Source organism: Brassica napus, chromosome C9, assembly GCF_020379485.1.
Source record: "Brassica napus cultivar Da-Ae chromosome C9, Da-Ae, whole genome shotgun sequence".
Taxonomy (NCBI): Eukaryota; Viridiplantae; Streptophyta; class Magnoliopsida; order Brassicales; family Brassicaceae; genus Brassica; species Brassica napus.
The window spans coordinates 13,600,843-13,745,021 of NC_063452.1; the positions used below are offsets into that span (position 1 = coordinate 13,600,843).

A 144,179-nucleotide genomic window follows, 5' to 3' on the forward strand; every position below is an offset into this window, starting at 1 on the left:
AAGGCACTAGAATGAGATTATACATATTTTTGTTACCTACAAGGAACTAAAGACTTGGGTCCATTTGATACTAACTTACCCGAAGAAGGGTAAATTAGTTTTGGTAATACATGTTGTTTGTCCGTCCAAGTTCACTCAAGCGAGGATTTGGTGGATCTAATTACTAAGGCGTTATTGACATCCAGAGATGTATTCAACAGGGGGAGTAATACGTGTTGTACTCTTTTTCCTTCGACATGGTTTTATTCCATTGGGTTTTCCTGGTAAGGTTTTAATGAGACAACATCCAAAGCGTAGTACAAACCTCTTCGGAGAAGATCTTCCAAGGGGAAGTGTTATAAACCAAGGTCTAGTAGAAGCTCATAACCAAAGGCCTATATTCTTATGTATCTGTATTTCCTAACCCATATTGTATTAGGTTTCGAACTTATTAATTTCTTATATAAAAGACTTTTTATTGTCTAATAAAGATATAGACATTCCCTTTATTTTTATAACATAAATAACATAATTTATTTTTTATTATTGAAGCAGCTGGCCGTCGATCCATAAGAGTGCCATACGAGACCACATATATTTTTTCTTTTAACAATTAATAATAATTTTAACTAGTAATGATTTATTACTATTTCTAATTCATTTCCCTACAAAAACTAACAATATATAGTTTTTTTATAGTAGTCACATAATTGTTTATCTCTAATAAGTAATATCTAATATGTGAGATAACAAATATAAATAACTATACGTGGGGTCGAGTACTATTGTGTTTGTTCCCTTTGAGTTTACAATAGTATGATGCTGATTTTCGTATCTTTTTTATATTCAAAACTGCACGTTCACGTAAAACTATTCTTTAATCTTGTTCAAAGATATTTTATTATTTTGTTGATTTTAAATAGACACTTATAATAATATGGAATAGACCAATATGATCTTACAATTTCTGATGAAGTTTTTAAATATTTTAATTTTCAAAAAAAAAAGTTTTTGAGTATTTTTAATAGACATTGATGAATTGCAAAATTTGTACTGTTCCGTGTCTGAGCTTCAACACGAGGGTTCGAGTTATTCGGCTCGTATACCAAAGTATGTAATTATTGTTTTTATAATGGAAATTAATGTAATCTTTTGAAAAGTAATGAGAAATAGAGTATCTTTTACCAAAAAAAAAAAGAAAATTAGTCGTTTATAGATATCCTTAATTGCTCTTCCTAATCAAACCCACTGTAATTGTGGACTTCATGAGCAATCATTTACAAAATAAATATTTTAAAAGTTCCCCCTCTCTTTTACTTGATTTTCCGTTCTACGTTTTTTACATGAATTAAAAAATCATTAAATTTTATATTTTTACCCTCAACTAATACATCATTTTAATTGATTATATTAATTAATGAACTAAAAATATGATAATATTGAAAAAATAGCAATTAAACGCATTAAAAACAAAAAATGACGCTTAAAGTAAAATAAATTCTAAATTCTAAAAAGACAATTAATTTGAAACGGGAGGTGTACAAGGTAAGATTTGAATTGAAATGTATAACTGAAAATAAAAAAGTACAATTCCTATAAGAAATTAATATTCTGAACAATTGATCTACTTCATATTCAAAAGTGAAGAATTACCATGGACAATAATAATAATCTTCTAATTTCAAAATTTTCGTAAACAAATACTATCAAGAATATAAAAATAATAAAGTAACAAACGTACAGTCTCGCGGGAGATTGATCTATGTATTGATATACAGATTATGGCTTTATTATCACAAAGACATGGTCGAATCTAAAATTTTAGAAATTATAAGTAATTTAGTATATCAAATTTTAAAATTCTGTAAATCTAAAACTAATATTTCATTTGGTTATGCTAGGACAAAAAAATCTAGTGGGAAATTATTGGGAGATGAATTTGTGTAGAGATTATGAATTTAGAGAGTTGATATATTTTAAAAAGTTACGGGGAATGTGAAAATTTATATACACTGAGTTATTAAATTTGATCATAACTTTTTTAGATTGATATAGATTTTCATGAATTTGTATTACCTATTTTCTATCGTTTTTTGTAAAATAAATATAGAATCTTTTTATTTTCTAAATCATATAGCATTATTATTTTTTGCTTTCAAATTAAAAAGAAAATAATACTGATACATACAAAATTGAAATTTTTTCTTAAATAGCCATTTTAAAAGGATTTTGTCACAAAAAGAGCATTAAAAAAAGAAAATGACCAAAATAAGTTTCATTAAAAAGGTAAAAGACTATTTTACCCTTGCTATATAGATGTATAAGTAATAAAAAATAAAAAAAAATAAAAAAGTTGTTTTTATATAATTTTGAATATATTTTTTCAAATTAGAAATTCGAAAATGTTTTTTGAAACTATTTAAAAAATATTTTAAAAGTATTAAAATTTGTAAATGTTATTAATAATATATATTAAAAATATAATATTTTAAATATAATTATTTATTCAAAAATTTAAAAGTATATAAATGTAAGAATTATAGTTTTGAACATATAATTTGGATTTAAGGTGCAATGGATATTTGGTAAGAATAATTATTTTGTTTTCTAGTTTTTTATCACAAGGATTTTGAAAATCACATGGATACATATGATATTTTGAAAGTTAAGTCTTATGAGTAAAAATAAATAGAATTCATGTCTCAATAACACTAGATTTAGTTAGAATTAGAGAATCAATAATAATTAAACTTTTTGAATAACAAGGGATTTGAATGAATTTTGAAAATTCTTAAACCAATAACAATAGATTCTACTAAGATTTTTGAAATCCAAGAACCAATAACAATGGATTCTTAAAAAATTTCAAAGTTCATGAGAATTCACTTACCAATAATTCCCCCAAAGACACTTTCAGAAAATTATTTAGAAATATATATATCTTTAAAAGTAAAAATTGAGATGGTCATTGATTTTTTTCAGTTTTAAAGCTTTCATTATGCTATGCCGTAGATTAATCTCTTCTGATTCAACTCATTATTTACTTACTTTTTTTTTGTCATCAACTTATACAGACTCATACTGATTCTGTGAATCAAAACGGGAGATCTTGATCATGTGAACGACGAAAGACGATTGTTTCCTGACACTGCGTGCTAGGCTATCCGCCTTTGAATTTTGCGTCATTGGTACATAGATGATCTCTGATCGGAGAAAACTTTCTTTCAGGATCTTAATATCTTCTAAATAATTTGCAAAAGCTAGTCATTCTTCTGGTTCTGAAACCATCTTCACCAATTGAGAACAATCTGTTGCAAACGTAACCTGAAATTGACGTAAGTTTCTCATACATTCCATTGCCCAGAGTAGCGCTTCCATCTCCGCATGAAGAGGATATAGACTAGCCCGAACATTCCTTGCCCCCATCAGCCCATCAAAAATCCTTCTAAAGAGAAAATATCATTCTCTTTCCTGGAACCATCTGTGAAAAACCATCTTTCTGGAATTGACGGTAGAGTCGTAACCTCTACGTGTGGTACTATCTTTTGTTCGTTCAATATATGTGCCTCAGCCCAGAGTATTGATTCTGTTTCTGCCAATTTAAGCGTTTTCCTGGGATCAATGTCCAAATTACTAAAAACTTTATTATTCATTCCTTTCTAAATGTACCATATTATCCATGCAAACTGATGATCATTCATCTGCGGGAAAACTCTCCAGAAGAGATGATCCATGTTTGTGAAGAGAAAGCTTGTTGGAAAAATAGCTGGTTTTGATGGTATCTTTGAGAGAGCCCAAACCTGTAGTGGTGGAGGACATTCAAAAAACACATGGTTTATCGATTCCTCATCGGCTCAACATCTTGCACAATATATATCCCCTTGTATCCCTCGCGCTCGCAGATTCTTTGTGACTGTTATACACCCTGTCACCAATTGCCGTATGAAATTTTTTATCTTTGGTGGGCACCATATTTTCCAACAGAACGCCTTCAATACATCAATTGTGGGTCCAAACAGTAATGGCGGTCATTCCATGTCTGGGTAAACCCGTTCTACCTGATATCCTTATTTAACATATATTTTCCATTGTTTGTGAAATGTCATCCATCTATATGTACCATCTGGGTCCTACTCAGTGGTATACTTTCTATAATTTTCACACCTTGTGGGTCTACCAAAGTCTGAAGTGCTTGCGAGTTCCAAGTTCGCGAAAGTAGAATCAATGAGAGAATTCACTGTGAAGGCTGGGTAAAAATTGTGTTGGTTTTTATTAGCTGATCTCGGGCGAGTGGTTGGGAGCCATGGATCATTTCATACAGATATAGATGATCCTGATCCCACCCTTTTGATCAGTCCTTTGCTTACTAGAGATCAAGCAGATACGATACTCCGCCAGCCATATGACGGAGAATATAAACGAATCGGTTCCAGGGGTGAGGCGTTCATGTAATACCGACCTTTGAAAACTCGATAAAATAAAGTGTTTGGCTTCTCTATCAGACGCCATAACTGTTTACCAAGCATCGCTGTATTGAAATCAGTGATGTCTTTAAACCCCAACCCTCCTTCATCCTTATTTACACATACTTTGTCTCATGATTTTCAGTGCATGCCTCTTGTGCTCCCCCCTGGACTCCACCAGAATTGTGCAACCGCGCTTGTAAGTTTTTTTGCGGTTGCCTTAGGTAGACGATAGCAAGACATCACATGATTTGGCAATGCCGTAACCACTAATTTAATGATCACTTCCTTTCCTCATTTTGTGAAAAACTTAAAAGTCCAACCGTTGACTCTATTATTTAGCTGATCCTGCACAAAGCTAAAAACTTGTATTTTGGAGCCGCCAAGATTTTCTGGTAAACCTAGTTAAGATCCTGTTCCTCCTAAATTTTGGATGCCCAAAATATTCCTTAACTCCTGTCTGGCAGATTCCTCAATCTTATGCCCAAATTGAATCGAAGACTTATCAAAATTTATGAGCTGACCTGATACTATCTCATATTCCTTTAAAATTTTGAGAATAGTTTGACACTCTTCTTTTTGAGCTTTACAAAAGAAGAGGCTATCGTCTGCAAAGAGCAAATGAGATATCGATGAACATGCTATGGCTACCTTCATTCTCGTTAGTTGTTGTCTTCTCTCTGCCTTCTTAATATTTGTAATTAAAGCTTCGGTACACAGAATAAATAAATAAATAAATAAATAAGGAGATAAAAGATCCCCTCAACGTAGACCCTATGCGGAACAACTCATTATTTACTTTCTTTTAAAAGGATAGAGCTTAACATGGAAACGATGGACCTATGGTTGTACCAAACTGAAGTTGGACTAATCAATACATATTCAAATATGCAACCAACTAAAGATCCTCAAGGTCAGGCTTCTCTCACGTAATTATGAGGTTCACAAGGCAGGAACGCCAGTAAATAACTACGATACTTACAACCTTCATGCATGAAGATGATAATAATAAATATCTTTATTTCTAGTCAAAAAATATATTTATTACCAGTTTACGACAATATGCTATTTTCTTGTGAAAAACAATTTTAACTAATAAAGTTTATTTTCATGTATCGTTTTCATAGAACTTTCATTTCATACTATTCCAAAATTTTAAAAATGAGAATCCATATTCCACACTCTACTGTTTTAAATAAATAAAAAACTCTACTGTTTTAAAGAGAAAAGAGAAAATTATCTAATTTTATAGTTGTAGCTTTTTAGGAAATACAATTTTAATAATATATATGAACCGGACAAAAGAAGCTTACGTTATAGATATGAACCGGACAATAAGCTTTCCCACCCAAAAAAAAAACCTTAGCTTCAATCGAATGAGTTATTGGATATGATTGAGTTATTGGATATACTCAACCAAATTTCTTTTCACAAGTTACTTATATTACATTAATATTATATATATATACACACACTCATGTACATCAGTTTCACCTCGGCCCATTCCTCTTTCAGAACCAAAAAGATGAAAACCTTATCACAAATCGAAATCATTTTCCTCTCCATTGCTCTTCTTCTCTTCATCACAAGCTCAGCAACTCCATCAACATATTCAAATCAAACGAACTTAGATTACATCAAAACATCATGCAACCTCACACACTACAAAACCCTTTGCTACATCTCTCTATCTCCTTACGCCTTAAAAATCGATTCCAACCCTCAAAGACTCGCCGTCACAGCCCTCAATCTGACCCTCTCCTCAGCCAAATCGGCAGCCAAGTTCATCAAGAACTTTCCTCACGGCAGAAGTGGATTAACACGTTTCGAAGCGGGTGCGGTTGCTGATTGTGTGGAGGAGATTGGAGACTCGGTGAGTGAGCTCCAAGATTCAATAAGAGAGCTGGAGTCGATCAACTACGAGGATAGTTCGAAATTTGAGATGGTTATGTCGGATGTTGAAACATGGGTTAGTGCTGCTCTCACTGATGATGACACTTGTATGGATGGTTTCGGCCAAGATGGTCGAGCCAAAGCGGTCGTGAAAGATTTGGTTCGGCGACATGTTGTAAAGGTTGCTCGGATGACTAGCAACGCGCTTGCTGTCATTAATATGTACGCCTCCACACATGAAAAATGATCATAAATGTTCATATATCTTTTTTTTTATAAATGTTCATATATCATATACAAAATTGTTTGATAACCTCTATTGGCAAAATTGCTTATGCATGTTTATATGTATACTATGTACCTTGTTATAGGTATTGTGCATTTTCATGTATACATATTTCAATAATTTTATAATGAAGTTTTGTATATTTTGCTTTAGTTTAGTTTAGGAATGGTATATAATAAATAATATCTTTTTAGAATAATAATAATAATAATATTAGATTTTAATTAGCATACATGAGCAGATATTTTCATTTTTATAGACTAAATTTAAGGTTAAACATGTTTTTTAATTAACTATTAGATTTTGATCTGCGCTTTTAAAGTGCGAGACTATTTTTTGTTGACAAATTTATTAACCCGTTTGTTTGTTCGTTATAAGTTTAAGCATGGGTGTTCGGTTTTTGGTTATGTTCCAAATTTTTCTTTTTAGTTTTGGTTCGGTTTTGGTTTGGTTGTGGTTTTTGTTTTTTCGGTTCTTATAGGTTTTTTTTATGAATTTGGATTTAGTTTCGGTTTGGTTATTATGGTTTTCGGTTTTGTTCGAATAACAATGTTAAAAATCTGATAAAATTTTGAGTTCAATTAGGTTAAGGCTCGGTTCCCATTTTTCGGATAGTTTTGAATAATTCAGATAAAAATTTTATTTTTAAAATTTTTGATAAAATATAGGATAAATTTAAATAGTTTGGATAAAAATATTTTGGTGATTCAGTTCTATAGGAGAGTTAGGATCATTTAAAATATTTTGGATAAAAAGTAATAGGATAATCCAAATTTATGGGTAGTTTAGTTTATAAACTTTTAGAATATTTGATCATTTAAAACTAAATATAATTGTTATTTTAGATATATAAATTGTATTTTGGATAGTTCGGTTCTCAATTTTCTTTCAATTTGGTTTCAGTTTTTCTTTTACAAAATTTAGGAATTGTTATTGAATCGGTGTGGTTTTGTTTTTTTGTTTGTTTCATAGCAAATATTTGTGAAAACAAAACCAAAACCGTATGGATATTAATTTTTTTTATTATAAATGGGCTATTCAATGGGTTTTGAATTGATTCACTATCTATAATAAAGTTATAAATACTATGGAAGTTGATATATAATGTGGATCTAATATCTTTTTATAATTGCTAATTTTCTATATATCGTGGATCCAATTTCAATTTTAAAAATGTTGGTTCATATAAATTAATAGATATTTTAATCTAATTTTCTATACTTTATAAATCGTAATCAATACCAAAAATAGTAGACTTATTAATATTTAGTATTGCACAAGTTATTCAGAGGAATATCTTCTTACAAATTATGGAAGTTGATATATGCAAAATATCTCATTAAATATTTTCAAAATTATGGAATTTCTATATATCAAATTTAAGGAAGTAATTTATTCCAGTATATTTATATTTTTCAATTTTGGAAGCACGTAATATTTTCAAAATGAAAGTGCAATATACACATCTTTTATAAATTAAATATTAAAATTTTGTATGATGAAAAAAATTCAAATATATATTTGTCTTACAATTTAGTTAGGATTATTATCAAAATATATTGAAATTAAGGAAGTTATATATTTAAATATACTTGGATTTTTTTTAAAAGCACAAATCTTTTCAAAATGTAATCACAAGTTACTCTTATAAGTAGCCTCACACAATATTCAAATCTTTTATGAATTATAGAGTAAAATTGTGATAACTCAAATGAGTCAAATACTTAAATTTATTACAATTTATTTAGGATGATTATACAAAAATACTGTTAGCATAAAAGAATATCTCGTAAACAAAGAACAAAATCAATTTTGTTAAAGATATCAGTTGAAAAACAAAATACTGTTATTCAACAATATTTTAATTATAAACCCATCTAAAATAGTTGTTAAAGATATTATATAGCATTTTAACGCAAACCCTGAATTAAGTTAATGAAAATCTAGTAATATGATCAACGATGGCCGTGGCAATGATGCTTCCAAAGTTAATAACATACCTTTTGAAACAGAAATGTAACGACTAACACCACATGGCAATGATGCTTCCAAAGTGAATAAATTGCCTTTGATGTCTGATCAACGAATGCCGTGCAGGACGAAGGAAATGACACACATAACAAAACCCCAAGCAAACGGCAAGAACTTACTTTTTCACAATTAGGTAATGCCACAATGATGGCTAATCCCATTTAACAGCTAGAAGAAATGTTCTTCCGACCCAGATGCAGCAACGTCCTAGACCACAAATTTTCAGAATACCAATTTCACAATCTAATTAAATATTTTCTTAAAAAAAATATAACTAAACATCAAACATCAAAGCCCTTTTCCAAAAAAAAAAAAAAATCAGCATTTTTTTGTCTCAGGGAAGAATTTGCGTGGTTTTAACCATAAGCTGATAAACAAAAGAGCTAACTTTAGAGTTGAAGTATTTTTTTTTAAAAGGAAAAACAGTTGAAGTAATTGAAATTCCCTTAATCAACTCGCTGAAAGAAACGTTAAAACTATAGACGGACTCAAGAACAACACATGCTCAGCATATGAAAAGATGCCATCAAATACTTTTACAATTCAGCCACAGATTTCACAAATACCTTGCGGACAATTAAAGAAGAATCTCTAGAGGACTAAACAGTGCAGCAGAAACGATAGCTAAAAAAAGAGTCTATGCCGTCGTGATTGGTGCCGGAGTCGTTGGTTTAGCGGTGGCTCGTGAGCTCCAGTCTCCAAAATCAAGCCTAAATTTCTTGCCGAATTTTTCCACGAGATTGGTATCGTTAATAGAAATAATATAGATAATATTTTATGCCTAAACGATTTAGGTGAAAGGAATAGATAAAAGGCAATATCTTGTTTGTTAGAAAAAAAGATTTAGTGGAATAATAATAATATGATTAAAAATCATAGCTTTAAAATATTTCAGTGCGGTAGAGATCTGTAAATACTTCAAAACTCCAAGGTGACTTAAAAAAACCCCAGCAGTTTTAATAGTATTGATACCAGGTACTTGCTCATAATATCTCTTTTAGATATTCAATCAAATAAAATTATATGTTAAATAAGTCAAAACTGCATGATCAAATACAAGAAAAAATGATTTTGCTTGGTACACGTAATGTAAAAAATACTAAAATACCATTAATAAAGATTATATAAAAAGATATAACTTCAATAACATTTATGTAAAAAAACACATGACCTAAATATTAGTTTTAATGGTACTTTTATTGTAATATGTATTATTATTTGCAAAGTAATTTTTCGCATTCGAGTTCTCACGTTAGAAATTAAAGTGGTTAATATCGTATTTACCGTTAATGAATAAAATATATAATTTATTATATAATTAAAAATAATTTTATATTAATAATATTAGGTTTACATGTTATATTAGATAACTGATTATATTAGATAATTGATTAAAAATTAATACAATAAAAAAATATTTTGAAAAAGAATACAATTCTTATATATATTGTTGTGTTATCCGAAAATAAAACCTTTATTTTATAATAATTAAGATATAAAACTATTTATAATTAAATATTAATCAAGTAAAAATATTTGTATAAAAATATTATTAAAAATATATCTAATATGTGAGTTTTTGAATTAATAAGAAACAAATTAATTAGTATTCGTAAAAATATTATACCCGTATATGCATGTATAACACCTAGTAATAAAATAAACGTTGTGAAAAAATAAAAAAAAATTGTCAGATTATTTTGGGTTAACAAGCTAAACGAAGCCCATAATTTTTATCAGTATACCATATTATTTTGATAGCTTTCCCGGGACATACTCAAAATTACTCGAATCAAAACAATTTGAAACTTTATTATATATAAATAAATTCAAAACTTATATATTAAAAAAATGCAGACTTGATAAAAGCGATCCGAGTGAACCATTTCAAATCCAATTTGAATATCTTAGTATCCAAAACTATAATTTCATATGATTTATTTAATATATCCAAAAGTTACAATTTTGTAAATTCTAAAAACAATACTATATGCATATATATATATATATATATTTTATTTTTTTTGTAAACAGTTTCATATAGACTCTGCAAATCAAACTGGTAGTTCCGCATTCATATAGACAACAATCGATGGTTGTTTCCATATATATTTACTAGTATTAAGGAAAATAATTTTTTTTGCTTAACATGAAGATATTATGTATCTATAAAATGACCAAGACTAATCTTAAAAATGAAGTGAAAGCTACATATAATTTTTTTGGGTTTTGAGTAGGCCGTAAGCATTGATTCATATATATGAAACTAGTAATTTCGCACCAAAGAGAAATTTATCTTTGATATAGACCAACATAGCAATTTCTCATCTATAGACAGAAACTAATCTCCAAAGATCAATTTACAAATTTTTATGATGGCCGTCATGTCTATCTTCTTATTTATGTCTAGTGCAACTCCAAATATAATCTAAACGTAGAAGTTAAATCGATATGAAATTTCTAGTTTCCATGAAAATTGAAAATAATTTTTTTAAATAATAAATACTTTCGTAAGAACATGTAATTTTTCTAATTATATTTATATTTCTAATACTTTATTCTGTATGCTAACTATGTTCTTTTTTTTCTTTTAACACATTTGTCTTTTTGAACACACAATGCTAACTATGTTCATTGCTCAAAACGCAGTTTAGATTACACGGTGACGTATCCCCTTATCCATTTCAACCAATAAAACTCTACATAAATTCTTAGAACCATATAAAAATAAAATATAATTATTTTTATCCAACGGTTCCGAAGCGACCCACGCAACGCATAGCCCAAAAGGCTTCGTTATCCCCTACCCAAGCCACACGAACAATTACGTTATCCCAAAGTGTTGAGTGACCACCACATTGATAGCAAGAAGCGAGTTTGACAGAGTTCCCAAAGCGATAACAATGGCGGCGGATGCTCTGAGAATCTCGGGTTCTAGCTCGTTGGTTTGTAATCTCAATGGGTCACAGAGACGCCCTGTTCTCACTCCTCTGTCTCATCATCGTTCTACCTGTCTGGGTCTTCCTCCTCGCGCTTCACTTTCTCATCTTCTCGGTAAAGCTCGTATCGGGCTTGGCTCTTCAAAGCTATCACACCGAAGGAAACAATTCTCTGTCTTCGCCGCCGCCGAAGGTCTATTCTCTATGCTCTCTCTCAAAAAGCTTTAATCTTTCGCTTACCCATTTCCGTTTTCTTCCTAAAGAGTTTGATATTGCATGTATGCCTTCTAAGTGTTCGTTAAAATGCCTGTGAGAAGTGTTTCCACTATTACTTTAGTTTGATGCTTTATTATGTGTTACTTAGGAGAGGGGAAGCGCGCCGTGCCGCTTAAAGACTACAGAAACATTGGCATCATGGCTCACATAGACGCTGGAAAGACCACAACAACTGAGAGGATTCTCTACTACACCGGAAGAAACTACAAAATCGGCGAAGTTCACGAAGGCACAGCTACAATGGACTGGATGGAGCAAGAGCAAGAAAGAGGAATCACCATCACTTCAGCTGCAACCACCACGTTCTGGGACAAGCACAGGATCAACATCATCGATACGCCTGGACACGTGGATTTCACTCTCGAAGTCGAACGTGCTCTGAGAGTTCTCGACGGAGCTATATGCTTGTTCGACAGTGTTGCTGGCGTTGAGCCTCAGTCCGAGACTGTGTGGAGACAAGCTGATAAATACGGTGTGCCTAGGATCTGCTTTGTGAACAAGATGGACCGTCTTGGAGCTAACTTTTTCAGGACTAGGGACATGATTGTGACTAATCTCGGTGCTAAGCCCTTGGTGCTTCAGATACCAATCGGTGCTGAAGATTCTTTTAAAGGTGTGGTTGATCTCGTGAGGATGAAGGCTATAGTTTGGTCTGGAGAAGAGCTTGGTGCCAAGTTTAATTACGAGGATATTCCAGCGGATCTTGAAGAGTTGGCTCAAGAGTATAGGGCTGCGATGATGGAGCTGATTGTTGATTTGGATGATGAGGTTATGGAGAATTATTTAGAAGGAGTTGAGCCTGACGAGGCCACGGTGAAGAGATTGGTTAGGAAAGGAACCATCACAGGGAAGTTTGTGCCTATTCTCTGTGGCTCAGCGTTTAAGAACAAAGGTGTGCAGCCGTTGCTTGATGCTGTGGTTGACTATCTTCCTTCTCCAGTTGAAGTTCCGCCGATGAACGGAACAGATCCTGAGAACCCGGAAGTTACCATTGTCCGGAAACCAGATGATGAGGAGCCTTTCGCTGGGTTAGCGTTCAAGATCATGAGTGATCCTTTTGTTGGCTCTCTTACGTTTGTGAGAGTCTACTCAGGGAAGCTCACAGCTGGCTCTTACGTGCTGAACGCTAACAAAGGAAAGAAGGAGAGAATCGGAAGACTTTTGGAGATGCACGCAAACAGCAGAGAAGATGTTAAAGTAGCATTAACGGGTGACATTGTGGCTCTCGCTGGTCTCAAAGATACAATCACTGGCGAAACGTTGAGTGATCCGGAAAGCCCTGTTGTCCTCGAACGTATGGACTTCCCTGATCCCGTCATCAAGGTGGCGATCGAGCCGAAAACCAAAGCGGACATTGATAAAATGGCTACGGGACTGATCAAGCTCGCTCAAGAAGACCCTTCTTTCCATTTTTCACGCGATGAGGAGATGAACCAAACCGTCATTGAAGGAATGGGAGAGCTTCATCTTGAGATCATCGTCGACAGGCTTAAAAGAGAGTTCAAGGTCGAGGCTAACGTTGGAGCGCCGCAAGTGAACTACCGTGAGAGTATCTCCAAAGTAGCTGAAGTGAAGTACACGCACAAGAAGCAATCAGGTGGACAAGGACAGTTTGCTGATATTACAGTCAGGTTCGAGCCGTTAGAAGCAGGATCAGGGTACGAGTTCAAGAGCGAGATCAAAGGAGGAGCTGTGCCAAGAGAGTATATTCCAGGTGTGATGAAAGGGCTTGAGGAGTGTATGAGCTCCGGTGTGCTTGCGGGTTTTCCGGTGGTTGATGTCCGTGCTTGTCTAGTTGATGGTTCTTACCATGATGTGGACTCGAGCGTGTTAGCTTTCCAGCTAGCTGCGAGAGGAGCTTTCCGTGAAGGGATGAGGAAAGCAGGTCCGAGGATGCTTGAACCTATTATGAGAGTTGAAGTTGTTACGCCAGAAGAACATCTTGGTGATGTCATTGGTGATCTTAACTCTAGGAGAGGTCAGATCAACAGCTTCGGAGACAAACCCGGTGGTCTCAAGGTACAGAAATAATTGTGAAAACCGAATGATTTTGAAAAACCAATAACTTGTTTTTTGATGAATCTGATGCATTGTTGTTATTGTAAAACTGCAGGTGGTAGATTCTCTGGTTCCGTTAGCAGAGATGTTTCAGTATGTGAGTACATTGAGGGGGATGACAAAAGGTCGTGCTTCTTACATAATGCAATTGGCTAAGTTCGATGTTGTTCCTCAGCATATTCAGAACCAGCTTTCCTCCAAGGATCAAGAAGTTGCTGCTTAAGTCGGACAGATTATGTTTTCATGTTCAGAAACTTCACTGAAATGTGTTATCTTGATAATGTTTAATCATTTCTATAGTTTTGTTTGGTTTTGATGAAGAGAACAAATATATTTAACTCTTTTTGTGTGGATGTCAAAACAAGTACGGGAATGTAGATAACACTTTGAATGATTCAAGTTCGATGCATTCAACTGAGACAAAGAGAACAAGATTTAATCACGACAAGGTTCACGTCACAGTCGATATAGAAGAAGACGAAAGTTATAAAAGAAAAATGGGAACAACCGATTTTGGATTTGAGTTACAAAAAGTAAAAACACTGCGTTTAGGCTTATTTCATCTGGACGATTCCTGAGCTGATAAGCTTTTGGATTTTGTTCATGATCATCGGGTTCTGCATGTGTTTTTGTGCTGCTGCTGGATTCTCCTGGAGATCAGACAGAACCTATTCAAAGAAACAAAAAAAGTTGTGAGACTTCAACATGGATAGCACCACCAAATCTTGAGAAGACATCTAGAGTAGCTTTAGGTTACCTGTCTCATTACGGGATCTGTGAGAATGTTCTGGATCTCCGGGTCTTGCATACCCTTAGCCTGTAAAAAGAATGAGCAGGATCTGTGAGAATTCTCTCTAAGGAACAAGTTTCGTAACAGTTAGTTAGAATCTAACCTGTCTTTCTTTCAACTCCTCTGGAGTAAGGTCACCACGGTTGGCCTTGTTGATCTGTTGTACACATCTGCAGAAAGTGGTTTACAACACGTTACATAGGCTACTAAGATAACAGAGTGAATAATTCTCTCTGAATTTTTACACATATGCTATACCTTCTAACACCGTCTAGGAGCTCCTGATTGTTAGGATCATGTTTGAGACCCTCCTGGTATGTTTCCATTGCATTGTCATACTCTTTCATGAAGAATTGGACTGCACCTTTTCTGCTGTATCCCTTTGAGAATGTTGGATCCAGCTCGATGCACTTCTCCGCATCCTTCAATCCTTCGGGCATTGCCCCAAGTTTTGTGTAACACGCAGCTCGGTTGCTGTATGCCTATGTCAAGTTCAAAGAAGCAAACAAATCAATTCAAACAATCAAATATACACAACAGTGAAGCACATGATGATGATGAATCAGCCTTACTCTCGGGTCTTTTGGATTCCTTTTGATCGCTTCAGTGTAGTGTCTCACAGCATCAGGATACTTCTGCTCCTTGAAAAACTGATTACCTGTATCACAAACAACATGAGGTTGTTAGTTCAGCTTTCTTTACGAGATTCTTTCCTCACATACACAAGATATAACCACAAAAGCTAGAATACCTTTCTCACGCTCCTCATCACCAATAGCGGGATCAAAATATTCTTGCTGCTCCAACTCTTTCTTGGCTCTCTCTGCCTCGTTCAGCCTCTTCAATGTGTCTGGGTTACGGTGCTCCGTAAGTGCTTTCTGGTAAGTTTCAATCACAGGTTCATAGTCTTTCGAGACTTTAGCCATCTTCCCCAGAGCTGTTCCTTTCCTAGTCAAAGCTTTGGCTACCATCTTGTAATCTGACCTAAGCTCTCTACCCCTTTCAACAGCTTTATCACAGTCCTTGATGCACTCATCATACTGTATAGAACACATTCCACATTTAGACTCCACGTACCAAGAAAATCACATATATGTACATAAAAACTATACCTTGATGCACTCATCATACTGAATCAAACATAATCACATTTAGATTCAACCTTATCCTAAGCAAATCATAATACACTAATACACATACAAAAAACTATACCTTTCCCATTTCATGATGAACAGCAGCACGATTAGTGATATAAAAGATATCAATGTACAAAAAAACTATATCTTGATGCACTTATCATACTGAATCAAACACATTCATATTTAGACTCAACCTTGTCCTAAGCACATCACTATACCTTGATGCACTTATCATACTGAATCAAACATGATCAAGCAAGTCACTATAGTATAAATTAAAACAATACCTAGATGCACTCATCATAGAGAACGAAACACATTCATACTCAGACTCAAGTCAATCAATCACGTACCGAGCAAATCACTATAGTATACATAAAAACAATACCTTGACGCACTCATCATACTCAATCAAAACACATTCACATTGAGACTATGCACAAAAAGAGTATACCTTTCCCATCTCGAGATGAACAGCAGCACGGTTAGTGATAAAAGAGATATCTTCATCATCAATCTCAATAGCTGTGGAGTAATGCTTGATAGCAGTTTCAAAGTCCTTCTTCTTATACGCAGCATTGCCCATCTCTTTCTCCTTCAAAGCCTTCTCCCTCCTCTCCTTCTTCTCCTTCTCCTCCGCAACCTCCGGCTCAGGCTCAGGCTCCGGCTCACGCTTCTTCTCAACCACAGGCTCATTCACAACCATCTCATCCTCCTCCCGAGCCCCCTCAGCTTCGTCGCCGGTCTGAGTCCTGAACTGAACATTCAACAAAACCCCAAGAGACTGCATCACCCTCTGGTCCTTCAAGTAGAGATTGAGACTGCTAGGGTTCCTCTGGATCTCCTGCATCATGTTGACGAAATCAGGCTGCTTCAAGAACCCCCTCGTCGACGGATCCGCCGTCAGCTTGGCCCACATCTCGGGCCCCTTGAACGCATCCCCAAACGGATTCGGCGGAGGAGCGGCGCGTGACCTCGACGCGTCAGCTAAGCCCGACTTCAACGCCTCGTTGCTCGGATCGATCTCGAGCCCCTTGGAGTAGGCCTCCACGGCTTCCTCGTGGTGGTTTAGACCCAGGTGAGCGGCGCCGAGGCGGCTGTAGCCCTTGGCCCAATCCGGTTTGAGCTCGACGGTCTTCTTAGCGTCGGAGAGAGCTTTCTCGTATTGGTGGAGGGAGGCGTGGGCGGCGGAGCGGTTGGAGAAGAGGACGTGGTTGGTTGGAGCGAGGTTGATCGCATCGGTGAAGTGGGTGACGGCGGAGGCGAAGTCGCCGGAGGAGAAAGCGGCGTTGCCTTTGGCTTTAGCTTCGTCGGCCATGGTTGGGTTGAACCTGAATCTGAGAGTTAGGGTTTGTTTGTTTGATCTTTCCTTGAAGGAGAGGAGACTATATGGGGTTTTGGTTTTGGGACTTGTTTGGATACGAGTAAAATAGTATCCGAGATGGTGTTTATAAAAGAAGATTCTGGAATGATTTTAAAAGGAAAAACAGGTTTGCTAATATGAGGATGTTATTGGTTATTAAATGATTTTATTAAATCTAGTGTTCTTTTAATTTTTATATTTACATTTTTAACTTAATTTTTTGTAAATCTATAGGTATTATTATCTCCTATATATTAATCCTGGAGCATTACAACATATTTTCGTACCCACGTGTCATCACGAAAATGATTTTTAGAATTGTTAGAAAAATAAGTTGGTCCATATAAACATATACTATGTTTTTTATTAAACTAACTATCAAATTAATTAATAGTGTACAAAAAAAAATTATTTTTTTCTTTACTTAAATAAAAACTACAGAATTACTTAATATAGTTAACATATATATGACAATTAATGATTATGAATAATACATATTTGATAAAAAAAATTATCTCATCTCTCTTTTTTGTTTAATTTTATACTATTAAAAAAAATTAAACAATCACATTAAGCATATAATAAAAAACAATTAAATTTTTTCTTATATGTTATATTTTGAATTTTTAAAAACGACTATAATTACTAAAAATAGTAAAAGTTCCACATTAAAGTTTTTGTGATCAATGGTTTAACTTTTTTTTATTCAAGCAAGATACAAATGATCATATATCATAGGGGTGAGCGTTCGGATACACGTTCGGATTTGTATCGGATATTTCAGTATAAAGGTATAGAACCCGTTCGGGTATTTCTACACTTCGAATCGGGTTCGGGTATTTTATGTCCGGGTTCGGATATTTTGTGTCAGGGAATATTTAAAATTTGAAAAAAATAAAAATAAATTATTCATTGTTTAAGTTTTTTGTATTTAAAATATATTTTAACTTAACTATTTTTTTTAATTTTTAAAAGATTAAACTATTAATAGGTTTGGAGATAAAACTTTAAAAATAGAAAGACACTAATTTAGTTGTTGTTTTGAAATTTTAGATGCAACTTTTGTTAATGCAAGAAACAAGAACTTGATATCTATTGTAAATGAGTAGCAAATGATTTTGTTCATAATTATATGTATATTATCAAACTTTGAGCAATAAGAATCATTAATATAAATATTTTCAGGATTTTTAACGTTAAAACCCTCAACTAAGTTTGTTTTGGGTAAAAACCCTCAAACTAAGTATTTAATGAAAAAACCCTCAAACTAGCGTTATTTAATGAATTAAACCCTTGCAGGTCATAATTACCATTACTATCGGTAAATCTTTAATTTAGGGGTTTCTACACTAAGTAAACATAGTTGAGGGGTTTAACCATTAAATTTAAAAAGTAAACAAAACAAATCAAAATTTTATAATATTATTTAAAAATTAGTAACTTTTTTGACAACATAAGCGAGAACTAAGTAACTGGACCGCGCGATTCAGAAAGCCAAACCGAAAGTATTGAATCTACGTATAACATAGCTGAAGGAAAACTCCTCGCACCACTTGCAAGCTTGTCCGCCATAGTATTTTGTGCTCTTGGAATATGTTTGATCCGGAAGTTAGGAAAGAAAGTCTTATTGCGTCTAAATTCTTTATATAATTTTTGTTATATTTTCTCGGGTTTTACATTTTTAATTTATACATATATAATGTTGATGTTAAAAACACATTAAACTCATATATTTAAAAAAGAAATTAAAAACTCTAATTTTGAAAATTTAAGTTACTAATTTTTAGATAATATTATAAAATTTCGATTTTTATATTTTTAACGGTAAAACTCCTCAACTATGTTTACTTAATGTAGAAACCTCTAAACTAAAGATTTACCGGTAGTATTGGTAATTATGATCTGTTAGGGTTTACTTCATTAAGTAAATTTAGTTTGGAGGCTTTTACGTTAAATACTTAGTTTGAGAGTTTTTACCCAAAACAAACATAGTTGAGGGGTTTTAACGTTAAAAATCCATATTTTAAATAAAATGAGAGAAATGAACTAGAAATATAGAGTTAAGTATACTTATGTTTGGTTATCTTCGGATATCCATTTTGGTTCGAATATTACTCGTTCGGATTCAGATATTACCCGAACTCGTGAAATAAGTAATTTGTTTTATTTTTCTAATTAGATGATATTTAGACCGAGCTGATGAATATATACTAGACAAACATTTATATTTCGAGTCTGCACTTATATTGTATAACAACTTGATATATTAGATTTGAACACTAATCTGTTAATATAGTTTGACGGTGATGTTTTTAAAATTTTGATTCTTAGATATGTATATGGAGTGAAACTAATTTTTACAAATGTCCATTTTTTTAATTGATACTTCTGTAATTCACTGAATTCATAAAATAAGTTAAAAAAGAAACTTAACTCATATCAATGAAACAAAGACGAGAACGAAAGCACAATTCTATAGAGGTAGAAAATGAAATCACTTATGGAGAGTCAATAGTAAACAAATCGAGAGCAGAAAACCTAATCCCCTTTCGTCATTATACAATCGATGTTACCTATTTGGTTTTGGTGATTTGTGTCAACCGCAAAACTTAAGTTCCTTTTGTGCATATGAAGTCTTAAAAATGATTAAAATGAAATGTAATATGTTAACTCTTCAACAACGATGTTATATTTAAGAGACCAACATTTGTATTCATCATTTTATAATCGATAAGATTATAGTGGTGCAAAATGTTAAAATCATTTTATAAACAAACATTATTATAAGAACTCACTCCGCGCATGCGCGCGGGTTATCATCTAGTTTATATTATTATTTGCGAAATAATTTTTCGAAACAGAACTCTTACGTTAAAAGTTAGAGTGGGTAAATACATTACTACCCTTAATGAATAGTTCTATATAATTTATTTATTATATAATAAAAAGGAATTTGATATTAACAACATAATATATACCTTAGCTAACCACGTTTAATAAACATTAGACTCATCCGTTCAAGAATGTTGCTAGGCTATAATAGATATAACCAATTATTATCTCTTGATCACACGAGTTTGAAACTTCTATCCATCATCTAAATCTGTTTTTCTTCCTATGTTGTCTGGAAGCTAATTAATGTTCCTATTATTGTAAACCTTATTCATCTTTTTCACGTTCAAGGGGTGGCCAATCATCTGTTTTTGTTTTAGTGTAGTGTATATCATATTAGTCAGACTTCCTATAGCTTATGATATCTTATGCGAATTTGTTTTTGTGTGATTCTTTCTGGTTTATTGTCTAGATAATGTAAGTGTTTTCTTTTGTGCTTTTCCACCATGATTCCCTTAGTTTAATTTTGAATAGTTTGATCATAGCATCACTATTTTGTTTTATGAACTTTTGGATTTAGGGTTTCGGTTATTTAGGTCCAGGAACCAAAAAGAAGAAGATCCCGAATCAAGGAGCCTAGAATATGTGTCCCCGATCACCATGTGTACTCTTTTGATGGTTGTCTTCTGTTAAATTGAGATTTTGTTCGTTCGGGTGACTACTTTGATTAATATATCTTTGGATACTTAGTTTGCTATTTATTAGTTTGAGTTTTTCTTTGTTGTTAGTATTTTTTGGGTGTACTCTTTTGTTGTGTTTTGCCTTTAACACTCTTTTGTTGTGTTTTTCTTAAGCTAGATCTATCTAGATTTTGTAAGTTCAAAATATCTCTTCTATCATACAAGTTCAATGTTTTTATATACGTTTGTTATTTCCAAATTTTTTCGTCTTTGCTTATTATTTGTAGGTCAAAGGTTCGAAATCAAATGAATAGCAGAATAGGGGAGCTCACAATTTGGAATTACTATGTCTGTTCCATAAGCCATAGGTCGAACAAATATTTTCCGTTTGGTTTATTACTTTTTAGATTCCTAAATTTTATGCTGTTGTTTGTAATATTAATTTTTTATATGACCTATCGGCTGATCAAGTCGGTCCCAAAAAGAATACAATTAGTGATATAGAATAGAATAGTCTGAAAACGTACCACACTGCACGAACCGAGTTTGAAATACTTTTCAACTAATGCTAAAGAGTGGACCGATTATTAGTTACAATCCACAATATAAACTATTTGGGCCAAAGCCCAATCTTAGACCGGCCATGAAAATTTAGTATTTGATGTGAACCATAACTTTGATTTTATTACAGCCGTCTTCGTATATGTCACTGCAACCTGATCTGGGAGCATTGGCGGACCCATCTCCAGAGCTTTCTTTGAGTAAAATAGCTTATGGCTTGGCTTATGGAAACAGACAGAGGAGAAATTCAGGTTTAGTGTAGTTCTTGAACGTGAATGATTGTGGAAACAGACACAGGAGAAATTCAGGTTTTCACGCTAAATTCATCTTTTTCAGTTGTATGTACTCATAGAAATATATGCTTGTGCATAGTTTCAATCCGGTTTGTAGATGGTTGGTCTCTAGGGGTATAGGGATTTAGTGTAGTTCTTTTTTGGTCTAAGATTTAGTGTTGTTCTTACTTTCTTACTATTTACATATATGGTTGTTTCTTTTTGAGTTTGGTCTGCAAAACTGTATTATACTGTCATTCACTTTTCGGTGACAAAAACTAAGGCATGTGATAATTAAAAAATGACATAGATTAAGAAAATGACTAGGATATCATTAAAAAAAGTTTTGTCACAAATATAGTCTTTAAGAATAAAAATGACCAAAATAACACTTAATGTTTTATCAAAAGAAATAAATATACACTTATACCCCAATGGTAAATTAATTTAGATATTAGGGTTTAGAGTTAAGGGTGGTTTAGGATTTAGGGTTTAGGGTTTAGAGTTTAGGGTTTAGGGTTTAGAGTTTAGGTTTTAGGGTTTAGAGTTGGGGAGTGGGGTTTTGGGGTTAAGATTTCAAATTTTGAAAAATAAAAAAAATTTAAATTTTTCAAAAGATAAAATGCTATTTTGGTCTTTTTAGTTTTTGAGAGCTATTTTTGTGTCATAAACTTAGAAATGTGCTATTTTGGTCATTTTAGTTTTTGAGAGCTATTTTTCTAACATTAAGATTTTTAACGGTAAAACTCCTCAACTAAATTTGTTTTAGGTAAAACCCCCAAACTAAGTATTTAACGAAAAAATCTTAAACTAACTTTACTTAAATGAATTAAACTCTACACTACAAGAAAACAGCGACATACTGAGGGAAAAAATCGTCGGTATATCGTCGGAATAACGTTATTCCGACGACATACCGATGAAACAAGTCCTCGGAAATAATTCTTCGGAAATTCATTTTTCCTCGGCAATAACTCCTCGAAAATTCATTTTTCCTCGGAAATCCCTCGGAATTTTCCGACGGAATTTCGAGGAAACAAATTTCCGAGGAAATTCCGAGGACCACCAGTTCGTCGGAAAGCTCCTCGGAATATACCGAGGGAGAACTTTTTCGGGATATTTCGATGGACTTTCCGATGGTCCAATCCTCGGAAGTTCGTCGGGATATTTGGCTATTTTCTATTCAGTCGGTTCCAAAGAAGAAGGGACGTTTGGTCGGTTTGGATCGTCGCACCCGGTCGGTTCCTCCTTCTTCTGCACCACCGCCCTTTGTTGATCCAGAAGTACTTACGGCTCAGTTGAAGGACAAGGATGATCGCATATATTTGTTGCAGACCCAGATGGCGGCTCAACAGGCGGGCTATGAGGCACAGAGGAGGCTGAACCAGCAAATGATGGAGATGATGCAGAGGATGTACCCGAACGAGGTGTTCCTGGACGTGCCAGACCCGTAGTTTTTTTTTCCAAAAACTCGGAATGTTTTATTTTTATTTGTGAAACTTTGAATATTAATTAATATGATTTCAATTTTAATTTTAATTTTATATTTTCGAATTTAAATTTCAAAAATTTTATTTAAAAAAAAAAATAATATTTTTTACATTCCGAGGAAATGAACCCTCGGAATATACCGAGAGACATCTTCATCGGAAAATTCCGAGGAACGGGTCCCTCGAAAAATTCCGAGGAACGGGGTCCCTCGAAAAATTCCGAGGAACGGGGTCCCTCGGAATATTCCGAGGAACCTTTCCCTCGGTATATTCAGAGGAACATGTCCCTCGGTATATTCCGAGGAAGATGTCTCTCGGTATATTCCGAGGGTTCATTTCCTCGGAATGTAAAAAATATTATTTTTTTTAAAAAAATAAAATTTTTGAAATTTAAATTCGAAAATATAAAATTGAAATTAAAATTGAAATCATATTAATTAATATTCAAAGTTTCACAAATAAAAATAAAACATTCCGAGTTTTTGGAAAAAAAAAAACTACGGGTCTGGCACGTCCGGGAACACCTCGTTCGGGTACATCCTCTGCATCATCTCCATCATTTGCTGGTTCAGCCTCCTCTGTGCCTCATAGCCCGCCTGTTGAGCCGCCATCTGGGTCTCCAACAAAGATACGCGATCATCCTTGTCCTTCATCTGAGCCGTAAGTACTTCTGGATCAACAAAGGGCGGTGGTGCAGAAGAAGGAGGAACCGACCGGGTGCGACGACCCAATCCGACCAAACGTCCCTTCTTCTTTGGAACCAACTGAAATAGAAAATAGCCAAATTTACAAATTTAAATCAAGAAATAAATGAATTGAACTTTAAAAAAAAGAACTTACGGATTCAACGATTTCGTTGATTCGAAACCGGGATAAGTTGGTTGAAGCCGTCGAAGCGTCATCCTCGGTTTGAAGCTGAGACACTTCGTCTTGTACCTGAGTTTGGACCAGGCTGACCACTTCCCTCACAAGACCGTCATCAATCTGGCCGGTCTTCTTGTTGGTATACGCCCTCTTCATTAGGGCGAGATCATCAACCGGCTCGCCATCATTTTCTTCCGCCTTGAAAAAAAACATAAATTAAAGAAACATTAGAAATTAGAAGAAATTGACAAAAAAATAAAATTTCAAAACTTAAATAATTGAAGAAAAAGCGGCTGAACTTACCATACGATCTCCCAAAGAGGCAATAGATTGAGCACCCAAGTTATGCTTGAAGACGCCATTCCCTTTACGGTCGCTCCTGCGATTGGTGGAGTTGGTGGAAGAAGTTTCTTTCGTCTCTTCCTTATCCCAATGCGTACACAACTCCGTCCAGACCGTGTTGTTTATCGACTTTGGGACCTTTTAATAAAAAAAAAGAAAATAGTTTAATAAATTAAAAAATAGTTTAATAAATTAAAAAATTGTTTAATGAATTAAAAAATTGTTTAATAAATTAAATCGAACCTTATTGATTTCCCACTTCTTCTTCCACTCGTGGATCTGCTTCCCGTAGTTGTCAATAACTTTATGGACGAAGTGGTGATAGATAAAGAGCGTCTCATCGGAATTCCAGGTGAATTCTTGCTGAAAAAATAACACAATTAATAGAAAATTTATATTAAAGATTAAAAATATAAGTAAAAAATTAGAATACTTACCGCAAACTGACGAAACCACAGATGCTGCTTGTCGGTAGGGAAGTCAGTGAAAGTCGGATGTCCCTTGTCGAGGGCCGAGTACATCATACGGTTGATCCATGCGCTGATCCCGTTCCCGGATCGGTTGAACCTAATAAAAAGAACAAACGCTTAATAATGAATCAAATTTTAATGAAAAAAAAATGTTTAATTACCATGTTTGACCCTGTTCATGTGGATACGGAGTGAGATAGAGAAGATGGTCACGACCGGACTGTCGAACCAACTCCGCAACACTCATAACGCCCGGAGGACCCGGAGGAGCAGGAGCGAGTGCAGCAGCGGGAGCGAGAGGAGCAGGAGCGGGTGCAACAGAGGGAGATGTATGGTAGGAGCTGTGGGGCGAAGGAGAATCCTGAAAATGGCTGAAATCCCGAGACTGGCTTCCCGTACCACCACGACCACGACACTGTCGAGACCGGGTCTGATCATCATGCGACCTGTAAATGATAAAAAAATATATTTAATGAATATAGAAATATATAAATTAATTTTTTTTTAAAAAAAATAATCCCAAATAATAGTTTAATAATTACAAAAAATAGTTTTAATAATATTAAAAATGTTTAATAAATATAGAAATTTATATAATATAAATATAAAAAATTATTATTTTTTTTCAAAATCCCAAATAATAGTTTTTAATCACAAAAAAAAGTTTTATAGACATTAAAAATGTTTAATAAATATATAAAAATAGTTCTAATAAACAAAAAATAGTTTTAATAAATAAAAAATAGTTTAACAATTACAAAAAATAGTTTTAATAATATTAAAAATGTTTAATAAATATAGAAATTTATATAATATAAATATAAAAAAATATTTTTTTTTAAAATCCCAAATAATAGTTTTTAATCACAAAAAAAGTTTTATAGATATTAAAAATGTTTTGTAAAATCCAAAAAAACAAATTTATATACAAAAAAAGTTTTGTAAAATCCAAAAAAATGAATTTATATACAAAAATCGTTTTGTAAAATACAAAAATCGAATTTATACACAAAAATCGAATTTATATACAAAAATCGATTTTATAAATACAAAAAAATCAAAAATTTATAAAAAAATTCTAAATCAATTCAACAAAACAAATTATTCAACCAAATCACAATTCTAAACCTATTATACAACCAAATCACAATCCTAACTAATCACCCTAACAAAAATCTATCAAATCTACACAAAAACCTAAGAAATAAAACCTAAGAGAGTGGGAGAGGGTCTTACATGATTTGTGTAAGAGAAAGGGGAGATGGCCGGAGATATCGTCGGAGAGAAGGGGTAAATCGCCGGAGAGGAGGGAGAGGAGGCGCAGAGGAAGAAGAGAGAAATGGAGAAGAAGAAGCGGCTCGTGGTTATAAAACCTAGGGTCCGACGGATAGTATCCGTCGGAATTCCAATCTCAATTTTCGCAAAATATCTGCCCGGTTAAATGAAAATATTCCGAGGAAATTTCGACGGATACTTAAATATCCCTCGGAATTTCGTCGGAATATTCCGTGGAAATTCCGAGGAACTAGTGTTTGGAGTTTCAAAACATCAATTTTTTTTGCCGTATTTCATTTCTTATACAATTGTAATGCATACCATTGAGGTTCTTTGTATAGATGATCATAAACCATGAAATAAAAAATTTCAAAACGAATTGAAAGTATTCTCTTTACCGTTCATTAAAGTGTATAAGTGTTTCTCTTACGTTGTGGGGATTTCGTTCATACAATCGGAAAAGTGTTTATTATAGGGTAAGGAACAAATGTTTGACTTCATAATCAGTCTAAGGCACTTAATAAGGGTTATATAAGTGTTATTCAAACCGCAAAACATTGTTTTCGGTTTAAAACCCCTATTTCCTCGGAATTTCCTCGGAATATTCCGAGGAAATTCCGAGGAAACCCTTATCTTCCTCAGAATTCCGTCGGAATATTCCGAGGGAATTCCGAGGAACTAGTGTTTGGGGTTTCAAAACATCAATTTTTTTGCCGTATTTCATTTCTTATATAATTGTAATGCATACCATTGAAGATTCTTTGTATAGATGATCATAAACCATGAAATAACAAATTTCAAAACGAATGGAAAGTATTCCCTTTACCGTTCATTAAAGTGTATAAGTATTTCTCTTACGTTGTGGGGATTTCGTTCATACAATCGGAAAAGTGTTTATTATAGGGTAAGAAACAAATGTTTGACTTCATAATCAGTCTAAGACACTTAATAAGGGTTAAATAAGTGTTATTCAAACCGCAAAACGTTGTTTTCGGTTTAAAAACCCTATTTCCTCGGAATTTCCTCGGAATATTCTGAGGAAATTCCGAGGAAACCCTTATCTTCCTCGGAATTCCGTAGGAATATTCCAAAAAAAAAAAAATAAAAGTCGATGCTAGTCTGTTTCCGAGTCATCATCACCAGATGAATATGAATCTGGATCTTGGTGAAACTCTCCAATCACTGGTTCATCCTATACGTGAACGACGGCTTCCTCTTCGAAGTCGGTTAAATTGACTACAAGGCTAACTCCAGCTAAATCTTCTGCTGCACTTAAGTTGCCGGATGTGCTTGGTTGTAGTGGGTCTTTCATCTCAGAACTTCCCTGAACTCGGCCTCTCGGGTTGAGTCTTGTAACAGTAACCCATGGATCATCTCTGTTCCTTACCCGGGGGTACTTGATATAACAAGCCTGTAACATTTAAAAAATTATTAGTAAAATTATAAATTAATACACATGATGATGAATCATTCTAAATAATTAACATTTAATTACTTGATCGGCCTGAGAAGCAAGAATGAAAGGATCATAATATTGCAGCTTTCGCCTCGAATTTACTGATGTAACACCAAATGCATCTGTCCTCACACCTCGATCTAGAGTGTTGTCGTGCCAATCACAATAGAAAACAGTACAGCGCAATCCAACCATGCCCAAATACTTGATTTCCAAAATATCATGTATGTGTCCGTAGTATACATCATCTCCTGATGCAGAACAAACGCTAGCATCATAAGTCGTACTCGAACGTCTCCTCTTCTGAGTTGTGAATGTATATCCTCGAGTACAAAATCTCGGATATGACTTCACAACAAATTTTGGTCCAACGACCATCTCGCGTATCCAATCGTCAAATGTTTCACCTCTGGCCAAACCAGCAGACACCTATATTAATAGCACATATATATGTTATATCAATAAATGTGAATTAGTATAAATATGTGATAAATGATATTTTAATTTGTTTAAAGCACTCACATAAGTAAACATCCATCCAGAAAATTCTCTCTGCTTCATTTCTTCTAGTTCGTCCTCTGTGGCGTATCTATATTCGAACCTCTTTTCTGCCATGAAAATCCTGTACATATGATGACAATAATGTAATTAATTAAGATTTAAATTTCAACTTGTTAAAATAAAAATTTGTAAGCTTATTTATTTACCTCTCATATTGAAGAACATCTTCGCAGTTGGTGAGCAAATATGTTTGCAAATTACTGCGCTTCTGCTCAGTAAGCCGACGGTCCTTTGGTTTTCCGCTAAGTCGTCCAACGTCTGTGAAAATGTCTGGAACAGTAACATGATATGTTGCCTGTTCGCCTCTATCATCATGCCGAGCAGGTCTTCTGTTTTTGGTCTGAACTTCTGCTGGAAAGTAGTACTCGGCAAAGTTTGAAGTTTCTTCATTGATAATCTGTGCGACTATAGAACCTTCCACCCTACTTAAGTTTTTCACCATCTTCTTCAAATGAAACATATACCGCTCATACAGATACATCTATCTATACTGCGCAGGACCACCAAGTTCCAATTCTCTTGCCAGGTGAATAACAAGATGTTCCATAACATCAAAAAATGAGGGAGGAAATACCTTCTCAAGGTTGCACTGAATCACGGCTATGTTAGTCTTCAAATTTTCAATACCTTCAAGAGTCACTGATCTCGTGCATAAATCGCAGAAGAAACCACTTATCCCTGCAATTGCTTCATGAACATTTCATGGTAAAAGTTCCTTAAAGGCAAACGGAAGGAGGCGCTGCATCATTACATGGCAATCGTGGCTTTTCAAACCAGTAAACATTCCTTCCTTTCTGTCGATACAGTTACGCAAATTAGATAGGTAACCGTCTGGAAATTCCATATCGTTTGAAATCCAATCAAAGAACGCATCTTTTCCCTCTGCATCAAGTCGGTATATGGGAAAAAGAGCCCTATTATTCTCATCAACATGAAGTTCTAAACGAGCACATATATCGACTAAATCCAGTCTTGACTTCAAATTATCCTTTATTTTACGTTGAACATTAAGGATCGTGTTCATGAGATTGTCAAAAAAATTCTTCTCAATATGCATGACATCTAAATTATGCCTTAGCAGATGATCCTCCCAGTATGGCAGATCCCAGAAAATACTTATTTTGTGCCAGTTATGTAGGTCTCCAACAGCATCTACCGGAAAACGCTCATGTCCACCAACGTCTGGCGTCCTTTCTGCACCAAAATCTCTTAGTTGTGTCTTCAAATCTTTCCCACAAATTTCCGGAGGTGGACTGTCAAACACCCTCTTGTTCTTCGTAAACAAATTCCTACTCCTACGATATGGATGATCAGGTGGTAGGAATCTCCTGTGACAGTCAAACCAACACGTTTTCCTTCCGTGTTTTAGTTGGAAAGCATCAGTGTTATCTTGACAATATGGACATGATAGCCTTCCATACGTTGTCCATCCAGATAACATACCATATGCTGGAAAATCACTTATTGTCCACATTAGTACTATCCGCATTTGAAAGTTTTCTTTACACGAAACATCGTATGTTTCAGCACCTTGACCCCATAGTTGTTGCAACTCATATATTAGTGGCTGAAGAAACACATCAAATGATCTCTTAGGATGCTTTGGTCCGGGAATGAGAATCGAGAGAAACAAAAACTCTCATCGCAAGCACAAGTTTGGGGGTAGGTTGTATGGTGTAAGAATGACTGGCCATAGAGAATATTGTCTTCCACTCTTGCCAAACGGGCTGAAACCATCAGTACATAATCCAAGGTAGACATTTCTTCTCTCATACGCAAACTCGGGATACTTTGATTAGAAATGCTTCCACGCTTTTGCATCTGAAGGATGTCTGATCTCACCATCTGTTGAGTGCTCCGCATGCCATCTCATTGGTTGCGCTGTGCGTTCAGACAGATACAACCTCTGCAACCTTTCCGTCAAAGGCAAATACCACATCCTTTTATATGGCCCTGGAACTCTTCCACTCGTATCTTTATAACGAGGTTTTCCACAAAATTTGCATGTAACCCAATGTTCATCCGCCCTCCAATAAATCATGCAGTTGTCGCTGCATACATCTATTACCTGATACGATAAACCAAGACCAGCTACGAGTTTCTGAACCTCGTAGTATGAACCAGGAGCTACATTATCCTCGGGTAGAATACCTTTTACAAAATCAGCAATCGCATCCACACAGTCTTCAGCCAAATTATAATCTGTTTTAATGCCCATCAATCTTGTAGCAGATGATAAAGCTAAATGACCATCTCTGCAACCTTCGTACAATGGTTGCTTTCCAGCATCCAACATATCATAAAATCTCCTAGCTTGTGCATTGGGTAAATCTTCCCCTCTAAAATGATCAGTTACCATCTCCTCAGTACCTACACCATAATCTACATCCGTTCTAATTGGTTCTTCTAATCTAACCGCTGGCTGAGGTTCGCTAGTACTACCATGTTCATAATCAGTTTCCCCATGATGATACCAAATTTTGTAACTTCGTGTAAACCCACTCAAATATAGATGAGTCCAAACATCTCACTCTTTAATAACCTTTCTATTTTTACAATTAGAGTAAGAACATCTTAACATACATGTTTTTGCTTCCGGTTTTCGGTGAACTAACCCCATGAATTCAGTTATACCTCGTTGGTATTCTTCCGTAAGCAATCTCGTGTTTGGATCCAAATGAGGTCGATCGATCCAAGAACGAAAATAATTTGAAGAAGACATGTTTTTTTATGAATCAAATTCGTGTGTAAAGAGAGTAAGAGGGAGGATGAAGATATGGAGTGAATCAAGAGGAAGAGGGGTGCTTGTACTTATAGTTGAAATCCTGCCGACAGACCGAGGAAATTCCGACGAAATTCCGACGCCAACAGCTAGTTCGTCGGAATTTCCTCGGAATTTTTAAAATCCTCCAACGGCTATAATATATCCTCGGAATTCATCAGTTTTTTCCGAGGAATACATTTTTCCTCGGTATTTCATAAGAATATTCCGACAGATTGATATTTCCTCGGAATTCCGTCGGTATATTCCGAGGAAATTCCGAGGAAACCAAATTTTGGGTTTCCTCGGAATATCATCGGAAATTCCTCGGGAAATTCCAAGGATTTCATTTTCCGTCGGAATGTCCGTCAGAATACCGCTGTTTTCTTGTAGTGCTAGCAGGTCATAATTACCATTATTACTGGTAAATTTTTAGTTTAGAGGTTTATACATTAAGTAAACATAGTTGAAGAGTTTTACGTTTTAAAATAAAAAAAATTCAAAATTTTATAATATTATCTAAAAATTAGTAACTTAAATTTTTAAAATTAGCATTTTTAATTTTTCTTGTAAATATATGAATTTTATAAATACAAAATTAGTATTTTTGATTTTTAATTTTTATTAAAAGTTACAATTTTAACTAATAATATCAAGATAAAAATATTTGATCACATATAAAACAGACTGTTTTTAAAAAAAATTTAACATTGTAGTTTCAAATTTAAATGATAAATCACTACAAGAAAACAGCAAGGATACTGAGGGAAAAAATCGTCGGAATTTCGTCGGAATAACGTTATTCCGACGACATACCGACGAAACAAGTCCTCGGAAATAATTCCTCGGAATTTCTTCTTTCCTCGGAAATCCCTCGGAATTTTCCAACGGAATTCTGAGGAAACAAATTTCCGAGGAAATTCCGAGGATCACTAGTTTGTCGGAAATCTCCTCGGAATCTACCGAGGGAGAACTTCGTCGGGATATTTCCTCGGAAGTTCATCGATTGATGCGTTTTTGGACATATATCCATCGATCGATCCGTTTATAAAAAAACGTTCGGAATATACCGAGGGACATCTTCCTCGGAATATTCCGAGGAACATGTCCCTCGGTATATTCCGAGGAACATGTCCCTCGGTATATTCCTCCCTCGGTATATTCCGAGGAAAGGTGTCCCTCGGTATATTCCGAGGAAGATGTCCCTCGGTATATTCCGAACGTTTTTTTATAAACAGATCGATCGATGGATAAATGTCCAAAAACGCATCGATCGATCGAGTAAAAAATATAATTAATTTCCTTGGAAATTAAAAAATATTAATTTTTTTTAGAAAATAAAATTTTTGAAATTTAAATTCGAAAATATAAAATTAAAATTAAAATTGAAATCATATTAATTAATATTCAAAGTTTCACAAATAAAAATAAAACATTCCGAGTTTTTGGAAAAAAAAAACTACGGGTCTGGCACGTCCGGGAACACCTCGTTCGGGTACATCCTCTGCATCATCTCCATCATTTGCTGGTTCAGCCTCATCTGTGCCTCATAGCCCGCCTGTTGAGCCGCCATCTGGGTCTGCAACAAATATATGCGATCATCCTTGTCCTTCAACTGAGCCGTAAGTACTTCTGGATCAACAAAGGGCGGTGGTGCAGAAGAAGGAGGAACCGACCGGGTGCGACGACCCAAACCGACCAAACGTCCCTTCTTCTTTGGAACCGACTGAATAGAAAATAGCCAAATTTACAAATTTAAACCAAGAAATAAGTGAATTGAACTTTTAAAAAAAGAACTTACGGATTCAACGATTTCGTTGATTCGAAACCGGGACAAGTTGGTCGAAGCCGTCGAAGCGTCATCCTCGGTTTGAAGCTGAGACACTTCGTCTACCACCTGAGTTTGGACCAGGTCGACCACGTCCCTCACAAGACCGTCATCAATCTGGCCGGTCTTCTTGTTGGTATACGCCCTCCTCATTAGGGTGAGATCATCAACCGGCTCGCCTTCATTTTCTTCCGCCTTGAAAAAAAACATAAATTAAAGAAACATTAGAAATTAGAAGAAATGCACAATAAATTAAAATTCTGAAACTCAAATAATTGAAGAAAAAGCGGTTGAACTTACCATGCGATCTCCCAGAGTGGCAATAGATTGAGCACCCAAGTTATGCTTGTAGATGCCCTTCCCTTTACGGTCGCTCCTGCGGTTGGTGGAGTTGGTGGAAGAAGTTTCTTTCGTCTCTTCCTTATCCCAATGCGCACACAACTCCTTCCAGACCGTGTCGTTCATCGACTTTGGGACCTTTTAATAAAAAAAAATGAAAATAGTTTAATAAATTAAAAAATAGTTTAATAAATTAAAAAATTGTTTAATAAATTAAATCGAACCTTATTGATTTCCCACTTCTTCTTCCACTCGTGGATCTGCTTCCCATAGTTGTCCATAACTTTATGGACGAAGTGGTGATAGATAAAGAGCGTCTCATCGGAATTCCAGTTGAACTCTTGCTGAAAAAAAACACAATTAGTAGAAAATTTATATTAAAGATTAAAAATATAAGTAAAAAATTAGAATACTTACCGCAAATGACGAAACCAGAGAACCTGCTTGTCGGTAGGGAAGTGAGTGAAAGTCAGATGTCCCCTGTCGAGGGCCGAGTACATCATACGGTTGATCCATGCGCTGATCCCGTTCCCGGATCGGTTGAACCTAATAAAAAGAACAAACGGTTAATAATGAATCCAAATTTAAAGAAAAAAATGTTTAATTACCATGTTTGACTCTGTCCATGTGGATACGGAGTGAGATACGGAACATGGTCACGACCGGGCTGTTGAACCAACTCCGCAACACTCATCACTCCCGGAGGACCCGGAGGAGCAGGAGCGGATGCAGCAGCGGGAGCGAGAGGAGCAGGAGCGGGTGCAGCAGAGGGAGATGTATGGTTGGAGCTGTGGGGCGAAGGGGAATCCTGAAAATGGCTGGAATCCCGAGACTGGCTCCCCGTACCACCACGGCCACGACGCTGTCGAGCCCGGGTCTAATCATCATGAGACCTGTAAATTAAAAAAATATATATTTAATAAATACAGAAATATATAAATTAATTTTTTTAAAAAAAAATCCCAAATAATTTAATCACTAAAAAAGATTTATAGATATTAAAAATATTTAATAAATATATAAAAATAATTCTAATAAACAAAAAATAGTTTTAATAAATAAAAAAATAGTTTAATAATTACAAAAAATAGTTTAAATAATATATATATATATATATATATATATATTAAAAATATTTTTAAATCCCAAATTATAGTTTTTAATCACAAAAAAAGTTTTATAGATATTAAAAAATGTTTTATAAAATCCAAAAAATCGAATTTATATACAAAAATGATTTTGTAAAATCTAAAAAATCAAATTTATATAGAAAAATCGTTTTGTAAAATACAAAAATCGATTTTATATACAAAAATCGATTTTATAATTACAAAAAAAAAAGAAAAAAATTATAAAAAAATTCTAAATCAATTCAACAAAACAAATTATTCAACCAAATCACAATTCTAAACCTATTATACAACCAAATCACAATCCTAACCAATCACCCTAACAAAAATCTATCAAAACTACACAAAAACCTAACAAATAGAACCTAAAAGAGTGGGATAGGGTCCTTACATGATTTGTGTAAGAGAAGGGGGAGATCGCCGGAGATATCGTCGGATTTCTGGGGGAAATCGCCGGAGAGAAGAGAGGAGTCGCGCAGAGGAAGAAGAAAGAAATGGGGAAGAAGAAGGGGCTCGTGGTTATAAAACCTAGGGTCTGACGGACATTATCCGTCGGAATTCCGTCGGAATTCTAATTTCAATTTTCGCGAAATATTTGCCCGGTAAAATGAAAATATTCCGAGGAAATACCGAGGAACTAGTGTTTGGGGTTTCAAAACATCAATTTTTTTTGCCGTATTTCATTTCTTAAACAATTGTAGTGCATACCATTGAGGATTCTTTGTATAGATGAGCATAAACCATGAAATAAAAAATTTCAAAACTAATTGAAAGTATTCCCTTTACCGTTCATTAAAAGGTATAAGTGTTTCTCTTATGTTGTGGGATTTCGTTCATACAATCGGAAAAGTGTTAATTATACGGTAAGGAACAAATTTTTGACTTCATAATGAACGTAAGACACTTAATAAGGGTTATATAGGTGTTATTCAAACCGCAAAACGTTGTTTTCGGTTTAAAAACCCTATTTCCTCGGAATTTCCTCGGATTATTCCGAGGGAATTCCGAGGAAACCCTTTTCTTCCTCGGAATTCCGTCGGAATATTCCGAGGAAATTCCGAGGAACTAGTGTTTGGGGTTTCAATACGTCAATTTTTTTTATAAACGGATCGATCGATGTATATATATCCAAAAACGCATCGATCGATCGCTAAGATGGACCAAAGCGTAACAATGTGATCGATCGATTAGATTATCCCATCGATCGATCGAGAATCTCAAGCGTTCCTCGGAATGTCCTCGGAAAATCTCGTACGTTTTTTTATAAACGGATCGATCGATGTATATATATCCAAAAACGCATCGATCGATCACTAAGATGGACCAAAGCGTAACAATGTGATCGATCGATTAGATTATCCCATCGATCGATCGAACAAAATCTCGGGAGCCTTTTTTTAAACGCATCGATCGATCCGTATTTGTACAAAAACGCATCGATCGATGCGTGTGCGGGAAACAGAATTATAAGGCAAAACCCAAACTTTTTGGATCAAAACCTCAGAACTCTCATCCCCTCCGATTTTCCCTATAATTCGACCCCCCCTTTTCTCTCTCTATAATCATCCGATTTGAACAATTTTGGGCTTTATTCCCCTTGATTTTTGGAGCTCTACCTAATTCCTACACTCGTTTTCACCCTAAGACAGATATACTCCGCGAATCTCCACATTCTCAAATCGTGTTCTTGGGCAATTTTTTGGGTTTTGTGAATTTCTTATTTCCGTGTTGATTCCTTGATCAAATATGCATGAAACAGATGTTTAAACATGGAATAGAACACAATTTTCTGTGATCAACGAGTTTGGAACAGGATTTGAGATGATTTAGGGACTGAGAATTTTTTTCATTTTGGTTTTTTTTTATCACAACTCGCTTGTTTTTTATCAAAACATATACTGCATACTCACTTGTTTCAAAGATTCTATTTTGTAGAGAATGAAGCGCACGAAAACATCAGCAAAGAAGAACACACAAGAAGAGGGTTCGTCTCAGCGAGAGAAGCAAAGGCCAAAGAAGTGGGATAAGTCTGATACCACCCACTACAACAACATGAAGAAGGTAGCCGTTCCGGCTACACAGCTAGCATGTCCTGAGACGATGACAATATTGGGAATCAAATCAGACATTGAAGGGCTGTTCCAGAACATGGGTCTAGGCCAACTATGCAACCTCAACGAACCCACTTATCCGTAGTTGGTACGCCAGTTCATAGCATCCGCATTAGTCAGCCATCCCGATGATAGTCATCAGGAAGGTTTTCTGGCATTCGTAGTGCAGAAAGTATACTTTGAGGTATCTTTCACAGACCTCTGCGGACTATTTGGATTGAGTGCAGGGGAGAGGACATCTGGTCTTTATTGGACTTTAGAGCTGTTGAACTTCTGGGAAACGATTGGCACAGGGGTTTATAGATCTTCTCAGGCAAAGGAGTCACTTATCCGGAGCCCAGTACTGAGATATGCCACACGCCTCATTGGCTCATTGCTATACGGGACAACCACAGTCGCATCAGTCACGCAATGGGAGTTGTGCCTCCTGTACCAAGGTGTGAGGCATTTGCTACCGGCATTTGGAAACTCTACATTCCTACCTGCTACTGCCTTCAACATGGGAGCGGTGCTGGCCGCAAACTTAGCAGGATACAAGGGGAAAGTAACCAAATCCAAGAGCAGTGCATGTGGATTTGGTGCAGTGATTACTCGGATCCTTACACATGTGGGTGTAGACTGCGAGAACCATCAGGTAGCACTGGACAGATCGAACAACATTGCTTGGAACTACCTGGATGTCATTTCTCTAGTAAGTAAGGAGTTCATAGCTGGTCCCCACTCGAGGATCGATCGGGATGGTCCTTACGTCTACGTATTCCAGGACCGAGCGAAGAAAACACTCTACTGCCACCTGCCTCAAATCGGCATGACTGCTATACTTTCAGAGGCTGCAGTTGAGTTCCTACGCCCTGCTACCGCACTAGTAGACAAGCCATCCTTCTTCACGCCAAAATATCAGACCAAAGGCAAGGCCGTGGATGATGAAGAGGGAGAAGATGAGGCTGCACAAGCCTATCCAGATGATTCACAACCCCATCAGCTACTCCCATCAAACTCCAGCCAGTACAAGCTGCAAGAGCTTCCACTGAACGCCACTTCGCGCCAGCAACAACATTGGAGAGATCAGAGCATAAAGACAAACAACGACATGCTACACAAGATCTGGGCTGCCATTTCACGTATCAGGCCGTGTCGTTGCCAAAAGGATGATGTAGTTCATCGGGACAACTCTCCATCCAGCTCTGGTTCGGGTTCGAGTGGTACACACAGGGTAAGAAAGAGGTCCAAGAGACCCAAAGATGCAGGAACATCTGGAGCAGGAGACGAGGAGTAGGAGCTATGTTTTTTTTTCGGTTAATTTTGAACTTAGTTTTGAACTTAGTTTTTTTTTTATTTTTTTTCTTAATTATGAGTTCGTATTTCTTTTACATAGTTTCTTCGTTTTATTTGGTTGTGTTTTGAGTAGTTTTTAATTCGTATTCAGCTTTGCCTTGCTAGATAAACCAAATAACTAATATCCGAGGAAAGAGGTTATATCAAGTGTTCCTCGGAATTTCCTCGGTATTTCTTTAAGAAAAAAAAAATCAATGGTAGTCTGTTTCCGAGTCATCATCACCAGATGAATCTGAATCTGGATCTTGGTGAAACTCTCCAATCACTGGTTCATCCTCTACGTAAACGACGGCTTCCTCTCCGAAGTCGGTTAAATCGACTACAAGGCCAACTCCAGCTAAATATTCTGCTGCACTTAAGTTGCCGGATGTGCTTGGTTGTAGTGGGTCTTCCAGCTCAGAACTTCCCTGAACTCGGCCTCTCGGGTTGAGTCTTGTAACAGTAACCTATGAATCATCTCTGTTCCTTACCCGGGGGTACTTGATATAACAAACCTGTAACATTTAGAAAAATTATAAATTAATTCCTTATGATGATGAATCATTCTGAATAATTAACATATAATTACCTGATCGGCCTGAGAAGCAAGAATGAAAAGATCATAATCCTTACCATATATTGTTCCTCGGAATTTCCTCGGAATATTCCGAGGAAATACCGAGGAACTAGTGTTTGGGGTTTCAAAACATCAATTTTTTTTGCCGTATTTCATTTCTTATACAATTGTAATGCATACCATTGAGGATTCTTTGTATAGATGAGTATAAACCATGAAATAACAAATTTCAAAACGAATTGAAAGTATTCCCTTTACCGTTCATTAAAGTGTATAAGTGTTTCTCTTATGTTGTGGGATTTCATTCATACAATCAGAAAAGTGTTAATTATAGGGTAAGGAACAAATTTTTGGCTTCATAATGAACGTAAGACACTTAATAAGGGTTATATAGGTGTTATTCAAACCGCAAAACGTTGTTTTCGGTTTAAAAACCCTATTTCCTCGGAATTTCCTCGGAATATTCTGAGGAAATTCCGAGGAAACCCTTTTCTTCCTCGGAATTCCGTCGAAATATTCCGAGGAAAATCTGAGGAACTAGTGTTTGGGGTTTCAAAACGTCAAATTTTTTTTAAACGGATCGATCGATGGATATATGTCCAAAAACGCATCGATCGATCACTAAGATGGACCAAAGCGTAACAATGTGATCGATCGATTAGATTATCCCATCGATCGATCGAGGATATCAAGTGTTCCTCGGAATTTCCTCGGAATATTCTGAGGAACTAGTGTTTGGGGTTTCAAAATCTCGAATGTATTTTTATAAACGGATCGATCGATGGATTTATGTCCAAAAACGCATCGATCGATCACTAATATGGACCAAAGCGTAACAATGTGATCGATCGATGGGTATATGTCCAAAAACGCATCGATCGATCACTAGTTCGTCGGAATTTCCTCGGAATTTTGTAAAATCCCTATAATATTTCCTCGGAATTCATCGGTTTTTTCCGAGGAACACTTTTTTCCTCGGAATTTCCTCAGAATATTTCGACGGATTGATGTTTCCTCGGAATTCCGTCGGTATATTCCGAGGAAATTCCTCGGGAAATTCCGAGGATTTCATTTTCCGTCGGAATGTCTGTCAGAACTGTTTTCTTGTAGTGAATAAGATATTTCAAATTATATTTGTTCACATCAACGACGCCGTTTGACTACATTGCGCAATCGACACCTCTCCGGCACGATTGTTCAGAGTTCGATTTCCATTTTCAGGTGGAAAGTTCGATAATTTTAGATTCGGATGGTAGATTCCGTTCCGACAGATCTTCCGATTCGGACACCCTGATCTCAGAGTCCCTAAAGTTTAGGTAAGTTTCTACCTCATTTCGTTATCACAGAACAACATTTATGGTTTATAGCGATTTCAAATCGGCTGCTTGTCAAATCCTACTCGTAGCCTATTGCTCATATTGCGTGGAAAGGTTCCAACTTTTTCTTTTAAATGCCAAGGCTAGTGCTTTGCCCACCAGCTGTTTGTGTTAATTCCCGAATGAGAGTTCTTTTCATTTTGGTTAGTGATTGTTAGAGAATCAGCTCTAGTGTTCTTAGATGGATTCTAGTTTACTGTTGCATTGTCAGATTTGCATCAACTGATCTTGTTTCTGGTCTGAATTTGTTTGCAGGAGAAGAGAAAAGAAGTACCCTTTAAGCTAACCCGATGAACGGACCACGAGGCTCGAGTAGTTTACGTTCAGCATTCTCTTACTGTGTACAACAAGTGCGTAACTATGACTACCATCACTACCTCTGTCTCCTTGAACTCCCACCTCAGATGCGTAAAGCCGCCTTTGCACTCCGCGCTTTCAACGTAGAAACCGCAAGAGCCATGGATGTTGCATCAGATCCCAAAATCGGCTTGATGCGTTTACTCTGGTGGCAAGAAGCAATCGACAAACTCTACACGAAAAAAACCGTAAACCATCCAGCTGCACAAGCTCTCTCTTGGGCCATATCAGAGCATAGCATCAGTAAACCGTGGCTTAAACGCTCGGTTGAAGCAAGAATCCGAGATGCTCAAAGAGAAGCTGATGATATACCAGAGAGTGTCGAGGAGCTTGAGAAGTACGCAGAAGATACGGTTTCAACCCTTCTGTACAATACTCTCCAAGCAGGTGGGATTAGTTCAACAGCAGCGGATCACGCAGCTTCACACATCGGTAAAGCCAGTGGTCTTGTCTTGCTGCTGAAGTCGTTGCCTTACCACTGTACTAGAAACCGTCACCACAATTACATCCCTGTGGAACTCGCTGAGAAGCACGGGCTGCTTGTGAAACAAGGTGGAATGTCTGAGATCCTTTTGGATAATGATTCAAGAGAAGGGCTATGCAATGTAGTGTTTGAGATTGCATCTGTTGCCAATGTACATCTCTTGAAAGCTCGTGAGCTGGCGGGAAAAGTTCCTGCAGAAGCTAAACCGGTTCTGCTTCATTCTGTCCCGGTACAGGTTCTTCTGGATTCGTTGAGTAAAGTACATTTCGATGTGTTTGATCCGAGGATGCAGAGAGGAGTTCTTGGTGTTCCTCCTCTTTGGTTTCAGGTTAGACTCAAGTGGTATTCATGGAGATCTACGTTCTGAGAAACTTCATGTCTATGTTTATTTTTCTGGTTTTAAAGACATTATTACAAAACTGTTCCAGTTTGTTTGTCTTTTTGCCTTGTAATAATACAAACAGTGATGGATTGGATACAAAATAAGAGAATTTGTTTCATTTTTTTTCTTTCAAATAATATACACAGTTACATAAGAGTGTACAATATGTTATAGTTGAAGAAGCCCATTTTCATGCATTCATGTTTCCTACAAAAGCCTGGGATCATTGTAGTGTATGATACAACATTGTACTCAAATCCATTGAATGTGAGGCCACAGAACAAATTCTAAGCATTATCCATAATACCAGCATCGCTTAATATATCTTAATATCAAGATCCATACCACTCTTGCATATCAAGTTCTAGGTGCGGGTCAAACGATTTGAAAAAATTGAATTGCGGGTGCAAGCGCGGATCAACTATTTTTTTTAAACACGGGTACCTGCCAACCCACAAAATAAAATAAAATAAAAAATTTAAAGCTTTTTTTTTAATTATAAAATTACAAACTTTAGTTAAAAATAATTAAAAAATCAAATATAAATAATTTTTTTACTTTTAGAAAAAAGTAATTAAAATAATCATTTTTGTTATTTAAAATTACTTGCAGGTTTCGCGGGTTACCTACAAAATTAAGTGAAACATGTGTGGGTGTAATAATTTCTCTTTCTGGAAATTAACTTCCAGGTGGGTTCGACCCGCTTCCCACACTAATTAGTAAATACAACCATTGCTTACTACTCAATCTTCCTGTTAGTAAAAAGACCATATAACAAAATGTTGCAGGTCCTAAAATTGGAAGCCGAACCATGAGAATCCATTTGTCTGAATTTTTTTTGAGTATAGGGGTGATTGGTTGGGATGTAGTAGCTGACTTTAGCTTTAATATTAATCTATAACCTTTAAATCATCAATCAAGATTTATCTTGTTTTCTAAAGCTACAATCAAAAGATAAAGATAAAAAGATGTAAAAGCCTTATTTTCTAAAGCCCAATTTTTTTGCCTGTAGAAAATATATTACTGTAGCAAATATATTACTGTAGCAATTAATTTTAAAGCTACATCACTTACAACTAAATCAAAAAATTCTACGGTTTAAATTCTACAGTTACGGTCCAACCAATCACCCCCATATCTAATTTTCCCACTTAAAACAACCTTGGATAAGAGTGTCGTAAGAAACTGTATTGCCATTTGCCAATTGCCAAGTAGTTGTCTTTGAGACATCTCGCTCAAGAGTTTCATCACATCATATACTTACTTAGGCTTGCAAAAATTCAGGAGAGCACTCCTTTGTTACCATCAACTCAAGCATTGTCGGGCCTCATCTAAGCGACTATGCATACAAAGCATGTCTAATTTTTAATTCTAAAAATTTACTCATACTTGTAGTTAGGAAACCGGTTCTCACTATAAGCTTGTTCAAGCATGTGCTTGGAGCTTCTAATGTGTTTAATAATTGTGAAGGCCAAAAAATATTTTCAATACCAACAGATGTACTTTTGTTTGACCCTCTCAATTGTAAAAAGGTCAACGGAGAAGACTGTTGTTGTTGCTGCGGTTCCAAAAACCGATTTGGATAACCATGTAGAAGAAAACACTCAATCGTATCATACCCTTGTGATTGCAATGTGAACAAAAACGATTTGAATTCAACTTCATTGATTAGTAGCAGCATCAGCCAATGGTGGAAAGGTGTTGAAGACTCTGTTTGAACAAAAAACCATATAACTTCATTTTTTTAATCTTTTTCATTACGCATGGTAGAGATAGTTTGTTCAGCTTGTATAACACGAGAGTAGATAGAATTTAAATGGGGAAGAGGTTCTTCATCAATTATCTAAGAACGAATGATAGCAAAATGAGTTTCATCAAAGCCGAAAAGAAACTTGTGGATTTGAGCATCCTCTCGTTCTTTCTCGATTTCTGTAATGTAGAACAAGTACACATATTAGCAGTAGTAACTCAGAGCTTAGAAAGCCGACCATAATAATCAATGACTAATTGGTCATTTTGTTTGCAGTTGGTGATATCATCTTCAAGCATGTGTTTACAGACTCCTTTTTAACAAATAAATGTCATTGTAGTGATTCCTAAAGCTTGAATGCATCAGGAGCATGAGTAACAGTCGATAAGACTAGGTATGTGGGTTCAGATAGTTCGGATCGGGTAGTTTGGAATTCGGGTAGTTCGGTTCGACCAAAGTATTGCCAAATTGAACCGAAAAAAAAATCAGTTCAGTTCGGTCTCCGTGTAGTTCGGTTTTAATTTTTTTGACTAAAACTAATTAAAGTTATTGGTTTTAATAATATCCGGTTAAAAATTCAGATAATTTCAGGTAGTTCCGTTAGTTTGGTTAGTTCCGTTAATTTTTTTTGGTTAATTGGGTAGTTCGGTTCGAAATTTGATTAACACTAATTCCAGTAAAATTCCAGTTATATTTATTTCATTATTGTTTTGTGAAATTTTTAAAAAGCAAAATAACAGAAACCGAACTAAAAACCGAAGTTTTTTTGTAAACCTGCTAAATCAAACTGAACTAACTGAACTGATATAATAAGAACACTAGGATTATCCGAAGATTGAAGAGTATTTGGAGATTCATACAAATTTGTAGTAGAAGTTATCATTGTAGTGGGCGCTGCTGTAGTAGAAGTAGTAGAAGAAGACGAATTGTCTCCCATGGCGAAAGAGTAGTTTGCACCTAAAAAAAAGAGCTTTAGAGATTTATGCGGAATGGATTAAAGCTAGGGCTGTTCAATATGGTAAAACCAAACCGTACCGAACCGAACCTAACCGAAATAGACAATATGGTTTGGTTTTGGTATATATCATATAAAGCGAATGGATATAATTTTTTATAAAAACCGTAGGATTTGGATATGGTTTGGTATATAACCGATTAAGCCGAATAAACCGAACAAAACCGATTAAAAGTAGAAACATGTAAATATGTAACTATTTTATAACAATACATGAAAATCTATTTGTTATATAAGTTAAATCTGTGTTAATAACTATTACCATAATGTTATAGTAATAAAAAAACCTTATATAATTTGTAAAACACTTGAATACATCGCAATTCAGACATCTTATTTTCTAAGTCTTTTTTTTTAATCTTTTTGTTTTATTTTAGTATTCACTAAATTAATATGAAGATGATAAATTTGATGGAAAATAATTAATGGAAAATTTTCACAACTTTTTTCTTATCTATAAACAAACAGAGTTTCGTGTTCAATCGAAAAAACATGACTTTAATGAACACTAAATATGGAAGAGTGGAAAAACTTTTCTTTCATGTTTCTGTTTTGTTTCATATTTTTATTTTCAAAATTTCGGGCTCTGATTTTAATTATAGATTTGATGATTTTATTTGATGGTAGAAGCATTTTTACGTTTTTGTTCATTTATTTGAACATGTAATATATTTTTAATAAATGACTGTGTTGACAATATGACTCTAAAATTCATTTTATATGATCTCAAACTAAATAATTATGTTTTTCAGTATAAAACCGAATAAACCGAAAACCGACGGTATATAAACCGAACCGGACCGAAGTAAATATGGATTTAGAATGGTAGTTATATTTTACTAACCGAAATACCGAAAACCCAAAAAAACCGAACCTAAACCGAACCGATATCCGGATTGAACACCTCTAATTAAAGCGTTTGATTGAAGAATCAATTATACTTTGATATCATATTATGTATGGAAAAGTATGTGTTTTTACCGAGGTATACAAACTACAAAGATGGAGAATGTAAAGTAGATTACTCCAAATAAACTATGTACTTATCTTAATAGGAATCTCCTTAATCTGTATCTCAATATAAATAAACTTTATCATTTTTTCAGAGATCATGTAACTAACTGGCCAAGCAAATTTATTTATTTATTTTCATGAGGAAATGGTTAACTTGTTCCCATTTCTTTATCTCATAATTAGTAATTACTGCCATGCTTGATAATTTAATATCATTGATCCGAAGAAGACATACAAACCAATATGAAATCATTTATATCATTCATTTTCTATTTACATTTTACTTTTGTATATAAATATATGGTAGTTAAATTATTATTTAAATTAAATACATTAACTTGTCACTATTTGTCATCACGGCTTCAGCTGCCAAAGTTGCGATAATGAAGGTTGGTGTGCATATGTTTTTTTTTTTTTTGGTGCTAGATATTTGACTATAGGAGTCAACAAGTCAGCTTAAACATAACTTTTCATTATTCTAACTATTTATGTACAAAATATCTTTAACTAATCATAAAATGGGTAGATACCATTCAAATTGAGTCTAATTAGTTGTCGAGTTTGTGTAAGAAATGATTGACTCAAAACAAGTTTGAATTGTGGATAAATGTTTGTTATAATACAATTTTATTATATATATATATATATCAATTTTTTAAAAGTTGTAGACACTTGTTCAATCTCTGACTTGGTCTACTTTACGCATTATTTTAATAAATTTGGTAATGAATACGCTAAAGCTAATACTCCTATGTTATTAGTTGAATTTGTTGAGTTACATAGTATATATTAGTCAAATAGAGAACACGCAGTAACTTTTTCGTGTTCAATCAATTATATTGCATGAAACAATTAGAAGTGGGTTTGTTGGTATATTAATACAAACTATCAAAGCGAATAAGCTATGCAATCAATCAGTAGAACCAGATTGTCCATTACTATAGAATTACAATTAATATATACAGATTATCTTTTTCAAACCACTAAACTCGTTAATTTACTTGATAAGTACCAAGCATGTAGGAGAATCTTTTCTTTAACTTTGTTACCAACTGTTCAAATGAAAAGAATACTAAGTTATGTTCTCATCGCGGACAAGAAACTGACAAGAGGAACGAAGTTCCCCACGTGGTTTTAATCTTCTAGGGCTTTTTTAGATTAGTGATAAGAGACTTTCTAGCTTCGACCAAACCTGTCTTCATGCCACGTGGAATGCGTACATTCCCCAACCACTGGGCATCTAATCCCTTTTAGCTTTAATTGGACCAATCTTTACTGTTTTAAAAATTCCTTGCGCAGCCGACATACATAAGCGTTAAGCATGGAGAGCATGATAATGAATATTATTAGTTATTGTAGATGAAAATTAAAGCAAAATAAGCGTTTATTTTACCAAAAAATTCCAGTATCTTAAGGAAAATATATTAGTATTGTGTTGTTCGTTTATAATCAACAAGATTCTAAAAATCGGTTTATGTGGCCTCTAAACACCTGATTGTGCGATAAAATGATCATAACCAAGATGATTTTTTGAAAATCTGATTCAAAAGATTCTTTAAACCATCATAAATCAGATATATTAGTCTAAGTGGGTCTATATATATTTTAGTTGTTGTAATCCGGTTAAATCAAATAGCAAATCTAGAAGTTTATTCGATTTTTCTTTTGTATATCTAAATTTAATTAATTTATCAAAATTCTATTATACTTAAATCCAAAATTTTAAAATATCTAATATAAATTATTCGTTAATGCTTAGACTTTACTTATGTCCCGAACAATCCACATAGTTGTTAGGCGTATACAAAGTGCATAGTAATTTTTTGAACATTGATAATTAGTGATAGCTTTTTTATGTGTTGCTTTATTATAATAAGTGTGAACACATTAGAAATTACAATAAATATTAGTTAAAAATAATTTAAAAGGAAAAACATAATAACAACCCTTGAAATTTTAAAAGAAGTTTTTATCAAAATAAATAAGGGCAAGTATAGCTTTCCATGTTGCTGATATAACACAATAGAGAGAATGAAATTAATATTCCACAAAGAGTAATGAAATAAATATACTTGGAACTTTACTAAAATTAGCGTTTTAAGGATTTCAGAACATTAGTTTATTCTACTTAGAGCATCTCCAAAAAGTCTCTTTATTTTAAAGTTTGCAAAACTCTATATTTGAAGTTTAAATATGTTTTTCTCCAAAAGTAAAACTTCAAACTTAACTTCAAAATTATTTGTATTTTATATTATGGTTCTTATATTTATCATAAGTTTAAATTTATACAACTTTTATAAATAACTAGCACATATATAAAAATATTAAATGAATATTAATTGATAAAAAAATACACTAATATATAAATTTATAAATATAAATAAATTACTAAATATTAAATTATGAGTAAAATACCATATTATTTCATAAAATTATTTCATAAAATTATTTCCATAATGCTCTTATATATGATTAACTAGTGCATTTCGAAGTAAGAGATAACTATATTTTTTGATTTGTAGATTGTGAGCTAAAAATTGTTGAAATCGGGTATCCACATTTTCCGCCATATAATCAATTATGTCCTCATGTAACTTTTAAAAAACTTTTTATTACTTTTTTTTAATATTGTTATTGTTTAAATGTAGTTTTATAATATTTTTAATTTTATTTTCAAGTTTTTAATTTAATTTTATGTGTAAAAATTAAATTTATAAAAATAAATTTGAAATATTTATGAGATATAAAAATTAAGGATTAAGATGGCAAATGAAAAAAATTAAGTATCATGAATATAATGTGTAATTGTAAAGACCAAAATGCAAATAAAAATATGAAACTTCAAATTTGAAGTTTTGAGTTGTGAGTTGTGAAACTTCAAATATAGAATTTGAAGTTTTGAAATTCTTTTTTTTGAGAAAAAAACTCTATATTTGTAGTTATTGAGTTTTTTTTTTGCAGATTCTCTTAGCTAGCAAATTATATAGCCATGTATATAATAATTAACTCAATAGACTTGAAATTGCATGATGGATAATGTATGTTTAATATACTAGCTAGTTGGGCGGATATGGATTTATTTATATTTAGAGTAAATTAGCAAGCTTCTGCCACCTCTGGCATGCGTATGTAGAATAGTATAATTCGATGTCTTGTCCATTTTATACATTGTATTACAAAGTTATGAACGCTATATGTTTTAGGCTCTAAATTAATATTTGTAAAGGGCATGACTCAACAACAATGTAGCCCTCTTCCTTTTTTTTGACATCAAATATGGTTAAAGGTTTCCAAAAGATATATATGTAGTTTTTCTTCTATAATATACATTCCTAAAAACATAACATTATTTTTTACAACAAAAAGAAGAAAAAACATAAAATTATGTACACATTAAACTATAAATATATCAATGGATTCAGTTATTTTAATTCCTAATTCATAATTATAGCGTGAAATTTTAGCAGGATCTATAGAAAAAAACATTTTTGGCATTTTTATCAACTATAATGCATGGTTTAAGATTTAAAGAGGAGAATAAAATAGAAACAAGAAAAACATCAGAGAATACTGTATGAAATTTAATAATAAACGATGATAAATTAAATATTTTAAATTAAATTAAATATATAAAATAGTATTTTTCGAACTTGTCATATATGATTATTCCACTTACGGTTGGTGGCCAATAGGAGCTCACCAAAACTTATATTGTTATTTTCATATGTACACATGAGTATATAAAAACATTAAGTGTGGCATACCCTTTTTTTTTTAACAGCAAACATTTACAAACTCATGTAAACCAATGTGACAACTCTGCGTCCATGTGCACGACGAAAAACTGTTGTTTCCGAGCACTATGTGCCAAGCTATCCGCCCTTATGTTCTCCGTCCTAGGAACATAAACAATATTTGAGTTGACGAAACTTCGTCGCAAAAGCTTAATATCTTACAGGTAGCTTTCAAATGCTGGCCATTCCGATGGTTCTGAAACCATCTTCACCAATTGAGAACAATCCGTCGCAAACGTAACTTAAAACTGCCTTAAGTTTCTCATACATTCCATTGCCCAAATTAAAGTATCTATCTCCGAATGAAGAGGTGAGAGGCATGCCCTTACATTCCTTGCTCCTAATAAACCATCAAACCGTGGTAACGTACTGAACCATCCTTGTCTTGAAAATAGGTCCTTATCTTTCTAAGAACCGTCTGTGAAACACCATCTTCCTGTGGTTCCTAAATTCGGCCTTACTTGTACTTCTTGTGCCAACCTATGATTATTAATAACATGTGCCTCAGCTCACAGTGTTGATTCAACTTCTGCTAATCGAAGCGTTTCCCTCAGATCAACATCAAGGTTACTGAACACTTTGTTGTTCCGGCCCTTCCAAATATACCATAATATCCAGGCAAACTGATGATCCTCCATTTTTGGGTTAACTCTCCAAAATAGATGGTCCATATTAGCAAAAAGAGAGCCAATTGGGAAAAAGTTTGGATTTGATGGGATCCTAGATAGTGTCCACACTTGACGTGCTGGAGGACATTCGAAAAACACATGATTTATTGATTCCTCCGGGTCTCCACACCGGGCACAGCAAGTGTCTCCTTGTATCCCTCTCGCTTTGAGGTTTTTCTTTACCGCTATACAACCGGACAGCAACTGCCATAGAAAATGCTTTAACTTTGGAGGACACCGCACTTTCCAGCAAAATGCTTTGAGAATATCTACATTGGGACCATAAAATTCAGGTGGTTTCTCCTTATCCAGATAAATCCTTTCTACCTGATACCCTGATTGTACAGTGTATTTTCTATTCTTGGTGAAGTGCCGTCCATTCCTATCTTCCATCTGATTTCTACTCAATGGTATATCTCAATTATTTTTCATCTTGTGGATCCACCAAATTCCTAATTGCCTGTAAATTCCATGTTCGGGATTCCGAATTAATGAGAGAATCCACTGTGAGGTCCGGGTAACTATTATGAATGTTTTTGTTAGCTAGTCTCGGGCCAGTGGATGTGAGCCAGGGATCATTCCATACTGAAATAGAGGACCCTGATCCAACCCTTTTAATTAGTCCTTTACAAACCAGAGATCTAGTAGAGATAATACTCCTCCAGCCATATGGCGGGGAATATGAACGAATCGGTTTCAGGGGTGAACGCATTCCTGTAATACCGTCCTTTGAAAACTCGAGAAAAAGATCATTTGGCTTCTCGATCATTATATATTAAAAATACTCATTTTATTAAATAACTTTGCTTTTAGTGTTATTAACAAGTTTTCCATTGTGAGTTGACATCACCTGAAATATTTTAACACAATTCATATATACGTATCATAACCGCAATGATTCTCAATGCTGGACTTATTCTTAGGTTCACCTCCTAGGGTCAATTTTTAAGTTCACCAACCAATAGAATTGTGTTATTTTATATTCAATATTTTTTAAAAATGAAATAAAATATTGTCAAATTATATTATATTTTTAAAATAAAAAATTAATAAATAAATAAATAAAAATAGTAGTAGTTACAGAAAAATAAAATATTTAAAAACATTTTAACGTCATCAGCAAAACGCTAAATCCCAAACCCTAAATTCTAAACCTTTGGGTAAACCCTAAATCATTAGATCAATCCTAAACTCTAAATCAAAAACACTAAATATTAAGGGGGGTGTATTCAACTGAGAGTTTTAGGTGATTTGTGTTAAAATGACAAATCCACTGTTATTGAAAAGTGAATTTTAAAAACTCATTTAAAATCCACTGTTATTGAACTTGACATTTTATAAAGTACTCTGAAATCCACTGTTATTGAAAATATTTTAAGTTGTGGAATTTTAAAGTTTTCAGGTGATTTAAGAGTGTTTGAGTGGAGTTTCTTAGTTAAAAAAATTAAAACTCAAATCCCATAGTTTTAGGTGATATTGTAGAGTGGTTTAACAAAAATCATTTTATTCTCTGCAATTCCTTAAAATCATCTAAAATCTCATTAGAAATCAAATCATCTCAAATTTTAGATTGAATACACCCCCCTAAAACAGTCAAGGGGTTGTTTACCCAAGGGTTTAGTATTTTTGATTTAGAATTTATGATTTATTCAAGGGGTTAAGGTTTACCCAAGGATGTAAGGTTTATGATTTAGGGTTTAGTGTTTTGCTGATAACGTTAAAAATATTTTTTTTTTTAAATTCTTTTTTTTTTCTATAACTACTACTATTTTTATTAATCTATTTTTATTTTTAATTTTAAAACCATAATATAATTTGACAATATTTTATTTCCTTTTTTAAAAGATATCAAATATGAATAACACAATCCTATTGGTTAGTGAACCTAGAGGCTCACCCTAGAGGGTGAACCCAAGAATAACTCTTTATGCTGACGTGTCTTCATCACAAACATTCTCACAAAAACTATTAAATAATTTTTTTTATTTCCTTTAAGCATGGAATTACCTAATATTATTTAAAATATATTATAATTAACGATAATGAAAAATAAAAAATTTGATTACTATTTTTATATGTTCTATCATTTTTCTTTATTTTTTATTAGTAAAATAAATTAAAAAATCACATTAAACATAAAATAAAAATATAGATTGTTCCGTGTATGTTATATTTTAAATTTTAAAAACGATTGCAAATTACTATAAACTAAAATATTTGTGATCAATGGTTTAATTTTTTACTATAAAATATATTAATGATCAGAAACCATATAAGTAAGAAACCTCAGTTTTATATATATATTAATGTTGTTTAAATTAAATTATATACTATTTTAAAAATCCATAACTATTTTAAATTCAAAATTTTAGAAGTAAGTATCATACATGAACTGAATTTGTTTTAGCAATTTTACCTTAATCAAAACATTTAAGAGTATTTACATATTTTTGTTATTATTTTTAAAATACATTAAAGTAAAATTTATTATTTAATAATTATTTTTTAAAATATTTTATTTTGTGCACGGCAAGGATTGTTACATGGTATAGTAATAATTTAGTCCCAGTGTCAAATAATCGACAAGAGACAAGGTGGGATAAGAAAATGACACTTTCTACTTTCTAGGATCATGGACTTTGCTTTTGCTTCACTTCCATGCTTCGTTTCAACAACACACATATTAAATAAGAATAAACTCTAATCCCCTTTCGCTGTATTGTTGATTTTAGTTTAGCAGGAAGAGAAACCTTGCCCTAAAGTCCATAATCTCAGCCGCAGAACATCCCTAATCTAAAGCTATGCTGTATTATTATTATTATTATTATTTTATAAAAGGCTACTGTATTATATATATAATACACGATTTAAAATATTATTCTTATATATATATATATATATATATATATATATATATATATAAGTTAGTTTTTTTTATGAACTGGTATAGTATAAGTTAGTTGGTTAGTTAATTAGTTACCAAAACTTCCACCCAATTCTAGAGCATTTCCACACAACAAGAACAACAACTTCGCCTAAAAGTTACCAGATATGATATGTTATCTAATAACATGTTCAAATTATCACCGTCAACAAATCAACTCAAGGGCAAATTTATTTCAGAGGTCCTAAGAGCTGAAAACTTTTTATGATTTCACACCAATTTTTAAATCAAAAATACAAAACATAATATTAAATAAAATAATAACATGAAAATATTATTTTTGTTAAAAGAAAATGAATGTATTTTTTCCTTTGAGAACTGAGCTATCTTTTCTTATTATTTCATCATAACAATAATCTGATACTTATAAGTTATCCAAAATTAACTTTATAGGTGAAACTGAAATTAAACTTTTAGATTTTCATGACATTTTGTACCAAAGTGATTTTTCTTGTTGGGTAAAGTTTTGTTACAACTTGTAAAAGATCATATGAAGAAAATGAGAAAACAGGATGGGACCCACACGACCAAGAACAAATTGTGAGATTAATGATCGAAGCCTATCTCACGCCGGACCGTTAGCCACCACGTCAGCAACTTCCAAATGTTAGCCCCAAAATACACTATTACTGGTCGACTCGCAGCTTATTAAAATGCATAAAAATTTATCGAATTATAGAAAAGAAGAAATTCAGATTGAGTTTTCTTCTCAAGATTGTGTTATCAAATGAATCGAACCAAAACGGACGCTAGCTAGCTGGTATACGTCCATCCTAGTACGTTTTATTTGCCAAAGGATGTTCTAATAGAATGAGCATGTGAATATAATAAAAGTAATATCCATAGAGTACAATTATTACCTTTGAAAAGTATCATATGTATATACTACTTAGTAAATTCATTGGATATATATATATAATTGGGTAGTCTTGAAGAAGATACACGCACTTTGACAATAATTAAGGTATCTGATCTCCACATTTACTATCGTTGGAAATGATCATATGAATACAAAATGCATAGATATGACCATACATATTTTGAAAGTGACTTTTGAATTTGCATAAAGAAAGACTTTTGAAGTCTTTCGAACCTTTTGTTTGAATTCCACAAATAAATATCTCTGCGACGCTGAAAGTAAAGGATCTTATTGTTACTGCCGCTGGAAGTAAACTTGTGGCGTCGTGAAATTTACTCTTCAAATATGCGATATGTGAGAAAGCTGAAAGAAACAAAACATGGGCTAGAGAAGTCTGGTCGAAAATTTGAACACATGAAATTTTTTTTATTAACTTGGGACTATCCCGGACCTATTGAAAGATCCAGACTAATCCCTGGAAAAAAGTTCAGCCCATAGATAGACTATGTCCTTGGGTATTCAAATGGACCAAAAACAAAGATCCATATCCATGTAGATATTCAGAACAATGTGACTTAGTTTCACACAATAAGTGAACCAAACCTAAAATGTGTTGACATCCCAAGTCTATCCCCTTACCATCCGATCACAAGGTCCTGGACAATACATGAAACTCTTGGATGGCATGCTATATTTTTCATGATTTTAAACAGTTTGTTTATTGTGGATCTTTGAGATATATTTTGTTGTTAAGTTGTTTTTGAGACTGTTAATTGTCCGTATCTTGGTAATCATTTGTAAGACCATCTCCAATGTATTCCACTATTTTTATCTGTAAATTAAAGTAATTCTAAACTAGAGATGTGTTTCTCTCAATGTATATTCCTCTAATTTTAACTTAAAAAATAATATTCTCATAAAATATTCTCTTTTTATTTTACAACATGTACCTTTTATTTATGAAAGTTGAAAATTAACCCTATTTAATTTTATCATTTACAAGATTTTCATAAAATTATGATTTTTAAACTAAAATTTCTTTGAAATATTATTAGGTAAATAAAAAGTGTGATTCTAATTTTATAAAAACTGTATTTCCCTATAAAATAGTTGAATTAGTTATAATTGTAAAAGTTTCAAAGTTAAAAGACTGTTTTGAAAATAATAAAGTATGACTCTATAATAGATTAATGTTATTTCTTCTTCTATAGATAGATGAAAAATATCAATTTCTATTTTAGAAAAAGAAATAGATATGGAATAGAATACGTTTTCTTCTATTATATTATTTAAAGGCGAATATAGCAATAAAGTTGGAGATGCTCTAATAACTAGCAATTATTCTAAACAATTTTTGTATGTATAACTTTAATTTTTTTCCTTTATTACATACATTATTCAAATGTTTTAACATTATATATAATTTAATTAATACAAAAGATTTGGTATTTTCATACTTTTAATCTGTATAGTATGGGTAGCATCAGTTTATATAACGTGGTGTACAATTTAAAAGTTCAGCTCAGAGATGATATCCACATATACAATTCATATGATGAACAAAATTGTAACCAATGAATATTTTCTTTATTTCAAAATAATAATTTGAAAATGAAATATAGAGCTAGCTGCCTAGCTACATTCCCCAAACATTCATTAGATTTAGAAAATCCAAAGAGTAAATAATTGGGGGTTCGAACGGTTACATTACGTGTATATACAATATCCATTGGGGCCAATGCCTTAGGTACACATACAAATTATAATAAAAATAGCACAAGAGGAGAAAAATCCTCAAAATAGCATTAATTAAAGGTTAAGATAACTAAATTACTCTTAACCTTAAACCCCCATCTAACCTCCTAAATATGAAACATTAATCATTAAAACTTCCAAATATATATTAATTTTTAATTTTAGATATTAATATTTTTTCTTTTTTCTTTTCTTTTTATGTGCTACTTTTAGAACAAAAGAGTTTTAGTGATATTTTAGGGTATTTCTCTATCCATGGTTATCATAAAAGTTGAAATCGTTAACATATATTAGAAACCATAGAACTTCTGATATTTTTATTGGAATAACATATACATGAATTATCGGCCAAGATTATAACTCTAGACTAGATTTAATGAACGGCATACACCACGATATGCTGTGTTTGTGATAAAAGAGTTAATGTTCGTCAAGAAATAGATTTTTCTTTACACTTTTGACGGTCTCCATCAAGAGCGGGTGGATGGTATAGAGGTTGACATCCATCCCTCTCTCTCAAAATCTTGCTTGAGCCCTCTTATCCGCCTTTCATTTCTCCGAAGCTTTTGCATAAAAAAGTATCTTAGTTGAGGTTAAAGGACACTGAGAGACTATGATTGAGAATGACATAGAGAGAGAGATAAAAGTATAGATTATTAGGACACGGTTGTCTACTTTTTATTCTTTCTCTCTTTCTCCTCCTTCTTCATCATCATCTGATTTTCTTTATTTAACCTTACTTTCTTTTCTCTTTCCCTATCTTCTCTCTCTTTCTTAACTTTCTCTTGGGATTCGATCTCTTTCCGGTGGCTATTCCCGATGATAACTGTCAAATCTTCTCCATTTGCACAACCTCTCCTTTAGGGTTAGCTATCTCCTTCTCTATCTCTCTCTAGCTCTAACTTTATAGTGTATTTCATGAAGTGGTCGATCTTTACAAGAGGAAGATTCAGTAGAATCTAACTCAAGACTCGGATCTTTTTAAAGGTTTGAGTTGAATCTGCCTGTATTCGAGCTTGCTAAGGTATAGAGCCTAACTTTCTTTGAAGGTTTTACGCCATCTTTGATCATCTCTCTGTCTCTGGGTTTTGGGTTTTTCTTGTCAGATATTTCCACATATATTTAACTTTTTCTCTTGAAACTTGTTACCTTTTTTAACCATTATCATGATTACGATGATGATCATCATTTACTGTCCTCTCATCCTACTCAATGTTGCCGTTGTTACAAGCTAAGCAAAATACATGAAAGCAGATGATTTTTCCCTAAGATCGTTTTTTTTTTAACTAAAAATATATATTCCCTAAGATCGTTACCAGTGAAAAAAAAATAATTTTTATGAGATGATCGATCAGCCTAGAAATACCAATAAGTTCATATATGAACTTTCTTCGCATGAATTTTAAGACGGGATAATTTCTTCAGTCTATTACCATATGATTTCTTTTTCTTTTGACAACTATCATATGTTCATAAGAAACTATTGATTAACGATTCTATTAAAATTGAAGTATAAAACAATACTTAGCTATTTTAAAGGGTTTTTACAAATTTTCATTTTATACTATTTATAACCATTTCATTTATTATATTTTCTAAATAATTCGACAACATTTATTACAAAGTATAAATTAGAACTTACTTATTTTTAAGTGTTTTATTAAATTTCTTAATTCATTTTTTACTCTTCTTAACTATTTCATTAATTGTTTTTCATAATAATTCGACAACATTTATTTTAAATGTAAACCATAATAATTCGACATGTTTGAATAAAATTACTACATCTGTGATAAAAATTCAAAACGGTTAACAAAAAGTTTTTAAATTTGCTTACAAAATCAGTTATGCATGGATATTTGGATACCCGTTCGGATACATGTTGTTTCTTTCGGGTATCGGTCTTTAGGTCTTTAGAGTTTTGAAATTAGGCGCCATTCTGGTATTAAAAGTATTTGTGGTTTCGAGCCGGGTCCTTTTGGATCTAAGTAGGTTCACGTCTGATGTGTAAAAACTTAAAAATATCCAAATAACCTATATATTTAGAAATATCATTAAACAATTTATAAAAAAAAAATCAGGATGGGCTTAATCGGATATTTATATTTTCCATCTTTCTTAAGATGTATATAAAAAGTTTTTTTTTTTTTGTTTCCACAAAGATATAAAGACACAAACTTGTAATAATCACAATATAATAGCTGGAAAATCCTGTACACAAATGGATGTATAATAAATAATATATATAATGTTCATGTGTTGTGTCTATCTGCTGTTAAATGACTTCACTTGAGTTCTAAGGGCAGTCTCTTTGAGAAGGGGATTGGATTTTTTCTCCATTGAAAAGAGAGAGAGCTATGCTGTACTATATATTGTTTACCATATATCTATAAGTCCGAGCCATAACCTAATTTGTTTCTGGAAAAATTAGTTGAGACGATCTATCACTAGATCACATATGTTTAAGTTATATTGTTTATCATAGTCTATAAGTCCGATGGAGCGATAAACCCTAGTTAGTTTCTGAGAAAGTTAGTTGAAACGATCTATCAATAGATCATATATTAAAGCGTTCTATAGCAATTCTTAAAGTTAACTTTCATTGATGGAAAATTGAACAGTCAATGTTCTCATATCATAAGCAGGTTAATCTCAATACCTACCGAGATCGAAAATAAAAATTAAAGGATGAATTCCTTTTCACATGTACCTCCTGGCTTCAGATTTCATCCAACCGATGAAGAACTTGTAGACTACTACCTAAGGAAAAAGGTTGCATCAAAGAGAATAGAAATCGATTTCATCAAAGACGTTGATCTCTACAAGATTGAGCCATGGGATCTTCAAGGTTTGGCCCGAAAATCATGTCATTTCTCTTTTAATGATCCTTGGGTTAATTTATAGAAAGGCTAAATTGTTATTTTTCTTTGTAAAACTATAGAGTTATGCAAAATAGGAAACGAAGAGCAAAGTGAATGGTACTTCTTTAGCCATAAAGACAAGAAGTATCCCACGGGAACTCGAACCAATAGAGCGACAAAAGCAGGATTCTGGAAAGCCACTGGAAGAGACAAGTCTATATATTTAAGACATGGTCTTATCGGTATGAGGAAGACACTCGTGTTTTACAAAGGAAGAGCCCCAAATGGACAGAAATCGGATTGGATCATGCACGAGTATCGATTAGAAACAAATGAATATGGAACCCCTCAGGTATGTATATTGATCCAAGCACATTTTCAAATCATATCTAGTTTAATTGTACAAGAAAAAAAAATGCCCCAAATGTTTGATCTCTCTTGACTACGTTTCTTAAAACGTATATGATCAGTGATCACGTTAATACACACACATAACTTCTATGTCCGATGCAATATATCCAAAGTCTATTGTTAAACTTTCATAAAAGTACATATCTTACATATATATGTTATAACAAATGAGAACCATTAATGTTCCCTCTTTGATCCAAAGTGTACTAAAGTTTACAATCATACACATAACTTACATATTAAATTTTTACTAAATTTGTCACCACATCCAAATTCATATTTCATTTTTCACTACAATTAACATGGCATTGTTAACTTTCCGGAAAAATATCTAATCATATATGAACAAGTGACTATATTTGAGGAGATGTACATGTGATATTTATGTGCAGGAAGAAGGCTGGGCGGTGTGTAGGGTTTTCAAGAAGAGATTGGCGTCAACAATGAGGAAAATGGGCGATTACGATTCTTCGCCTTCTCATTGGTTCGACGACCAGCTCTCTTTCATGGCCTCCGAGCTCGATTCCAATCCCCCAAGTCGGACTCTTCACAATCATCATCATTATAACCAACACAATCACCAGCAGACATTGCCTTATGGCCTCGATGCGTCTTCAGCTTATACACTCAACAACAACCCTAACTTGCAGTGCAAGCAAGAGCTGGAGCTACATTACAATCACATGGTACAACATGAACAACAAAATCATCATCTTCATGAATCTATTTTCCTCCAGCTTCCTCAGCTTGAGAGCCCTAACAGTAATTGCAACTCGCTACCTTATGGATCAAGCAACAATGGTAATAACACAAGAAATATTGGTGACTTGCAGCAATCATCAAATCTCACTCATGAGGAACACCTGCAACAAGGGAGTCAAAGTTTTAGATCTGTTTGTTACGATCAAGGTGACCAAGTGAGTACGGATTGGAGAGTTCTTGATAAGTTCGTTGCTTCACAGCTAAGCGAGGAAGTTGCAGCCGCAGCTTCTGCTTCTGCTCATCAAAATAACAACAAGATGGACGCAAGAAACACTGATTATCAAGTGCATCAGGGAATGAATCTGCTGGACAATGATTCGGAAAGGGTTGTCGATATGGGAGAAGAGCATGCAAATGCTCATGCTGGTTTTGATTCTTCGAGTTGTCAGATGGATCTCTGGAAATAGTGATCAAAAAGAAGAAGATTCAAGATGAATACATGTGAAATATACATGCACACTAGTGCTGTGAAGATGATGATGGTGGAGACCGGTTTAAAAATAAGTTGGAAGGAGAAATAACATGGAGTTATTTCCCCGATTTATAGAGGTTTTGTACATAATAAAAACCTAAATAATATGGTATTTTCTCTCGATGATTCTTGTTTCAGTATTGTATTATATGTATATGATATATGCATGCGTGAATGCATGTATGCAGGCATATATGCATCTATATTTATCTATCTTTGTATGGATCATTAATGTATATCCATCCTTAAATTTGTATAATAACCATATGAGTAGTGGTTTAAATGTGAAACCCGTCCTTGTAGCAAGGATAACTAAAGCAAAAAACTCTATAAATTAATAAAAGGGAAAATTGGAAAAATGAGACACTTTCAACTTGAGTTTTTCACTCTAATACTTTTTTAAATTTTTTTGTCTCTTTAGAACTTTAATTTCTGTAAATACAATTATACCCTTAAATTAAATGCTAAAATATATAATATTCTAATTTATTTTCTTAATACAATTTATAAAGTAAAAAAAGAAGGAGATTCATCGGTAGCTAAACACAATCTATCGGTTCATTCTAAACTCCTAAATTTTAGATAAACACAATCCACTACCCTCAGAAAATTGAGATAAACACAAATCATCTCTTTGCTAAAACAAAATGAAAGGGTTCGATTTCAAAGTGATTCAGGAGAAGATCTCCAACAGCTTTCGTCCATGGCCACGATCCTTTCAATTATGGGTTCGAGCTACCAATATCTACACTGGTTACAAGGTCCCAACTGTGTATCGACTCAAGCTCCGTCGTTGCAGCCACCGTCGCTTCACCGTGCTTTTGGTCGCCATCAACTTCTCTCACCGGAACCACCACTGCCGTGTCATCTCCGCCGCTGCACGGGCTCGTCTTCTCCGTTCAAGCAGTCACAGCCCGAGAGCATTGAATCGAGCAGGCCACACCTTCACGCATCGCTCGATTGGTTCTCTCGGATGTTCAGTTCGTCGTTTGGACCAAGCCAGATGGATCGAGCATTTGTCTTCCACATCGAACGTTCCAAACCACGAAACAGACATGGCTAAATTTTAATATATCGCACACTTGGCCCCTGAGATTAGTTCCTTTCTTATTTTTTCCCCTAAAATTTTATTTTTTGAAAATTAGTCCTCGATTTCACCCCAAAACTCTTGGTTCAGGGAAATATCTTTAATGTTCGCCCCAATACTTTTAAATTTACGGAAATATCTTTATGATTTCGCCTTAAACTTTAAACGTTCACTTTTGACTCTATTATATGAAAATACAATATATACAAAACTCAGAAATTAATCGTGGAGCAATCCATGATTAGTTTTAAATTTTTTATTATACTTTCTAGTATATAAGCTAGTATACGTATCAAAGTAGCGTGAATCATATGTGGTATAGTGGTTTGTGTGTATAATTTTCTCTTGAATAACTCGGGTTCGAGTGGAGGAAAGAACAAATTTGATGATTTTTTGACTTAGGAAATAATATATTCTACGAGATTTAGATTAGATTTCGTGTAGAATTAGGAAAATACATCTTTAACCGAATACTAGATTTTGACCCGCGCTTCAAAAGCGCGGGTTTTTCCAGTTAATATAAATGTTTTAAATGAATTAGTGTTTTGGTTTTGAAGTACATTATCAAGTTATAAAGTTGTATTATATTAGAGAAGAAAACGTTTCTTTTTGTGTAAATTATATTAACTTATCGGTTAGTTTATTTGAAATTTTGTATGTACACTTTTATGTCATAACATCATTTTTGTATTGTGTGCATTTTATAAAAGTTACATTTGTTCAGCTGGTAAAACATAAGATTTGCTTGTTGGATTTTGGGCTGATCAAATAATATACATTTGTAGGGTTTTTAAGAGTTTTAGAAGTGTTTACGTACCCAACCTAGACTCGTAGGCAAACCAATAAATCCAGTGACTTGTATATATTACGGCCCAGATTTAGTTAAAACCTGATACATAAAACCTGATAAATCTCGTTCAAAACTCAAAACCAATCATTAATCTGGGATCTGATATTGTTTGACTCCATAAGACCTTATATAAGTATGATGATATTTAAACAGTGTTTAATATGAATTTGTATTTTAGTTTTGTTGTACATTATCATGTTATAAAGTCATTTTAAATCGAAGAAGAATTTTTTTTGTTTAAAATTAAAGTTTTATAAATTTATATTTCAGATTTTGTATTTTATAACGATATTATTATAGCTTTTAGACATGGACCAATAAAATAAATTGCTAAAACAATAGATTATCCCAAGAAAATGAACATCACGACTGGGCTTTAGTTAAACAAAAACTTTGGTCCACTATAATGATTAATAAATAAAATCATCATGTATAGTTATAGTTAGGTAAGACCAAATGTATTCGTTAAATGAAAGGGTGCACCAACTTTTTTTAAGTAGATTTTTTTAGGACTCCTCTCCATTTAATAGTATTGATGGAAGTTTCCATATTTTTCGGATTTGCCTAGAATATGTATATTACCTTACGCAGAATACATTAGAGTAGGTGAGAAACTTATTATTCCTTTAGGCGTCACATAAGGTAAAAGGAAGAACATGTTATGGCACATACACTAGATAAGATATATTATTGAGTTGTAGCTATATATCGTTATCAAGATATACTGAAGACATCTTTCTTTATTATAACGTTTCGAAATATAGCTTGGTTAGAATATATAAGAAAAGCTAGTTTACAATGTATACCCAAGATATATCTATGTATAAAACTTAGTATCTGATTTCTAAACTAAGTAGATGACCAGAATGAGTATTCTAACTGTAGGTAGAAGATAAAATAAAATAGGATTCCACTTAAAAAAAAAAAATTTTAAACATATATATTGTCATACTTATGTTTCCAATAGTTTTCATATTTTTTAACATTTTTAAAATTTAGTTTGCTATTTTAACCATAAAAGAATGGTAAAAATTGTCCAGAATTGCCCAAAATATCAGAAGTTCTATTGTGACAAATAAAAATTCAAAGTGTCATATTTTTCCAATTTTCTCTTAATAAAATTGAGACTATAATAATTTATCAATTTATAGAGTTATTACTTTAAAGAGATTTTTTAGATTTATATATTTTTAAATATTTTTAGTTTAGAAAAATGAAAAGAATATTTTATTCACGATATTATATAATGTCTAAACTTTACAAATTTAAATAAAAATGAAAAATAAAATAAATAAAATTAGATATGAAATTCATTTTTTAAGAAAGAAAAACAACAAAATGCTTTATCTATGTTTATATAATAGGACCATATATTTACGTAAGAGTTTTTTAAATAATATTATCTTATTATTTTATCGAATTATGTTATATTTTACACCGGTCCAACTTAAAGCACGATAAATTTATTAATTTATCGTGTTTATTAATTTATAGAGTTTATATATATATATATATATATATATATATATATATATCGTTTTAATAAGAATTTATACTTCTAGTTTGTTTATTGATACCTTGATGTATACTCGATTCATGTCTCTCATATTTTTTTGTTTCGTTTGGTTTAGTCACATAAAATATTATCCGTTTCTAAATTTTCTTTAAAAATAATGATGTGAATCCAAAAAGAATATTATAAAATTTTTGATACTCTTATCTATTCACAATTGGATTACTAGTTACATGTGCATTACAAAGCCAAATCAAAGAGATAATTAAGTCTTTCAATTTATTCGACACTGCCAACACATTTCCTTAACTGGAAAAGAAAATAATAAGCGCACAAGAACGTATTTGAGATATGCATTTTTAACTTATGAAATATATATAAACCACACTGAGTTTAATTTGAATTGACTTACACATTTTTATAAATATACCCAAAATATTCATATAACTAATTTACCAACTGAGTTTAATTTGGATGGACGACTTACCACATTTCAATTGTTGTTGATGAGAAACAACTTGCAAGAAGCTTGAGAGAGCGAAACCCAGATAATATTATGTATGTAAATGAGTGTGAAAGATAAAAGATGCATGGCTTAAAGAACCAACAATGTAGTTGTAAATTTTTCTGTGCTTATGACACGTTGGATCGAGAATATACATAATACATATAGAGAGAGGGATACAAGCCGCCGAAAAAGGAAAATAACAAAATCATGCTTTGTCCAAAACAAAAGAAAAGCATGCTTTGTCATAAGGAATTTTTAATTATAATGTTTAATTCAAGGGAGGCAGACAAGACAATATATAAAAGGTAACATCATTTTTTCCTCGAAGTCATTAGCTATTAGAAAAGACAATATCTTAAACATAATTTGGAAGATCACATATCATATAAGTAATACTTTTGACCATTTTTCAGGGCAATTTATACATGTGTTTGGATTCTAACCTCAAACTATATATGTAAGATTTAATATACCGAATTTGAGTTTTTCGACCATCACATATATTTGCATTTGCAGTTAGCTAGGAGAGACATATTATGTATTACGAGTTTTATTTTCATGAATAAATTATACAAGTTCATCTCTTTTGTTGTGAATATTAATTATACTTTATTTTTGATAATATGTTTGTGTGAAAAGAACAACAGACTATATTTTCCTAAATAACCAATACATACGATTAATATTGCATAAAAATCACTGATTATTAAATTCATTTCATTTTAATTTTGTGAAAGAACATCATGATTTGGGCGTGCTCTTTGGGATTGACACACAACAGTCCCGGACTCCCGGTCCAAGGGAAACCATCGTATACCATTGACTTTTTTTTATGTCTATAACAGTAAAAAAATAAAAATTAAGAAGAATAGAAAAATGCATCGTTGTGTTTTAATCTATAAGTAATGATTCCTTTGTATATGAATACAATAATTTGGAGATAAAGTCTAACTTAAAAAATAAGTAAAGTCTTGGGAACAATTATATCTAGGATTCTCTATTCATAACACAATGAGCATTTGGTTTGGCCTAAGTTTTAAAGCTTCTCTTCTCCATACTCGTAACCAGGTGGTTTCGTAAATGTAAGAACTACGGCACAAATGTAAAGCAAACGGTGCACCGGAGAATATCTCTACAAAGATATGTGTATTACTAGTATTCTTTTAAAGTGAACTTACAAGTCTCTCTTTAAACAGAACCTCAACAAGATCAAGACACCTTTGACTTGTTGCTCACACGTCGTCGAATACAAGACCTCTAAAACCTCTCCCTTTAATCCTTAGTGCTTTCACTCGCTTACAAGCTTATGAAACCCACTCTTATGATAAGAATAAAATTCTAATGACCACCCTAATACATAGGTCGTAATGGACTATATATACACAATAGGCAAGTCGGTTAACCTAACCTATCTACCTAGGGGTGTTCAATCCGGATATCGGTTTGGTTTCGGTTCGGTTTTTTCGGTTTTTCGGTATTTCGGTTAGTAAAATATAACTACCATTCTAAATCTATATTTACTTCGGTTCAGTTCGGTTTATATACCGCCGGTTTTCTGTTTATTCGGCTTTATACCAAAACATAATTATTTAGTTTGGGATCATATTATATAAATTTTAGAATCATATTGTCATCGCAGTCATTTATTAAAAATATATTATATTTTCAAATAAAAGAACAAAAAAATAAAAACGCTTTATACCTTCAAATGAAATAATCAAATCTAGAATTAAAATCAAAGCTCGAAATTTTGAAAATAAAAATAAAAAACAAAAGAGAAGTATGAAAGAAAATGTTCCACTCTTCCATATTCAATGTTCATCAAAGTCATGTTTCGTCGGGTGAAACTTTGTTCGTTTATAAATAAGAAAAAAATTGTGAAATTTTTTTTCTACTTATTATCCATCAAATTTATAACCTTTACTTCAATTTAATCAATGCTAAAATGATTAAAAGAAGAAGAATAAGAAAATAAAAAGCCTCAGTTACGATGAATTGTTATTTAATTATATTTTAAGTGTTTTTCAAATTATGGTAATAATTATTAACTAAAGAATAACTTATATAACAAATATATTTTTCATGTGACGTTATAAAATATGTACATATTTACATTTTTTTACTTTTGATCGGTTTTGTTCGGTTTATTTGGTTTAATCGGTTATAAACCAAACCATATCCAAATCCTACGGTTTTTATAAAATCATATCCATTCGGTTTATATGGTATATACCAAAACCACACCATATTATCTATTTCGGTTCGGTTCGGTTCGGTATGGTTCGGTTTTACCATATTGAACAGGCCTATATCTACCCAATATTTACTAACTACCCAAATATGGCAAGTTCCCTAAAACTTATACAAAGTCTTTAAGGAACTTCCCATCGTGAGATCTCCTTCTCCAAGATGCATCTCTTCATGCTTGCCCTCCAAGATGTCTTCGCATTAACTCTAACTTGGTCAGCAATCCTTTCTTCAAGTCTCAATCTCCACTTTGTTTTGTTCATCCGCATGTGCACTCATTGTCGTAGACTCTGCTCCATTTGTTGCTGTATTTGCGTATGTATCAGAACGTCCACTTGATCTTTGCATCTTCAGGTTTGGCCTAAGTTTAAAGGTAACATGTAAGCTATCACCTGCGGATTGGTAAACAACATATACTTTCTGAAAGCTGTTAGTGGAAATATGTTAACATTTAGTATAAACTGGTACGAACGCTTCAAACTCTGATATAACATTTTGTGTTGGTTGTTGGGATACAAAATGGCAGAAGAATTTGAAAATGTTTGGGCTATATGCTTATCATGTTAGATTCAAATATGAGGTAGCTAGGTGACCAAAAGGATTTGGTTATTGCAACCAAAGCTTGATGTTTTAAACTTCAAAAGCTGTAAGCATAGTATTTCCGTGTGTGCAATTCATGTTTTATACATTTAATTACAAAGAACTGGTAACGAAAGACATATATAATCGAAGTAAAGACTGAAAAAAATATATATTAAGAAAATTATAAAGTTGCATAAGAGTCATCCAAAGGGAAAAGAAAACCAGCAGCAAATTGTTACAAAGGTATTTGACTATCAATGTGGTTCGGGAAAGCATGGAGACGATACTTACGTACGCGGCCATTACTGACGGATTTGTCACCTGCCATTCCTTTAAATTCAAATCTTCTCCAGCTGTTTCTTACGGATCATATAATAAAATATAAAACAAATGCCTACACTTTTTTTGTACATAAATAACCTCGCCAGCATGAGTGAAACCTGTTAGGTTCAAATCAGTGTCCATACTCGCATCACAATCACCAAAAGGTGAAAGAAAGTTTTGACTCGACCACTTGTGTTTCTGTGCATCCTCCAGAATTCAGAATCTACTATGGTCATATCGATTAAAACAAGCTAACCTTCCCTTATAAGTTACCAGGAAATTTCCATCAAATCCCGATGGTAGTTTTATCATATCGAACTTTTCAGATCTGACATCAAAGCTCATTACAATATAATCAAGGTTCTGACAAGGAAAAGTTAGATAATATATCACACCGTCAATGCATCGCCCAACTGTATCCCAGCTAGAACGATGCTTATGGTTAATCTTGACTGTTCTCCGTGATTCTTGAACTGATCCTAATGTAAAAACTCGGCACACATAACAAGTCTTTCTAAATGGAATGCACACTATTTTGTGTTTACCTTCAATGGGATCATATCCTAAAAACAATATTGTGCACTTCCAGGACTTACATGGTTTTTGTATAGTTGGTAAAGTTACGAACTGTCTTGTGCTAGGATTCCAAACTATGGGCTTTTCTGATTCAAAGCAGATCAAGCCATGGACAGATTCGGTAGATGAGGAGCTAGCTCGGAACTTATATGATGATGATCAAATGACAGAGAAGAAGAGTATGACCTGTTCGAGTTCTGAGTATGCTGTGGAATCGAGGAAACAAACAACTTGGCATATTTTTGGAAACAAAGTAGAAGGCGCTGCCGTGGGGAACGAGTTTCGAACAAGCTGATGAAAGATGGATCGGTAGTGATTGATGACCAAAGCTTCGACACGCAACTAAACCTTGCAACAGATTTCTCAGGCAGCCGTAATAGTGTCTCTGTGGTTAGGTCGGTAGGAAGGTAGTCTGTTTTTGCCTTCTTTCGGTGCTCCATATTTACTCACAACTCTAATTAGATCATAAAAGACTCTTATATATATATATATATAATATCTACTATGGGAGTCCGGCGTTAGTATATGTTCTAGTGAAATTTAATAAATTTTATTATCTTGAAAAATAAAATATTCGTCTAAAATATGAAGATGCATTAATTTTCTTTCACTCCGGCATCATTGTTCCTAAAATTATTTTAAAATAAAATAAAATTCCGATATATGGGTAAGAATGTATTAACATTTTATATTAGAGGATTTTGTAACATTTTGTATTATATTTGTTGATTTTGAAATCTTACAATACTAAAAGCCAAATATACTCAAAATATAGGGTGTCCACGTAGGCATAAAAAATCAGCCAATCACAATTTGTTCTATAACCATGTCATTTAAAGCAAAATATGAAAATAAAACCTAAATCGATAATTGTAAGTATCTTTTAAGTTTCCATCACTCTATATTCGTTTGTTTTCATATTAATCCTAAAGACGTTGCGTCCTAACCAAAAACTCATCGTATCCCATCAGAATATCTATTTCTTCTTCTGCAAATTTTTCTGTATCCTTAGCAATTTGGATTGGATTAAGATTCCCAGAAGGATCCCCGGATCCTCACCCTAATCTAATCCACAATCTGATCTTTCCATGTTGAATCCTATCTCAACTTGCTTCCCCTTCATCCCAGTCATGGTATTTACGAATCCAAGTGGGCAATCCATGGAGGCACACCAGGATACTCAGCACGAGACTGCCGTTTTTGATCCGGTTTGATTCTCCCATAGTCATTTTCATTTTGATTACGGAACATTTGATGTCACTAATGTTATTGTCTCAATGATCTTTATATTTGTAAAACATCTGAAAGAAGGCAATGAGTGGACCATTTCCTTGAAAATGGGCGTTGGAACTTCAATAATAAGATAATTTTCTTTCTATAATTGGTTCCATAAGGAACTTCAACATCAAATCACTTATATATATATATATATATATTATATAGTTATGAAAAAACATTTTATCTTGAAAAAAAGAACCTCCAATTCATACCCTTTTTGGAAAAATGATATGGAATAAAAAACCCCCGAGTGCCTCAATTTTTTCCTTATTTGTATACTCTCAGATAGGGAAAACTCTGATGTTTATGGTAACACTAAGCACTTGAAACATATATTACATATTTTTTTCCACTTCTCATACGATATGACTAACATCTCTCAATGATTTAGGTCTTTGGAAAATAAACTCTTTTGGATATGAAGGAACCGTGAATCAGTGCATTACTCCTCCCAAGTATGTAAAATTAAATGATGAGTATCTCACTAATGTTCTCCTCAAGATAAATGCCAAGGTGATGATGATCTCTTTGACTCAGTAGTATCAGTTACAACTTTTACTTTTGTCATTTATGATATAACTTTCTTAAGTTTCAAACATTTTTTGTATAGCTTGGTGTATTGAATTCAGTGCTAGCTATTAAGTGGCGATGAGGAATCTCTTCGGTAATTGGGATGAATATGTCTAATGGTATAGTAAATATTTCAAGACGATTGGCAAAACTTTGTCTGTATGATAAAACTGTGAAAATGAAGTTTGATTACAAGACTCAAATGCTGTTTCTGAGGGAGCTCTTGCCTGGCTTTCAGTCTGTCAAGTTCTGCAGTGAAACCCCATCACATTGCCATATAAAGGCAGCATATATATAATATAGAGATTTTCTAAAAGCAATTTAATACAGTTTTGTTAAATCAAGTACAATAATAATAATAGGATAGTGTGAGTGGATTTCAGTTTAATCAAGTTCTTCGTAGTGAACTGAATCAGCTGATACAACTAAGGACTTGCAAATGATCCATAAATATAGCTTTGGTTAATACATCAATGGCACCAAAGTGTAAATATATTGGAAAATTGAAGGTAATCTAATTTTGTACTCTTATTTTAATAGAGTTGATAAAGGTAAAATAAATAAAAATTTAACTTATATATATTATCTAATAACTTTTATTTACAAGAATAATATTTCTTTTTTTTTTACCATAGACTACACATTTTACTTTGACAAAATAAGAAAAATCATCAACAACTTAAAAAAAATAAAAGTATCAGTACATGAGTAAGAGCTACATCTTTTGTCTACAGCTCAGCTCGGAAGATAACAATAGAGGAAACACAACTAAGAACAATTTTTGGCACCATCCGAACTGTTTTTGTATTCTAAACTCAGTTTTGGTAATTTGGCAAATTAATAGAAAGGATTTTATTACAAAAATGTTTAAAACTATATACAACATTCAATCAGGAAAAAGTAGAGCATTTTTCAATATGATAATTCTGCAATATATTATATTCACATAACAAAACTAATTGCAATATTGTTAAATTAACTAACCGCGCGTAGCGCGGAAAACAACCTAGTAATTTGTAATAATTAGATATAGTAGTCCTACATTTTACAAAGAGAGATATGTATACTTGTAATAATTAGATATAGGGCTTCGCAATTTTAGAAAGAGAGATATGTATATTGGATAGACACATTTCATTTAATTTTTTCGGATTCATTCAAAAGTTAAATGTGGATTGCTTTTGTTATAATGAAGCTATAATGTGGTAAAGACCAAGCAAATATTACTATACATGATCACATTTTTCTGGTCGAACTACGATTCATTAAACTAAAAGCAAGTTTACCCGAGAAAAGAAAGGCAAGTTTAGAGATAAGAACGTTGAATTTGCCACTGCATCAGCCTCTGCATTACATAATCTATGAATATTATAGAAAGAGCAAGCTTTAAAGAAGCTGCTGAAATGTTAAATATCATAGAAAATGTCGTTAATCTCCTTGGTGAGTGCTTAGTTTGCAGCATTCTAACTAACACCTGCGAATTAGACAATAGGGATTCTTTAAAATCGAGACATAAATAATAATAATTTATTTTCTCATTAGGATGAATATAATACCTATAAAACATACACAAATGAAATAATATTCTCTTATATCAGCTGATTTTGATTTAATTTCAATTGCCATTTGTTTTAGATTCAAAGGGTTGGTTATATGTTTTATTTACGTGTGATTTTTCCTCATATACGGTGCTGTGATATTTAGAGCTGAAGTTGTGATTGACTAAATCGTATAATATTATAATATAATTGTGATTCTATGAATGATATTTTTTTTTAAAATTTGTATAGTGTAATTACTTGATTTTGTTTGATTTCTTTTATGTCATCAATTATCATTATGTGCTGATGTGTTCTTTGTAGAGGTGTGTATAATGGCACTCATCTCGATTTTTTAACTATTCATTTTAATTTCAAAGTTCATGTGTGTGGTGCCATTTTTCTTTATTCAGGAGTGTGTTGATTCTTTAATGATAGTAATATGCATGATTTTATGTTTGATTCATGAAATATTGTTACTTTTTAGAAAAATGTATATTTTGATTATGTATTAACCATTAAGTGTTATTTCTATTATTTTATTGTTATTTTTCTCATTTCCAATCCTATAGACTTCTCTACTTATTTTGAATATGTTTAAATAATGTGTAATTTATACTAAACTATTATCTCTTTGTTAAACTTTTCATTAAACTCAATTTATATTCTGTAGCATCATTAAGTTTTAATTAATCGTTTTATATCTTTTTTAAACTATCTTTTTAAATCTATTTTGGTTATGTATTAATTATTAGCAGAATCATTTGTTTGATTGTGTTGAGACTGAATTATTTGTGTTGTTTAAGTTGGTGGGTAATTTGTTAATACAAAACTACATGTCCTCGGAGGTTTTACTTATATACCATCTTTCTCCTGAGGTTGTGATGCTCGTTGCACTTAAATAATCTGCGTTTATCAATTGCTGGGTTTGGTTGAATATGTTAATTGTTTTGACATAAGTTATTCAAAGTAGTTATGCATAGTTATATACTTGCATGTTTGCTTCTTCTTTTCTTTTCTTTTTTGACATCTGTTTCTTTTTTTGTTTACTTGGTGGACTATTGGATAATATATATTTATCCTTCCATTAAAAATAGTTCATCTATATATAATTTATTAAAACATTATTCAGTGTTTTTTTATCTTAATTAGTCAAATAAGTAAAACAAAAAAAATTAGAACACAAATCATATATTATTTGCAGTCTTATACATTTGTTTCTTCAATCCATTGATACTTTTTTTTTCCTTTATCTTCATATCTGTACAAAAGAATAAACATGAGCTTTTAGTTTACTTATTTATGTACACAACAATTAGATTAAAGAGTCAATTTTTCTTTATAAAGGTAAGAAGAGATGCCCTTCTCTGTCGGGTCTGTTGATGTGTATTGTTGCTTCTGTGAAGTCTCTTCTGTTACCGTACGCACCAGCTCATAGAAAAAAAGGAAAAATCAGTTCTTTTAGCATCTTAATATGGATATAAAGATAGCATAGAAGAGAAAAGTAAAAGACTTCCATCTTCCACAAAGTGTTACTTTGTATTTGAATAACCTTGCATCTTCCATTGACTATGTATTCTCCAAGTGTCTTACGAATGAAACATCAGATCATGTTGCAGCATAGGAATCATGGGCAGGAAAATATCATAAATTAAATCCTTACCAAGTCTAGTGGCCGAGAAGAACATATGTTTGAAATGTTTCAAGAATAAGAATTTGATTTGCTAGAAGCTTTCCTCCGTCACCATGAATATGATAAGTATCAAAGGGCTTATTTTAGAAATAAGTTAAAGACTGAGGCTGAGGTGGCGAGTTTCAAATCATTTGGAGGGAAATCAAACACTCGGGAGGAAGCAGAGGGTTTGCCGTTTGAAGAATGAAGAATGATCGTAGTTAAATAAGAAAGTGGAGTTGCTTTTCTCTTTATGCTTGATTGTTGTAAATCCTTAGACGCCATGAGTCTGAGCTCAAGATCGTGATGAGATCTTGAGGTGTGAGTTTACAATTGTTGAGAAATTTGTGAGAGAGAGAGATACAATCTATTGTACTTGCATTTGGAATTATATACGATTACATTTGAGTGTTACACTTCACGGCATCGAAAATCTATCATTGGTGCGGTAAAAAGTTTGATTCAACGCGATGATGATGTCGCCGAGTGGTTCGCCGGCGCAATCGAGGATCTCGGAGGTACATGATGATCGGGAGAAGAAGGCGAAGGGAAAAATTGAATTTCTAAGGGGAGCTTATACGAGGTTGAAGGATGCGCATGAGACGACGAACGAGACGCTTTATTCGTTACAACAAGATGTTTCAGAGCTCACGGCATCGATTCATGCTTTAACGAAGGCAGTTGGGAAGATGCCGTTGATTCAGTCGACGCAACAAGCGGAGTCGTCGCCGTTTCATTCTCAGGTCCAATCAGCTAATTTCGAACGAAATCGGGATGAATCGTTAGGTCATCGATCAGAGGATTTGAATCTAGCTACAAGAGATAGTATGTTGCGTAAAGTGGAAATGCCTTCGTGTGATAGATCGAGAACGTATGAGTGGTTGGTGGATATTAAACATTTCTTCACGTTGGGGCTTTACTCTGATGAAGCTAGACTAGATTTGGTTCCTTTATGTGTGCGAGGAGCGGTGAAGAAATGGCTCTCGTGGGTGATGAAGCGTGATGGTTTTAGTGATTGGACTGATTTTAAACAGGGATTGGTGCTGCGTTTCTCTGAGTCAATTGATGTTGAACCTGAAACAAGATTGTTTGATATACGTCAGACGGGGTCTGTAGCAGATTATGTTTCATAATTTGAGGATTTATCACCGCAAGTTCCAGGATTAGAAGATCATCACTTGGAGAGAATCTTTTATAATGGTCTTTCGCTGGAAATGAAGGAAGTAATTCGTATGAAGGATCCTAAAGGTTTGGCCAACTACATTGCTGCGGTGTTGAGAATGGAAACCAGTGTTTTTTCCAAGGTAGTGGGTGAGACTAAGAGTACATCAACACAAGGTTCGCGTGCTTGGCAGAAACCGGTGGCTAAAGCTTTTACGAGTTATAATAATGGAGAGAGTAATCAAGAGAAACAGAAGAATGTCGTGGTGGATGTGAAACAGAATCGAGAGACAGTGGGCAGTAGTAGAGGAGCTCAACGTCCTCGACAGAAGTATTCTGATGCGGAATTGGACAATATGAGAAGGGAAAGAATTTGTTTTAAGTGTGGAGCTAAGTGGTCTCGAGCTCATGCGGCGGTTTGTCCAAACAGGGAGTTGCGGGCGATGACAGTTATTAATGGAATGGAATTGGAGGTGTTAATGGAGGATGAAGAAGAGATAGCACCAACAGTAGGAGTGGTGATACTGGAGTTGAAGACATTGTCGTTTAATGCGTATATGGGAATCAGTTCTCCTAAAACAACAAAGCTTAGCGGCAAGATTGACAATGATGAGATGATTTTACTGCTCGATAGTGGAGCATCCCACAATTTCATTTCCCTTGATATTGTGAAGAGACTGCGACTGAAAGTTTTTACTGATAGCATTCTTGATGTATTACTTGGCTATGGAGTTATCGCGAAAGGCTTGGGAGTATGTTAAAACGTGCCTTTTCAGCTTAACTCCACTGATTTTACATCGAATTTCATCTCTCTTGAACTTGGATCAGTTGATGGTGTTCTTGGCATTCAGTGGCTTGAAACTCTTGGCAAATGTGAAGTGGACTGGAAGGAACATGAACTTTCATTTGTCTACGAAGGGAAGAGAGTTACATTGTGTGGGGATTGTACTCCTCCTGTATTCAGGCCACCGTCTCCATTTTCTTCACTTGCTTCACTGGATGGTGAGGTATGGGTGCAAGCGCAGAAGCTTCATCAACTGTCCCAGAAGTTCCTTCAGAAGTGGCTCGAGTTTTGGAGGCATTTGCTTCGGTGTTTGCTCTTCCAACACAACTTCCTCCATTTCGAGGCACAAAACATTCGATTGAGCTACTTCCGGGTGTCTCAACGGTTTCTGTTCGTCCTTACCGTTACCCACATACAACCAAACTGGTGATGGAGAAGATGGTTAAAGAGATGTTAGAAGCGGGCATCATAAGGCCGAGTAACAGCCCTTTCTTTAGTCCGGTTTTATTGGTGAAGAAAAAAGACAATAGCCACCGCTTTTGTGTGGATTATCGTGCTTTAAATCGTGTCACAGTGCCTAATAAATTTCCCATTCCCGTTATTGATTAGTTGTTGGATGAGTTGCATGGTTTTGTGATATTTTCGAAGCTCGATCTGCGGTCTGGCTCTCATCAGATTAGAATGGTGGTGAAGGATATTCCAAAAACAGCTTTTCGAACTTTGGAGGGTCGTTATGAGGTTTTAGTTATGCCTTTCGGCTTGACTAATGCTCCAACCACGTTTCAGGCCTTGATGAATAGATTGTTCAAGCCGTTCTTGCGCAAGTTCGTTTTGGTGTTTTTGATGATGTCTTGGTGTTTAGTAAATCGATTCAGGAGCATGTTCAACATTTGGAGGCTGTGATGAAGGTTTTTCAGGACAACTATTTATTGGCTAATAAGAAGAAATGTGTCTTTGGGGTGCAACAAGTGGAATATTTGGGACACATTATCTCTGCGAATGGAGTGGCCACTGAGTTAACGAAGACTGAAGCTATGAGAAAGTGGCCAATACCGAGGTCTGTTAAACAGTTGCGTGGGTTCCTTGGATTGACAGGATATTATCGAAGATTTGTGTGGTATTATGGGTTGTTGGCGAAACCATTGACTAACTTGTTGAAGAAGGATAAGTTTGAGTGGTCTTTAGAGGCAGAGCAGGCGTTTGAGAAGCTTAAAACAGCTATGATATCTGCTCCTGTTTTGGCTTTACCGGATTTCACCACGCCATTTATTATTGAGACTGATGCTTCTGGATTTGGTTTGGGAGCAGTGCTTATGCAAGATAAGAATCCTATTGCATATTTTAGTTATGCTTTAACTCCAAGGGCGATGCTTAAACCTGCTTATGAGAGGGAGTTAATGCCAGTAGTGATGGCGGTACATAAGTGGAAACATTATTTGGTGGGTAGGAAATTTGTGGTGCATACTGATCAGAGAAGCTTGAAGTATCTTTTGGAACAGAAGGAAGTGAATATGGAGTATCAACGCTGGCTTACACGTTTGTTGGGTTATGACTTTGATATCTTTTACAAACCTGGATGTGAAAATAAGGCTGCTGATGGATTGTCGCGGAGTATGGAGTCGTGTGAAGGTTCAGTAGGGAGTTCTTTGTTGGTTTTGACTATTCCTTCGGTGTTGCAGTTGCAAGATATATATCGAGAGTTGGAGCAGGATAAGGGAATGGAGAGTTTGAAACATAGTATTTTGGATGGTTCTACTTCTAATCTGAATTATAGAGAGTGTTGGAGGGAAGAGTTTGGTATAAGAGGCGTTTGTTGCTGACCAAAACTTCGCGCTTTATTCCTCTCATCTTGGCGGAGTTTCATGATAGTAAGCTGGGTGGACATTCGGGAGTTCTTAAGACTTTGAAGCGGGTGCAGCAGAGTTTTTATTGGGAAGGGATGGCTAAGACAGTCCAGCAATATGTTTCTGAGTATAGTGTTTGTCAGACACATAAATATTCAACGCTCTCACCGGCTGGTTTGTTACAACCATTACCAGTACCGTCACGGGTTTGGGAGGATGTTACAATGGATTTCATCGAAGGTTTGCCAACTTCGCAAGGGTTTAATGTGATTTTGGTGGTAATGGATCGCTTGAGCAAGTATGGGCATTTTATTGGGTTGAAACACCCTTTCTCTACGGTGGATGTCGCGTCAAAATTTGTTACTGAGGTGGTGCGTTTACACGGATATCCTAAGAGTATTGTTTCGGATCGAGACCGAATTTTTCTGAGTGCTTTCTGGACTGAGACGTTTAAGCTAGCAGGGACTAAACTCAAGTTCAGTACATCATTTCACCCTCAAACCGATGGCCAGTCAGAGGTGCTTAATCGCTGTTTAGAGACATATTTGAGATGTTTTGCTTCAGCTCACCCGCACACTTGGTTTAAGTTTTTGGTTTGGGCAAAGCTGTGGTACAATACCTCTTTCCATTCGTCGTTGAAGGCTTCTCCATTTTCTATGCTGTATGGTCGTGAACCTCCTACTTTGTTACGTTTTGAGGAAGGGTCGACGAAGAACTTTGAGTTGGAGGCTTCATTGCGTGAAAGAGATAAGATGTTGGAGCAAATTAAGTTGAACTTGTTGCGTGCTCAAGAGTTGATGGAACGCACAGCGTATGGTCATAGGAGGGATGTGGAGTTTGAGGTGGGTAATTTGGTGTATTTGAAGTTAAAGCCGTATCACCAACAGTCGGTTGCGAAGAGGGTGTGTCAAAAGCTTGCAGCAAAATTCTTTGGTCCTTTTCCTGTTGTTGCGAAGGTTGGCAAGACATCGTATAAGCTGCAACTTCCAGTCTCGTCTCGTATACACCCTGTCTTTCACGTTTCCCAGTTGAAACTTGCCTTGGGAACTTGTGCTACGGTTAATCCTTTACCGTTGGAGAGCTTGGAGGAGTTGGATGATGTGATCGTGCCTGAGGAGGTGGTTTCGAAGCGTTATGATAAGGAAGGTCACCTGGAGTTGTTGGTCCAGTGGAAGGGTTTTCCTACACATGAGAATTATTGGATGTTGTATGTGGATTTTGTGGAGTAGTTTCCTTACTTTAAGCTTGAGGACAAGCTTAATTTCAAAGGGGAGAGTATTGATAAGTATCAAAGTGCTTATTTTAGAAAGAAGTTAAAGACTGAGGCTGAGGTGGCGGGTTTCAAATCATTTGGAGGGAAATCAAACACTCGGGAGGAAGCAGAGGGTTTGCCGTTTGAAGAATGAAGAATGATCATAGTTAACTAAGCAAGTGGGGTTGCTTTTCTCTTTATGCTTGATTGTTGTAAATCCTTAGACGCCATGAGTCTGAGCTCAAGATCGTGATGAGATCTTGAGGTGTGAGTTTACAATTGTTGAGAACTTTGTGAGAGAGAGAGATACAATCTATTGTACTTGCATTTGAGTGTTACACTTCACGGTATCGAAAATCTATCAGAATAATACGGAAAATTCACGTTTGTAATAAATAAATATATGAGCTGCTCATATTTCTGAAACCTGAACTTTCGTAGAATAAAAGCAGTTATCCACAGAGACTCCACAAGGTTGGTATGGCCGTTGATGCGAATGGAAACTGGTGATTCAGTGAGTTTGAAGTGGATGTTACTTCTTGTGACATTGAATACGCTTAGCTCATAGAAGGAACTTACTTCAGCAGGTGCTTCAAAGTTTTGAGTATGAGCCCCAGTAGAACCTTGAACCAAGGTGGATTGTAAAAGTTAGTGATACTGGTGATCACTTTCAAAATTTCATAAACTTGCCAAAAAAATGTTGTGATTTCTTACCCTTTAGAAGATTGAAAATTTCTTGAAGAGCTTACTTTAGTGCTCTCACATATGTGGCTGCAACACATAATGAATCCAAACAGTTGTGGCTGCAGCCTGCAACACATGATGAATCCAACTATAATATGTTCAAATCCTCTGTATCTAATAACTCTTGAAAAACATATAAAAAGATCAGTATTAGAAAATAATATTCTTTTTCGGTACGATTGGATGGTCATACCAGGGGTTTTAACGGCAATCAAAGATCTGGGTTTTGCCATCTTAGACGGAAGAAGACAACACCGGCGACGCTCTCCGGTGATTTACATTGAATGAAAGATAGTGGATGCATTGGGTCAAGTGATTTAAGAAGGCCATAAAGGCTATGCATTTGTAACTCCAAACCATTTGACAGAAGACTGAACGACGCGATGGAAAACACACGACGAGATTCTTATAATCGATTTTAGGCACTCGATTAATCAGAAACTCCATTGTTGATGTCCGCAACGGAAAAGGAGGATGAACCCTAAACTCTTTGTGAAGCTGAAGAAGACGATACACGTTTAGTGGTTTTGGGCTCCATATGCTGTGTAATCATAAAGATTTATGAAGTACACTAATATTAGCCACAACTGTTAATGAAATGCAGTGTTTTGATTGAGGGGACACATGTCGATCTGTGGTTACCCTATTTGATGACGTGGCGGGCTGAAAAGAGAGTGGATCTCTTCTTTATAAAATCAACCAATCAGGTTTTAGATATTTTCCACGTCATCTCTCATCTATGCAACTTACCGGACTCGCAGCTAAGGTTTCATGACAGCCTTGTGCCATTTGTCTTTCCTTAGACCAGAGGTTTCAGACGAATACTGAACAGAATCTTGAACCGAACCGAGATTACAAACCACAAATTAAATTTCACTCTCAGTAACCCTGTTCTAAAACACGGGCTGGGCGGACGATTAATCGTCGGATACACGTGAAGCAGAGTAGAGCCGTGGCGAATTGGTGTTACTCGGCCAAAAAATCGGAATATAAAAAAAACTGATTTATTTTGTAGATTTTAGGTTTAGAATCATATATGTGTCTTAGATTTAATGTATTTTGATTATAACTTACAAGAATAACAAAACAAATCATTGAAATCGCAAAAAAAAAAATGAAAAGCGGTGGAAGTTACGGAGTACTTAATGGAAAGGTTGAAGAAAAAGTTAACTTGGTCATATGATAATTTATTTAACCTAAAAACTAAAAAAATTGACAAAAAGAGTCTAAGCTACGTCAGACTCAGATTGAGTAGTATTAAACATAAGCTATTTAACCACTAGACTAAAAGACAACAACATTTTATGTACACATTGTTAATATATATACCCAAAATGAACATAAAAACTGTAAAATTATTTCCCCATTAATCTCTGTATAATCTCAGATTAATAGATTCGGACGCTAGGCCCTACTCGGCCTCGCGCGTTGCACCTGGCGAGTTCTCAAACAGGGAGTCGGTAATAAACTGAAAATGAACCGGACCGAGATTACTGTCGATTGGATTCGACAGTATTCGGTTCAACATTAAAATATGTAAACCGGTTTCTGTTTCTCAAATTGCCGGTTAAAATCCCGAAACAGAGACGAAGGTAAAAAAAATCGCAAAACGATGCAGAGATGGCTTGCGACGACGGCGAAGAGATTGCTCCACTGTAGTAATCTTCCACAAAAAGCTAAACCCAGAACTCATCTTCCTTCTTCAAGCTTCTACCATCGCTGGGCACGAGCTTCCTCTAGCGCAATCAATCTCCGAGAGAGACTGAGCAGAAACCCAAACGACGCAATCGAATTATTCAACAAAATGGTCAAATCTCGTCCCTACCCATCTATCATCTCCTTCACCAAACTCTTAACCTCCCTTGTAAAGCTAAAGCGATACGACGTCGTCATCTCCTTAAGCAAAAAGATGGAAACTTTAAGGATTCGAAACGATCTCTACACGTTCAATGTCCTGATCAACTGTTTCTGCAGCTGTTATCAAGTCTCTCTCGCTCTCTCTCTTCTTGGGAAGATGCTGAAACTCGGGTTTGAGCCGGATAAGGTCACCCTTGGGTCTCTTGTTAACGGGTTCTGTCTCAGAAACAGAGTCTCTGAAGCTGTGTCCTTTGTTAAAAAGATGGTTGAGTTAGGGTATGGAGTTGACATTGTTGCTTACAACACGATTATTGATAGTATGTGTAAGACTAAACGAGCTGATGAAGCTTTGAGTTTCTTCAATGGGATTGAAAGGGAAGGTGTTAGTGTTAGGCCTAATGTTGTTACCTATACTTCTCTGGTGAAGGGTCTTTGTAACTTAGGTAGATGGAGCGATGCGGCGGGGTTGATGAGTGATATGATCAAGAGAGAGATCAGTCCTAATGTGATTACTTACAGCGCGTTGGTCGATGCGTTTGTGAAGAACGGGAAGGTTTTGGAGGCTAAGGAGCTTTACGAGGAGATGATAAGGATGTCTATATATCCTGATATTGTCACTTACAGTTCGTTGATCAACGGGCTCTGTATGCAGGATCGTGTGGATGAGGCTAGCGAGATGTTTGATTTGATGGTAAGCAGAGGTTGTTTCCCTGATGTGGTGAGTTATAATACTCTTATTAATGGGTTTTGTAAGGCGAAGAGAGTAGAGGATGGGATGAGACTCTTCCGGGAGATGTCTGAAAGAGGATTGGTTAGCAGTACTGTCACTTACAACACTCTTATACAAGGCTTTTTTCGAAGCGGGGGACGTTGATATGGCTCAGGAGGTTTTCAGTCAGATGGATTCTCCTGATATATGGACTTATAACATTTTGTTAGGTGGGCTTTGTGACAACGGGGAGGTGGAGAAAGCGTTGGTGATGTTTGAAGATTTGCAAAAGAGTGAAATGGAACTAGACATTGTCACATATACTACCGTTATCAATGGGATGTGCAAGGCTGGTAAGGTCGAAGACGCTTGGGGTTTGTTTTGTAGTCTCAGCGTCAAAGGAGTGAAGCCTGATGTTGTAGCATACAGTACAATGATGTCAGGGTTGTGTAGTAAAGGCCTGCATTTTGAAATAGATGCATTGTATTTGAAAATGCAAGGGGACGGGCTTGTGTTGAATGATGGCACGCTATGTATTAGAGATGGTGGTAACATAACTGTATCAGCGGAGTTTATCAAAGAAATGCTGACGCGTGTAACATCTGAGGGGTGTGAAAAAGCTGTTTCTCTCTTGTAATTGTTTACAGTGGTTAGGATTTGGTCTTGCAAATTCATCTACTTTCAGCAGTGATGGAATCACTGGCACGCTTCCCTCAACTCCCAATTAGAGAATATGTATATGAAGGGTTTTGCTATCTATGGCCCTGATAAGTTTGTTAAATCAGTCTCCTTCTGATCTTCGCGCTTGAGGTGAAATTTCTGTCTTACTTTATAACATCTGATTCCTGGTCTCTTTTTCTCATCTTTGCTTATTTACTAGTCACATCTTTTGGGAACTAATGGTAACTAGTAACTACAAAGATTTTCTAGTTTTGAGGTATAAGTATTACTTGGCTTTTCTCTAAACCAATGGAAAGGCTACTGTAGATGAACAGAACACACATAAACAGTCTTTTGTTGTTTCTTACTGGTCTCTTTCTCACACAGTTTGAGTTGTAAAACCGGTTTGGCTACGCAGTGCAGGTACTCAGAAACAGAGCTTCTGATTCACGGCCAATGAGACTCCGCTTACGAGCTGAACTCTTTTTGGCATCATTCGCAGTGAGAGAAGAGAGCACACACAGTGAAGAGCGAAGCGACCTTTTTGAAGAAGGAATCTTAGGAGTTCTGCGGGATGTATGTAAAACAGACGTATTTGGCTAACCGACATGAAGAAGAATGAGCATCACTAAGCTCCTCAAGATGTCTCTCTATGTGCATTAATTAGAAGGCCATGAAGTCGTAACAAAAATCCTTAGGACAAGTCACGGTGTATTCTCGATTAAAAAAAAACCATTATCGTTTGTTCTTTGCTAATAATAATTGACATTCACTTGTAATATTTCGATTGAATAGTGCATGCCGCATTATCTACCTATAAGATAGTTGGCTTCGTATTTTCGTCGTTGACTTGTTGATCTTAGCCATACGTATTATACTAATGTTCATTCATTAAATGGTTTTCAGATTTTGCAAAACTATAAACTTTATCGATCGTAAAATAACGAATACAAATATTGGTCTCTTAAATTTATCATTATTGTTAAAAAAATTACCGTATTACAACTCATTTTAATTATTTTTATGATTCCATATGCACAAAAAGAAATTAAATTTTGAAACTGACACAAATCCCAAAACCAGATAAGCAACATCGATTGTAAAATGAAATGATTAGGTTTTTTGCTCTCGATTTGTTTACTATGACTATCCAAAAGTGATTTCATTTTCTACTTCTATAAAATTTTGCTTTCGTTTTCGTTTCTGTTTCATTAATATGAGTTTAACTTTTTCTATGAATTCAATGAATTACATAAGTGTCAATCTAAAAAGATGAACATCTGTAAAAATTAGTTCCCTCCAGATACATATCTAAGAATCAAATTTTTGAAGAAAATCACCGGCAAACTCTGTTCATAGATTAGTGTTCAGATCTAATATATCAAGCTGTTATAGAATATAAGTGCAGACTCGAAATATAAATACTTTTGTAGTATATATTCACCTTTTTGGTCTAAAAACAATCTAATTCTAGAACAACATAACAAATTACTTATTTTATTAACCTACGTTTTTGAGGTTTGGTTATTTAAGAGTATAACGATAAGAAAATATATACAATACTTTACTATTCTAGTATATGTAAACTATGTATAAACTAAGAACTATGTGATTTATCAAATAATGAACCAGAAAACTAATAATAAATAGCTCAAATCTCTTTCTTACAATTATAAAAGCTAGATAGAGTATTAGAGAAAAACAAAAATTAGACGAATTAGCAAATCTCTCATTCTTCGAACAAACTCAAAAGGAGGTAACTGGAATCTTGTCATGATATTTCATTAAAAGCCTTTTTAGGATTAAAAATTAAGACTAAATTATTTAATTTGAATGAAATATTATATATATATATATATATCTTTCCAATATTAAAAATTATTTCGATTTAAAGAAGTATATTTCTAGGATTGTCAAGATCAAATAACATATTAGAAACCACCTATTTAAAAAATAACTTGTATACATAAAAGTATATACATTTGAGTAAGCACATAAATCAAAACCAATACTTTTTGTTAATTTACAATCATGTTTTTGGTAAACATATCAACTTATTTTTTTTTTAAGGATTCTCAGAATCATCCTAGTGATGACACGTGACTACGAAAATATGTTATAATGCTTCAGGATTAATATATACGGGATTAGGCCTAATGATGTTACCTATACTTCTTTGGTGAAGGGTCTTTGTAATTTAGGTAGATGGAGTGATGCGGCCGGGTTGTTGAGTCATTTTATCAAGAGGGAGATTAGTCCTAATGTGATTACTTCTACTGCGTTAGTCGATGCGTTTGTGAAGAATGGGAAGGTTTTGGAAGCTAAGGAGCTATACGAGGAGATGATAAGGATGTCTATAGATCCTGATATTGTCATTTACAGTTCGTTGATCAACGGGCTTTGTATGCAAGATCGCGTAGATGAGGCTAGCGAGATGTTTGGTTTGATGGTGAGGAGAGGTTGTTCTCCAGATGTGGTGAGTTATAATACTCTTATAAATGGGCTTTGCAAGGCAAAGAGAGTAGAGGATGGGATGAGACTCGTCCGAGAGATGTCTGAAAGAGGATTGGTTAGCAGTAGTCACTTACAACACTCTTATACAAGGCTTTTTCGAAGCTGGGGACGTTGATATGGCTCAGGAGGTTTTTAGTCAGATGAATTCTCCTGATATATGGACTTATAACATTTTGTTAGGTGGGCTTTGTGACAACGGGGAGGTGGAGAAAGCGTTGGTGATGTTTGAGGATTTGCAAAAGAGTGAAATGGAAGTAGACATTGTCACATATACTACAATTATCCACGGGATGTGCAAGGCTGGTAAGGTGGAAGACGCTTGGGGATTATTTTGTAGTCTCAGCGTTAAAGTAGTGAAGCCTGATGTTGTAGCATACAATACAATGTTGTCAGGCTTGTGTAGTATGGCCTGCATTGTGAAATAGATGCATTGTATTTGAAAATGCAAGGAGACGGGCTTGTGTTGAATGATGGTAAACTATGTCTTAGAGATGGTGACATAACTGTATCAGCCGACGTTATCAAAGAGTTGTTGACGCGTGCAACATCTGAGGGGTGCGAAAAAGCTGGTCCTCTCTTCTAATTGTTACAGTGCTTAGGATTTGGTCTTGCAAATTCATCTACTTTCAGTGGTGATGAAGTCTGTGGCACTACTTGGTATTTTCTCTCTAGTTCGAGTTGAGAGATTCTTGATTGCTTCATCCAGTGATGGCGAGTAAATATCCTGTAGAAGATTTTTGCTATCTTTGGCGCTGATAAGCATTGCTTCATCAAATCTCTTTCTGATCTTGACGCTTGAGGTGAAATTTCTGTCTACTTGCCTCATCTTATTTATATATATCTAATATTAGTCACATCTTGTGGTAACTAAAAATATTTTTCCAGTTTTGACCATATAAGTATTACTTGGCTTTTCTTTAAACCAACAGTACACACATAAACAATCTTTTCTTGTTTCTTACTCGTCTCTTTCTCACACAAGCTTAGTTGTAAAACAGGTTTACGCAGGGCAGGTACTCAGGAACAGAGGAATGTATGTAAAAGAGATGTATTTGACTAACCGGCCTGAGAAAGAGTGAGCATCAAATGAACATTATGTCATATGAGCAGGAAAAAACATTAAGAAGGTTAAAGGAGTACAGACATGCACGCTTCCCTTCAAATGAACATTATATCATATCAGCGGGAAAAAATCATAATAAGGTACCCCTCTCCCCCCCCGCCCCCTCCTCCCCCCCCCCCCAATGAATATTATGTCATCTCATCTTATAGATCGTTTTGATGACGCATTCCAATATTATAAACATGTTTTCTATATACAGAATATGAGGTGATTTTGTGAAGAGGTTGGCTGCATTGTTTTTGATATATCTTTTTTTTTGTTTAAGCAACACATGCCGCATTATCTTCATATAAGATAGTTGATTTTATATTTTCGTCAATTCCACTGCTTGAACGGATGTGTTGATTTATTCTCCATACACATTCTCTACTTGCTTCAGCATTGGTATATATAAAGCACCGATTAACACGGGTATGTGTAAAGTGTAAACCACCTTTTATTTCTTGGATAACAAACAGTACATCACTCCAAAAAGAGAAAACTACATAGAAAATGCTGAGAATACATTTTCTCATAAAAGAACTTGACTTGGAAAAAATCACATACGCATTTGAAATTATGCAAGGGAAGATTGGACACATTATATCCTTGTGATAAAGGAAAATAATAATCATCGCTGTCTACACACAGACTTCCATCGGCCGGCACCCGCACTCCATTAACGATCTTATCAGGGCCTGCGTTTAGAACTATTTTTGTATCGATATGCCACTACAAAGGTAAAAAAAGAAGAGAAAACAAACGAATCGTCAAAGAACCAACAAAATGGTGGGGTCTCAGGAAGATCAATAATAACTAAACAGAAACTAGTGTCAATGAAAGGCAACAAATACTAGGGTTGAAGCAGTGCCGGTCCGGACATCCTTGGCGCCTAAAGCACACTCTCAGTATGCTGCCCCTAACTATTTTTTTCCATAACATGAATATATAATCAGATAATGTAAAACATTATTAAGTTTAGTTTGTTCTCATATAATTAAAAAAAAATTAATACATTTCTCATGAAACATAACCTTTTTGGGCTTTTTCTGCAAAATTATTCATCAACTTCGAATAATCAAGTTTTTCTGTTAGTTCTTGGACATACTTAAGCATATCATTAGCTTGAAATTTCATCACTTCATCTTGTCTGGCTTTTTTCTTCCTATTTTTAGCTCCATTTGATTGATTTCTTATTTTATTTCCTAGAAGCATTCTTTACAGACTACAGTTCAAAAACGAATAATATGAAAAACGTGATTTAAGATATAGAGAAATTCTTGGGGGTGAACCTCTAAATTCACCAACCAATAGTGTTTGAGTATTTGATATTTGATATCTTTTAAAAAAGGAAACAAAATTGAATTTCCAAATAAGATTATATTTTTAAAATAAAACAATAAAATACATAAAAATAGTTACAAAAAATAAATAAATAAATATTGTTAAACCGTTAGCAAAATACTAAATCATATACCTTAAATTCTAAACCTTAAATCTTGAATAAACCGTAAACCATTGGAAAATTTTAAACCCTAAATCATACATTAAAAACTAAATCTTAATAACACTAAACCCTAAACCCTAATCACTAAACCCTTGGATAAACCCTGAACCCTTGGATAAATCATAAACTCTAAATCAAAAATATTTAAAATTAAACCCAAGAGTTTATGATTTATCCAAGGGTTCAGAGTTTACCAAAGGGTTTAGGGTTTACCCAAGGGTTTAGTGATTAGGATTTAGGGTTTAGTGTTATTAAAATTTAGTTTTTAATGTATGATTTAGGGTTTAAGATTTTCTAACGGTTTAGAGTTTATCCAAAGTTTAAGGTTTAACGTTTAGGGTTTAGGGTTTAGGGTTTATGGTTTAGGGTATAGGGTTTAGTATTTTGTTGAAGACTTAACAATATTAATTTATTTATTTTTTGCAACTATTTTTATGTATTTTTATTATTTTATTTTAACAATATAATATAATTTGGATATTCAATTTTTTTTTTTTTTTAAAAGATATCAAATATCAAATACTCAAACACTATTGGATGGTGAACGTAATAACAGACACCAATAGATTACATATGCTGGAACATAAAACATGTAAATCACAATCAAGAGTTAAGGAAAACAAAAGAAGAAGAAAAAACTTACATAGATTCAGAGAAGGTGGAGTATGATTAATAGACAGAGAAAAATAAACAAGAATGTTGTTAAAAAGGAAGATAGAAAATCAACCGTTAGCGTAAACAAAATAGGTAGCTATTGTAATTTATGTATTTTATCATTAATATATATATATATATATATATATATATAAAAGGAAATATAAGGAAATAAATAATTTAGAAAAGGTAAATCAATCAATCTGACGATCAACTCTTTTAGTTATTGGCAATTTGCCTTTATTAAAGACGAACAAAAAAATAGCAAGAGAGGACTTCGAACCCATGTCTAGAGGAGAAATAAGATGTACGTAACCACTACACCGAAGAAGCTTCGCTGAAAATTATGCCCCTAAAATGTAAATAAACCGTGGTGCCCCAAACCCTTGCTTTATGGGCTTTAGCCCAGAGCCGGACCTGGGTTGAAGCATAGTTCTTTTTAATCAAAATATATTTCCTTTAAGTTAGCATGATAAATCTAGAGGTAGAACATGCTTTTAATTAGATAAGAAGCTTTTGGCAAGTTCAACATCAGATGTTCGAACTCAAACTCCCCTCTCATAACTCATTTTTACTGTGCGAACTCATTATGGTGTAATCTCACTGTTTTATTAAAAATTCATCAAATAACAAACAACTTTTTACTAACTAAATCGTGGAGTGCAATTTTAAAAACTACCAATATAAAATGTAGGGAAAAACTTACTTTTATGCCAACAGGATATAGTTTGCGAAAAGTAATCACAAAAGAGCCAGGTGCAACAGGACATGTGATCAAATCACAGAGATTGTATCATTGTACATTTAAGATTGGTCCTAATTTGTAGCCTCGTTTAACTACCGCAATAATGACTCCTTTGGTGAAATTTCTGTCTTACTTTATAACATCTGATTCCTGGTCTCTTTTTCTCATCTTTGCTTATTTACTAGTCACATCTTTTGGGAACTAATGGTAACTAGTAACTACAAAGATTTTCTAGTTTTGAAGTATAAGTATTACTTGGCTTTTCTCTAAACCAATGGAAAGGTTACTGTAGATGAACAGAACACACATAAACAGTCTTTTGTTGTTTCTTACTGGTCTCTTTCTCACACAGTTTGAGTTGTAAAACCAGTTAGGCTACGCAGTGCAGGTACTCAGGAACAGAGCTTCTGATTCACGGCCAATGAGACTCCGCTTACGAGCTGAACTCTTTTTGGCATCATTCGCAGTGAGAGAAGAGAGCACACACAGTGAAGAGCGAAGCAACCTTTTTGAAGAAGGAATCTTAGGAGTTCTGCGGGATGTATGTAAAACAGACGTATTTGGCTAACCGACATGAAGAAGAATGAGCATCACTAAGCTCCTCAAGATGTCTCTCTATGTGCATTAATTAGAAGGCCACGAAGTCGTAACAAAATCCTTAGGACAAGTCACGGTGTATTCTCGATTAAAAAAAAACCCTTATCGTTTGTTCTTTGCTAATAATAATTGACATTCACTTGTATTATTTCTTTTGAATAGTGCATGCCGCATTATCTACGTATATGATAGTTGGCTTCGTATTTTCGTCAGTTGGCTTGTTGATCTTAGCCATACGCATTCTCTACTTCTACTTGTTTCAGCATTGGTATATATAAAGCACTGATTAACACTGGTATGTGTAAAGTGTAGACCACTTTTTATTTCTGGGATAACAAACAGTACATCACACCAAAGAGAGAAAACGACATAGAAAATGCTGAGAACACATTTTCTCATAAAAGAACTTGACGAAGAAAAAATCACATAGGCACTTGAAGTTACGCGAGGGAAGACGGAACACATTATTTCCTCGTGATCAGGGTCCTCCTCTATTTCGAAAATACCAATCAGATATGTTTGCACACATACTTCCATCGGCGGGCACTGTCACTCCATTAACGATCTTACCAGGGCCTGCGTCTAAGACTATTGAAGTATCGATATGCCACTACAAAGGTAAAAAAAAGAGAAAACAAACGAATCGTCAAAGAACCAACAAAATGGTAAAGTGTAAGGAAGATCGATAATAACTAAACAGAAACTCGTGTCAATGAAGGCAACAAATAAACATAGTTTGCAATCAAAATATATTTTCTTTAAGTTAACATGACAAATCCAGAGGTAGAACATGCTTTTAATTAAATAAGAAGCTTTTGGCAAGTTCAACATCAGACAAATTAAAAGAAAAAAAAAATCAAATAAAAAGCGCATTGTTACTGTGCGAACTCATTACGGTGTAATCTCACTGTTTTATTACCCTAGTAGAGTTATTTTGGTATGAAAATTATAAGCTGGGAATTAAGATGTAATCTCCAAAAGTCTAACAACAGTTATGACTAATGACTCCATCAACTCTGTTTCATAAGCTCAACGTACGGTTATTAGGAAACTGTTTATGGAACCATCAATAAGAAAATATATGTCACAAGTATGAAACATAATCTGTTAATGATTGAGATGAAAAATTCATCAAAAACCAAAGAACTTTTTACTTTCTAAATCGTGCAATTTTTAAAATTACCAATATAAAATGTAAAAAGACTTACTGTTATGGGAACAGGATATAGTTTGCGAAAAGTAATCACAAAAGAGCCAGGTGAAACAGGACATGTGATCAAATCACAGAGATTGTACGGTTGTATATTTAGGATTGGTCCCATAGCGAAGCCTCGTTTAACTACCGCAAGAATGAATCCTTTGGTGAGTACTGTACTTGTTCACACAAAATATTTCATCAAGAAAAACACTTGAAAGTAAACCAGAGTGATAACTTGGATATAAATAAAGCAAATTATGAAAAGGAATTAATCAAGTACCTGTAGAGCAGGTTAAGTTAAAGCTTTTTCTCCCCTGCTCCACGAATTCCTTCGAACCAGTAACTCTGATTCCGCCAAACACTGGGCCTACAGTCAGTGATTAATGTCAGTGAAGAGAACAAGATTCACTATAAACAAAAGGTACACATAAAATCCATCACTATTGGAGATTATAGAGTCAAAGATAGATAAACATTATAGAGTCAATGTTGTTTAAAGTTTTCAAGCCGTAATATTATTTTGTAGATAACGTAACAAGATATAGAACAAAGTTATGAGGAGCAAACTGCAGTTGGTAAAAGTGTGCACGGCCAGCAAAGTAGGTAAGAAGAAGAGTGATAGGATTAGTACTCGAAGATCTTCAAAAGAGGAGAATATTGTTCTCTTTGGTCTCACAAATACGTACTTATATACTACTTAGAGCATATGCATTGGTGTACTTGTATTAGGAGTCCTTAGAAGTTAAAAAGTATTATTTTTTAACTTTTGAATAGTTAAGGATTATTGTCTTAATCTTACGTCCAATAGTGTTATCCAATCAGAAGTCCTTAGGAATAAAATAATAATATTTTTTTTAAAAATTGAAAAAAAAAAAAAAATTTATTGCATAAAAAAATATAAAAATACAATAATTACTGATTTCATGATTAAAAGAAACATACAACAATTATTAATTTTGATCACCAAATTTGTTCCAAACATTTTCGATTAAATCGTTTTTTAGTTGTTCATGTATACGCCTATCGCGAACATGAGTCCGAATGCCAACCATATTATCGAGATTTGTAGGCGTCTCGGTACTGTAGGACATATCTACCTGAGAACTTCTGCTTCCATCTCCTTCTTCAAACTCAGATATATTGTACTGAGTGTATCCGTCTCGTTCATATTCGACTATCATATTGTGTAGTATGATACATGCTCTCATAATCTTCCCAACTTTCGTCTTGTCTAATGTAAGAGCCGGGTTTTTCACAATCGCAAATCGAGCTTGCAAAACTCCAAAAGCCCGCTCAACATCTTTTCGAGTCGCTTCTTGACATTTAGCAAATAACTCTGCTTTAGGACCTTGCGGGAGGGAGATAGATTGGATAAATGTTGACCATTTTGGATATGAGCCAGTTAGATTTAAAACTGAAAAGAAACCCTAAATCTCGAGGAGAACAACATCCGACCAAAACAAATCCATAAACGAACGATAGGAGGCTTCGATTTACCTTCGATATCACCAAGTCGTCTGTCGCCTCTTCGATCGCCCGGAGCTTTTTTTTTTTTAATCTCCTTCGCGTTTAATTTTTTTTTCCCTGAACCAAATTCATCCCGACATCGAACCGGGGAAGGGATGACACGTCGGTAAGGATTCAATCCTTCCCGCCTTCTAATTAAGTTACGGTCCTTAATAAACCGTACTTGATTAAATTTTTTTAATTCTATTTTTCCTAAAACCGCGAGCTAAGGACTCAATAAACCGACCGTTGCGGTTGGTCTTATTGTTACGTAGTCACCGTTCACCCACATGCCACATGTCCAGCCAGATATGTTTTATATATAAGTTATATAATATAACTCTATAGTCAATGGGTTAATAGTTAGCTGTCCAAGAATTCACAAATGCAAATATTCTAAAATTTAATATAAAAGAATATTTTTGACATACTATAATATATTTTAATATTTTAAAACTGAAAGTTAATTTTTGGTAGAACTTTTTAACTAAAAAAATTATTTATTTTGTTCTTTAAATACTTTTAAAAGCATAAATATGATTTATTAATTTAGTATTTTGTTAGATATTCTACATCTTTTAGAAAATATTTTATTATATTTTTATTAACAATCATATATGGCTAATTGAGATTCTCGTCCATTTAGAATAATTTTTTTTTTTTTTGCAACATTAACGTCCGTATCATATGTGTATATATATATATCTATATATAATAGCAAACCAGTTTTTCTTTAACAGCTTAAGTCATTTTTTTTTATAGGAAAAAAAAATCAACATCTAACGATGAGGATGGTTCCTAGAATATATTTTAAGGGATACGATTTGTTTAGGCTGAATGGTATGACGCCATGATTCCCATTAGCAATAGACGCCTTCATTGTATCTCCTCAAAGGCGTCTCTAAACAAATTGCAAATTATCTTCTTTTTAAGAGTTGCATCCTTTCACACTCATCATCTTCAATTAAGAGTCCTATATTTTCAGAATTTTATACATTGAAGGGATTAAGTAGGTTTTCAGAATTGTTTCAAGTTTTCTCTTATTCTACTTTCGAATTCTTATCCATCTCCGATTCCGCTGCACATAATTTTTCCTCTCGCCCTTTCTCCTTAGGTATGTTGAAAACTCAGGTACGTTGTTTAGATGTCCGTGAATAGACTGCATCGATCGTAGATGTATGCAAAGGAGACGCCTTTTACCTGGTTCAAATTAATTCTTCATTCTTCATTCGTTAATCGTTTTTATCTCGTACAAGTAGCTAATTTCTGATGAAACCTGTCTGGTTAGGTTATACATTCGTGTTAATGTTGTTTTGTCTGATTAGGGCTTGTTCATGTCGATGGCAAGACAATGAGATGTCTATTGAATATTTATATCCTGCAGTGTGGTTAGTTTTTTTTTTTTTTTTTTTTGCATAGCAGATCCAGCATCACCCTTACGACAGTGCTGATCACAACACTTTGTCGACAAGGAACACGAACATCTCATCCATGTCCCAACGGTTGTTGGCATAGACTCAACCATTGAGCCTTCTAACAAGGTCGCAATCGCGTCTATACGAGAGCAAAGGAAGAGACCATTACAAGATGAGGATGGGCTGGTTTCCTTACAATTTTTCAGAAAAAAAGAGAAACAAGTTGCTATGAAAAAAAAGAATGGTAGCTTTTGGAAAATATCTGCAGTGAAAGCAAATTGAAAAATTGAGAGGGTATGCACTTGCTATGACATCTCGGTTTATAGCCACATATTAAACCTTTAGTCTATGATCTAATCATCTGATAGTGGTTGCTAATGATGTTTTGATGATTTCATTGTAGCTATTACGTCAATTACATGTTGATGAAGAAGAAAGTGAAGCAATATGCTGAACGGATAGGAGGTGGATCTCAATATCCTCGTCATGTTCAGAAAGATTTCTCGAGGACGCTTGATACTCAAGTATTTTATTGCTGTAGTGTAGACCATTGTCAGGATGATTTTGTTTGAATTTTTATTGTGCATGCATCTGTAAGTTAAAAATGGCTTCATGCGTACAAGTAACCAAAATCCTGTGTTTATCACTGAAACCTACCCAGGGCGATTAGCCAGGTAAATACATCATGATGATCGTAAGCAGCTTGATATATAAAAAATTGTCGAGGTACGAGAATCATACAGAGATATTGGACGAGATATTTTACAGCTTCTGGTATTCGTTGAGTTGAAGGCCATTGGTCTGCGCAAGATAGAATATGACAAACGGTTTGGCTATTGATTTGGCGACTACTACATGAAAACCCGTGCTAATCATCCTTACTCACAGCTTCAGAAAGTGTTTGAGCTTATGGTAATTAAATAAAAATTTCTTACCGTTGTTTCATCTATATGCTGTTTTGACGACTCTAACATGTTCTGTTTATAGTGAACCCGTCTTGTGTTTTTGCACATCGTCCACGTCCCTTCCACGCCCTCTTCCTCTTTCCCTTCCACTCGGTTACACTTGCCCTGTCTCCTGCTGCAGTGACCAAATAGGGAAACCATCACATCAAGCGATTAAACAAAAGTAAGACTTCTTAACTTCTTGGGTAAGCAAGGACTCAACGGTTGCTTGTTCCAAAAGAGAGACAAAATAGCCAAGGGATATAACACCATCTACATTGATTTCTTTAGCTCCTCATCGCTGTCATTAGCTTCATTGACCTTCGCTACAGAGAGGCTACCAACTCTCTTTTTTTTTGTTGCTAAAAGGTCATAGATATGAAAAGAGATTTACATAAAATAGAATCTTGAGTATGTTACACCATGGCAAAAAAAGAATAAAAAACATAGTGATAATAGGTTGATCAACGCATCCACTTGGACGCGAGGCTTAGGAAGTGCTTCCTCTCTCGTCTGCAGTGATAGTATTGCGCATCTCTTTGTATATAAGCCGGTAGATAGAATCTGGAGGCAAGACAATGCGGTTGTGCAAGACATTGTTTCTCTGTTTCTACAAGTGGTAAATTACAGATTGTGCACTAGCTTCCTCAATACATTGTTTCTCTGTTACATCGGTGATTTTGAAAGGAACTTACTCATACTATGTGCTTAACTATCTCTCCTTGATAATGTAAAGTGATATTCTCTATTCATGCTTTATAATATAAAGCCTGATAAGACTTGGAGGTTTTATATCATACAACTTGATAATGTAAAGTGATATTCTCTATTTTCCTATACTTTTATATTATCTTAAAAACTTATATAACGTAGCTCAACTCTTCGACTATAAAAATGTCTGAACTGTTGACAATAAAAGAAAAGTATGCATCTTAGATATAGCGCCGGTCCGGATTAATGTGGTGCTTAAAGCGTACCAAAAAAAGGATGCCCCTAATTATAAAAACAAATTTATATATTTAAATTATTAAAAATACTATTAAAATTATATTATTTTCAAATAAATAAAATAAAAAACATCAAAATATTATTTTTGAAAAAAAATAATTCTAGCTTTTTCTAGAAACTAATTTCCTAATTTCAGTAGTATTTTTTTTAAAATCCAAAAGTTATTAACTATATAGTAGAAAAAAACATATGATAAAATCATGTATATATCAATTTCACCTTTTTAGTTTTTTGAATTACAAAAGTTTATATAATATGACAAGAAATTACCAAAAAAAAAGATAAAAAGAAAAATTGAAAGAATAATTGTTTTGGCCGAGGGAAGAGTTAATTTTGGTAACATCATTTTTTAACAAATAAGAGGGCATGGAGAATAAAAAAGAGAGTTTTTTGTCAACCTTTGTGAAAAGAGAATTACAAAAAAAATAAAAATGAAAGGGCTCATAAATGATGTTACCAAACGCCTCCGTGAAAGAGAATCATATTTATAATTAGAAAAGGAAAATTGTTATAAAAATTAAGATAGAGGGATGTGACCTTCGAACACGGTTCCTTAAAGACAGAAGGTTAAGAACACAAACCACCAGACTAAAACAGACTTTGAGAAAATTTGGTGCCTCTGGTATAAGTATGTTCTCTGGCGTCCAAAGTCCATGCTTTACGGGCTTTAGCCTAGGGCCGGACCTGCTTACATATGTATGTTTTATGAATAAATAATAAGTATTTTCAGAACACAAACTTATTATTTCATATCACTCTATCAACATGTTTGTATCATAGTTATATATCTTTAATACTGTTGAATTGATATGTGGAGTGCAAGCATGTACACTGGTATGAACTCTTTTCACATATATATTGAATATAGTTAATTTTAATATTTCCATCCAATATCTCTATTTTACTATTCATTATACAATTGCAATAGTGTGCCATTCACGAACGCAAAAATTTGAGATAAAATTTGAATTTCATATTAAAGTAAGATATTGTTATTAGAGTATACTAGCTGTTTCTGATGATACAGGTATCTAATATCATGTTTGGTTCCTGGGAGCTATCGTGAAACAAATTTTCATCATTAACAAACATGTTTAGTTTGCAACACTCTCTTTATTGTAAAAGTGTCCTGAAAATTTCTTGATAGGATATCAACAATTCTTTATTAATTGGCTCATTATCTTTTAAATTTCTAATATTTAAAAGTACTATAAATGAAATAAAAAAATCTGTTGCTGTTCTGATTTAGTTCTTTTGGTTTAGAAGTTTAGCATCGGTTTGGGTATTTAGAAAATTCAGTTTGGTTTCGGTTCTCGGTTCGTTTTAGGTAACAAAGTTAGGAACCAACTAATATCCAAAATAATTTGGATCCTATTAAGTTCTTGTTCGTTCCGGTTTTTTAGTTAATTCAAGTAAAAAGTTAGAAATTTAAGTTTTTTGATTAAATATCAGATTTTTTGTATTTTTGGATAAAATTTTAGATAATTCGAATATTTTTAATTATTTCTGACAAAAAGTATTATGGTTATTCAATTTTTTGAGTATTCCAGCTTATAAAAAGTATTTTTCAATTATTTTATTATTTTAAAAATAAATATAGTTAATATTTATAAGTGTATAAATTATATTATAGAAATTTTGGTAGTGATTCGGTTCTTGACTTGGTTTTAGTTTGGTTCCCAATCAGCTCTGGTTTTCAAGATATATGATCTTTTTGGATAATTTGTAAGATCTAAACTTGAACTTACTCACAGCTCCAGAAAGTGTTTGAGCATGTGGTAATTAAATAAAGATTTCTTACCGTTGTTTCATCTATATGCTGTTTTGACGACTCTAACATGTTCTGTGTATAGTGAAACCGTCTTGTGTTTTTGCACATCGTCCACGTCCCTTCCACGCCCTCTTCCTCTATCCCTTCCACTCGGTTACACTTGCCCTGTCTCCTGCTGCAGTGACCACGGAATAGGGAAACCATCACATCAAGCGATTAAACAAAAGTAAGACTTCTCTTAATTTCTTGGGCAAGCAAGGCTCATCGGTTGCTTGTTCCAAAAGAGAGACAAAATAGCCAAGGGATATAACACCATCTACATTGATTTCTTTAGCTCCTCATCGCTGTCATTAGCTTCATCACCCGTAGGCTCCCTAGCTAATCAGAACAGAAAATCAGGTTGACAAAGGAGTCCAGAAACATGAACCAAGAACATGGAAAGCAAATAAATAATTAAAAGTTTTGTATGTGTCTACACACATTTTTGTAGCAACTTTTCTCTGATTTGCTTCTTGTGAACCGGTAATTTTTTCTACTTCTGCTACTTTATATTATCCTTCTGAAGCATTCACTAAATTTACCAACTGAGACGTACATGTTGTAATTGACCATTCAAGAGCAATAGTTCCTATGAAACGTTGTAACCACTTCTATGTAATTGGACATGCATTAATTAAGGTGAAACCTCTGATGTTAGCAATATGAGTTTTGGAGAGGTATTAGAGAAGAACTAGAAGGGAGGAGACTTCTTCGAGGCATGGATAAGAAGGGATTTTTATAAAAATATATCAACTATTTTGATGAAAAATATAAACAATTTATCTCTTCCTTTACAGTTGATCAAAGTTATCTAGGCAAGGTCTATATTCGATACTTACCTCACAGAAAGATCTGCACTGAAATAAGGAATGACTTTTAGATTTCAATAACCTTTTAATGAGCTTTTCAAAAGAATTTTTTTCTTTATTTCACTGTCTAGATGTATGTTTTGTTCTTGCCGACTTACCATCTATCTTATATTAATTTAAATGTTTTTTTTGCTATGTATGTTAATATCATATAAATGGAAAAAGAGCTTACAAGAATAGTAGTCCTAAGAACATACTTCCAAGGCAAAAAAGGTAAAAACAAGCAAATCATGTAGAATTACGTTACAGAAAGAGATTTATCCCCTCATACACAATTATCATTTTTATTGAGCAATGTCTCTGCAATTTTTTTTCTTTGATTTCCGTGCTTGCTCCATTGTTATAGGAAAATAAATCAATTCAGTGGTTGTTTATTTTAAGAGATACAACTTTTTAATGGTTATGAGTAGGAGGAGACAGAGGTTGAGTTTTCTTTCTGGCCAATAAACAATCACCAACTCATTTTGCTTTTTTTCTCAGATTATTTATAGATTCCGACTTCTTTCACCTTTGAAATTAATAATTCCTCAAAACAATTGAAATGTAGTTAGTTATAATGTCTTTCTACTCGAGACTCATTGACTTGTTTGTATACATTTGTTGTAACTCCTAAATTATTCTTTTTGTAAACTGTATATGAGACATGCAAAAGAATTGGTGAAAATCTAAATTTTCAAAATTAGCATTTTTTTTTGTAAATATATGAGTTTGATGTGTTTTTAACGTCAACATTATATATGTATAAATTAAAAATATAAAAACCCATAAAATATAATATAAATTATCAAAAGATTTATTATTACATTTTTATTAAATAAGATATAGTTTTCATTATATTTTCTTTCTTTTTACATTTAAATTTTTTTAGTAATTTTATTACAGGTAGATATTTAGTTAATTTTTATTATATTTTCTGCGTTTTTACATTTTTAATATATATATATATATATATATATATATATAATGTTGATGTTAAAACACATCAAACTCATATATTTACAAAAAAATATTAAAATGCTAATTTTGAAAATTTAAGTTACTAATTTTTAGATAATATTATAAATTTTGAATTTTTTTATTTTTAATGGTAAACCCCCTCAACTATGTTTACTTAATGTGAAAACCCCTAAACTAAATATTTACCAGTAGTAATGGTAATTATGACCTGTTAGGGTTTAATTCATTAAATAAAATTATTTTGATGAGTTTTTCGTTAAATACTTAGGTGCGTTTTTTTTACCAAAAACAAATTTAGTTGAGGGTTTTAACGTTAAAAATCCAAACTATTTATGTACTTTTTGTATCTAACTTTTGAAAAAAAAACTTTAGTGGTTTTATCATACAAAGATATTTTGTGTAACCTAACTTAACAAAGGTCAAAATTCATTGATTTTATTTTTTCAGATATAGTATTTTTAAATTGTAATGTTAAAAGCACCATTTTCATTGCATTTTTAAATTTCATTTGTTTTTTTTACAACATTTGTTGTTTGTTTAAGTACAAATAAGTTTTTGTTTAAAGATTAAGTTTCCAACACCATGTATGATATTTTCTTTGTCCTTTTGGCAAATGTTCAAATTCTTTTAGAACTATTACTTTTTTTTTCTGTCCTTCAAAAATTTATATTTATTTCAATTGGTATATTATTTAAGTCAACAGGTTTGTAAAAACATATATTTAGATCGTTTGATAACTATGTATATCGATTTTCCCCTAAGTTGAACAACCAAAGTTCATATGTTATATACATTTAAATTCTCATTTTTCGGTTATTAAATCTTATTATTTTAACTAATGTATTAAATATTTAAATTAAAAAAAATAAAAAATATTAAACAAAAATAAATATAACTATAATTATTAAATATTAAATATATATTCCATTAATATTGAATAATTTTTATTTTTAGTAAGGAATTTGATCGTCCGCGCGAATCGCGCGGATTTGTTTCCTAGTATATATAAATTCATTTGGTTTGTAAACAAAAAATTTCCATCTATAAAAATTTATTAAATCTAAAAACATGATCTTATGTGACAAATAAATCCACACTTTTAACTAAAGTATACAACATAAAATTGGCATGAAAAACATAACTATCGTCTATATACATATATGTGTGAATTTCTATTAATTTAGTAAAATTTCTAATAATATAGCAAATTTGTCAGAAATTTAGGAATATGAATTTATTCATAATATTCGTGGGATTCTTTTACAAGTGATGTAGGTTGGTTTATGATTATTTTACTTTATAATCAGAACAATTTTTGAAAACAAGTTTTGAAAAAAATTCAAAAAAATAAAAATAAAAATTCAAATTTTGAAACTTATTATTCGTACGTAAGTTAAAAATAAATTATTTTATTATTTAGTTAAATAATTATATATATATATATATAAATATATATAAAGTAAGAATAGAATGTTTTTTGCCTTTTAATAAAACCTCTTTTATTCATTTTCTCCCACAGACTCTTTTCGTGAAAAACCTATTTTAAAATCATTTAAGAGTCGTCCTATAAATACTTATTTAAGTAAATAAAAATATATAAACTTTTTAGGTTATACATTTTTAAATTTGAATTCAAGCTTGTTACAGACTTTAAGAGCTATACACAAAGAACAACACCAAGAACGGAAATATGAAATTGTCATTAGTTGATCAGTAAAGAGAGTAAGACCAGCAAGATCATTGCTATTATTTGAATGATGAGCCGAAGATTGTGGAAACGCTGCAATAATATATTTTAAAACTGAAAGTAAATTTTTGGTAGATATTTTTTAAATAAACAGATCATTTATTTTGTTCTTTAAGTACTTTTAAAGGCATAAATATGTTTTATATAGTATTTTGTTAGATTTTCTACATCTTCTAGAAAATATTTATTATATTTTTATTAACAATCATATATGGCTAATTAATTCTCATACATTAATAATAAATTTATATTTTTGCAACATTAACGTCCTTGTCATATACTTATTTCATTTGGTTTTTAAACCAAGTTTCTCCATCTATAAAAAATGATTAAATCCAAAAACATGAACCTATGTGACAAATAAATCCACACTTGTAGCTAAAGTATAAAACATAAAATTGTCATGAAAAACATAACTATATATATACATATATGTGTGAATTTATATTAATTTAATAAAATTTCTAGCTATAAAACAAAATTTTCGGAAATTTAGGAATATGGTTTATTCATAATATTGTTGGAATTTTTTTACAATTGATGTAGGTTAGATTATGGTTATTTTAATTTATAATCAGAACGATCTTTTTTCTTTTAAAATTTTTGAAAAGATTTTTGAAAATGATGAATTTGTGAACAAAATAATATTTTTGTGATTGATTCTGATTTTATAACATCTTTATAACCTCTTATAACATAATTTATACATTTACAATAATTTATAAAAACCTTTAAAAATTATATTTTAGTAATAATTTCACAGAAGTTTTAAAATCCTCTTAAATAGTTTCATAAGTCCTAATTAATGGTTTTAATATTCAAAATAATTTATTATATATTATAAATAATTTCACAGAAGTTTTAAAATCCTCTTAAATATTTTCATAAATCCTAATTAATGGTTTTATAATTCAAAATGATTTATTATATATTATAAATAATTTATAACTTTAAAAATGATTTAATAATTTTATACAAGATTTTATTAATAATTATTAATGTTTTTTAATTATAAATAATTTACTAACCTGTTAATCTTCATAGATACTCTCATAAACTCCTATAAACTCCTTATAAATTGTTTAATAAATCTTTATAAATTTATTTGTAATATAAACTATTATATATAAATATAATCTATTATATATGTTTTATAGACCATTAGAAATGAATTAATATAAATGAATTTTTTAATGTCTTATGATGCACTAATAGTTATTATAATGTTTTATATATTTATATTATAACTTATATAGGAAAATAAAGCTATTTTAAAAACTAACTTATAATAAGAACATAACGCTAGTACATTAGTTTTATTAATTACCTTTCTGAAAATATACTTTATATAAGGTTTGAATAAATTATTATTGAATAAAAATAAATGATGAGCTATTATATAGAATTTCCATATTTGGTACCAATATATACTATAAATGATTATGTATAAGATTATATGGATTATTCGACAACTAATATTAATAGTTTATGAGATTGCCTTTATTAAATTTGATTAAAATAAATGAAAGTTAAAAATCATCAACCAATCAAATTTTAACTTTTTTCTCAACTTTCACTAATGATTGACACATAAGCGACATCGCTTAAGTGACTTTTAATTTAATATATAGAAAAGTAGTATTTGATATACTCCCTCATGTAATCCCTTTTTTTTACATGACGTTTTGGAATTTTTTGTTTCGTTATCCTTGACGTTTTGATAAAAACAATGCAAAATATGTGACAAATGATCATATTCACCCTAATTTATTATATAAGTGATTTACGACATGATAGTCAATTGATAAAGAAGGATATAAAAAGTATTATAATGGATGTGTTAATTTGTGTGAAACATCCTCAAACGTCAAATAAATAAAAAAACTGAGGAAGTATTATTTAGCGTCCCCGATATATTTTAGACTTTAGACCATGATTAATCCGGGGTTCTTAAAGTAGGGTTTTTAGCGGAAGTTAAAAAACTGTTTCTTAACTTTTAACTAAAAAGGCTAAGAACCAGTTCTTAAAATCCTTATTTAAGAACTGGTTGTTAAGAAACAGTTTCTTAACTTCCGTTAAGAACCTCATCATAAGAACCCCGGGTTAATCATGCTCTTAGAGCATCTGCATCGCGGTCTCTGCGCATCTCAAAGGAGGGGGGGCACGATTTTGGAATAAACCGTATACAAAGTATGCACAATAAAAAACGTATGCTGTGTGTTTTTTGCACTGTTTATGGGTTCCACTGACACGTGGCGGTCCGCGATTGGTGCGCTTTTCATTATTATTTTTTTTAAATCAGAAAAAAAAATAAAAAAAAATAAGAGATTTTAGCGATGATGATGTTAGACCATCATTAACGCAGGTATTTAAGGGGTCTCTAAGGCTAATTATGCATTTAAAATAAATCAAAAACACTAATAATCTCAAAAACCGTCTTTAATTTGGGGACGATGGAGACCGTCTTTTGGGGACACGTGTATGCGAGATGAGAGGAGAGAGGAGGAGAGTGGTTCGGTTTGTTTGGTTTCTCTCAAAACCTCTCTCCAAAACGCTCCGTCTTCGTCTCCGAGAAGGGCGATCGTCTCTCTCTCCATGGTTCGTCGACGAAAGGTGATGCTCCCTCTCCGTGGCTCCGCGAGGAAACGGCGATACTCCCTCTCCGTGGTTCTTCTCTCTCCGTATCTCACTAAGACGATACGACAATTCTCTCTCTTCGTGGCTCATCGAGGAAACGAAGAAGGTCCTCTCTCTCTCTCTCGGTTGCTGTCGTCGGGGAAGGAAATCTCTGATTATCTCTGTCACCGTGGGTATCCTCGACGGCGAAGAACCGCTCTCTCTCTCTCTCTCTCTCTCTCTCTCTCTCTCTCTCTCTCTCTCTCTCTGGATCAACTGGAATTGGAAGGTGAATCGTTTGTTCTGTTCTTCAGTCATGCATGTATTAGATTAGACTTATTCTTGTTCTAATTGCAAGATTTTTTTATGTCTGTAGGTTCGATTACGAATTCTCTCTCTGGTGGTTCTAAACGTATCGACGGCGAAGAACCGCTCTCTCTCTCTCTCTCTCTCTCTCTCTCTCTCTCTCTCTCTCTCTCTCTCTCTCTCTCTCTCTCTCTCTCTGTGGTGGCTCTCGTTGACGGCGATATATGGCTCACCGTCGGTGGCTCTTCTCAACGGCGACGGTGCTCTTTGTCGATGGCTCTCCGCGATTCGCTCAGGTAAAGCTTCGGTTTCATGTTCTTCAATGATGGATGTCTCGGATTGTGCTTTAATTAGTTGTGATTTGTTGGTTGAAAGTTTTATAATTTTGATAATGTTTATGTCCGTTGATGGTTGAAAGTTTATCAATGTTGATTAGTTGTGATGTCTCGTTATGTTTGTTGCAAATTTATCAATTTTGATCTCGGTTCTTTCTGATAATTAATTTGTTTTTTGTTCATGTCTTTGTGTGGTGAGATGAAGGGATAAACAAGCGTTTGATATGTTCGGTGGAAAGAGAGCTCAGAAAGGTTCATCAATAAAAGGTTAGTGTTACTCTTGCATATGAATTAGTACGGATGTGGTTACGGTTCTGTGATGAATTGAAAGGAGTGTAATAAAGATGTATTTAAGATTATGGTTGTGTAATAAATAGAACCGATGGTTAGCTATAAATCCAAACGTGAAGTGCTTTGAATAAGTTAGATAACTGTCAAGTCTTTCTGATTATAGTTTTATGAAGATGAAAAACCTTTGTACTTTGTTTGTTGTTAGATATATGTCAACTCTTTAAAGCATTCAAGTCTGGTTCTAGTTTTTGAATGCAACTTCTCGTTTTAGTTATTTATAAGTAGTGTGTTGCTCTTCAAACTCCATCATCTTAATGCGCTTGCTTGTTCTTTCTCCTCTTTCTCCTCTTTCTCCTCTTTCTCCTCTATCTCCTCTTTCTCCTCTTTCTCCACTGTCTCCTCTTTCTCCTCTTCCATTGTCTTCGGAAATGGATTTCAATCCATTTCAAGACAATGCCTGCTTTGTTGATCTACTTAATAGTCAACAACATGTAGTCTTTGGCAGTCAAGAAGAACCAATCCATTGTGATGAGCCTCCGGCAGAGCGTAGGGAACAAAGGTCCTGGTCTCCAATAGAGTGCTTATCAGCTCGTGGTTGAACACGAGCAAGGATCCCGTAGTTGGGAATGAGCAGAAGTCAGAGGCGTTCTGGAAGAGAATTGCATCATACTACTCGGCGTCGCCTAAGCTCTCTGGTTGTGAAAAAAGGTCAGGAACTCAGTGCAAGCAACGTTGGCACAAGCTTAATGATTTGGTTTGTAAGTTTTGTGGGGCGTTTAAAGCAGCAACCAGAGAGAGAAGCAGTGGTATGAATGATACTGATGTGCTCAAATTGGCCGACGGAATCTTCTTCAACAACCATCAAAAGAAATTCACTTTAGAGCATGCGTGGAAGGAGCTTCGCGCAGATGAGAAGTGGTGTGAACTCTCCACAGCAAAAACAGTAAGCAGCTCCAAAAGGAGGAAGCTCGAGGGTGGTTCACATACTGGAAGCTCTCAAGTAAAGGGAAACAATGCTGGTGTTGACGATGACGTAACATGTCGTCCTGCGGGTGTGAAGGCTGCAAAAGCCCGTGGGAAGAAGCCGTTGGTTGAGGATAAAGAGATCTATGACTTCAAGACTATTTGGTAGATGAAGAAGGAGGATTTGGCAAGGAAGGAAAAGCTCACCAAGATGAAGCTACTTGAGAGTCTTGTTGCAAAACAAGGTCCACTACCTGATTATGAAGAAGATCTCAAGAAAAAGTTAATTAAAGAGTTGATGTAACTCATGTTCTTGTTGGTTGCTCTGTTTAAGTTTCATCTTATGTCGTCTTAGTTTAAGAATCATGTTCTCTGTTGCTGATTCTCTAAGTTTAAGGGTCATGTTCTCTTGTTGGTTGTTGATGTTATCTCGTTTTAGTTTAAGTTTCATGTTATGTAACTCATGTTCATGTTCTTGTTGGTTCCAATTAATGATATTTGTTTCATGTTATGATTCTTGGTCATGTTCTTCTTAATCTTATCTGTTGCTGATATTTGTTTCTGTCTTGTTCTTGATACTTACAGGAGCATTGTGGACTTGTCGTGTTCTGTCAAGACTTCCTATAGCATTACGAGAGAGGATGACAGACTTGTTGTGTCAAGACTTGTCGTGTTGTGTCAACTAGTTGATCACGGACTTGTTGTGTCAGATAGATTGATCACGGACTTGTACTCTTGTGTCTATCACGGACTTGTGTCTTTGTAACAAACACATTTTGCTTATGTCAACTTTGTAAACTCTTTATATATATTCATCTCTCGACTTGTGTCTTTGTACCAAACACATTTTGCTTCTATCGTCTCTTTTCTTTCATCAAGTTTCATATCCGTAATCTCAAGTCTATTTTTTAAAAAATTGTGGTGATTACAAGTACCATCTCTCGACTTGTGAAACAAAATCTCAAGTCTCATAAACAAGTCGCAAGAATCTTTTTTCTCTCATAAACAAGTCGCAACAAAATCTCAATTCTCTCATAAACTTGTAATCTTTTTTTTCTCTCAACAAAATCTTTGATCACAACTTCTCAAAATATTTTCTCTCTTTGATCCTAAGTTTTTAAAACTCTTTAATCACCATCTATGGCTTCCTCTTCTCAAAACAATCTAGACGAAGCATTTGATGATGCATTTGATGAGCTCTTTGATCAACACTTTGATCAAGCCGTTGTGAATTTTACCATTCGAGTTGATCCAGAAGAACGAAGGAAAAAAAGAAAAAAACGAGCTTATATCGAAAGACATCGTGAGGAAGGGCATACTCGTTTATGGAATGATTATTTCAATGATACTCCAACGTATCCTAAAAATTTCTTCCGACGACGTTTTAGAATTAACAAACCATTGTTCATGAAAATTGTTCATCGACTCTCCACCGAAGTTGAATTCTTTCGACAAAACCAAGATGCTCTAGGAAGAAGTAGTCTCTCTCCACTTCAGAAGTGTACATCAGCCATTCGTGTCTTGGCATATGGTAGTGCGGCTGATGCTGTTGACGAATACCTCAGACTCGGTGAAACGACAGCTCGGTCATGTGTGGAACATTTTGTGGAAGGAATAATATATTTATTCGGCGATGAGTATCTAAGAAGACCAACACTGGCTGATCTTCAACGTCTACTTTATATTGGAGAATATCGTGGATTTCCAGGGATGATAGGAGGCATCGATTGTATGCATTGGGAGTGGAAGAATTGTCCCACCGCTTGGAAAGGGTAATATTCTCGTGGTTCGAGTAAACCAACAATCGTTTTAGAGGCGGTTGCTTCATATGATCTGTGGATATGGCATGCATTTTTTGGACCTCCAGGTACGTTAAATGACATTAATGTTCTTGACCGTTCACCTGTTTTTGATGACATAATAAACCGTCAAGCTCCGCAAGTCACGTACTCTGTCAATGGAAGAGAGTATCGTATGGCTTACTATCTCACCGATGGTATTTACCCGAAATGGGTAACTTTTATCCAATCTATTTCACTACCACAAGACCCGAAAGCAGTTTTATTTGCTCAACGTCTAGAAGCTGTCCGAAAAGATGTCGAGCGTGCTTTCGGAGTCTTACAAGCTCGTTTTGCAATTGTTAAAAGTCCTGCACTGTTTCGGGATAAAGCCAAGATAGGAAAGATTATGAGAGCATGTATCATACTCCATAATATGATCGTCGAAGACGAACGAGATGGATACAATCTGTATAATGTTTCAGAGTTCCAACAAGGAGAAGATAGCGGAAGTTCACATGTCAATCTCACGTATTCTACAGATACCCCTTCAAATATCCAAAATATGATGAGTGTTCGAACAACAATTCGTGATCGACAAAAGCATGAACGACTGAAAGCTGATTTGGTTGAACATTTGTGGCAAAAATTTGGAGGCGATGAAAACAACAACTGAACTCGGATGTATGTTTCAAATTATTTTTGTTTATTTTAATAAACTTTGTTTTTTATGTTTTACGTTTTTTTCTAAATCTATGTTTCAATTTTAATGTTTTACTATGTTTTAAGTTTAATAAGAAAAATTAACAAAAAAAATATATGTTTAATTAAAAAAAAATTAAGAAACCTTAATTAAGAGACTTGCATTGGACCACGAAAATTGACGGATCTCTTCATCCGATCTCTTAGTGTACTTTTACAATTAAAACTATTAAATAAAAATTTAGATACCCATTTTGAGTTTTTGGGTTAATGATTGTCTTAGGTCTTCCAAGACGAGTTCTCCTTCCACGAGTTCTACATGAGATGATCACAATATATACAATAATACAATATATGTATTTTGTCGTTTCCCAATGAGACTATGTATGTATAGATAGGGAAAATGGTCAAACCTGTTTCACCTGACCCGCTTTACCGCGACTTAAAACTATTTTGATCCATAAAATTTAATTGCATAAGCCGTGTAGAAAACATTTTTTTTTGTTAAAAGGTTTTCATTAATAAAGAAAATAGCACTTACAAAAGGGAAACAAGCACCATTTTACATAATATAAGTGTTAAAGGTATATGGATTTCTAACCTAAAACCAATTGGTGATAAGTGTAATGGTCCGATGGCTCTTTGAGCGTTAATCTCAGAATGTTTGGGCAAGGATCGATGGCCAACTTTGGGTCAGATCGATGTGGATCGGGTTGGACTGCATGGATCGGGCTCTGATACCATGTGAGCTAGATGAGTTTGCAACCTAAAATCAATTGGTGATAAGTGGAGTGAGAAATAATCATATTCACCCTAATTTATTATATAAGTGCTTTACAACATGATAGTCAATTAATAAAGAAGGATATAAAAAGTATTAAAAAATTTACAAGCTATAGAAAACATAAAAATTTGCCGTATAGAAAACATAATATACACACATTCATTCTACTTAAATTTACAAGGTATCCATAAAAATTGCAAATATATAAATATATTAAAAATAATTTTATATGTTTTATTAATAATAAATGAAACCTAAAATTTCCTTTTGACTTTGGATCAACAGCTTCAATGAGTTTCACTCTTCGTAATAGTTCTATACTATGCTTAAAATAAATATATAACTAGGTGTCTTGCCCGCATATGCGGGCTTAATCGTTTAACAAATATTTATTAGTTTATTTTTTATTAATTCAAAAACTATCATAATAACTTATTATTTATGTTTTCAAAAAAATTAAATCAAACATATATATATATATATATATATATATGACAAAAATCTAATTAAATATATATGTTTAATTAAAATTTATTAAAGATAACATTGACTTTAACCACTGAATTTATTATAATTGTTTTATAGTTTATTTTTAAATTTTATAATTGAAAAATATGTTTTAAGATAACAACACAATATATAAGAATTATCTTATTTTCCAAAAAGTTAATATTATTAATTAAAATTCGTTTTTGGTTATATAATTAATTATATATAAAATTCATTAAGGGTATTATAGATATTAACCGCTCTAACTTTTAACGTGAGAGCTCGACTCCAAAAATTTACTTCGCAAATAATAGTATAGATTGCTGAAAAGTAAAAATAAATATCTATTTATTGAAATATGTATTATATACTATTTTAAGTATTTATTTAATTTATAATTTAATAACTAAAAGCAAGTTTAAAATTTTGGATAATTGCTAACCTGCAACGTTAAATATATTTGATCTACACCCACCTTACATTTTAACATAATAATGTATTACTCAGAATTTTAATAATTCTGCATGTTTCACTTACGTTAAAATATTTAATAATTCTGCATGTTTCACTACAGGTTTGTTTACTTCGTAAGATCCCGCGAATCATGATTCAGAATTCAACTCTATATATGTAATACTTATTGTTAAGTAGTCTATGTATACCCACGTGTGCTAAAAAAAGAAGTCTCTGTATACCCACATGTCACATGTCACATGTCACATGTCACATGTCACATGTCACATGTCCTGCTCCTGCCTAATATATTTAGTCAGTATATTTTAGTATTGTTTTATTAATTAGTGTCGGTTCAGAGTATTATCCGTATATATTTTAGTCTTCCATGAGTTATACCTGAGAATCTTGAGATATGATTATGAGTAATTTTATTATTTTTCAAATGAGACTGAACCGAGATTAATCATTTTCTTTCCAGTGCTTATTGTTAAGTAGTGTTTTGATAGCCACATGCCACATACCACATTGCATGCCTGGTATATTTACAGTCAACAGATTATATCATTTCTTGGGACCAAATAAAGTCCAAATCAGATTTTTTTTTTTTTGTCGCAGGAATTTATTAAATGGGTCAAGCCCAAATGGAACAAGGTCCGAACATAACATTACAAAGAAAAGCCAACAAAACGGGCCAAACTGAATAGTACGACTATGGACCATAAGCCCATAGAGGAAAACAAAACAGGTCCAAAGGAAGACGTGATCGATTCACAGCAGCTTCCACACATGTTGAGCGCATAACAAAGATGAGATACGTGTCCGGAAGTGGAATCATCACCTTACTTCAACAACCGGTAACCTGTCGCCGGAATCTCTAATCGAACTTCCACAGAAACCAACCGGAACAAGAAGGAGGAAGATGAAGAGTAGCCGGCAACAACGATAGTAAAGGATCAGCTCAAAGGATGACCAAACATGGCTCACCACAACGCCTCAGATATATCTACGCCGGAGATCCGTTGCGAAAATAACCCAAGCCGACTGAAAAGAAAGAACCACCGCTTCACTATTGAAACATTCGATTGTCTACAATCGATCTGGAGGGATCAGATTCACCTGCTGGCAAAGCCCAGACATCTTTATAGATTGGAATAAGCTTGAAGATGAGACAACTCTAAACGAGAAAAGGAAGAAACAATCCAATCCATAGATCGAGAGTCAATCGAAACCCAATAAACCACAGAGAAACAGAGGTCGGGGGGAGAAGAAGATAATAAAAACAAAGGAATCAGAAAGATTCTGGAACCCAGCTCGCCTACAACGCCGTAGAAGAACGAGAAAGGGCGAGAAAGGAGCTGGCGAAGACGGCGTTATAGGAACCGCCGCAACCCAGAGTCAAAGGCCCGAGCATCGGGAGTCAAAATCCGGACAAGATCCGGCTATAAACAAAAGAAAGTCTCAAGCTTCAACTCATCCTCTCTGTGAAAGATGCATAGAGAGAGAATAGAGAGATGGGCTTTTTTTTTTTTTTTTTTTTTTTTTTTTTTTTTTAAAGAGAATGAGATTAATCTAAATGGATAATTTAATATAAAGATAACGCCCAACACTTTCTTTGAAATATATCATTTAACTTTCTTTGAAATATATAACTTTGCAAAAATGATATTTACATGCCAAATTATTCCTCGTTGAAAACATCATTTCAACGTTTCTTGATCTTTTAGATCTTTCCAAACAGGTTCTGAATAAAAAAAATGCACAAATTTCGATGTGTACAAATTTCCACATCGAACTGTAGTTTTCATAGTCATAGACTGTTCCAGTTGTAGCAATAAATTGCATTAGAAATATTTTACTTTGACCCAAAAGTTTTCAGTATTTTTAAGAAATGCCCTGTTCGTTTACCTATCGCGCGACCTACGACATGCGATCTGCGAGTCGCAGGTTGCAGGTTGTTGTTCGTTTTGCTGTCGCGTAACATGCGACCTGTGATTGGTCGCATGTCGCAAGTTGCTATTCGTTTTGATGTCGCGCGAGTGATCGCACGACCAGTCGCGGGATTCCATTCAAGTCGCCCGAAAATACGGCGACTAAAACTTAAGAAAATTTTGATCAAGCGACTGGTCGCAGGTCGCAGATCGCAGGTCACGCGACACGTAAACGAACATAATTTTAGTCGCTGGTCGCATGTTTAGTCGCAGGTCGCAAATCGCAAGTCGCGCGACACGTAAACGAACGTAATCTTAGTCGCATGTCGCAGGTCGCGCGACACGTAAAAGAACATAGCCAAAATTTCAGAATTATTGAGACGGGCCTTTTCCACATAAAAAGGGAATCTTTTGTTACAATAGAAGCAGAAGTGATGTGGATTATTCAAGAATCGAAGTCGATTTGCGTTAGAAAAACAAGATATCAATGAACTTCTCTGAAATGGTTTCACGGGATTCAACCAATTGTCTTGATCGTGGGATACGATTGAGAAATAGGAATCCGTGTTATCAAAAGATTTCCTGTGATTCTTTCTAGTATGGAATGAGTCAATCATCCACTTTGGTATCTTATTGAACAAAAATGGTGATATTGTTCCTCCATTGATCAAGAATTTCGATTTTTAAGAAGTATTATGATCATCCAATAAAAAGGGTTTCAATTTTTTAAAATGAACGATTTGAAGACCTATTGATTCTAACAGACTACTTTACTAGCTTGAATTCATTCAAAGTACAGGAACTGCTTTAGAACGCAAGGCTAACATAAGCTAGAGTTGAACTTTCTTTTGATAAAAAAAATGGATTCCGAACAAAAGAAGACAAGACGTCTTCCTGTATTGCGGATTAGGAATGCGAAGGCCTTTACTTCGAAAAGAGACGTTGAATGGCATGCTGAAAAGATAATTTGGAATCTCCTCGGTAGTAGGAAAGATGCCCACTCTTTTGACCTGCCTTACCCTTCAAGGCAGTTCATCCTAGAGTTGGATGGTTATGGCGACCTATGCCAATTGAAACAAATCACCTCATGAGCATTAGGCTTAAGCTATATATTCTGAGAAAACATCTAGACGAGAACATGACGAGTGACTATGCGCACATAAAACATCCAACTAAACTGTGGCAAAATTTGAAAGAAAAGTTTGACTACCAAAAGAAAATAAATCTCCCTAATGCTCTAGAAGAGTGGAAAAACTTAGGTTTCATGATTTTCTAAAGGTTGAGGATTACAATTTTGCTATCATGAGGATAGTTTTACAATTAAAATTGTGCTAATTGATAGACCATGGATTTGACCCACTTTTACCCATGGTTTATAGGTATTTTTACTACTAATTATTATATTATAGAGTCTATTTATTATATTTATAAGATCAGGAGTGATTTGGAGATAAGTGATGATTTTGGAGCATTTTGGAGATATTTGAAGCAAGCACCCGAGATGATCATCGAGCTCGACCATCGGTCGATATTGAGGAACAAATATCGATCGATGTTCACATCAGAACATCAATCTACAGCGAAGCGCGCAGAAAGCCCGTTTGGTCACAGCCGACTTGAAGCCCAAGTCTTCACCAATTTACAAGATTACCCCTGACGAGTTTTAACTTAATTATATAAGCTTTGCCACCATGTTAGAGACAAAATGTGCTTTCTTGTGTTTCTAGTTTTACTATTATCAGCAAAAGGTTTTTAGGATTTTGATTGATTGGAGAGAAGATCCAAAGTTATATTTGTGATTGGAACTTCTTTAATATCTATATACTATTCTAATGAAGTTTTCTTACCTAATTGCTGTTATGAATTAGTTGGCTATGTCTGAGTAGTTCCATTTTTTAAATTTTAGGGTTTAAATAGGTTATGAGGGATTAGCCCCAACTATAGATTGCTGAGTTGTGATAATAATAATTATGATTGTCATCAATGCCTGATTCTAGATTAGCTTTCTAGAACTTGCCCTAGGATTGTTAGATAAAAACAATAGCTTCATTCTCATCCTAAAACAATTTTAATTGAGCTAAGTTTCTTGCTAAGAGTAAGGCGAGAGCTGATCTAGTGATCTTAGTGAGCATAATTCAACCCGCTGATATATTGTGTTTTTGGCACATTATATGTATGTCTTACTAATAGATTTCAAGGTTTTATCGAGTCTTTTTAGTCCATTTGAGTCATTACAGGTCTGGAGTTTCATTGGATGAGAGATAGACCAGATGGAGGGGAAGAAGAGAAAAAGAGTGTGAATTGGAGTCTTTCGCGCATAACAGTCGACCAGAGCAGCCCGAGTGCCTGCTCCAGCGGCAGAGGTAAAAAAGGAAGTTTCCAAATATTTCGGGATTTGCCCTAGATTTCCTATTTTTCCCTATAGCCGCTTGTGGCTCCTATATATATAGTCTCCTATTTATTGATTTAGACCTAACCTTAGTTTTTTATGCAAAAATGACCTGAGAAAGCTTTGATTTTTGGGCGATTGCTACTTGTAAAGGAGAAGACCTCATCTATCTCCTAGAGAAGATTATCCTGAACCCTCTGATTTCTATTATCTATTATATGCAGTATTATTCAGAAATCATGCTTCTCTGTTCTTGTGTTATGTCTGAGTAGTCACCGAGTTAGTTTAGGGTTCTAGGGTTTTGGATTCGTAAACTGAAGCATAAATAAGTCATCTTAAGATTGTCTACATTCATATCTGTTCTAATTGCTTGCATTGAACCGATCACTTAGTGCATGAATTAGGGTTAATCAATTTAGCTAGCCGTTAATTGATAGATATGATTTGAATGAGCTTTGCATCTCTAGTCAGCGAGAGTAGATATTAAGGTGTACTGTGAACATATCAGACTTGATCTCTAAAGCTTGCTAGCTCGTCTTGATCCAAACAAGAGTTTAGGCATCAAGACCGACTTGCAAAGGAATCAATACCACGAGAGTGGGTTGATTCAACCTGAGTGATCTGAGTTAAGATTTGTTATAAACTGAACTTGAATAATTGCTTGGTTTGCGATTTCCATACCTGAAGAAGAAACCCTAGACTAGCGCTTTTAAATCAATTCAAAACAACCTCATCTTGTTACTTGTTATTTACGTTATTAACTTCTTTAAAAAACCCCACTTTGTTTTAGCTTAATTCTGATCCCATAAAGATAAAGTGTGAACTGGTCCTCTGGAATTGAATCTAAAAATATTACAACTACACTGTTAACTTGACAGTAGACAAAGATCCAAATTTAGTGTTTCAAGTTTTGCCGCCGTTACGACGGGGACCAGCTTTTTACCTTTATTTTTCGGTTATTTATTTAGTCTAAAACCTCTAACTTGTTTAACTTTTTTTTGCAGCGAATGACCCAAGTGCATGACCAGTAGACATACTCGGAGCAATTCACAAGGAGACTTAATTTCGCTTACAAATCAGGAACTTGCAAGCTTAGAAAGAACCAACCGTCAACAAAAATCAATTACTGCCACAATGGCCGCTTCTATGCAACAGATGCAGCAGCAGATGCAACAGATGCAAGAGTTACAGCTAACAATCGCAGCGCAGCAACTGGCTCCACAGCGGGAACCACCTGTCCCAATTTGTGAGAGGAACCTATCGCGTAACATCTCTGCTACGTGCTCTGCTATCGCTCCACCACCATGTTAAAGGGCAGACTTTGAGATACAACCCAGCATGATGCATCTTGTCCAGAGAAAGATGTTCCATGGACTGTCAGCTGAGATACCAATGGAACACATTGAAGCTTTTGAAGAGATATGCAGTTTCACTCGTGCAAACGGCGTCCCACCCGACTACATCAAATGCATGATGTTTCCATTCTCTCTAGCGGACAAGGCTTTACGATGGCTTAAGTCATTACCTACAGGTTCCCTAACTTCTTGGGAACAGGTTAGAGTAGCTTTCTTGGGCCACTTCTACACGAAAGACAAAACAGCTGCCCTAAGGAACAAGATCTCCTCCTTCAAGCAACTCGCTAATGAACCTTTCAATGAAGCGCCGGAACGGTTCAATGATACCCTCAGAGGGTGTCCTCATCACGGGTTTGACGATGACCATGTCTTAGAATATTCTACAATTGTGTGAATGGGAGTTCCGCAATGCTCTAAACATAGCGAGCAATGGATATTTCGTGACTCAAACCACAGAAGAAGCTCACGCGCTAATAGAGAACATGGCAGTTAGTTCTTTCAGAAAAAACGAGTATACTGATCATTCCAAGAAGGTGAACAGCATGGACACTAGGAAGATTGATGACCTCGCCACTAAAGTTGATCTGCTGCTCAAGAACAATCAGAATCAGATCTATGTCATGGAAGAAGCCAATCTGGAACCAGGTACTACAGATGCTGCAGCAGAAACCGAGACATCGGAAGAAGATCAGCAAAATGTTAGTTACGTCAATGGGCAGGGTTGGCAGTTAAAAAACTACCATCCAAACCCTAATGTGAGGAACAACCCGCTTCTGTTCTCATACAAGACCAATCCGGACAACCACAACGACAGATCTCAAGGAAATCAGTTCCAAAACCCTAGATATCAGAAGCCATACTCTCAGAACCAGAATGGAAAGATGTTCATCCTCAGCCAAGCTCAGAACCAGTTTCAGAACATGCAGAATAATCCGCAAACTGCTCCTGCAACCGCGAGCGGACAGCCAGATGAACTGAAAGGAATGATGCAACAACTATTACAAGGACAACAGATTCAAGGGAAAGCACTGAACCAGGTTACCAACGAGATCAACACTCGGATGGACAACATGTTCACGTAATTAAATTCCAAATATGATGCTATAGCAAGCCACATAAGATAGTTGGATGTTCAGATTGCTCAAACTGCTGAAACAATCAAGAGGCAACATGGAACACTCCCTCGGAAAACAAACAAGAATCCCAAGGTCTGTAACGCAGTGGAGTTAAGAAGTGGAAGACATCTCCCAGATCCTGTTCCCAAAAAGCTCACTGCTAAAGAGCAGGGAAAACAGAAAGAGGGAGAACAACCTGAGGATGTCTTGGACCATGAACAAGACGCAGAACAGCCAGCTGTGATAGAACCAGTAGCTCTTACGATGCCAGATCGGCATGTTCCTGCTCGCGTCTACACTCCAAAAGTTCCCTACCCAGTCCCTGCTAAGAAGTCACGTAGAAGAGATGAAGTGCAAGAAGATGCTAGAGGAGTTGAATAACAAGCTATCTCTCATGAACGCAATTCAGATGATTCCCTCAATGCGCAGTCTTGTGAAAGGGCTGATCTCTGGGAAGACCTCTGCAGACAGCGATATCATGATGGTCTCAAAAGAAAGCAGCGCAGTCCTTCAATACAGAACAGTCAAGAAACTGGAAGATCCTGAAAAATTTGTCCTCCCAGTTCAGATTGGAAAAGCAGTTTTTGCCTGTTCCTTATGTGATTTAGGTTCCAATGTGAATCTCATGCCCTATTCAGTTGCAAAACGTATGGGACTAACCAACTTCAAGCCTACTAGGATTTTGTTGGTGTTCGCGGACAGATCAGTCAAGCTGCCAGTAGGTGTTCTCGAAGACCTGCAAGTGCAAATTGGCAACACCACTGTTCCGGTGGACTTCGTGGTCCTGGAACTCGAATATGAACTGAAAGACCCTCTCATTCTGGGCCGCCCCTTCTTGTGCACAGCTGGTGCAATCATCGATGTGCGCAATGGGAGAATCGATCTCCAACCAGGGGATATTGTGATGAAGTTTGAGATGGACGAGCTGCTCAAACGGCCTATGCTAGATGGTCAGAACTTCACAATTGACAACGAGAACGCGCCTTGACCCCTCAACAAGTGATGATCGAAGAAATCCTCGCAGATGATCCTTTGGAAGTGGCTCTGATACGAGCCGAGTCCGAGCAGAACATGTGCAACATTGATGCTGATGGGTACGAAAAGATGCTAGATTCGAGCCAAAGCATTGAGAAGATGGTAGCTTTCCTAAGTCTGGAGGAAGCGAGCAATCAGGCTCCACTAGAAGGAGCAACTGCTCATAAACGAGGGAACAAACCGACCAGCCTGCTCGATGATTCCTAGAGCGAACTCAAAGCTACAAATATCAAATTAAAGTCCCTCACAGCGGGACTCAGGTATGCGTTTCTTGGACCTAATTCCACATATCCTGTTATTGTGAACTCTGAGCTTAATAATGTGGAAACTGCTAAACTCTTGTGTGAATTGAGAAAATACCGAAAGAGATACATCTGATTTATGCATGCATAGAATACATCTAGAAGATGAATCGATGACTTCTGTAGAACATCAGAGGCGGTTAAACCCAAATCTTAAAGATGTTGCCAAGAAAGAGATAATAAAACTTCAAGAAGCTGGTGTAATCTATGCGATCTCTGATTGTAAGTGGGTTAGTCCTGTTCATGTAGTTCCTAAGAAAGGTGGCATTACTGTGGTCGCTAATGAAAAGAATGAATTAATACCTAGTAGGACAGTAACTGGTCACCGTATGTGTATTGAATTTCGGAAATTAAACACAGCCACACGAAAGGCTCACTTCCATTCATTGATCAAATGCTTGAAAGATTGGCTAACCACCCATATTACTGCTTTTTAGATGATTATTCAGGTTTCTTTCAGATTCCCATTCACTCAGACGATCAAGAGAAGACAACTTTCACATGTCCCTACAGAACTTTCGCCTACAGGAGAATGCCGTTTGGACTGTGCAGTACCCCTACGACATTCCAGCGTTGTATGATGTCTATTTTCACTGACCTAATTGAGGACATAATGGAAGTTTTCATGGATGACTTTTGCATCTATGGGAACTCCTTTTCTGTCTGTTTGTCAAACTTGTGCACGGTCCTTTAGCAGTGTGAAGAAAAGCATCTCGTGTTGAATAGGGAGAAGTGTCACTTCATGGTGCGTGATGGAATTGTTCTCGGTCACAAAATCTCAGAAAAGGGGATCGAAGAGGACAAGGCAAAGATAGAAGTGATGATGAGTTTACAACCTCCAAACTCTGTTAAAGGAATCTGGAGTTTACTCGGACATGCTGGTTTCTACAGAAGGTTCATCAAAGACTTCTCCAAAATCGCAAGACCACTCACTAGAATTCTCTGCAAGGAGACAGAATTTGAGTTCGATAGCGATTGTTTGGGCGCCTTCCACACGATTAAAGGAGCTCTAGTCAGCGCACCCATTGTGCAACCACCAGACTGGGAACTTCCTTTCGAGATCATGACTAACGAAAGCGACTTTGCGGTTGGAGCAGTACTCGGCCAACGAAAAGATAAGAAGCTTCACGTGATCTATTATGCGAGCATAACACTAGACGAAGCTCAATGTCGCTATGTAACTACAGAGAAATAACTTTTGGCAATTGTCTTTGCCTTCGAAAAATTCAGATCCTACCTAGTTGGCTCTAAGGTGATAGTGCACACGGATCATGCAGCATTAAGGTATTTGCTGACGAAGAAGGATGTGAAACCAAGGCTACTCCGATGGATCTTATTGCTCCAGGAATTTGACCTAGAAATCAAAGACAAAAAGGGCATTGAGAATGGCGTTGCAGATCACCTCTCCAAAATGAAGATTGATGAAGACACAACACTTGATGACAGCCTTCCGATCGAGCACGTCTACTCGATCAGTCTGGGAAGCGTTACAGAACAATCGCTCCGTCCAGTTTGCTCCAGCGTTCTGGAACACCTTGTCTGTTCGATCAAAACGAAATATCCCAATCTTCCATAGTTTACTGAGATCGCCAAATATTTGGCTGCTGAGAAAGAACCTGTCAAATTCACTGGCAATGATAAACGGAAATTTCTAAGAGGAGCAAGACACTACTATTGGGATGAACCCTATCTATACCGAAGTTGCAAAGATGGAGTATTCCGACGATGTGTATCTGAGTTCGAGATTCCAGGAATCCTCTATCACTGTCATGGTTCAGTTTATGCAGGGCACTTTGCGGCATTTAAAACCGTGTCTAAGATTCTTCAAGCCGGTTTTTGGTGGCCAACAATGTTCCAAGATGCCCATTCTTACATCTTTAGATGCGACTCATGCCAGCCCCAAGGGAATATCAGTAAACGGGATGAGATGCCTCAGAACTTCATCTTGGAGGTTGAAGTATTCGATTGTTGGGGAATCGACTTCATGGGACCATTCCCACCATCTTTCAAGAACGAGTACATATTGGTAGCAGTTGACTACGTTTCTAAGTGGGTGGAAGCAATAGCCAGTCCCACAAACGACGCAAAGGTGGTGACTAAGATGTTCAAAACCATAATATTTCCAAGATTTGGGGTACCACGAGTAGTCATCAGTGATGGGGGTAGTCACTTCATCAACAAGATCTTCGCAGGCCTATTGAAGAAGAACGGCATGCAACACAAGGTAGCCACACTGTGGGAACCGAAATTCGCACTGTCGATTTCCGTTTAAATAAGAAAACTAGAAAAACCCTAATTTGCCAGAGGTCCCGGATATATGCTAATACCACACGCCAAGCAATCAGAACACAAGAATAACAATGATACAATATAAGAAATCGAAAAGAGAACAAAGTAGATCTTATTCTGAATTTGCGTTTGAGCGTTACAACAAGGAAAGAGCCTGGGCTATGAGAGCTGTCGGCGAGATTTCTAGTTCTAAAACCCTAAGACGGCAATAACCTAGTTGAGTCGCAGCTCGAATAACAAAACGGAAATATGCCTAATTGCTCTAAGTGCTAAGTTTGCTCTGAGAAAAGTCTTCCTTTCATGCCTCTCGCCTAGGACTCCTTATATACTGGCTCCTAGGTCGGTTTACGCTTTTCCTCTTCTGCCCTTAAGCCGCCATAGCATAAAAATGGAGATATTCCATTTTTTCCGATCATCGTAATTATCTTCAAAATTTCGTATTTATCCGCAGAAACTTGACTTTTATCTTTCTTTGCGAACCAAGCGTAAACCGTCATGCGGCTTACGGGCTGTTGGTTAAGAAATCGTAAGTTGGGCCTCGAGTCATGTCTTAGGTCCCTTTGGGCCATCTTCTGACTCGAAGCGTTTATTACGGTTTCTTTCGATAAAGAACGAACTTTCCGCAGTTTTACGGTAAAGTTTGATCGATAACTTAGAATGGCGGGGAACATGAAATAGGTTTGCTACGGTCTTCGGGAGATAGCATCGAAGGGTAGACGAGAATGCATGGACTAATGTCGTATCAACGTTTCGGAAGAGCTCGGTCGCTGTGTAGCGACCGAGCAGAACGAACGCTCGTAGCGACCAAGAGGAACGGACGCTCGGTCGCTACGTAGCGACCGGGCTTTGGCTCGAGCTCGGTCGCTACGTAGCGATCGAGCGGAACACGCGTTTGGTCGCTGCGTAGCGACCCTTTTCGATCTCTTGTCCGATGTCTCGTGTTTCCTCCGCCAAGCTTTTCGTAAGGAAGAATCTATTCCGAAAAAGTATTTGTCGAAGAAGGTTTTTTCGTTTTCTTCTTCGGACGTTCTTGAATGTTAACTTCGTCGTAACCGTTTTTGACCCCAACAATACTTGTATTATGCGGGGATTTGGACGTTAACTTCGTCACAACCGTTTTTGACCCCAACAGGTAGCCCCCCAGCTCGTTAGGATCGTGGCTTTCTAGTGAGATCCAAACGTGCGGCATGGCGAGTTCGGACGAGATTGGTGTATTTGGGCAATGTTCGTATCCAAAAATCCGCAAGTAAATAGTAATTTCTCATGCCTATAAGAAGGGAGGTAATTTCTTCACAATCTTTACACTTACTCATTCTCATAGAGAGGTTTCTTGAAAAATTCTTTCTTCTTTCTCTTTCTCTCTAACATTTCCTTCTAGAAAAACACGAGATGTCGAGTAAGAAGAGGAGTTCGAAGAAAGGGTCCTTGCCCGCGAATGTTTCTGAAGAGCTTCGTGTGCCAAAGATGGAATTCGTTCCTCATTCGGTAGACCCGGCCGAGAACGAGGCATGGTGGGTGGTGTGTTATGGTTCGATCACGCCTCCCAAAGAGAAATCGTTTCCGGTCATGAACTGTCACCTAGTGGAGGAAGGTGCACCAAGTAGGAGTACTAGCGAATTCCTCGAGGTCATGCGGTCGTTCTACCATATTTCGGATGCGGTGGAGTTCAGGGTTCCTCGTCAAAGAGAGCGCGCTGGTAGTCCCCCGGAGGGTTACTTTAATTGTTACGAAGCATTCGTAGTGCGCTGTCGTTTGTGGTTCCCGATTCCCAAAATTATCGTCCGTGTGTTGGATCGTTTAAGGGTGGCGATAAACCGACTGAATCCTCTTGGCATCCAGCACCTCCTTGGAGTCCTGGTCCTGACCTACGAGTATGGTCTCTCCCTTACCGTCGATCACTTCGAAGCGCTTCTTCGGTTACAGATCATCAAGGATACGGACATGTACGGGCTGGTTCCTCGGAACTTCATGTCAGTGGTTAAGGGATTTACTTCTAACCTCAACTCGGGGAAGAAGTTTTTCTTCTTCGTTCGTGTAGACGCCGCGTCCGTTGAGGAGAGTTGTATCCCATTGTTCCGGAGGTTGCAGAACGATCGTCCCTTCATCAATCCTCTTGGTCCGTTTCCTGAGGACATTATTGCGGTGAGGGATCTGCTCAGGAACGGTCTTTTTTTCTGGACTTCCTTTACGCCGAAGAGAGTTCGAAAGGCGCTGAGGTTTGTGCACCCTAGTCCTGCTTTGGGCGGAGAAACAAGGAGTGATTCCAAGCTTGATGACCAAGGTCCGGACGCTGCTCCCACGATTGCGACGGGGCTGAATTCTTCGAAGGGAAAGATATTGACCTCGGTGACCTGGAGTTTTCGGTGGACGATTGCATGCTTCCAGGATGGGATCCGGACCTTGCTTTCGGCGATGGAAGCGGTACGAGCAAGGTCCCTATTCCGGAATTCGATGATTTCTTCGCTGGTCTTCCGTCGGACTTCGATGCTCCTCCGGCCATGAACGAGTCGGGGAGGCCGAAAGTCGTCGCGGAAGGATCTCGTATCATCAACGGGGTATAAGCTTTAAGAATTTTGACGATCATTATTTTTTTTGCCTATAACGTGTCAATCGGTTTTACAGGGCTTGAACTTGCTCGGATCGGCCATTGAGGCGAGCCATAGAGAGGCCATGATCTGTCGCTTTAAAGCGGAGAAGGCGGAAAAGGATCTTGCTCGCATGCGAGACGAGATGTTGGCGCGGGATGCTCAATTTGCTTGTGATCATGCCAGGGCTGTTCGTAGGGCGGAACGGAAGGGCAAGAGGGAAATTGTCGAGGTGATGAAGACTCGCGCCTCTCAGTTCCAGGTTGAGTACGGGAACCTCAAGGATGCTTTCAACTCGCTGGGCGACTTCCGTGAGTGTCGCGGCTCAGTCGGGAGCCTTTGGAAGACGCGGGCGGATGACTATGTTTTCGAGAGGGAGATGGAGTTAATGAAGGGTGGCATGAAGGATCATGCTCACGCTGAGATGCTCATTTCTCCGATCGATGGGAAGATTCAGGGATTCTGGGATCCCATCCCGGCTTCTCCTTATACCGTAGAAACCACGACTGATTTTGCCGGTGACGATGAGGAAGTGAACTATCCCGCGGATGCATTCGTAGCTTCCTTGTCCGGGAATTTTAACTTTGATCTGTGAGTGTTTGACGGGAAGAAGTTTTTCCCTTATCTAGTATTTTGCGGCCAAGTTTGGCCTTTGTTCATATATGTCCGGCCGAGTGTGGCCTTCGAACTTTGTATTAGCCTGTTTTGGCCATTTTTATTTTTATCGGGACTGGCCGTTGGTGGCTTTGAACCCCTACCGCTATGCGGTTTATATAATGGATGTTTGTTTGAGTTACTTTGTTTCGAGTGGGTTTGAAGTAAACATGAGTTGTCTTCTCATATTTAACTTCGTTGAGGCGTTCAATCTGTTAGTTTGTTCTTAATTTTTTCGTAAAAATTATTTATTCTTACGGACTTTCGGAAACGTCGAGATATTAACGGAGAGACATGTTTTAGGATCTTGTATCGTTTAGATATCATGTCTTGAGATGTCTGAGACCAATGCGATGGGTTTAGGGCAAGACCTAGGTTTACTCTCGGTTTTAAGGTTTGTGCGGTGACTAGCCGGCTATCGGTTTTCCTGTTGCGATTTCTACCTGATTCGTACCGATTTAAAGTCTGCGATAGGTTCTCGGCTTATATGACTTGTATGGCATGAATCAAGCATCTTTCCAGAGACAATTTTTAAGACAACTAGAAGTGCTAGACCAAAATTTCGGATTTTTTTTGTAGCGCGCTCTCGTCCTTGTGTTGGACGTTCGAAAATCAAAAGAGTGATCAAGTTGCGTTTGTTTAAGACGGCTGATGTGTTCGTCGGGGCCAATCGACGAACGGAGTGTAAGGTTTTTGCGGTCGCGTTCGGACAATTTGTTCGTATCGTCTCGACTTTTAACTTGGCGACGTCTCGCAGTTATTTCGAAGACTTTACGTATATTTTCAGTGCTGAAGAGAGATTGTTTTGCGATTTTGGTCCGTACGAGGCTGCTGACAAGAGTATTGACGTTTGTAGATTTTCTAAGCGTGTTCTGAGACTTTTGCGTTAATTGACGCGCAGGTGTCTTAAAAAGGAGCGACACATATAGTAGTAAAAAATTTCGAAATCTCTAGAAAACTCGATTACAATAAAGTATCTTTTTCTATGTGGGAGTATACGAGTATACGCACCCACTCCCCCCCCCCCTTTTTAGAGAGGGGGATAGCTGAACTCGTTTTTCAACGAGCTGCCTACGTACCTCTTTTTTTGGAGGATCAAGCCATCTTGTAGTTCTATTTTATGCCGCGAGCGTTTTCACTCGGCGATTGTCGCCGTGCTGACCGCCTTGATCGTGATGACCGTGGCTGAGTCAGCGTTCTCTTCCGGATGTTCTGATTTAGTCGTAGTGTCGACTTCGGACTCGTGCTGAGTTCCGACACCCGAAGCGTTTGCGTCAGCAGACGATTAAATCGTCTTTTCTTGAAACGTTTTTGGTCGAATATTTATCTATCTTCGTGCCTTTGCGATTTGCCGTTGCAGAGGTCGTCATCTGCCTTAATTTGTGCTCCACGAGGAAGCACAGTCGCGACTGTTTCTGACATCCCCAGATAGCTGCGACTCCGTTTGGGGTCGGGAATTTGACACCCAGGTGGTACGTCGATGGAACGGCTTGCATGGCATTGAGCCATGGGGTTCCCATGATCAAGTTGTAGATGGCAGGATGATCGACTACCGCAAATTCGACAATTTTTGTGATCTCCTTGGCCATGACTGGTAGCTGAATCGACCCCAGGGTGGTCATCGATACTTCGCCTGAAAAGCGTTGGAGTTACTTCTCTGAGTTCGATGCTCATCCGATTGAGAGTGTCGCAGAAGATTACATTGACCGTGCTTCCCGTGTCAATGAGTACTCTTCCGATTTCCAGATCTCGTATGACGAGCGGATCGCGGTGAGGTTGATCGATCCCGCCGACTTCCTCCTTCGTGACGGTGATTGAGCAATTCTGATCATTTCGGGTAGGAGACCATGTAGGCCAGTTTGCGCTCGACTCCGCCTTCCGCTGGTAAGCCTTGATGGCCGAAACCGTATCGTTGCAGAATTACGATCCTCCAATGATCATGTTGACTCTGCGACGATTGTTATCGTTCCCCTTGTCGTCTGGCCTCCTGCCGCGTTTATCCCCAGATTGGTTTCTTTGAGGAGATCTCTCCGCGGGAGGATTTCTGTCTGGATTCGAGGGGCGATCGGTTTCCAGGATGAGATCTTTCACGCTGGTCACTTCTGAGAGCTCTCCAGCTAGTAGCTTCGCGGCCAGCCTTGCTCCCAACACTTTGCAGTTAGTCGTGGAGTGTCCTCGGGACTGGTGGAACTCGCAGAAGGTGTTTTCATCATATCCTTGATTGCGAGTCCACGTATTACCCGTGGTTCCGCCCTGGTCCGAACCGATCGCGTAATTGTGCGCTCCTTGTAGATCTTCCCCCTAGTGATGGACATACTTGTCGTTACGAGGGTTCTTCTTCTTCGTTTTTGGATCTACATCCTTCGAGGATGGTCTCGCCGACTTATGTTTTTGCGATAAGACTTTCGTTTCTTCCTCGATCATGATGTAGTCCGTCTCCTTGTGGAGGGCGTCCTGGATCGTCTGCGGTTTGCGGAGGGATATCCATTTTCTGAATTTCGACTTGTACCAGAGCGCCTTTCTGAGCGCATCAATGGCCACCTTGTCGCTTATCCCGCTGACCCTGGACATTACCTACTTGAATCAGCTGATGAACTCGCGGTGGGGTTCGTCTTCCCTCTGGGACAGACTCCAGAGATCGACATCGGAAGTTTCTCTATCTATGAACATAGAGTATTGCTTGAGAAATTTTGATGCGAGCTGTCGGAAACTTCCGATAGAGTTTCGCTTAAGGCGTGCGAACCATTCGAGGGCTGCTCCTTCTAGATTCTCGACGAACAGGCGGCAGTAGCCGACGTCTTTTTTGCCGTCCTTCAGCCTCGCTCTTTCCATCTTGATGTGGAAAGCCTGAAGGTGCGCTCTCGGATCGGTCGTACCATCATACTTTGGTACTTTGATTTTTCCTGGATCGGATACCCTCATATCTGAGATGCGAGTGGTGAAGGGGGTCTTCCGAGCCCCTTCCAGCAGCCTGTCGATCTCGGTTGCCGCGCTGGTAGCGTGATGGATTTGGGATTTCACAGCTCTTACTTCTGCCGCAGTCTTGGTGATATAGTCGCGAAGATCGCGGATATCCGACGTCTCGCCAGCAGATTTCCATGCTTGTCGGCGTTTACTGCGAGTGAGCTCGGTTTGCTTTTCAGCCAGCTCTTCTTGTTCGTTCCAATAGAGGATTTCCTCCTCTTCTGTCATTGGTTTCCCGAAAGGAGAGCTTTCCCGAGCTTTTCAGCCAGCTCTTCTTGTTCGGTGGCGAACATTTTTTTAAACTCCTCGAGCGCCGCGTTGTTGGCTGGTGCGTTGGCCGCGGATACGTCCGCTGTGGGAGTGTGGAGATCAGTGCCACTGCTTCCGTTACAAGGAGTCTGCACGTTATCTGCGTCGTCAGTTGACATGTCTGGTTGAGTGTGATGTGGTTGAGAGTTAGATTGATCCATACCCCCCCCCCCTCCCTCCTTCTAGCGCCAAACTATGGGAACCGAAATTCGCACTGTCGATTTCCGTTTAAACAAGGAAACTAGGAAAACCCTAATTTCCCAGAGGTCCCGGATATCTGCTAATACCACACGCCAAGCAATCAAAACACAAGAATAACAATGGTAAAGTATAAGAAATCGAAAAGAGAGCAAAGTAGATCTTATTCCGAATTCGTGTTTGAGCGTTACAACAAGGTAAGAGCCTGGGCTACGAGAGCTGTCGGCGAGATCCCTAGTTCTAAAACCCTAAGACGACAATAACCTAGTTGAGTCGCAGCTCGAATAACAAAAACGGAAATATACCTAATTGCTCTAAGTGCTAAGTTTTCTCCGAGAAAAGTCCTCCCTTCATGCCTCTCGCCTAGGACTCCTTATATACTGGCTCCTAGGTCGTTTTACGCTTTTCCTCTTCTGCCCTTAAGCCGCCATAGCATAAAAATGGAGATATTCCATTTTTCCGATCTTCGTAATTATCTTAAAAATTTCGTATTTATCCGCGGAAACTTGAATTTTATCTTTCCTTGCGAACCAAACGTAAACCGTCATGCGGCTTACGGGCTGTTGGTTAAGAAATCGTAAGTTGGGCCTCGAGTCATGTCTTAGGTCCCTTTGGGCCGTCTTCTGACTCGAAGCGTTTATTACGGCTTCTTTCAATAAAGAACAAACTTTCTGCGGTTTTTACAGTAAAGTTTGATCGATAACTTAGAATGGCGGGTAACGTGAAATGGATTCGCTACGGTCTTCGGGAGATAGCATCGAAGGGTAGACAAGAATGCATGGACTAATGTCGTATCGACGTTTCGGAAGAGCTTGGTCGCTGCATAGCGATCGAGTGAAACGAACGCTCTGTCGCTACGTAGCGACCGAGTGGAACAGACGCTCGATCGCTACGTAGCGACTGGGCTTTGGCTCGAGCTCAGTCGCTACATAGCGATCGATCGGAACACGCGTTTGGTTGCTGCGTAGCGACCCTTTTCGAGCTCTTGTCCGATGTCTCGTGTTTCCTCCGCAAAGCTTTTCGTAAGGAAGAATCTATTCCGAAAAAGTATTTGTCGAAGAAGGTTTTTTTCGTTTTCTTCTTCGGACGTTCTTGAATGTTAACTTCGTCGTAACCGTTTTTGACCCCAAATACTTGTATTTTGCGGGGATTTGGACGTTAACTTCGTCGCAACCGTTTTCGACCCCCACACGCCATATCACCCTCAAACTAGTGGACAAGTAGAAGTTTCAAACAGAGAGATCACGAGCATCCTGCAGAAAACAGTTAACACCAGTCGCAAGGATTGGTCGCTCAAGCTAGACAATGCTCTCTGGCCTTACAAAACAGCCTACAAAACACCAATCAGAACGACTCCCTACAACCTGGTGTACGGTAAAGCATGTCACCTGCCGGTTGAGTTGGAGTACAAGGCAGCATGGGCTGTGAAGCTACTCAACTTCGACATCAAACCAGCAGCAGAGAGACGATCTATGCAGATACACGAGCTGGAAGAAATTAGACACCTAGCCTATGAAAGCTCAAAGATCTACAAGGAGCGAACTAAGGCCTATCATGACAAGATGATCATCAGCCACAACTTTCAACATAAGGATCAGTGCTCCTTTTAAACTCAAGGTTACGATTGTTCCCTAGAAAGCTGCGATCTAGATGGTCCGGACCATTCACCATTAAAGAGGTCTGCCCCCACGGAGCTGTTGTGTTGTTGAACAAAAAAGGGGAAGAATTTGTTGTCAATGGTCAACGCATAAAGCCATACCTTACTGAGACAACAATCACAGAGGGTGAAGAAATTCCCTCTAAGCGATCCTTCTTCAGCCTAATAGGCCAACCAAGTCAAACTAGTGACTTAAACCAAGCGCTTGGTGGGAGGCAACCCACTGGTGAGTGTAAATATTTCTTTTAGATTTAGTTTTGTGTTTCGTTTTACTTATTTGCAGGATAAAAAAAAACGAGTTATTCAACAAGAACAGTCTCCGGCTGTTCCTGATTCGGAGCAGCTGCTTCGCGAAGGTAAGTCTCTCGGGACCAAAAAAAAAAATTTAGCTTTAATTTAATTTTGTAAAATAGAGGGAAACCCTAGCAAGTGGGAAGTGGGGCACGAAGTGGGCCTATAGAAAGGAAAATTTTCCCATCTCTTTCCCACTTCCACCAAAACCGCCTCCCCCATCTTCTCTCTCCTTTAAAAACCTAAAAGTCTTCACACTTGCTTTGAGTTTTGCGGTTTCTATTTGTTTGGATTTCAAACTGTTTGGCTAATTTGCAGGACTCTTCCATAAACAATCGAACGGTAAGAGGCGAAATCACACTGTGATTCTCGGCCTAAGATCTCTTTCTCTTCTTTTCTTTTGCACTTGAATATATCGATTTTAGGGTTTATCTAAATCAAAATCGAACTCTCCTTTTGCTGCTAGGATGGTTAATAAAAGTTGGGATGAGAATGGTTAAATCGATTAGGTTAGATGGAAAGTCATAAACTTTCGGCCAATCTTCTTAAACTACACATGCATCGATTGCTTAGATATGGATTTTGGGATCTATTAAATCGATTTCTGTTGTTGTCGAGATGATCTAAGTACCTAGTCTTCTAAAGTGATTGTATCTGGTTCACCATTATCAATCGCTTGTTCTCTCTACATTGGGTTATGGAATTGTTTGGAAAGAGCAACTAAAATCACAAGAAGCTTCCAACTTTCTCTGCTAAACCCAATCGAATAGTACTAACTCTCTCCTTTGGTTTTGTTTTGCAGATGGCTCCTAGACGTACCAAGATGGCTTCCAGGATTAAACCACCGTACGCTCGTGGAGAACCGGAGGATGACACCGTCTCCCCGACCCACCCATGGCCACGAGAAGACGGAACGGAGATCTCCCTCACTGACCCAAACATCCCTACCAAATCCGAGGAATGATGGGATACGGAAGCCTCGCATCGCTACAACTCCTTTCTCAACATCAACATCCTCCCAACACGATTTGTTGACGCTGGGGTTTTAAATAGCTGATCTCTGCCACATCACTTACCCGCTGTACCCAGATTTGGTGAGACAGGTCTTAGCCACCGCGGAGCTCACCTTCAAGAGACCCGACTTCCCAATATTTGAGGAAGCCTCCTTCAGTTTCTTTGTGAGTGGTGTTAAGCATTCCATCAGTTTGGAGAAGCTGAGCGAGATCTATGAGTTATCTGAAGAGTACACCGCGACTTCCTTCCCAAGGAATTTTCCTCCCGAGCAAGCATTCTGGAAGTTCATCGCTTCGGGGGATTTCAAATCGCGATCAGCCAGTCAATCTCGCATCCACAACCCTGTTCTGTGGATTGCTGCAAAGGTCATGAGCAATTTTCTCTTCTCAAAGGACCAGACATCCAAGGTGCAACGCGGGGAGCTTCAGATGTTATTTGCGGGAGTTGAGGACGAGATCAGATCCGCAAACATTGGGATTCCGACCGCTCAAATGACAACTAGTCCAGGCTGTGTGTTTGTTTAGATGTTTGTGGACAAGAAAGCGAGGGTGACTAAGGGTTCTCTGAAAAAGGACCGATCTGGGAGTTTGCTTACTCCTCTATTCCGTCACTTGGAGCTTGATCTCAGCCTCTACCAGTGTAACGAGACCCCGACATTCATTGATATCCCTTACCTGATCAATTGCCAGATTCTTCGCGACGAGAGCACCTATAGCTTCCTCGGTAATGACGGGAACGACCTCTACTGTAAGCTGCCTCAACCGGACATCACCTCACTTGGAGATGTGGTCAACATTTGTTTCGTCCCCGAGCCTCAGTATCTCTGCACCGACCCAAAATCATCTTACTAGGATGATACGATGGATGAGCCAGAGTTTGTAGGCACTGTTGGAAGCGACACTGCGTATGACCAAGGCCCGCTTGATGACGACGCAGATGACGCCGCCTACCGTCGCTGGATGGTAGATTCTCAGCGGAAAAACAACAGCCTCATGAAGAGGATACTGAAGGCGATCACTGGAGGATGCATGGGAGCTCCGAGCACAGCTGAACCTTGTCAAGACCCGCTTACACCGAGCAATCGTCTTCCAGGGAAGGAGCAAGCAGGAACTGTAAGGGGTGACGAAGAGACTCCATGGGCCACTCCGCGCAAAAGGAACAGACGTTCCGCTGGCCAGTCCGAGAGCGATGATACTGACTAGGCAGTCTCCTAGTTCTATCTCTATTGTTATATCCATTTGAACTATTTCTGTTTCCTGCACTTGTTTATTAATTTGGCCTTTCCTTGAATTATTTTCTCACCAGGGATGGTGAGAAGTAAGTCTGGGGGAGGCGCTTATCTGCTACTAATCGTTTACCTTTGGTTTTATGTTTAGAGTCAGTCCGCTTTGAGTCGTTTTGATGTCTTTATCGAGTCAGTTTGTTAAGATCGACTCAGTCCAACCTTGTGGGAATCAGGACCTTATTCTATGATGTGCATTAACCACCCTCGTGCTTTAATTCATCTTATTCAGTGACCTTAGCAGAGGCGACAGACGCACATGTGGATCCAGAACACCCTGACATTACATCATCTTGTTCTCCAAAAGCTTTCAGCTTGTCGAGGTTACTCTGGAAAGACTTAACTCCATCTAACTTGAACCTAATCTTGACTGCAATTCTTCTTATTATGGGCGTTAGAATAGGGGTTAACTTGATCAACACTCAGGACTTCTTATTATTTTTACCCATCTTGCTGATCCTGAGTGGCTAGCTCATCTTTAGCTAGTACCCACCTTAAACCCTAAAGCCATTGTTCTGCCCTCATGCATTTGGTATTCAGTATCTTATGTGCAGATATGTACAAAAGGGCCGGAGAGGAAAGGATCGACACAGTCTCTCACTCGTTGATGCAACAGAATTTTCTGCTGAAGAATAGGCGGAAGCACACGGAGCAACCGCTCTGCCGCCGATGATCTAACTAAGAGAAAATGAGATACAAGAATGAATGTGAAGTCAAGAACTCCAGTGGCATGTCACCATCACAATTGTTACCTCCTGCTTCGTCACCATCACCTGTGTATTATTCAAAAAAAAAAAAATCCTAGCTTTATGTACTTCAGAATAAGGTGATGAAGAAGGAGAAGATTCCTAAGAAAGATAGACGCCACTGATAAATTAGAAGGAGTATAAAGTGAAGGGAGGATAACCATGCAGATCAGAGCGACTGTTCCTAAAGAAGAACACGCAAAAACGAGTAGAGGCTGTGGACATCAATGGATCTATCCTCTCTTGCAAATTTGCTCGATATCCTGCATCCTCTACAAAATCTGGTAACCCCTAAACATTGATTAGCTCCACTTAAACACAAAAAGGCCTGTTTCATGCCTATGATGAGAAGCTCACGCTACTCTTAATTGAATATAAGGAGTTTTGTCTGGATGGTTTTAACTTTGGCAGGTCTGAGATACAAAGTATGGAGCCGTTTTGAACAGCAGTCAGTGGGGTTCTTGGTAAGGATGTGTTGTTTTAGCTAAACTGCTTATATGGTTCAGAGATTCGTGGTTATTGTATTGTTGCTGAGAATAGGCGAGTTCCCACACTTTCAAATCTTTCTCTTGGTTCTTGGTACTTGATTTTGTTTGAGGACAAACAAGGATCTAAGTATGGGGGAATTGATATATTGTGTTTTTGGCACATTATATGTATGTCTTACTAATAGTTTTCAAGGTTTTATCGAGTCTTTTTAGTCCATTTGAGTCATTACAGGTCTTGAGTTGCATTGGATGAGAGATACACCATATGGAGGGAAAGAAGAGAAAAAGAGTGTGAATTGGAGTCTTTCGCGCAGAACAGTCGACCGGACCAGCCCGAGTGCCTGCTCCAGCGGCAGAGATTAAAAAAGGAAGTTTCCAAATATTTCGGGATTTGCCCTAGATTTCTTATTTTTCCCTATAGCCGCCTGTGGCTCCTATATATATAGTCTCCTATTTATTGATTTAGACCTACCTTAGTTTTTTACGCAAAAAAGACCTGAGAGAGCTTTGATTTTTGGGCGATTGCTACTTGTAAGGGAGAAGGCCTCATCTATCTCCTAGAGAAGATTATCCTGAACCTTCTGATTTATATTATCTATTATATGCAATATTATTCAGAAATCATGCTTCTCTGTTATTGTGTTATGTCTGAGTAGTCACCGAGTTAGTTTAGGGTTCTAGGGTTTTAGATTTGTAAACTGAAGAATAAATAAGTCATCTTAAGATTGTCTACATTCATATATGTTCTTATTGCTTGCATTGAACCGATCACTTAGTGCATGAATTAGGGTTAATCAATTTAGCTAGCCGTTAATTGATAACTCGATATGATTTGAATGAGCTTTGCATCTCTAGTCAGCGAGAGTAGATATTAGGGTGTACTTTGAACATATCAGACTTGATCTCTAAAGCTTGCTAGCGCGTCTTGATCCAAACGAGAGTTTAGGTATCAAGACCGACTTGCAAAGGAATCAATACCACGAGAGTGGGTTGATTCAACATGAGTGATCCGAGTTTAGATTTATTATAAACTGATCTTTAATAATTGCTTGGTTTGTAATTTCCATACCTAAAGAAGAAACCCTAGACTAGCGCCTTTAAATCAATTCAAAACAACCTCATCTTGTTACTTGTTATTTACGTTATTGACTTCTTTAAAAACTCGCACTTGGTTTTAGCTTAATTCTGATCCCATAAAGATAAAGTGTTAACTGGTCCTCTGGAATTGAATCTAAAAATATTACAACTACACTGTTAACTTGACAGTAGAAAAAGATCCAATTTTAGTGTATTACCCGCGCATAAAGCTTAACTAGAAGCGCGTCGATCGATATACATATTGGATAATCGATCGACGGAGTAAAAGGTGTATCGATCGATATCCCTATAGGATAATCGATCAACACTTGTTACTGATCGAACACATTTGTTTGGGTCATTAGATCTAGTTAATAGACAAGTCCAGAAACGCGAGAGCTGATTGACTTGTTGCTTAGTAGTTGAGCTATACATTATCATGCATGCAAGTCATTAGGCATCTGTAGGATTATAATTCCAAGTTTCCTGAATAAAAACCCTAAGTCTAGTTATTTCTTTTTAAGCACCAAAACCTCAACCAATCAATCGAGCAATTACTTGCTCAACAAAACTGCAAATTTACATTTTAATCATTAAACCATCCAACATAACAAATCCCATTAGATTTATTAGGTTCCCTAGCTCCTTGTGGATTCGATCCCTAAGTACTGCAATTGAACCTCTTACTTGAGAGAGTAAATTCACTCTTTAGGGTAATTTGAGTGATATCACTAATCATGTCTCCTAAGCCTAAATACTCAAAAACACATACCTCTTTTCCCACAAGGAGCATCTTGTCCTACCTCAAATATTAAAAAATTGCGGGTACAAAATATTTTATTAATTTATGGTTACGCTCATGTTAGCTGAGAAGAACAATGAGCTCCTAATCAAAAATCATAAGTCTCGACATACGGGAGCCAAGATATTCCCTAAAGTGAATTATGCACGAAAAGTTAAACGAATCGGCATTGTGGTCGTCGATTCAATAATAAATTTGGAAAAACTTACAACCCCGAATGGAGAAGATCTAACAAATAGGTTAGATCTGAACAACATACCAAGGGTAAAGAGACCCAAGTGGATAAAACCCAGAAGCGTGTGACTGTATGTTACATATGTGGATCTAAAGAACATGTGTCTTGAAAATGTTGTATTCCTCCACATCTGCGTAAGTCAAATGAAGAGCCCACAAAATATAAAGCGAAAGAAATGAACCTCACAGAAAAATTTGAAGAGAAATTGTGCATTGAATCTCCTGACTTCGCAAATGAGCTGGACTAAACCACTTTTGAGGAGAACTGAAATGCTTGTAGTGTGACTACTGAATAGTCTTCAATATTGTCATGTATAATTATTACGTTTTCGGTTTTTAAAAAATAAAGTGGTTTTCAAGAGCACTTTCATGTATAATTATTGTATGATTTTTTTGTGAATGAATTTCATGTTTGTCTTTGATGATGTTTATTGTTATTACAGAAATAGATCATAATGCTAATGAAAAAAATCGAGGAACATACTCAAAAAATTTGTATAGCAGATAGTAGAACAACGCATACTATTCTGAGAAAAATATATTTTACTAATATAAAAATAAAAAATAAATTGTTGTCAATACATATCATGTCCTCCAGATGTGATTGAAGGAATTGGTAAAGCCAACTTTACATTGTAAAATGAGATAAAAGATTCCATAAAACGATTCTCTATATTCTCTAAATTCTAAAAGGATTTTGTTTAGTTTCAAAGGCATATATCTTCACGGATACAATACTCAGTTTGCAAACCGAGGATGTAAAAAGTTTATGTATGTAATTCTGATTAATATGGAAACAGGAAAATATTGGAAAAGTTTCCAGATGTAGACAAATCGAACCTTGCAGTAAAACTAAATTCAGAAAATTTCATATTATGGCATGATCGCCTAGGTCACCGGGCACCACAATGATTTGCAAGATCACAGAGAGCTCACGTGGTTATTCACTGAAATTCGAGGTATTTATCAACGGAATAAAATTACATGTGTTGCATGTTCTCTTGGCAATCAATTATAAGGCCATAAGCAACCAAAATTGATAAAGAAACTCTAAAGTTCCTTTAAAAAAATTAGAGGGATACACTACAAGAAAACATGACCTTAACGACTACAGTATTAGTAGCTAGTTGGACGTAATATGGGCATTACGACCAATTAACTTCGAAAATCGATTGGTCATTAGAATCTGGTCGTAATTAATTATTAGAGGCACATTGGTCGTAATATTACGACTAGACATACACTGGTCGTAACCTTACGACCAGTTTACCTCTAATGTCGATGTTTATTAGTCGTAAGGTAACGACAACTTTACATCGACTTTAGATGTTCATTGGTCGTAAATTTGACCAACTTTATTTATTTATTTTCGAATTTTGTATTTATTTATGAATTTTATATATTAATTAAAATAAAAGAAAATATCTAACATCCGTAAACACAATAATATTCATAATATAAAACATTCAAAATACAAATTAATTAAAAGAGAAAAAAACTAAGCATTAAGGTTTATTTCGTCGAAGAAGTCAGATGATGTGCCGGAGGTAGAAGCTGATGGATCCAGCTGTTCGAGAAAGCTACTCCCGTAAGAGTTTCTAGGCGCAAGGTTCCTAAGTCTCTTTCTACCGCCAGCCATAGCAATATCGTCAATCTGAAAAAAAACAAAAAAAATAGATAGTTATAAACAATTCAATTTTTTTATATAAAAATAATCTAAACCTATTCTAATTCCATCATAATCTCACTCCATCCTAATCTACTTCCATCGTAAACTAATTCCAAACCTAATCTAATCACCTAACTAACCGCCTAAAACTAAAAAAAAAAATTTTTTAGGGCTAGTCTCTCTCCCTTTGATGCGGAGATGGAAGCGCTACTCTGGGCAATGGAATGTATGAGGAATTTACATCAATTTCAGGTTATGTTTGCAATGGATTGTTCTCAATTGGTGAAGATGGTTTCAGAACTGGAAAAATGACCAGCTTTTGCAAATTATTTGGAAGATGTCAAGATCTTGAAAGAGAGTTTCACCCGATCAGAGATTATCTATGTACCAAGGACGCAAAATTCAGAGGCGGATATACTAGAATGCAGTGTTAGGAAGCAACCGTCTTTTGTCGTTCACATGGATGCAGATCACCCGGTTTGGCTTACAGAGTCAGTATGAGTCTGTATACGTTGATGACAAAAAAAAACTTACCTAGAGAGAGAAGGAAAATCGTTGTTAGAGAGATGGGAATGAGCAACCAAATGGCTTCGCGAGGTCCGAGTATGTATGGAGTTTTGGTGTTAGTCGTAAATGGGTTGTAATATTACGACCAATGAGAGACTAGCGGTTGTAAAGGAGATGTAAATTTACGACCAATGGGGGACCAAATAATATTATGACCAATTAGGGACTAAATAATTTTTTTTATTTACGACCAATTAAGGACTAATAGTCGTAAAGAAGAATTAAAATTTCGACCAATGTGGGACGAAGTCCTTTATGACCAATTAGGGACCAATGTGGGAAGAATTAAGATTAGTCGTAACTGAGTCGTACTTTACGACTAATTAGCTTCGTTTTGTGTTTATACCCTAAAACCGAAACCCCAAACCCGAAACCCCAAACATCATAAGTTTTATACACTTTTAATCCCCAAAGTACAAAGATTTTTTTTTAAAACTAAGTTCATATATAATTGAGCAAACATGATAATAAGTTATATATTATTTGTAGTGCAATACAAAGAGTTTAATAATATAATAAAACACAAACACTGTAACAGAATCAAACTCGATCACTCGCCATCAGAAACATCATCCACTTCATCATTTTCTTCAAATTCATCTTCGTTGGCTTCGTCTGTTGTATCGTTTGGAAGTTCTTCATATCCCTGGTTGTGTGGATCAACAAGTAGGATATCATTTGTAGCTTGCTCAGGTACTTCTACTTCATTTACGGCATCTTCTTGTAAAGGCGGTTGTTCATCAGTCAAGACTCGGCCCCAAGGTGTAACTTTTATAGCGGCTAACCAAGATATTCCAGATTGTCTGATCCTCGGGTATGGAATAAAACAAACATGGTCTGCTTGAGATGCCAATATGTAGGGTTTAAATTTGTTGTACCTCCGTGTAGAATTTATATCAACAACTCCAAACTTGCTATACCGAACACCTCTATTGACGGTGGGTCAGACCAGTCACATTTGAAGAGAACGCATTTCAGCTTCACCAGGCCGGGAAACTCCACGTCGATGATCTCTTGTAAGATTCCATAGATATCAGTTTCACCTTTCACACATACTCCATAGTTCATTGTTGCTCGCCGACTTCCATATTCGTAAGTGTGAAAAGTGTAGCCTCATGTGAAATACATAGTTGCTGTGGTGACCTTAGCGACCGGACCTTGTATCAATTCATGAAACCACTGAGGATAGAATGGATCATCATAATCAACCTGGATCATCAACATATATATATAAATATATAACTTCATTAATTATATAATAAATAACATATTTACGTTTGATAATAACTTAACCACGAATATGCATCTACGTTTCTCGTAAATTGGTCGTAATCTGATGGTAGCTTGTCGATGTAATTTTGTCGTACATTTACGACCACATTACGACTACCTGAAAGTGTGGTCGTAAATGTGAAGTTAGTTTACGACCAATTTACGACTAAACCTTTTAGTAGCAAAATTACGTTTAAGTTACGACGGACTTTAACATAGTCGTAAGTTAACCGTAACGTCGAAGTTAATTTACGACTACACATTTGTAGTCGTAAATGGTAGTCGTTACTCTCACGTTTTCTTGTAGTGATATATGTAGATCAATACATTCACCATGTGAACCATTCCACTGTTTTACGGTATTAATTGACAGATCTAATAGATGGTCACATGTTTTTTTATTATCATCTCGAAATTTGGCATTTGCACAATTTTTAACTCAGATAATCAAATTTCAAGTACAATTCCCCGATTATACTATTAAAAGAGTTAGATTGGACAATTATGGTATATTCACATACCAAGCATTCAATTAGTATTAGTATGATAACGAGAATTGAAGGTGTACATTAAGTGGCTAAATTCTACGCAAAATGGTTTTGCTGAATTATTAATTAAGTATATGCAATTGATTGCAATATCATTGATCATGAGATCTAAACTTCAAAAGGCCAGAAATTGATTATGAGAAAACATATTATCCGATCATGGATGAAATCACCTTTAGATTCATGATGAGTCTAACAGCTGATAAAAATAAAAAATACCAAGATCTCATGGATGTCGTTAAAGCTTATTTATATGGATCATTAGATACTGATATCTACATGAGAATTCCTGATGGATTTTAAATGACATAAGCATTAATTTTCAAACCTAAAGAGTTATGTGCTATAAACTTGCAAATGTCATTATATGGGCTAAAAAAATCTTACACATATGTGGTATAATCATCTCGGTAAACATTTAACAAAAGATGAGTATGTGAATGATCCTAATGCCCATGTTTTTCACTAAAAAAACAACATCCTGATTTGTGAATAACCGTGGTATATGTTGATGATATTTATATTTTTGGAATTCAAAATGAAATACAAAAGATATCTGACAATCTGAAAGGAGTTTGAGATGAATTATCTCAGATCGACAAAGTATTGTCTTAGACTACAAGTTGAGAATTCTAAAATAATGCATATTTGTGCACCAATCCATATATACTAAAAGAGTGTTGTAACGCTTTAACATGGATAAATTAACTTCTCTTAGCACTTGATGGTCGTTAGATGACTTAATGTTAAAATTTTTTAATTTCGAGCATATGTAGAAAAGGAAGAGATACTTGGTCCCGAATACCTCATTTAAGTGCAATTGGAGAGTTTATGTACCTTGGAAATTGTACACGGTCTGCTATATCATTCATTGTAGATATTTTGGAAAGATTCAGTTCCTCTCCAATGCAAAGACATTGAAATGAAATTAAACATGTCTTTCGTTACCTTCTAGGGACCATTGATTTATGCTTGTTTTATCCTAAAAATTAAAAAAGACAAATGGTTGCTTTTGCAGATGCATTATAACTATCAGATCCACCCAAAGAATGATCACTTCCTACCTCAATATTTTAAAAACATGTCCATACCGTTGGAATGCGTCATTCAAGGGGAAGCTTGCATGTTTGTACTCTTTTTATCTTACTATGATTTTTTCGGTAGTTTTTTCTACAAAGATTTTTAGCGAGGTAATAAACACGTTAAGTAAAAAATGATAGTGGCACTGGTCTCCAATGGAGAGTATTGTAAAATGTGAAACAAATGAACGTCAAAGAAAGCAGAATTAACATCTTTACGTTTTCGTGTGAAAGAAAGTTATGTGGAGTCCACCGCCACTATGCACGCACAATAAATTTTACTCTTTATCTCTATATAAACGAACAATTGTGTTCGATGTGAAATACACTATTCTCTTTTTTCTCATAAATAATTCTCTCTTGCGTTTCTTTCTTATGATAGTATTATCTCCCTTCTGCGGGTATTTTTGTTCTTTGTTCCTATTTCCAGTATGTTAAATTATAAGTATTATTATAACATATCACTTTTTATTTCAAAATTTAATCTCAAAAGAGAAAAAAAACAACAACTTAAGGGTGAGAAAAGAAAAAAAGGCATTTTTGGATAAAACTATTTTTATAGGATATTTGCATTTTGATATGAGTTAAAAGTACTGTAAAAACACTATAGTTAATAATGAATTAATCTGCAATAAATCACTAATTATTGGTTTATTTGGGCATGTATAAGAAGACTACCTTTGACGATTAGACGCTATTTAGAGACAATGTTTATGTTCTTAAGTATTACTTGTACAACAAAATGATATGCTTAATGCTTGTCCTGCTCTCAGAGTATTTAGCCACTAAGGAAGCTAGTAGATAAGTGGACTTTATTATATCACAGGATCAGTGAGCGGGTGCACTTTAGATTAAATTACGTGTATGTTACACGATGGATGATAGTGTTTGGACGAGAATGAAGACGAGGGTGGATTGGCCAACGTTCTGAAAGTACTCGAGGAAGCTAATTGTGGATTTTTAAAAGGTGTAAAGGTGTGAGAAGAGGACAACTGGAACCAGATGCTTGACGATGGAAGATATATGATGCAACACGCATAGAGAATGGGAAAGAAGAGCCTCCTAGGAAAGACAAAAAAAATGCATAGAAGAGCTTATGAAGAAAATAAAACTACTCAACCTCCAACCGCGTGAGAAGATTGAAGAGCTTGCTTTTGTTTTCTTTATTTCTTGTTTTTGTTTCTTTGGTTTGATGTTGTCTATATGTCTTTGTTGTATCAATAATCCAGTTCAATGTTAACTATGTTTATGGAGTTTAAAGTCTGAGAGTGCTAAGCTTTTAACTACGTATAGAGATAGTTCATTCTTCTCTACCTTCTCTCGCATATGGAGGCGATAGAAGGACACAAGAAATTGTTTACCCAGAATTCACCTAGAATGGCTACATCTCTGGGGTCTGGCAACATGCAATCAACTATAATCTTAAGAACAAAGATATAGAACCCCTCTCTCTTTCACAACCAAAGCTTACAAACCAAGCTCGATCTTTTCTTGGACAAAGGAGAAGAGAACACACAAACTCTCCTTATATAGTGGAAGTCAATTACATTAACTTAGTTGGATTAGGATATTCGCCCCTTTCCATAAACCTATTAAGAAATATTTTAAAATACTTGCAACTCCATAAACCATGAAAGTAATATTTCCAGGAACCTATCAACTTCCAATATAACTCCATAAAAGTGAGATTTTATTTTCCTAACATGACGTCTTTATCTTAGTTTAAGTTATGCGATCTTATTTTATTTCCATCACCAAATTCTGAAGAAATCCCTGACGGATTCCTTTACATAGTCTCTGATGTAGTCCCGAATCCCAACATTAAATAATTGGATCGCTCAAGTACTGACATGTGCTATAAGGGTTTCTTCCGGTTTCCACAAAGTCCCTTGACAAGGAGACGTATCTCTCTTCTATATTTTGATTCTCTTTCTTATTCTTTTACGTTTTATAATTTTAAAGTGCTGGAAGACCTACGTTAGAGACTTTTGCTGCGGGGTTCTTAGTATCTATGCACTTGTACATAGCAAATTTCCTCAGTTTATCATAATACATTTTGTATTCCTTCATAGCTTCTTTAGAACCAAGTCATATAAGTTTGTGAAAATCAATATACAACAATTGATGAAAACCGATAATCAAGGAAGAACAAGAGATTTAGTTTATTTTTAAATGGAAAACTTGATTTTAATCATATATAGAATAAATAATTTGCATATATTTTAAAAATATTTAGTAACTGCACTTTTCATATTTGATCATATGATTATCCGTAGATTAAAGATTCTACTCAGTGTAGAAATAAGACAAGGGATTCAACTCAAATTCTGCTTTTGTGCTGGTAGTGGAAAATAATTTTAGAATGATAGATTAACAGTAGAATATGTATTCAAAATATTTTTAGAAACCTTTGAAATCTGTAGGTGATATACCATGGATTTTACCACTTTTAGACCATGGTATATGACCTATTTAGAGTATATTATATGAGTTTGGAATATGTTTTAGAGTATTTTCAGGTTCAGGTACATTTTGGAGAACTTTGGTTATTTTAGAGTATTTTGAGGTGCAGAACTACACAGACGCATCAGATGTTTATCTATGGATAGAGACCTTCCCACGGTTCGATTCAGACCATCTTTTGACACAGGATTGAGATTTTAGTTATCTTTCCAATACCACCGGTTTGAGGTCAATCACCATCATGTAACAGAAGTTATGCATGTTTTACTGAAAAGTGGTCAGTCTGCCTCGCGAGAGGAAGCTGTCGGAGAGATGAAGGAACGTCGATCAACAACACATCCTTGGTGTCGATCGATGGTGACGCCAGAACGTGGGCCGCGTATAATTCAAGACCGATGTAAGCTCATAAGTTACCACAAATTACCATAATGCCCCTGGTCAACCTAAAGCCTTATTTATGTATTTTCTAAGCCATTGTTGACGGCTACGCTTTATTATATTCATTGTTATTGTATTAGGGTTGGAGAGAAGAGAGAAAATCCTTCATAGTTCTCTTGTAACTCCACTGGTTTTCGTTTTATTATTTATTTCTATTGCATCTATTCATCTATGATTTTTGTGCTAACTATCATGTATGAGTATATCTACATGCTAGTTTTAGGGCTAGGGTTTTGAATGAACTTCTGAATTATAGGATTTCTAGGTTAACTATATATCTTACACCAGCATGGCTTGTAATACTAGGATCTGGAATAGCTAGAAAAGCACGAGAGTGTGACTGATTATTTGAACCTAGAATCATAGGACAATTGAGAGGCACGAGAGTGAAGTCGATTAATGGAACCCAAATTCTGATGGATTAGATACCTAGGTGCATACGAGAGTTGATCTAGGAATTTAGTTGAACATTATCGATATAAGCGTTAATGCTTGTCTTGGGAAGCATCGATCGATACCTAGTCAATATTATCGATCGACGCTCATTCCTTGTTTGCATGCGAGAGCTGAAACAAAGACTTAGGCATCTGATTAGTAATTTCATGTGAGAGTTGGATTACTTGCTTATTGAATTCGAGTTCTAGGATGAACCCTTAGCATCTGTAGTTTGAGTTTTGATAACCTGAACGAAACCCTAAGTCTAGCAACCATTCTTCTATCAAACAAGTCATCAATCAATCTAACAACTACCTTGTTCAACTGTTTACTTTATTTACTGTTTTATATTATTTAACCTAGAATAGTCTGAAGCTAAAATCTATTGTGTGAGATATCGAAGTTTCTGTGGATACGATTCTTAAAGCTGTTTGCAAAGCTTCGAGCACTCCTTATTGTTGCGATTATAGCCAAAGGAGAAGAATCTGTGGAGGTTTTCACAAAAAAAAACAAACAGAGTGATGAAGCTTCAAAGAGTAGACATTAAGACTTGATTTTGAGCAAGTTGTCATTCTCATCCGGACTGAATTATATCTCCATAAGTAATTCTAATGACTGGAAATAAGTGCTGAGCGGGAGGGAATCCATTATTAGGCTAAAAAAAGATGAACAGTGTCGAACAACACTGTAGCAGAATCGTCGATCAGCACTGTAGCAGTGTCACTGTTCATCAAGAAAAAATAGTTGATATACCAGCAACGATCGACGAAAACAGGCCATTGTCGGTCGACAGAGCATCATGAGTACCCATCGATCGCCACTTAACTGTGTCGACGCTCACCATAAGCGAGGAGGTATACCGTTTTTCCTTTTTAAATTTAGTACTTATGATTTATTTTCCACCAATCAGACTTCATATCACTGGATACAGTGTTGTTTAAGTCTGGGGAAGGTTCTACTGATGTTGTTTATTTTGAGTTTTATTATTATGTGTTTTATTGAGTCAAGAAAAAGATGATGAACTTTTTCAATTTTACTTACTATCTAACCACTCTCTAGCACCATTCTTTGAAGTTATTGACTGTAGGGTGTACTGAATGGAAAAGTCAAAGTGATCACCTGCCAATAACAACCATGAGAAAGTGTGAAGGAACCCAAGCTGGCTCCTAACCTTAATCAACTTAACTTTTGTTTTGGGGTTTGGTATAGATTGGATCGGATTCCTCTTTCAAATCTGAAAGGCATAAGTCTGTAAATTTTTGATTTTCTTCTCTCCTCTCTTCGGAATGCAGAAAGAAAGAAAAAGAAAAGTTTGAGAAGATTTCCTGAGATGCAGAGGAGTAGGTACATTACCGATGACCCCATTATTCTAATTCAAAGGAATGATCACATATCGTCGGAAGCGAGGTGTAGGTACATTACCGATGATCCCATTATTCGCCTACACTTTGCCAAGAAAAGAAAAAAAAAAAAGAAAAAAAAAGTTGAAAAGAAGATGAATAAGACGGACTGCATCAACATTATTGTTCATTGGAACTGAGATAAAAGAATTTAGAGAAGAGATATATATGGAGAAAAGAAACCAGTATAAGACTACATGTTTACTCAGATACCTGATGGGATAAGATTCCATGTGTCCTTTGATTGATACTCCCAAGATTTAGCCTACACATTTATATGCAGATATGTAATCAGTAAAGGGGTATGTCAGGCGGAATCAGCTAAGCAGTGGACTGGATGGTTTGGTTGCTAAGCTAAGGTATAGTACATGAAGTGCCTCTAAAGTTGGCACTGATCTGATGTGGCTTGAAACATTGCAGAGGTGAAAATAGTAAATTTAAAATTGTGTGAGTCCCTGCGTTATCAAACCTGTTTCACAGCATTACTTTATGTTTTGCTTGAGGACAAACAAAAGAGTAGTCTGGGGGAGTTGATATACCATGAATTTTACCACTTTTAGACCATAGTATATGACCTATTTAGAGTATATTATATGGTTTTGGACTATGTGTTAGAGTGTTTTCAGGTTAAAGTACGTTTTGTAGAACTTTGGTGATTTTGGAACATTTTGAAGTGCAGAACTGCACAAACGCATCAGATGTTTATCTATAGATGGAGACCTTTCCATGGTTAGATTAAGACCATATTTTGACAAAATATAGAGATTTTAGTTAGCTTTCCAATGTCACCAGTTTGAGGTCGATCAGCATCATGTAGTAGAAGTTATTCCCATTTTACTGAAGAGTGGTCAGTCTGCCTCGCGAGAGGAAACTGTCAGAGAGATGAAGGAACGTCGATCAACGGTGATTTCAGAATGCAAGCCGAGTATAATTCAAAACCGACTTAAGCCCAGAAGTTACCAGAAATTACCAGAATACACCTGGCCGACCAAAAATCCTATGTCTGTGTTTTCTAAGCCATTGTTGACGTAACACTTTATTCTATTCATTGTTTTTGTATTAGGGTTGGAGAGAATAGAGGAACTCCTTCAGAGTCCTCTTGTAACTCCATTGGTTTTGATTTTATTATTTATTTCTATTGCATTTATTCATCTATGATTTATGTGACAACTATCATGTCTGAGTAGATCTACATGCTAGGTTTAGGAGTTTTCTAGGGTTTTGAATGAACTTCTGAATTATAGGATTGCTAGGTTAACTATAGATATTACACCAGGATGGCTTGTAATAATGGGATCTAGAATAGCTAGAAAAGCACGAGAGTGTGATTGATTATTTGAACCTAGAATCATAGGACAATTGAGAGGCACGAGAGTGTAATTGATTAATGGAACCCGAATCTTGTTGAATTAGATATATAGGCACATACGAGAGTTGGTCTAGGAATTTAGTTGAACGTTATCGATCTAAGCGTTAATGCTTGTCTGAGGAAGTATCGATCGATACCTAGTCAATAGTATCGTTCGACGCTCATTCCTTATTCGCATGCGAGAGCTAGAAC

The 144,179-nt window shown here is 35.3% G+C and overlaps 8 protein-coding genes, 3 long non-coding RNA genes, 1 other non-coding gene and 2 pseudogenes across 15 annotated transcripts; 9 read left to right on the forward strand and 5 right to left on the reverse strand.

Moving 5' to 3' along the window:
- The first annotated feature begins 5,787 nt into the window (after positions 1-5,787).
- LOC106397464 (pectinesterase inhibitor 10) lies at positions 5,788-6,773 on the forward strand. The gene has a single exon (XM_013838047.3). It carries the CDS (start codon positions 5,920-5,922, stop codon positions 6,580-6,582), a length of 663 nt encoding a protein of 220 aa, XP_013693501.1. The 5' UTR covers positions 5,788-5,919; the 3' UTR covers positions 6,583-6,773.
- Positions 6,774-11,368: 4,595 nt separating this feature from the next.
- On the forward strand, positions 11,369-14,319 carry LOC106399314 (elongation factor G, chloroplastic). Its single transcript, XM_013839789.3, has 3 exons — positions 11,369-11,784; positions 11,956-13,886; positions 13,981-14,319. Exons 1-3 carry the CDS (start codon positions 11,556-11,558, stop codon positions 14,146-14,148), a joined length of 2,328 nt encoding a protein of 775 aa, XP_013695243.1. The 5' UTR covers positions 11,369-11,555; the 3' UTR covers positions 14,149-14,319.
- Positions 14,317-17,256, reverse strand: LOC106399315 (hsp70-Hsp90 organizing protein 2). Its single transcript, XM_013839790.3, has 7 exons — positions 16,309-17,256; positions 15,467-15,755; positions 15,288-15,373; positions 14,974-15,197; positions 14,819-14,885; positions 14,683-14,742; positions 14,317-14,593 (listed from the first exon to the last, which is right to left on the reverse strand). The coding sequence occupies exons 1-7, from the start codon at positions 17,170-17,172 to the stop codon at positions 14,480-14,482; spliced, it is 1,704 nt and encodes a 567-aa protein (XP_013695244.1). The 5' UTR covers positions 17,173-17,256; the 3' UTR covers positions 14,317-14,479.
- A 21,959-nt stretch (positions 17,257-39,215) lies between these two features.
- Positions 39,216-40,799, forward strand: LOC106402040 (NADH dehydrogenase (ubiquinone) complex I, assembly factor 6). Its single transcript, XM_013842678.3, has 2 exons — positions 39,216-39,396; positions 39,712-40,799. The coding sequence occupies exon 2, from the start codon at positions 39,747-39,749 to the stop codon at positions 40,662-40,664; it is 918 nt and encodes a 305-aa protein (XP_013698132.1). The 5' UTR covers positions 39,216-39,396; positions 39,712-39,746; the 3' UTR covers positions 40,665-40,799.
- Positions 40,800-54,719: 13,920 nt separating this feature from the next.
- Positions 54,720-59,267, forward strand: LOC106454981 (NAC domain-containing protein 26). Of its 2 annotated transcripts, none has more exons than XM_048770049.1 (4): positions 54,720-55,343; positions 57,124-57,326; positions 57,420-57,691; positions 58,143-59,267. In XM_048770049.1, the coding sequence occupies exons 2-4, from the start codon at positions 57,167-57,169 to the stop codon at positions 58,917-58,919; spliced, it is 1,209 nt and encodes a 402-aa protein (XP_048626006.1). In that variant the 5' UTR covers positions 54,720-55,343; positions 57,124-57,166; the 3' UTR covers positions 58,920-59,267. The 2 variants fall into 2 exon arrangements, with proteins under 2 accessions (XP_048626006.1, XP_048626007.1); XM_048770050.1 differs by lacking the exon at positions 54,720-55,343 and adding an exon at positions 55,373-55,502.
- LOC125593425 lies at positions 57,874-63,991 on the reverse strand. The gene is made up of 2 exons (XR_007329332.1): positions 62,922-63,991; positions 57,874-58,909 (listed from the first exon to the last, which is right to left on the reverse strand). It is a non-coding gene; the product is annotated as an uncharacterized LOC125593425 (long non-coding RNA).
- Positions 63,992-65,934: 1,943 nt separating this feature from the next.
- LOC106454980 lies at positions 65,935-67,851 on the reverse strand (annotated as a pseudogene).
- Positions 67,852-78,603: 10,752 nt separating this feature from the next.
- On the forward strand, positions 78,604-81,580 carry LOC106397667 (annotated as a pseudogene).
- A 1,252-nt stretch (positions 81,581-82,832) lies between these two features.
- LOC106398021 (pentatricopeptide repeat-containing protein At1g62680, mitochondrial-like) lies at positions 82,833-83,837 on the forward strand. The gene is made up of 4 exons (XM_022709282.2): positions 82,833-82,839; positions 82,942-83,316; positions 83,435-83,557; positions 83,680-83,837. Exons 1-4 carry the CDS (start codon positions 82,833-82,835, stop codon positions 83,835-83,837), a joined length of 663 nt encoding a protein of 220 aa, XP_022565003.1.
- Positions 83,838-84,791: 954 nt separating this feature from the next.
- On the reverse strand, positions 84,792-91,136 carry LOC125593427. Its single transcript, XR_007329334.1, has 2 exons — positions 87,224-91,136; positions 84,792-85,088 (listed from the first exon to the last, which is right to left on the reverse strand). It is a non-coding gene; the product is annotated as an uncharacterized LOC125593427 (long non-coding RNA).
- A 271-nt stretch (positions 91,137-91,407) lies between these two features.
- Positions 91,408-97,355, forward strand: LOC106399959. Of its 3 annotated transcripts, none has more exons than XR_001280202.3 (4): positions 91,408-91,694; positions 91,986-92,272; positions 92,382-92,890; positions 92,966-97,355. It is a non-coding gene; the product is annotated as an uncharacterized LOC106399959 (long non-coding RNA). The 3 variants fall into 3 exon arrangements; XR_007329333.1 differs by having other exon boundaries at positions 91,408-91,677; positions 91,983-92,272; XR_001280201.3 differs by having other exon boundaries at positions 91,413-91,677.
- Positions 97,356-102,459: 5,104 nt separating this feature from the next.
- On the forward strand, positions 102,460-103,993 carry LOC125592483 (glutathione S-transferase T3-like). Its single transcript, XM_048767675.1, has 2 exons — positions 102,460-102,531; positions 103,472-103,993. Exons 1-2 carry the CDS (start codon positions 102,460-102,462, stop codon positions 103,991-103,993), a joined length of 594 nt encoding a protein of 197 aa, XP_048623632.1.
- A 9,959-nt stretch (positions 103,994-113,952) lies between these two features.
- LOC125593692 lies at positions 113,953-114,059 on the reverse strand. The gene has a single exon (XR_007329591.1). It is a non-coding gene; the product is annotated as a small nucleolar RNA R71 (small nucleolar RNA).
- A 1,182-nt stretch (positions 114,060-115,241) lies between these two features.
- LOC106398019 lies at positions 115,242-115,808 on the forward strand. Its single transcript, XM_013838623.1, has one exon. The coding sequence runs from the start codon at positions 115,242-115,244 to the stop codon at positions 115,806-115,808; it is 567 nt and encodes a 188-aa protein (XP_013694077.1).
- Positions 115,809-144,179: the final 28,371 nt, after the last annotated feature.

Bases quoted from the DNA above. Each gene is read 5' to 3' on its own strand.
- LOC106397464 (XM_013838047.3), top strand. From the start codon at position 5,920: ATGTACATCAGTTTCACCTCGGCCCATTCCTCTTTCAGAACCAAAAAG.
- LOC106399314 (XM_013839789.3), top strand. From the start codon at position 11,556: ATGGCGGCGGATGCTCTGAGAATCTCGGGTTCTAGCTCGTTGGTTTGT. The intron at 11,785-11,955 runs GTCTATTCTCTA...TGTGTTACTTAG, and splicing joins TGTCTTCGCCGCCGCCGAAG to GAGAGGGGAAGCGCGCCGTG. The intron at 13,887-13,980 runs GTACAGAAATAA...GTAAAACTGCAG, and splicing joins ACAAACCCGGTGGTCTCAAG to GTGGTAGATTCTCTGGTTCC.
- LOC106399315 (XM_013839790.3), bottom strand. From the start codon at position 17,172: ATGGCCGACGAAGCTAAAGCCAAAGGCAACGCCGCTTTCTCCTCCGGC. The intron at 15,198-15,287 runs GTAAGGCTGATT...AACTTGACATAG, and splicing joins GGAATCCAAAAGACCCGAGA to GCATACAGCAACCGAGCTGC. The intron at 14,743-14,818 runs GTTAGATTCTAA...TTCTTTTTACAG, and splicing joins AGGAGTTGAAAGAAAGACAG to GCTAAGGGTATGCAAGACCC.
- LOC106402040 (XM_013842678.3), top strand. From the start codon at position 39,747: ATGAACGGACCACGAGGCTCGAGTAGTTTACGTTCAGCATTCTCTTAC.
- LOC106454981 (XM_048770049.1), top strand. From the start codon at position 57,167: ATGAATTCCTTTTCACATGTACCTCCTGGCTTCAGATTTCATCCAACC. The intron at 57,327-57,419 runs GTTTGGCCCGAA...GTAAAACTATAG, and splicing joins TGAGCCATGGGATCTTCAAG to AGTTATGCAAAATAGGAAAC. The intron at 57,692-58,142 runs GTATGTATATTG...ATTTATGTGCAG, and splicing joins ATGAATATGGAACCCCTCAG to GAAGAAGGCTGGGCGGTGTG.
- LOC106398021 (XM_022709282.2), top strand. The intron at 83,317-83,434 runs GTAGTCACTTAC...ACATTTTGTTAG, and splicing joins TGAAAGAGGATTGGTTAGCA to GTGGGCTTTGTGACAACGGG. The intron at 83,558-83,679 runs GTAAGGTGGAAG...ATTGTGAAATAG, and splicing joins CCACGGGATGTGCAAGGCTG to ATGCATTGTATTTGAAAATG.
- LOC125592483 (XM_048767675.1), top strand. From the start codon at position 102,460: ATGGCTCACCGTCGGTGGCTCTTCTCAACGGCGACGGTGCTCTTTGTC. The intron at 102,532-103,471 runs GTAAAGCTTCGG...AACACGAGCAAG, and splicing joins GCTCTCCGCGATTCGCTCAG to GATCCCGTAGTTGGGAATGA.
- LOC106398019 (XM_013838623.1), top strand. From the start codon at position 115,242: ATGCGCAGTCTTGTGAAAGGGCTGATCTCTGGGAAGACCTCTGCAGAC.